Here is a 127,023-nt window from a genome sequence, read left to right as displayed (position 1 = left end):
CTGCGTTGTGTACAAATTTCAGCCTCCTAGGCTTTACGTTTTAGGCTGTGCAATGATCAGTCAGTCAGTGAGTGGGCAATTTAGGACAAAAAATTTTATATATATAGATGTTAAGCAAATTCTATGTTTGAATTATATTTTTCAGCCGATATGCATAATAATTTTTATTTAAAGGTTTTCTACATAAATCCAAAGTTGTTTCCTATACGTTTGAAACGAAAGGCCTTAAAATTAATAATATTGAATCAATAATTTTCGTTGAAGAAAAAAAAATTAAATAAAGTTGAATTTGTAGTAATAGTAGAAGTTTTTCTAACTGATTTTAACCACTGTGCAGAGATAGTTTTGGGAGTAGCTCCATGACAGCTGCAAGTTGTTGGCTTGCATTGGTTTTTGGCCTCCCACAAGGAGGCTGACCGCTTGTTTGCCCTCTGCTCCCTTTCACATTTGTGTCATCCTCGAGATTTTGGTAACCACAAAAAATAAAATAAAATATATAAAAAGAGGGCTCAAAAACGTAGCCGTTTTTTCGGCTGCATATAAAATTACATTCCATTGCGATTTGGGATTGGAATTGAGTAAGTGTTCACTTATCTCTTTAGGGCAGCTGGCGAGGATTGTAGAACTGTATTTAAGTTGATTTCCTGGTATTTATAGCACAATTGTTAAATCAAAAAAGTATACAATATAATAAGTAAATATTCATGCAAATGGCTTTAGCTGCATTTTCTGCAACTATTTACACATAAATTCAGGTATACTCATAATGGAGAAGGAAAAAAGTTTTCCAATACGAGAAGTTTTGCTAGTGTCGCTTCAACACTTTTGCAAAACTTTTATCAAACAAAATATTGAACTTTGCTCATCATAAAATGCCAAGTACATGTTTAACCTCATTACGAGTCATCACCAAGCAATGAGGTCAAAGTTGAGAGGGAATCGGGAGGAGGGAATTTGCTCATGATTATAGAGAGGAAATAGGTCGAAGCTAAATAACACTGATGATTAAATTAAAGTCATGTGTAAGCAAACGAGTTCATTGAAGAGCTCTATATATTGCTTTATTTATTATTTTATCTAATAAAAATACAATACTCATTTGTTAAATAACATTAATTAAAAAATTGTCAATAAAATTTATAGAAATTATATTATTTTTTTTAGTAATATAGTTTATTCATTAAAAAATAAAGAAAAGTGTTGGTAATATTTAAGTGATCCTTTAACCAATTTCCCAGATGAATGACGCTTTAGCTACTTTAAGCTCAACTCTTCGCACAATTTACAGTGCTGCGCAAAAAACTTGCAACATGAATGAAAAAACTATGAAAAATGAGTGGCAAACAAGCAACCTGAGATTGGGGCAGGATCTGGAGCAGGAAAGGGGAATGGGGACTGGGATTGAGGAGACTTGAAAACCTGCATCAAAAGATTTCCAAAGTTTTGGCCCCAAAACAAGACACAAAAAAAAAGTTGCCGCCGCTTTGCAGTTGAAAACGTTGCCCGAATCCGAATCCTGTATAAATCCTGCTTCCCAAATTCCCTTTTCCTCTCCCTTTCTTACTCCTTTCCTGCCTCGATCTACAGTTAGCGTGCACGCCAAGCCAAAGGCACAACAAATGGAACAAATACAAACGACTATGATGATGATAACTGGCACATAATTCGAATTTCCTACCTGGCATTCAGTTCTTGTTGAAGTTAAAGTCAGAAATCGTTTCGTTTATTTCGTGTTAATTTAGCTTTCCCATTGGGAAATGAGAAATGCAACCACAGCAAAGAAAATGAGGAAAAGCGCTAGACAATGACTGCTCAACTGGGAGTATACCCAACTGTTGTAAAAAAATATATATAAAAAGAAGATATAAATTATTTTTCCAACACCCAAAATAATTTTTTTTTTTTAAATATAATTTTTTTTAATTCTAAGCCATCTATCATCCAATTTTCCATACCAACCCCTTGACATTTTTTCAAAAACTTTCATCTCTCATAACTTCGTTAAAAATTAACCGATTTTCAAGCGGAATGTCATTTTGATCATGATTTGGCCTCTAAAATGATTCTGCATTTAAATTTGTATCATCAAAAAAATTTGATATTTTATCGACTCTAAGCCATCTATCATCCAATTTTCCATACCAACCCCTTGACATTTTTTCAAAAACTTTCATCTCTCATAACTTCGTTAAAAATTAACCGATTTTCAAGCGGAATGTCATTTTGATCATGATTTGGCCTCTAAAATGATTCTGCATTTAAATTTGTATCATCAAAAAAATTTGATATTTTATCGACTCTAAGCCATCTATCATCCAATTTTCCATACCTACCCCTTGACATTTTTTCAAAAACTTTCAACTCTCATAACTTCATTAAAAATTAACCGATTTTCACGCGGAATGTCATTTTGATCATGATTTGGCCTCTAAATTGATTCTGCATTTAAATTTTTATCATCTAAAAAATTTGATATTTTAACGACTCTAAGCCATCTATCATCCAATTTTCCATACCAACCCCTTGACATTTTTTCAAAAACTTTCATCTCTCATAACTTCGTTAAAAATTAACCGATTTTCAAGCGGAATGTCATTTTGATCATGATTTGGCCTCTAAAATGATTCTGCATTTAAATTTGTATCATCAAAAAAATTTGATATTTTAACGACTCTAAGCCATCTATCATCCAATTTTCCATACCAACCCCTTGACATTTTGTCAAAAACTTTCATCTCTCATAACTTCATAAAAAGTTTACCGAATTTCAAGCGTCATTTTGATCATGATTTAGTTTCTGGATTTATTCGTTTTATTAAGTTAGTTCTAAAAAAAAATATATATCTATCGTACTAGGTTTTTTTTAGAACAGAAAATGCCTTTTAATCTTAAGTTAACTTATTCGCTTAGAAGACCTAAAAAAACAAATTTTTTTGCTACAAGAAATTCGTTTTGCACAGTTTTAATTTTACTACAGGGTATCCATTAGTCAATAACAACTGTTGTTTTTAAATAAAAATATGTTTATCTTTAATAAAGGTTCAAAGCACACACTGCTCACATTTAAAGCACACAATGCATATAATTTAAGCCAATAGCAGAAACCTTTCATACATAATATATACCCTGTAGAGCATTGCTTAAGTACAGGTATTAAAAACCACAACAACAACAACAATCAGTGTTGCATGTCAAGCCAGAATGATAATCGAAAATTGCCAGGCCGTGCAATAACCTTTTGTTTTTCTCGGTACCGTTTGTGAAAATTGTGAAAAACGCAAAAGAAAACTCGGAAGAGCTGTAGAGAAAATAGCTTTTCATCATCAATCAGAAATGTGCAACTGCAACACTTACATACATATATATATAGTAAATATATGTGCAAAGCGTTAATTAAAATGTGAGGCTGGGAAAGCGTAAATGGGGATTACTTGTTGTCTAAAATGAAATTCAGCTCCTGGCCTAATTGATTGGCAGTGTATGTGGGCTTGGGACTTGGCAACACCTCTAATATTTCTACTTAATTATGGAATACCTCCATGAAATTAGTTCATGAACAACTAGAAAACTTAATAACAATACACACACACATCACATATACATATTTATAAGAGGAAACCATTAAGAATGCTACAGCTAAACTGCTCGACTTTTATATGCCTTTACTTTAAGATCAATCATCATAAATTATATTTAAATTTAAAAACAAAGTACAAAAATAATGTTAAAATAAAATAGCTTTCCCATTTACGAAAAAAAAAAGAAAAAACCTTTGCTGTGTTCAAACTTAACTCGAATAACTAATTAATAAATAAGAGAAAAATTTATTTATTATTTTTGAACTACATCTTAAATATTTCCTTTATTTTCCACTCTTATCTCTGTTTATAAACCGATCGAGATGAAATTTTCAAGTAACGTATGAAAAATATCACACATTCCCTGTGCCAAATTTAAAGCTTTAAAGTTAACCCTGTTATTCTATTTTTCCATTTGCGCAGGCAACTTTCGAAAATTCTTAAATCAATTTGATCTACGTGCAGGCTACTCTAAATTTCCTTGCTATAAATTTTAAGGACACTGGAATCTAAATCTAAATTTTAAAACGAACAGCCAAACACTGTCACAAACTTATAAGCCACTCTAACACTTTGCTTACCGGGCTAAAAACTAAACACAAAGTGAAGAAAGGGCTTAAAGTGAAGAGCAGTAGAAGGAAGGCCAGGCCAGGAAGTTCTGTGCCAGTTAGAGATGCCAAAGCACGTCATCGTCCTCCGTCAACAGAGTGAGAAAGGCAGCGAAAGGGATAAGAAAAAGACACAGAGAGAGAGAGCGAGAGAGAGAGAGAAGGAGAGGAGTGTAATTATGCACAGAAATGGGAGCATCGTTTGAGTTGTGAGTTGGGTTTAGGTTTTAGTTTGAGTTTGAGTTTAGTTCGTGCTACTCAAGTAAACTCGTACAGTGTGGATAATGGAAAATGCACATTCCATCAGGCAGGCAGTCAGGACACAGTACACAGTATACAGTATACAGTACACAGGACCACAAAGCACCGTCAGTCCAAGGATTAACTGAGAGTGTTGGTTAAGTGCAGCGACCGTTATAAAGGCGCAACATAAAAGTATTTTCAGTTTTGCAAACGGCACTTGACAGTGTGAGGAATTTCTGCCGCAGAAACAGCGCATACATAAATCAGCTGCATTCCACCAGAAAGAAAAGCTACACTCAGAGAAATCAGCTACAATAGGCTAAAAGTCATCAAGGTTATTTCCTGTATACAAATATCTTAAAAATGTTCATTAAAATTTATTTAATCTATATTACTGACTGACTGATTGATCTTCGTGCAGCCCAAACGGTAAGGCCGAGGAGGATGAAATTTCGGCACAACATAGCTGAGAAAATACTGTTATGTAATCTAAATTTAAAGTAATATATGGTTTGACATTAATTATGTTAGCGTTCACACTGCGAAAAATTTAGCTTGTTTTATTATTCACTATCAATATTATTAATTTTTGTATGTTATTCATAAATCAAATTTATGTCAATCTTTTTCTATCTTATTTTGGTTTTGATAATCAGATTACCAAATAAAAAAATGTTAAGGGTATTTCAGCAAACTGCTATAAATTAATTATTGTATAAATTTCTTGGAATTTTTAGTCGCCTTTATTTATTAATTAAAATGCAACTAGCTATGCTCACAAAATAATTTCAAAATCAGCAGGTGTATTCCCCGTAACTATAACAATTCAATAATAGTAATTATCTCTTGGAAATATTATAATTATTTATTATTTTGAAATTAATCTGTTCAGAGGTATTCACTTCAGATATATCAACTATTATAAAAGCCTACAGAAATATTTATTCAAATTTCTTATATTTAGTTATGGAATTAATAACTTGAAATAGATCTATTCAATGCGTGTTGTGAATACCGCTATTGTTTTATCGCTTTTCTCAATTTTTAGTTTTGATTTTTGATTGATTCAAGTCGGCAACGTGTCGCTTTCAATGAGTTATGAGTTTATGGCCAACACCTGCTGTAAAACGGCTCGTGCAACGCCTACATTTCGCATTCCAAAAACCGCTTTAAGGTGAGTTCAGGTTACAATTTATTCTAAACTATGCAAATATGGAAAAAACGCAGTATAGCTCTGTAAATGAATGCACTCGAAAATGCCAAACAAATGACGTAGTCTAGAGCAAATACAATCCATAATTGTACTTATAAAGAGACCCCAAAAAGGTGTGACAACTTCTCCAATTAACAAACAACAACAAACTAATAAATTAACAAATACTTGTTGTTGCCTGAGGATCAAAGTTCTCAACTTGGCAAATTTTCTATTGATCAGCATTTAAATTTAGCCCAGTTGAATAATTATTTGGTTGTCGAACATTTGTGAATATTGTTATTATTGTTAGAATTTTGACTCAGTCACGCCTATATTTATTATTATTACACGATGTTCATGATCAGTACGTGCGATTTAGGAAAACAAATGTATAGCTTTAACAATAATTCTCGTTTTGTACATCTTAAAAACCTGCAGCAATTTTAGTTTATGCGATGAAGTATAATGATAAGACAACTACTCTCAGGAAAAAAATTGATTTTTTTAAAATTAATCATATGCCCAAATAACTTTGCATGTATTTTTGTTTAATGATTTATTTTCAAATGAAACGCCTCATAAAAATACCTAAGAATCTTTGCATGCCAACTCAGAAATTATGACAATGATGCTTAGAAATTAAACATTTTTTGTAGTCTATTTAAATGTATTTTTAATGAAAAAGGTGGATAATATTCAACCAATTCCGTAGCTAAGTTGCTTCAGGTTTAGTTGTTTACACTTTGCATATCGCGTATATCTCAGATATAACTAGTGGGAACACTATAGTTGAGAAAACTCGACAGTGCTAGACCTTGTAGTTTATTTTTGTAGAACTGCAAACTATTGCAACTCAAGTAAAATTTATATAAAATTTAGAACATTTTCAATTTTTGTCCCAAAGATTAATTTAAATTCTTTTTTATCTACGAAATTTGAATTTCAAATTTTTATCTTAAAATCAATTTATTTTATTTAATTAAAATGATAAAAAATTAATCAAATGATCAAAAGAAAGATCAAAAGAAATTATGAGAATAAATATTATTGTTTACTTTAGTCAAACTTAAAGAGCCTCTTTCATTTTTTAAGTACAGGGTCGTAGAATGTCTAAAAACAAAGTTCACAGATCTGTAAACTGCAAAAAGCTAATTGTTTAAGCAAGTTGAGCACAAAACGCGGACAGCTCTATGGCAAACATGCAAAACCATTTTACATCCATACTCTAAAAGCCAACTAAAAATTGTGGTTATTTTATCTGTAGCTGAATAGGGAAAAAATAAAAAAATGATAAAATGGAGATGAAAATACATAAATGTGTTTTTGTTTTGACTTTTGTGTATATATAGCCAACTTCTCATTCACACTCTGTGTCAATCTCTTTTGGTATTTATTTTGAAGTTAGAAAACTGCATTTCTATTCATTCCCATTTTTCATCGGCCCACACAATGTGGCAACAACGATGACGACTGCCAAGTGGAAAGACATATATATATATATATATATATATATATATATATATATATATATATTTTACATTTTAGCTCAAGGCGTGGGCAGTTTTTCTCATTTCACGAATCATTATCATTAACATATTCCTCTTATTTTTCAGGCCATAAAAGTGATTATGATTGCGGCGTGTTGATAACAATCTGCAGCTACCGATAAGAAACTTACTCAAGACACCGAAAAAAAATTGCATCATGGCTCAGACATTACATAAAAGAGTTGAAGCGATTTTTTATATTTTTCAAATTCCAGTTTGGGAAATTTGCAATCAAAGGCGTGTCAATCAAATGCTCTATAAAAAGGTAAAGTGACAGGCGGTAAAAGAAAGAGGAACAGTGGGAAATAGGGGGCGTAATCGAAGAGGTTGCGACATGTCAGACAGAGACACAGAGACAGAGAGAGAGTGAGACAGAGACAGAGACAGGCCAGAGGCAATCAATGCGGGAAAATGTCAAGACAAGTTGAAAATATATATATATATAGATTATAGATTGCCAAAGAAAAGTTGCAGCACATTTTATTACCAATGGCAAAAAAAATAGAGTATACAAAAGGGCTAAAAGTAAATTTGTGACTCAACATGTAACACAGTAAAAAGACACAGCTCATTATTACAGCAAATGTTTTGCTTCGAGTTGGGGCGCTGAACACAAAAGATGTATGATCCTTTTATTATTTTTATTAAGAAGCAAAAAACTTATTTAAGTTTATTTTTTTACTATTGATATCGTTTTTCTCATTATTTATACATTTTTAATATGCAGGACTTCAAATTAAAATTCGTTTTTTTATTACTACTAATTTGGTTATTTTCTTTATAATTTGTTTACAGATATATATGAGCATATTTATTTATTTAATTTGATAAGACACATTTTAGTATATTGCTGCTTATCTTATCACACTATAGCTGTCTTAGATATAGTGCATTTAATATTCGTCTAGACCTTAGATAACACCTCTTTTTTCTAGTCGTTGCTTGTTTGTTATACTTTTTTTTGTGTCATTTACATAAATTCATAATGAGATTTAGAATGCAACTGTGACACACGGCGAACAATAATAAGTCTCGGACATTATTGACCATGTCAAGAGTATTTGCCAAGAATGTCAAAGCAATCAATACCAATTAAATGGAAGGCTGCATAAATATACCACTTGTACTTCTCATTAGAGATTTATTGAGAGTATCTCTCTCTCTGTCTGACAATCTGCTAACAATTAAAGCTTTTTTGAAATTGATTTTCCTACAACTTGAAACCGGAAATACAATTAAATGTTTACATTATTTTGGCCATCTTTATGCATTGTTTATAAGCCAAACGATTTATGGTAGTTGCAAATTTGTAATAACATCTGTGCAAATATTTATATTATTATTGTAATCAGCTCATTAAATGCGTTACTTTAGTGTTCTATAAAACAGATGTTAAGCAGTAATGAAAAAATTAATTGTTTTTCCATAGATGTTTTTCAGTTGTTATAAATGCTCTAAATACGAATTGCAAATTAGAGTTTTGAGTGTTATAAATGATTTAGAAAGTCGCAGATATACTATTTTTGAACATTATATTAATTATCATTAAAATGATTATTATTATTTATGTAGATCAAAGTTGAAATGTATTTATTTTAAATTATAAATCTACACGTTCTCTGATTTAATGCTATATTTTATAAAGTTAGTTTTAAAGTGCCGTCAAAAATAGTATATAGTTTTTGGAATTTTTTTTCCAATCTTTTCTTTTTGATATCCACTATCTGTTGAGTGCAACTGCTGCAACATTCATGTTACCTCCTTACCACCGACAAACTGTCAGCATTTTGAGACTAATTGAAGTTGATACGAAATAGAACGAAATCTAGATGATGTCGGTGACCGCAATAAAAAGTCTTTTGATCTAGTTTACAGATACAGATACAGAGACATACAGAGAAGAACAGAAAGAATACAAAAAGAAAAGAACGGAAGGAAATATAGCCATACTTCAGTACCTTCAACTAATTCTGTGCCAGCTGGAAAATTGTGTGCATTTTCAAATCTGGCAAAGAGGCAATGTAAAAATGTAAAAGTAAAAGAACATGCTCCACATATTTTTCATGCGACACTTTTCGAAGAGAGCAGGGTAGAGGGAGGGGGAGGGGCAGGCGGCGGGGGTCAGGAAACGTTGTGGAAAACTAAATGAGGCGTGACATAGAAAAACAAGAGCAAGAAACGCACACGCATATAGAAAGAGATGGCAGATGAAAAACTTGGTAATTGGGAGCACACCCAACAACGACAACAACAATAGCAACAACAACGAAAACAGTGACAACAAAAGCAACATAAGCATTCTTACAAACAAACAAGAAAAACGCTAAAGTCGAGCTTCCAACTAAAAGATACCTCTTAATTATTTAATTATTTCCAATGAAATATTCCTTAATTTGGCATTTTTGTCTTCTAATTTTTTTCCCCTACTGAATATTGTTTGTTCAATTTTCTAATTCCTTTTTTGAGCTTAAGCTTTATCTCAGTTTCAGGACATTTAAAAATCTTAAGAATTCAAAATAAAATCATAAAATTTTAAATTGAATATATAAAAAAACAAATTAAATATCTAACTATATACATAAAACTGTTTGTCCTGACTGACTAACTGACTGATCTTCGTGCAGCCCAAGCAGGACGAAGTTTTGAAACAATCTAGCTGAGAAACGGACGAAGTATAAAAGTCAGGGTTACAGGGTTACACTACAACAAGTACAATATACCCTTGTGCATCACAACTACCGGGTATAAAAACAAAGAGTCAGTGTAACGAAAGACAAACAATTTATTTGTGCGGTGAAAAATTGAAAAATCTCATGAAAAGTGTACAAAAGATGCCGACAAAGCCACAACTAAGCGCCACTGGCCAAGAACAGAGACAGACAGAGAGAGAGAGGAAGAGGGAGAACGAATAAAAGAATAATAGGGAGAAAGGGTAAAGGGTCACACAATTAACCCTTTGGGTAGGCGCGAGGGTAATTCAACAATTGCTTTGAAGTTGCTTTTGTGTTTTAATAGCCTGGCTTGTTGGGCTGCTTTTCTTGGCCATGTTGACACACGCCGTCGATAGGTGTCGCCCCAACAGTTTTAACGAGCCACAATTGGAAATTGCTTTAATTAGTTTATATATATAAAACAAGGCAGAAATGCAATAAAATTAATCGCTTATGCCGTAATCGCATTTACCTTCCACTTCTTCTCTTCGTTCTTTTGATAAATTACACGACAAGTCACCTGAAGAGGTGGACGAGGGGAAGGGTAGAGTGTATACAGTGAATGACACATGGCCCATTGCTGAGATTCAATCATGTATAGCGTACGGAGACTGTTCCCGATTCCATTACAGCCGGCTTAACGAGATTGCCAGCTAGTGGAGCGTAAAGCTTCCCCTCTTCCTCTTGCCCCTCTTCTCCTCTTTCGTTGGCTATTTTTAAGCGTACTTTGCCTAGATTAAAGCCCGATTAAAGTCATAACAAATCTGATCTCATTTCCAGTAAATCTAAGGGGGAACTTTTAATTTAAAACTCACAACTACAAATTAAAATAGCTTAGGGTTCACAATAAGTTAAGTCAATTTTTAATATTAACTATTCTAAACGAATAAAACTTTGATGCAAAATCAATTTACAGGCCAAATAATGATCAAAATGATATTGGGCAAGCAAATCGGTAAAGTTTTGACAAAGTTATGACCGTTTGAAGATTTTGAAATAGCGCCAAGCCAAACTTATGGAAAAGGTGGACATTGATCGAAAATAATTTTGATGCAGATTCAAAATAGAGGTCAAATAAAGATAAAATTGACATTCCAGATGAAAATCGGTTAAGATTTAGCGAAGCTATGACAGTTTGAAGTATTTGAAAAAGTGTCAAGGAAAAAATAGAGAATAATCGAAAGAACGAAAAAAAATGATAGTAAATGAAAAAAATTGCATTTTTAAATTTTAATGCAGAATCAAACTAGAGGCCAAACAATGAAAAAATTGACATTTTGTATTAGTATTTGAAAAAGTGTCAAGGAAAAAATAGAGAATAATCGAAAGAACGAAAAAAAATGATAGTAAATGAAAAAAATTGCATTTTTAAATTTTAATGCAGAATCAAACTAGAGGCCAAACAATGAAAAAATTGACATTTTGCAAGTAAATCGGTTAAGATTTGACAAAGTTATGACAATTTGAAGTTTTTAATAACAGTCATACCAATTTTGGTATAGGTTTTTTGAAAACAATAATAACAATAGCAGCAAAAAGGGCACCGAACTGAAAACAAGCAATTAAAACAACGACATACTTAAAATATTTCTGCATAAGGCAATAAATATTAAAAAAAAATGCAAATCATTTCAACTTAACATTGAAAGTGAAATTTCCCATTATCAATTGCTGCCACACTCACAGACTTAGTTGAACCCACACAAAAACACACACAAACAGCAAACGATCCGCAAAAGTGTAAAGGAAAGAAAGAGAGAAAAAACAATTACTCGGCTTTAGTTCGGCTTTGACTCTCCTTGGCTCTCTCTCTAGTGTAGTCTAGGCACCTGCTTCTTTCCAGAGTCTTGAGTGACCGACGTCGCGTCGTCGTGTCGTGTCGTCGATTAGCGGGCGTAGCACCTGATTCCCTCCCTTACCCACTCTGTTGGTATTGCCGCATCTCTCACAACAGCAGCCGCCGTTTTTCAAATGCTAAAATTGGCGATTAGTCAAAATGATGTCACCGAGTTATTTTGATTGTTTTTTTTATAAATATATACATACGGAGACACACGTTTGTATTTATTTATTTATTTTGCTTCGGTTTTAGTTTTGCTTTGCTTTTTGGCATTTCAGTGACTTCAACGCGCCCAATGCTCAAAATTAGCCTATTAAAATCATGTTATTGTTTTCCAAAATGTTCAACTTTGAAATGAGCGCTTCAAAAATTTTTAGCCCCCAGGATCAAATTTATTTCCCCAAATGCACTTACAGTGAGCCAAGTAATTGTTTTGGAAGAGTCAAAGAATTCACATTATTTATTTATCAATTAAAAATACCTTTAATTGATTTATCTATATGTTTTCGATCTTTTTTTATTGTAGGATGAATAATAACCAATTTTAAAAAATTAATAGAGATCTTAGAAGAGTTTAATTGTTCATTGACAGTTCGTTTTTTTTTTTTTTTTTTAATATTTTAATTCTATAAATCCAAAAATAATAAATTAATATGATTTTTATTCAAAAATATATATAATTGTTATTTTATTTGTAGTATGATAAATGTTATGAAAGATTTTTATTATAAAAATCATCAATATAAGTCTGGGACCGCAAATAATAAATATGAAGCCTACAAAAAGAGCAGGGCACAATTATAGAATGTATTTATTAATTTTATTTTTCAAATTTTATGTATTTCAAGTCCCTGATATGAACAATCAACTATAATAAAATAAATAAATAACCTTTCCAGATCAAACCACGATCCATTTCTGCCTGGAAAGTAGTTCCAACTAAAATGAAGTATGGAAGCTGTAAGTCATTTGGTATTTTTGGCGTCTATTTTAAAAATGTCCTAAAAGTGCGAATAAGCAAAAGGCGCTTATAAGAGGGTGGGGGAGTACAGTGACTGCCAGCTGCTACTGACAATGCGTATTTATGAATGAAGTGTTTGCTGCACACAAATTGATGGATTTTAAATTCAGTTTTAATTAAATTGTTGTTTACCTTTTTAGTTTTAAAACGACTTTCGACTATGCGTCACTTTTTGTTGTTGTTGTTGTTGCCCTGCGACAGATTTTTTTTTTGGTAGCTACTTTTAAAAGTTGGCCCTTTTCTGCTGCTGCTTCTTCTTCGATTGTTTTTTTTATATTTTTAACAGTTGTTTTGTTTTATTCTTTTCTTTTTTTTTTTTGGTTAATTCAATGAAAGTTGCCCTTTAATTCGAGCTGACTTTGGCCTTGTAAAATATATTTATATGTATGTTGACAGACAGTTACAACTTCTGTTTTCGGGCTATCTTCACACATACACACGCACAATCACACGCATACGAACACACACACACACAAGCACAAGCACTTGTACACATACAACAACAGCTCTTGTCGTAAGCTGGGCGCAATGTAAATGTTTCTTTCTTTTTAATTCGCTCTAGTTACCGCTCTTTTCACTGTTTACACACATGAATCAACACAATTCGCGTTTTAATTGTTAAAAGCTGTTTATGCCAAGAATATATCTTATCAACAAACTAAATTATTGTTTACGCAGCGGTAAAAAGAACTTCGTCGTCGTCGCCCGCTGCTTCTTGCACTTGACTGACTGCTTTCAACCACCGACTGATCACAGTGTGTCCACAAAAACAAATTTAGATGCTTTGCAGCCAAAAACAGCTATAGTTGCTCCCTTACAGCTTGGCAGCACTGGTGTGGTAGCACTGTTATGGCCGAAGGGCTGCCACCGATTGATCAGTGTGACCAGTTGCGCAAAAGCAACAAAATGCCGCCAACTTTTTAGAGGAAAAATATCTGTTACTGGTTGAAAAGCATCCGAAATATGGAGAAAGCACAGTTAATTTGCAACTTTAGTTTCAGAGCTGCCAACTTGTTTGAATAGTCATGTCGCAACTACTGATGCCAACTTAGCTATTTTATAGCTTGTTCTGTCTATATTTAGCGCTCGACTTGCCATTGCGCGGACTGCTTCTTAAACTTTTGAACTTTTCAATATTTGTTTATGATTTCAGTTTTAGTTTCAAAATAAATAAATAAAATAACTGTAGAAATTAACGTAATTACTTGCTTTATTTATTATTACAAATAAGTACAGCACTTGTGGCACACACACACACAAATTTTAATATAAAAAAAATAGAGAACACCTGACGTGATTTACACGCTATGGCGACAATCGATGGCTTCTGTGATTCCTTCAATAATTGAGTGATTATTTCCCTTCTTTTTTCCTTCTTACTCCGTTTTTAAGGACTTTTCCGTGGCCGGACATGATGTGGGCTTTTCGGTATTTCCAGTGCGCTCCCGACGCGCCCTCTCCTTCAACTGGGCTGTCTTCAACGTGGCCATCATTTGTGTGGAATTATACAGCCAAGTTCCCTGCATTATAAACAATTTATTACATTTTATTACAACGTAAAGAGTCTCATGCGAATTACCAAAATTTCTGTATTTTGGATTCTTTAAAAATCGTTTAATATTATCTAAAATATGTTTTTTGATTTTTTTAATCTTTTCAGTTAAAATTTTATATTGTTTATTATTTTATACCAATAAATTTTAAGTAATTTTTAATAATTTAATTTTGAATTTTAAATTACTCTGGGACAACTGTGTTAAGTTGCCATTGAATAAATAAATAAAATGAAATAAAAGTAATTTGTTTACCAATTATAAATTCATAGTTTTGCATTAACCCTCCACCCATCAACTTATTCCAATCAAACATTGTTATTTTGTTAGTATTAAATGTGTGCAAATTCTGATTGGGAGTCTGAGAGACACGTATCCAATTGGATGTTGAATACTCACAATTAACAGCATACAGTTGAGCAAAATGGGAATTGAGAAGACGGTGGAGATAAACAAACCGTTGTCATCAAAATATTGTTGCTTTGAGAATGTTTTCCAATTCAGCGCCGCATACTCATTAATACTCTCCGAGAAATACACAACCGACACTGATAATGCAAAATATATAAATAAATGTAAGTTTATAAATCAACATTATTTTACATACGCAGCACAAGGAAGAGGAAAACTTGAAAGTTTGTGTTATTTCTGGTTAATAAAGCTGTACTTGTGGTCAGCACATGAATTAATATCAATGCTATAAGCCATGGGTCCTTCCAATCAATCTGCAATTAAATAAGTACGACAATCATAACTTTATTTTCATTGTTTTTGTGGCAAAATAACTTACGCTTAATATAAATGTCCAATACCCTGTAATTTCATTGACTTCAATTTGCCCTGGATGCATTTTACTGAGTTCTGCTTTAAACGTTGCTTCTTATTTCTAGAAAAGTACAACAATTGCGGTTCAAATATTAAGTATTTATAAACCAATTCTTACAGTACAAAGGCCACACATTCACTATTTTATTTATTGAGTATTTTTTTTTTGTTGTTTATATTTCGTTTGACGGACGCGAACCGAATTGTGTGGCAAAAAAAATGAAAAACAGCTGTTTATTAACAGCATCGTAAGCATAACACTGTTATTTAACAGTTCACTTTAAGCTCATCGAAACGCTGTGTATCAATATCGCCGCTGAGTTATTGTTCATGAACCGTTCATTTGAGCTTATTCAAAATCAATCGAGTTGGCAGCACTGCATTGACTGACTCACGTTCATTTGAGCTTGTTCAGAACCAAACGACCCAAGTTGGCAGGTCTGCTTTCACTGACTCAGTAGACAAAAAAAAACATTAACAATAAAGAGCTGAAAAATATCACAAAGAATTTTGTGAAAAGCTATCAAAATTATAGTAAACATCAAACGCAAACATAAATAATATAACTGAGTGCGTAGAAATCAAGTCAATATCAGCAGCAGAAAAAGTGCGAGAAAAAAAAAGGGGAAAATTAAAGAAGGTCGCAGTGACAAAATTGGGAAATTGTGAAAAACAAAGCGAGCGTCGTTTTAGTGATTGCAGCCAAACAAAAAAAAATAGAGAAAAAGTGAAAAAAATAAGAAGTGCTCAATTTACAGTGTGATAACAGTTACTGCCTGGCTATTGGAAGGTGAAGTGGAGTCTGCATTCCAGTTGAATTGTTTCCATTGCTTCCAATTGAATGGACGCGTTCAGCATTTGTTTTGATAACTAGATGCGGTCGCCAGTTTGTTAAAGAAAACGATAACAAAACGACTCGCAACAAGAGCAAAAGTTACAAGCAGACGTTGCGGCGCAGTCAACGCAACAGTCGCAGTGCACGCGCCAAACGGAAGCCGAAAACGCGACCGAAACTTGACAGCCGACAAAGTTGTCGTTTGCGTTATCTCCATTTACCGCTATACCAAATGGCTGTCAAGCAGAATAATGCGGAAACGCAGGAATCTGGCAACGCCAGCAGCACCAACAGCACTCAAACCGCCACTGTTATCAGTTCAGCTGTTAAATTAACAGCTGAAGACGGCGAACAGCAGCAGCAGCAGCAACAACAACAGCAGCAGCAGGAGGCGGGGGGAGGAGGAGTTGGTGGAGAAATGGCACTGCGAGAAATTTCCAATATACAACTGCAGATCAAGAGTCTAGTGAATATTATGCAGGGCATTAATCCCAACGATAGGCACTCTACCTTGTTGCGTTATCAGCATGTGATTTACAATTTGGCCAATATGCAAATTAGCACCACAAACACTAAAGATCTCACACTGTTCAAGGAGGAAATTGTGCAAGTGGCCAACATGTTAATGTTGCCCAACAAAAAGGAATATCTCATGTTTTATCTATCGATTGTCTATCAACTGATATCACAATCGGAATCGCAATCGAATTCAAAGCCACCATCCGTTGCGCTTGCCATTGTCTTTCAATTATTCAGTCCGGAACTTATACTGGAAGCGGTACAGTCTCTGCTAGAGCAAAATGTACAGGATGAGTGCATAAGGAAGACGGTGGAATTACTATGCAACTGGTTGCGTATCTGCAATTTCTGTCAGAATCTCAATTTGTGGATTATGGCCTTGTTGCAGGGACTGCGAGAGCAGGAAAAGTATCAGCTGCTCGATGAGATTGCCATTGATAACATTGAGGTGCTCTTCCAACACATGATCTTTCCCGCCCTGCGACCCAAAGTGGCACCCATCGTATTTCACATGCTCTCGACGATCAACCAGGCGCCCGAGATATTCCACAAGGTAAATAATATTGTTATCAATATCATTATTATTATTATAATTATTATTTTTATTTATATATTTTATATTTTTATTGTTTTGAGTCCGATAAAACAAAATTTTACAAACCATATTAACCGATTATTAACCTATTTATGTATAATGGTTAGTTTTGGTTCAATAAAGCATTTATTTAAATTACACCACAACGTGTAATTATCGTTTCTCTGAATATATTTTTTAAATTTAATTATCGAATTTAGATTAATCTTTTTTGAAATCAAAGATATTTTAATTGACACTCTTCGGCTACATCCATTGTGTCAAAATTTCTCAAATCTCAGTCAGTCAGTCAGGACAAATAGCTTTATATATTAGATAGATCAGTTCTTATTTATTAAATGATAAAAAATTTACAAAAGTTTAATTATATGTTACATAAATTGATTTCAATAAAATTATGAAAATTTCGTATTTATTAAAAAAGTTAGAAATGTTTCAGAGATTTAATTATGTCGAAGTCATTTCCCCCAATATTTCATAGCATATACTTGTTGCTCTTTCCCGTAGCAAAAAATCAAAGGCCTTCAATTTAATTACTGTTTTATGGGGTCCTTCCATCCGAGGTCCATTCAAATTTGCTGTCATATCCACTTTATATGGCTCATGCACTAATTTGGTCTGTTCCAGAAAAATTAATTAAATGAAATTATAATATATATCTTGGGTAGACTTACACCAGGCGAAAGGCATTTGCTCTTAACGTCTTTCGAGTTGATTATGTGTTTAGTCCAATATTGGTACCAATATTGATATTTGCTATAAAGCACACTACAAAAGTCCTTGACGGTAATACCATAAAATGTATTAAACCATTCTCCGCGGTCAAAGCGTAACAGTTCGAAAGAAGCCTGGGAAAATATGTATATATCCTTTAAAAAGCGTCGTCCAAAAGTGTCAATAACTTTCGAAAACTACTTCAATGCGATCCGATGGTTGGATATTCCACACAGTGGTCATGTTGCCCGATACATATACAAATTCCAAATCTGATGTTATGTTTAGTTCAGATAAATCGAAGAGACCGTTTGCATCCAATACGTTCTTAGGTTGATTAGGACACTCGCTAAATATTTCAAAATTATCAAGAACGAAGCGATAATTATATGCAATCGAATAAACCGCGAATCCTGTTAGAAGGATTATCAATTGGAAGAAGAACCACATATTGGTGGTATTCACAGTTACTACTATATTCAAACCCGATCTGATCATGGTTTTTATACCGAAAGGAACTACAAGTTATACAATATAATTATACACCTGGGGTGTTCCGAAATTATTCGGATTTCCCACAGACAAAAGTTTGCACGAAATGTTCTGAGTGCACTGCGAGAAAAACTGTGACAATTGAAACAAATTTTTAATTCAACATTTTCATTCATGAAAACAATATTTCCATTTTCAAATAGAAAACATAAATATGCAGCCACAATACATATTTTCTTAGTATATTATTATTAATTTTATCGAAAATCCTATCAACCCAATAAAAATGTTTACATAGATTGCCTACGTCTGATTTTCGAAGTGTAGAGCACACCAATACATTTATATTTTGTTGCTCTTATTAAATTATGATAAATGTATTTTGGGTTAAAATTTCCATTGTTCGATGACACGTTATTTTAATCAATAATTATAAAAACAGCTCGCTGGCATTATACACACATCGTCAATCTTAGAGCTAAAACAGTATTTTGTACATGTGATACAAGCTGCTTCAATGATCTGGCATGAACCAATGATGCGATGTATAGTAATAACAACACCTACATACAATGCTATTAGATTCATTTTTCACAGATAATTCAAAGAAAACCAAAATAGGGCCATTTTTATACCCTGAATTCATTGAAAATGGACAAAAAAAAAGGGTATAATATTTTTGGAATGAATGTAACAGGCAGAAGGTGGCGTGGCAGACTCCCAAAGTATATATATTCTTGATCAAGATCAACGGCCAAGTCGATTGATCCATGTCCGTCTGTCTGTCCGTCTGTTTGAACACGTCGATCTCAGAAACCATAAGAGCTAGAGACTTCAAACTTGGTATGTAGGTTCCTGGATACCATAGGCAGATCAAGTTTGTTCTTATTTTTGGATCGAACCACTATATCATATAGCTGCCATAGAAACGATAGATCGAAAATGAAGTTTTAGTATGAAAAAGTTGTTGTTTGTTGAAATATCTTTGGCAATCTGATAGTATATGCATCTGGGCTGGTATTATACATCCTGACAAAATTTGATTCAAATCGGTTCACTATATCATATAGCTGCAATAGAGACGCTCAATTGAAAATTAAGTTTTAGTATGAAAAAGTTTTTTGTTTTTTCAGATATCTTAACCAAACTAATAAAATATGCATTTAACTTGGCTTTGTCCATCCTGGCCGAAGTTCGTTCAAATCGGGCGAATTTATAACATAGCTGTCATAGGACCGATCGGTCAAAAATCAACTTTTAGTATGAAAAAGTGTTTTGTTTTTTGAGATATCTTAATTAAACTGTTTGTCTTTAAGTTTGTTTTGTACATTCTTACCAAATTTGGTTTAATTCGATTCCATATATCATACATCAACTTTGAGTATAGAGTACCTGGGCACAGGGTATTCTACTGTCGAGCGTGCTCGGCTGTAACCGTCCACTTGTTTGAGCTCAAAAATATTTAAAATATTTGAGCTGCTTTTTGTCCCACTTATTTAATGTTGTTCACTTGATGTATCCACAGTTTTGTGCGTCAAATCCTGTTGATCGAGAGCAACTCGCTGCTGTTGCTGAAGATGCAGCAACAGATAGCATTGATGCATCACTCGATGCGTTACGAGTTGACGCCAACGCGGGTCTTGAAGGCGACACGGCCGCCGGGGTTCACGCCGGGATTGCAGCAGGATAGTTCCGAATTTCTGGGCTATTTGTTGGATCTGCTGCATGAGCATGAGATTGGAGCACACAATACGCAACTGGGCAACGAAGGAGCCCAAAAGAAAGCATTAAAGGAATCGACGACGGAGCCAAGGAATGAGATTGTCGATGAGATAGTGGCCGCTGGTGTGATACCCTACAATAGCAAGGACTATGAGCTGTGTCGATCCACTGTACCCGCCAGCGGCTTAAATGCCACGCCCACCAATGCATCGAAGAAGCCGCCCTCGACAATCGATAAAACCTTCGCTGGCAAATTGTCGACAACCTACAAATGTCTGAGCTGCGATTGGGAGAGTCGCAATGAGGACAGTTTCCGTGAGCTGCAATTATCGTTTCCCGATGACAAGGACGTTTGCGGTGGTGCTAACAATTATTCCGTTCAGGATCTTATCGACTACTATTGCTCGCCGGAGAAACTCGATGGCGACAATCAATACTTCTGTCCCAGCTGCAAGAAACTCTGCGATGCGGAGCGTCGCATTGCCATCACCCAAGCACCACGTAATCTCATCCTCACTCTCAAGCAGTTCAAGTACGATCAGAAGTATCATTTCCGCACCAAACTCATGCACAAGGTCTTTCACGACGAGAGCGTAAGTATTCCCCTATCGATCAGCAATCACAAATAAGAAATTGACAAATTTTATAAATAATTATAATAAATATTTGAATGCTGGATGTATTAAGAGGCCAAATTATGATCAAAATGACATTCCGCTTAAAAATCGGTTCAGTTTTGATCAAGTTATGACAGTTTGAAGTTGGTCAGACTGCGGATTTAGCCACTTTACAAGTCCAAATATTTGTTCAATTTCGCATGATTTTTTACAAAAAAATGAAAGGTCTCAGAATCAAGTTTAAAGTGTTGTTTTATACTAATTACGATATAAGGAGTCGATTAAAAGTGAAAACTTGAGATTTAAAATTTTGAATTTTCAAAATTTTAAAGGGGGGACCCTTAGCATCGAAATCAATATCTAGTAGAATCTAGAGAAAAATATTTTTTTTTAAGAATTTAATAAAATTTAAATGCAGAATGAAGTGAAATTCCAAGTAATGATTAAAATGACATTCCGCTTTAAAATCGGTTCAGTTTTGAACAAGTTATGACAGTTTGAAGTTGGTCAGACTTCGGAGCTAGTCACTTTACACGTCCAAAGTATTATTAAATTAAAATGTGTTAAGGTGTTATCATTTTATAATAAAATATTCTTATTTATTTTACAATAATATATATCATATGCTACTTTTTATACAATAATTACTAATATTTATAATTCTCCTTAATTTATCGCAGGTGATCGTCAAGGTGTGTGCAATGGATTCGCTGCAGGAGACTTGCACGGTGCACTACGATCTGTACGCCGGAGTTGTGCACGCCGGATATAGTATGGATTCGGGACATTACTTTACATTTGCGGCCGATCAGTCCAAGAATTGGTTTAAATTCAATGACAGTCTGGTGACAAATTCAAAGCCACAGGAAATGCACAGTTTGACCTCACCGAATACTCCCTATATACTGTTCTATCAAATGTGCGGACGATCGACAGAAGCATCCGAAAATGGACCGATGCATCCCATGGTTCCGTTACCTCAGGTACATTTATTTAAATAATAAACTTAATTAATGCGGTTACAAAAATTATAACAGATTGACACAAAACTGTACATTCAATTTAAATTAACAAAAAATAATGTAGATCAAATTAAAACTTTAAAATTGGATTAATTTAGATGAAAGTCAAAGGTCTGACCAACTTCAAACTGTCATAACTTTGTCAATACTCAACCGATTTTCAAGCGGAATGTCATTTTGATCATGATTTGGATTGATTCTGCATCTAAATTTTTATCATCTAGAAAATTTGATATTTTTCCGATCCGAAGCATCCGATCCGATCATCCATTTTCCATACCTACCTTACCACCTGACATTTTTAAAAACTTTCATCTTTCATAACTTCATTAAAAATTAACCGATTTTCAAGCGGAATGACATTTTGATCATGATTTGGCCTCTAAAATGATTCTGCATTTAAATTTTTATCATCTAGAAAATTTGATATTTTTCCGATCCGAAGCCATCTATCATCCAATTTTCCATACCTACCCCTTGACATTTTTTCAAAAACTTTCATCTTTCATAACTTCATTAAAAATTAACCGATTTTCAAGCGGAATGACATTTTGATCATGATTTGGCCTCTAAAATGATTCTGCATTTAAATTTTTATCATCTAGAAAATTTGATATTTTTCCGATCCGAAGCCATCTATCATCCAATTTTCCATACCTACCTTGACATTTTTTTCAAAACTTTCATCTTTCATAACTTCATTAAAATTAACCGATTTTCAAGCGGAATGACATTTTGATCATGATTTGGCCTCTAAAATGATTCTGCATTTAAATTTTTATCATCTAGAAAATTTGATATTTTTCCGATCGAAGCCATCTATCATCCAATTTTCCATACCCTTTGACATTTTTTCAAAACTTTCATCTTTCATAACTTTTAAAATTAACCGATTTTCAAGCGGAATGACATTTTGATCATGATTTGGCCTCTAAAATGATTCTGCATTTAAATTTTTATCATCTAGAAAATTTGATATTTTTTCGATAAGCCATCTATCATCCAATTTTCCATACCTACCCCTTGACATTTTTTCAAAAACTTTCATCTTTCATAACTTCATTAAAAATTAACCGATTTTCAAGCGGAATGTCATTTTAATCATGATTTGGCCTCTAAAATGATTCTGCATTTAAATTTTTATCATCTAGAAAGTTTGATATTTTTTCGACCCTAAGCCATGAATTATCCAATTTTCCATACATACCCTTTTTTTCAAAAACTTTGATCTCTCATAACTTTGTCAAATAATTTCTGATTTTCAAATTAGTATACATAATTAATTATGTTACTTTGCCTCAGATTCCCCCCCTCAAGCTGGATGAACTGCCGAGGACACTTCGGGATTATGTGAAGCAGGATAATCGCGATTATACCGAGGAATTGAAGTTGCAGCAATTTAAGAGACAGGCGAAGCGCAACAACAATGTGAGTGATAACGGTACAATGACTCGGAATGGATACGAAGGCGATGACGAAGACGATCAGACGCCCCCGCCCACCGGGGGGTGTGGGGGGAATGATTTGGGCATGAATTTCAATCGATTTGTTTACTGATTGTAAGTGGACTAGACTGGAAAGAAAGCTGGGAAAGTTGCTTGGAAAGCGTCGTTCCAGCTAAACAACAAGAACAACATACATATATTCAACTTTATATATATACAACAACAACAATATCTATAACTGTAACTGTATGTGTGTATATGTGTATATATATATAAAGTTATGTATCTCTATTTTATATATATGCACACAGGCATCAATAATATTAATATTAATGTTATATAAGCATGTAGAAATATATAAAAAAACACACACACACTTAAACAATAGAGAGCAGAGAGAGGCAGCTACTACATATACACACATATGTATATGTGTAGACTTTCTATTGGAGGCGCTTTCCACACTACACTCAAAAAAAAACAAACACACACATACTATTGTTGTCATGTTCCTTAAACCAAAACTCCAGCACAGAAACTACATATTGTATTTCCATTTTTACAACAAATTTTGTTATAATTTTTACGCATTGTTTTTTGTTAACACACAATTTAGTTATAGTCGTAAACAGCGAAAGCAAAATAATATTGAAATACCAATATAAATTAGCCAGAACGAATGTTAAAATACCGATAGATACATGAATAATTCAAACAATATCAGGAGATAACAAAACTTCCATAATTTTCAGTCTACAAATATTAATTAATTTAACTTGAATTCTTAACGCACAGCGAAATAATTTGTTTGTTTTTTTTAAATGTGCAGAGCAAAAAAAAAGAGAGATAAAAATAATTATTTATAATTTGTCGTCAAAAATGCTCTTTGAATTTTGTGAATTTTTAAAATTTACCTTTTATGTAACACGAATTTTCGAAAGCCTGGAAAATATCTGGAAAACAGAACGCGTTTGTATTATTACATATTTATTGCGTTTTGAGGTTTTGAATATTATTGCAATTAAATTGGAATAATTTCAATTACATTTTTGTATATGCTGTAACTTATGAATATTTATCTTTTATATAAATAAGGTTATCAATAAAACTGAAAACACAAACATTAATTGCTGTACATTATTGTAATTTTTTTTAAAGTGTAACACAGCAACATGTGTTTTAGCAAACAACCCATAGGTGGCGCCTTTTCGTTACGGAAACAGACTAAAGATGGCGTCACAGTTTTTGATACACAGTATGGCAGCCTTGGTTCGCTGAAACAAACGGCACACATTTGCTTAGATGTCTAGCAATATTTGGCAAAAAATAAACAATTTTATGAACAGTTTTAATGAAATTTGAATTAGATAAAATAAAGTCGAACTGTTTATGAATGTTGGCAGTTCGTTGTGCCTCAGGGGGAGAAGTTTAGCAAAGTTTTAATTAAATAAATCCAAAAAATTCTAACAAAAATTCTGCAAACATTTTCAAAATTCTAGCTTTAAAATTATATAGTTTTTAGACATAAACCCATTTTAGAAATTGATCACTATTTAAAAATGGGTTTAAATACGTGAACCAAGCCTGCCAACCCATTTATTTTTGCGACAAGTTAGCAGCACGGCTACTACATTTGTAAATCAGCTGGGGTCTTCTCGCTCTTAGCTATTTTGCATCACAATTTTAGCTATTTTTCGGTTGCTTCCAGCCAGAAACAGCACACACACATGCAAAAATGCCATAACATTCTGGAGCGCGCCTATAAAATGAGCGAAAGGCGGCGTTGCTCTCCCACAGTCTCTTTCTCGTAACGTGGAGCATATAATAATAATATTAAGGCAATTCGCGGCGGTTCAGCGCTTAGTCGACAACGTAAAGCGCTGCAATAACAACGCAGACAATAAAGAGGAGACAGAGCAAAGTTGAGAGTAAATAAATAACAAGTTAACAGTGTTATGACACGCGTGTCGTCGCATCAAAACAGCGTATAAAATATTAGTGTATATATTTTTATGGAGCAGCAACAACAAAACGCCTAGAAACTGCTCTGAAATTCAACAAGAAAAAGAGCGAGCAGCAACAATAACAACAAAAAAGCTGGCAAAAGAAAACGTTAAAAAAAATACAAAACAAAAACAAATACAAATACAAACTAAAGCACAATTGATTTATTGTTGTTGTTACAATAACAGCAACAACCATTGTTGCCAGCTGTTTGGCTGTTAAGAAAAAGATCGTAAAATTGAAAAGAGCGGTCAACGTTCTGCTGTCAATTAAACGAAAACGAAAGGAATCGAGAAGAGAAGGGAAGAGTGTGGTTATGTTTATTATTTTCCTTGCCGTTGTCGTCGGCTGCTGAAGGTGAGCGAAAGGACATCATAACCGACTGCGCCGGCTGCTCTTAAAATTTAACAGAAATAAAGATAACATAAATTGAGAGAGTAAAACTCACACCCACACACTCACACACACACAACAGGCTTCAATATGCGCATTTTTCCCGTTCGCCTTTCGTCCGTTTCCACATCAATGGCCAACTTGACCAAAATGTTGGACTTTTATTCGGGCTTCAATCCATCGCCGCTGTCAATAAAACAGTTTATGGATTTTGGTAAGCATTAACTACACTTAATTGCATGCAAAGGTCCTGTTATGTACATATGTAAATTGCCGGCACACGCGCTCTCTCTCACACCCGCTCTCTTTTGATACTCACTCTCTTACACTTATGTTTTGCGTGTGTGTATGTTTAAATTGCCTTGCTTTGTTTTTGTGAGTAGCAGAATATTTGTTGTAATTTTTCATAGTTTTATTAGTGTCCTTAAATAATTAATAATCTACAAGCAAGAAAACAAACAAACAATCTATTCTTTTGTCATGTAAGCACTTTCAAAGCTTTGATCTTATCGCTTTTGCTCTTATCTAGAGCTGGCAATCTATCAATATTTTACCTCTTTCGATATTTGCGATAGTTTAAGGAAAAAAAAAGACAATTTATAGCTATTTCATTTAGCTTTTTATAGCTTGTTCTGGCTATATTCAGTTGAACAAATTTGAAAATTGCTAATAAGCGTAGATCTAATTATTTTGCTCTATTAATTTTTTTTAAAATGGATTTTCTCAGCTATTGGTTACACTCTACAGCTGAGTGCAGATTCCTTCTACTTCTTCTCAAGCTGCACTGCGCAAATTACAATTATCTAATGCCCAATTGAATTTCATTGAATTTGTCAATTGAGCATTTAAGCTCTCTCTTCTCTCTCTCCGCTCTCGGCAAACACAAACTGTTGATTAAGCAGAACTCAAGCGAGCAAGAGAGCACAAAGCTCGAGTGCCGTCTCACTCGTAAAACTCATTTCAACTGCCGGCTTAAATGCTGTTTATAAAACTATAAAAATAATGACAGCAGATGGAAAAACGGAAGTTCCCACAACTAGAAATAATTTTTCATTAGCCGCCGACAACAAATGGCAATGAAATTTAAAACTTTGGATAGAATTTCGTCCGCCTTCCTGCTCACCCCACTCCAGCCCACCCACCAGTTGCAGTGCTCGGCACGTGCCGCCCAAGGACGTTTCAATGTCAGTTATATAGACAACTGCATATGTACATATGTATATGCTGTAAATATATACATTGGTACAGTCTGAGTTGTTATTTATAAGCACGTTCACTCTGTTCTAAGCTGTACTAAAACCTGCCCCAATAGGCTTAAAGAGCTTAGAGCGTAAGCTGTGCCATACCCTGTAAAATGTGTAAAAATATATAGAAAAGTATTGTATTTGTCAGATTTTAACTGGTCAAAAAATAACAAGAAAATTTTTTATTCTCAGGTAAATAAATTATTTTGTTCATAGATGTTTTTGATAGTAAATTTAAAGACCTTTATAAATACAAAACAGATAATTAATATCAAATTTATCTAATAAAAATTTTAAATTGATTTATATGTACGTTTAATTATTTTAATATGATAAAAAAAAAAACTATAGTATTTTTGCACATGTAAATATTTTCCCTAAGCTAAATAGAAGATTATTAGATAAATTTCGAAAGATACTATGTATGAAATGCTATTTATGTATATAGTCGTATAGTTGGACCATCTACATAAATTTGTTTTCAAATATTTGCAAATAATCAGCTTTATATTGTTTATTATAAATAGATAAAGAAATAAAATAATACGGGAAATTAGTATAAATTAGATTACAGTAAACGACTTGATAAAATATAATGCAATTTAACGAAATTTGACCAAAACAAAGTGCAAAGAATGTTTAAAAAGATTTGCAAATTTATCAGAAAACTGATTGAAATTTTTTGGTATGGTAAAGCTCAATTTAAATGCCCCATTCCTTAACGTATGTGTAAAGAGTATATGGCAAACGTGTGTCAGGCATTGTTTGTTAGGGCATTTCTGTCGCATTTGAGGTCACAAATGGCAACTGACTTGGAAACAAAGCTTTCCAGTCAAGTCAAACGAAGTGGTTGGGACTTAGTTTAAGTTTGCTGAGGAGGCTGTGTTATAATGTTGTTTAGTCTATATATAGACATGTCAAGAAGGACGGTCATTAAGGATTCCTTGAAGGCCGAAACGTGCCTTCGGTGTGTATTAATAGAAATGTGAGAAATCTAGAAAAGGTACAGCTGGTTCAAGTAATACATTTTCCCCTATACACAACGATTTATGATCACAGTTACTTTTAATATCCACATTGTTTATTTATATCTTTTGTGTTTTATGAAGTGTCAACAGAAAAAAATTAATAAATGCTTGTCAGCAAAGTTCAATAATACCTTCAATGAGTGTGTGTAAATACTTGAACTTTGATGTGAGCGATAAGGTACTTTTGTTACCAACTGTACTTCATTTACAAGTACATTAACACTTGGGTGTTTCTTTTGAATGCCGCTCTTACAATAGAACTCTGGAAATCTGTTGAGAAACTGCGAAAAATCGCATATTATATGATGTCTAGCATATATTGTATATTTTATAGCATAGCTGTGTTATTTATTAATTTTTTACATGGCGTATACGCAATAAACTTGTAGTCTAATCAAAATAGGCAGCTAGTTATTGGCCCAATATTTATTGCATCTAATCACTTTCACTATCAGTTGACCAACCTAAAAACACAATACATAAAACTATACATGTTATGGCGAAATCTGCAGGTCCAATTTGATTACCTACAATTCCCTTTCCCCGCCTGTCGACTAATCATGTGTTTATTTTGCTGCGTGGGCAAAAATATATATGTATATATATTTCATATGATAAATAATCGGTATTCTTTTACTAAAAAGCTAAATATATTATATATATTTTTTATTTTGAAACGGAAAATCACTGAGGAATTGAATGTAGAATAGATTCGATAGCTGAAAACTCAAGCATCATAATTAGAAATGGACTTTGCAATTCTTCTACAGCAATTCTTGAACTTTGGAATTATCAGAAATACAAATAAATAAAGAAAAAAAATAACAAAATGCTTGCTACAAAACGCAGACGTCAAAACTTAACCCAAATAGAAAAAGCGACAATGCAAAATAAAAGAAAATAACAAAAAATAAGTCATAGACGCCCCCTAATACTCATGATAATACTGACAGGCACACGCGCCATCATTTTCTAAACGTTTTACCAATTTTCTGCAGGGTATATAGTACAAAGAGCATTGCTTTTTAAATAGAAAACAATTTAAACATGCATGTGTCATAATATAAATAATATATTTGTAACCCGATTAGACAGAACAATAGTTTTTAACTTTATAGTATACGTGTGCAAACATATACACTGTCCTACAAATGATTTTGCCCAATTAAAATATAAATTAAATAAAATGCATTTTCTTGACTTTTATTTTTTCTTATAACTTTAAGCAAGTCCACTTAAATTAAAGCTATTCATTTTTGAATTGCAAATATGATTTTTTTTTTATATTTTTTACGATTTTTTTACTCTAAAAAAAATTAAATAAATTATTAATTAAGAAATTGGCGTTTAATTTTTTCATTTATATCCTTCCCATCAAAAGTTTAGCCTGTTAAATATATTTATAATACGCGAGTAGTGGGTAAAATTATCTGACAGTTACTGTATTTATACTAGAGCTGTGAGTAAACATTTTAGACTGAGTTCACAAAAGTGCATATTTATTAGCATGTTTATTTGCAAAGCTCTCTCTTCTATTTAAACTACGCTTTAAGCTCTCTTATAAGATATGCAGTTGAGTGTTTTATGAGCGGGGCATCTTAAAGTCCAGCAGTCTGCAGTTTGTTTGCTCTTGTTTGTCCCACTCTCTTTTCGTATGCGGTCACGCGTTTGACAGCAGAGTGCCAAGGGCAAAAAGAGCAAAAGAGAGGCGCGTCAAGAGGCAAAGGCGAATGTGAGTCAAATATAAGCAAAAATGTCGTCGGCAGAATAAAATTGGATCTATTGAATAAAGATATGCTGATGCAATGGGGCTGAAAAGAAGATGCCAATTTCTATAATTTCTATAATATTTGCACCCGACAGCTGGTACATCTGGTATCTCTGGCTGTGACGTCACACTCAGCTCTTAAAATAAATGTAAATGTTAATGTGTATGTTAATGTAAATGTTATTGTAATTGCAACTGCAATTAAAATGTGCGCATTTCCGTTGTGCGTTGTTCAACTTGACTGGAATTAGGGATGGGTTCGACTATTCTTTTTCTATATTATATCGATACAGTAAAGCGATATTAAAAAATTTAAACTAAATGATATTCAATGCAATAATCATTATATCTAAAAAAAATTTTTAATTACCTTTAACTTTTAATTACAATGAAAAAATTTTAATTAGCACTACCACTATGCTACTATGAATTTTCAATGTTTTTTTATAGTACCAAATTACCAAAATTAATTATTGTAAACAATTTATTATTATCGTTTTTCATTAGCACTACTTTTTTTTAATGCTAGTTTAATGACAAATAATAATATTCTATTTGATATTTTTGCCGATTATTTGTATCGACACTTTTCTAACTAACACCCATCCCTAATGGGACTTGATTATCCCTGACCTTGGGGGCCAGTGGGGCATTAAGAAATTACTTCTACTTCTTTGTTGCTGGGTGTGACTTGCGTGCAACTTGCAGTATTGTAATTGAAATTGTAAATTTTTTATTGCGTTTGGTATTAGCACGTCAATGACTAAACTGCTAAATAAGCAGAGGAAAAGGCATTCAATTCAATTGACTACTAATTCAATTCGTGACGTTTCAACTTGTCACCTGTGTTCGCATTCAATTACGCACAAAATTGATTCACTCCAGACGGTGGGTTTAAATAACGTTTATTATGTTTTTGTTATATTTTTCAATTATCACGCGATGCGTACACAAGTGATGAGAGGCACTGTTATCAAAGGGATCGCAGATAATAATTATTTGTAAGTAATATGCAGACCCCCAAAAGTATATAAGTACATATATCATATAGCTGCCATAGGAACAATTGGTCGAAAATCAACCTCAGTACAGAGTACCTGGGCACAGGGTATCCTATCGACTAAAACCGTCCACTTGTTGATATGTTGATGTAAATATAAAAATTTAAAATAAGAGATGATTCAATTTTTATATAAAAATTGAAATATAAAAATTTTTTTTAAATTTGTATTAATTAAATTAATTTTAATAATTAAAAATAATACTTTATTAAAATAAAAAAAATTGTTTTTATTTCTATATGAAATTCTAATCATTCCAGTCTCTGCTAACAGTCTCTGATTAAAGTTGGCCCAGACAGCTTCGATCAAATCACAAAGTCGACACACATACACATATTTTTTGCAATAGCAAGAACAACAAAAACAAATAGTGCAAAAATCCACACAACAAACACAGACACACACACACACACACATTCGCGATACGCACATCAAAAATAGGCGATAAAAGCGGAAGGCAAACAACAACAAAACATAAATAAATAAAGCTCTATTTTGAGGTCAGCAGCTGTTGCTTGTAGACAGAGGGGGAGGCAAAGAGAGTGAGAGCGGTGCTAAAGTGCCGCGCGTGTCTAGCGATCATATTCGCTTACTCCCTCTCTCTCTCCCACTCACTCTCCATTCAGCTGGTAGTTTCTCGCATATTCTTATTGGACTTTTTTTGCCGCTTGTTTTGATTTTTTTTTTCATTTTGGGTTTTTGTGAACCTGTTTATTTTTTGTGCTTTGTTGTGTTTTTATAATGCGTTTTATTGATTCTGTTTTGTTTTCGAAATTCGTTACAATTGACTCATAAATAAAAATGGCCGACAAAGCTATCGACGCATTTATGATACACTCTCTTAAATTGTGTATATCGCAAAATGTTTGTTTTCGCCTCTTGTCTAGATTAGCTTAATTATCGGCAATCATTCCAATTAAGAGTCATAAAGCAGAAAAGAGGCATGTCGTTTTGTTTTGCGAACTTTGACAACAGAGGGCGCTGTGCCATCTCAAGACTTAATTTACAAATCGAAATATGTATCTGTATATTTAAATTATATATTTAAATATGCACAAATAATTATAATTTATTTCAGTCAATGATGAGTTCGTTGTGCTTATCAACGTTTAGTCGTCTGTCTTTTTGTCTTTTTGTTTTTGTTACGAAACTGCTGACGAACAATAACAGAAAGCTAAATTCAAATGTGTGTGTGTGTGTGTGTGTGTGTGTGTGTGTGTGTGTATGTGTGCTTGTATGCAAAAACAAAGTTCAAAGCTTATGGCGGCATTTTTAATTGGTCGACTAAATTTCCGTTTTGGGTATCTTGAACTGAGCTTATTTACAAATGATTTCATGCAAGCAAAAACAGACACACACACACACACTTATTACAGATAAATACATACATACATATATAAATACATATGACTGGATTATTTAGAATGAAGCGATTGTTTTGTTTATTTGCGTTGTTTACTTTAGAAACACGGTTTAAATATAGCAATATTTTTGATATCAGACAAACCTAATTTGATATTTAAATTCAATAAAAGTGCATATAAAATTTTGTCAATGTATTGAATATAAAATTAAAATCAAATTGCATTAAATTCAATTTTTAATCATGACTGAAAAAGTTAAATATTTAAGTTGAAATTTTAGTATAAAAATTGTTTAGAAGTTAGTTTGACTCCTAAGCAGTACAATTGTTTTTAATCTTAAAAGTATATATATGTGAAAATAGACTTTATGAAATAATAAAAAAATTGTTTTATTTCAGTTTGAATTTAAATGAATCATTTCTTATTAAATAAAGTAAAAACGTATTTATTTCAAGTCACAAATAGTGAGCATGATCATTGGAAATGCGATCACTTTTTTTTTTAAAGAATCTCATGCTAAATTAATGATTGATTGATTTAAGCTCTAATCTGTTTTTTTTTCAGGTCAAAATGCCTGTGAGAAGAAATCGTATATATTTCTACGGAAAGAATTGCCCGTACGTCTGGCGAATATTATGAAAGAGATCGCTTTATTGCCGGATAATCTACTACATACGAGATCCGTGAGCGAGGTGAGCTCCTGGTATGTGAAGAGCTTCGAGGATGTGCTGGAATTCGAGAATGCCGAACCCACCCATGATAATCTACAAAAGTGCGAACAATTCAATTATTTTCCTAATTACAAAACTTTTATGAAATATATTAATATGCTTGTTTTTTATCTTTGTAGATTTGTGCGCGATTTGGATCTCATTAGGAATCGACACAATGATGTTGTACAGACAATGGCCCAAGGTGTCATCGAGATGAAGGAGAACGAGGGGGGACAGGTGGATGCGCCCACCGAGAGCTCCATTCAATACTTTCTCGATCGCCTCTATATGTCACGCATCAGCATTCGTATGCTTATTAATCAGCACAGTGAGTTTAAGTCCGAAAATTGTCATAGACTTTTTTTCAGATTCACTAAATATTAGATTATAATCTAAATAATTATTTAATTAGTGTAAATTTTTTTGTAACAAAATTTAATGACAACATCATACCCTAGATAAAACTAGAACTATAGATAAAACTGTAAGAGCTAGATACTTTAATGTCGTAGGATAGGTGCGTATTATTTTTACAGAAATTAAAGTATTTGTATACCCTGTGCCCATTAAAATAAGAGCTAGAGTCCTTAAATTCGGTATGTAGCTTCTGGATAACGTGCGCAGCTCAAGTTTGTTTTTATTTTTGAATCGGACTACTATATCATATAGCTGCCATAGAACCGATACGTCGAAGATGAATTTTTAGTATAAAAAACTTCCTTATTTTTGGCTGGCATTGTCCTCCTGATAAAATTTGGTTTAAATCGATCCACTATATCATATAGCTGTCATAGGACCGATCGGTCGAAAATTAAGTTTTAGTATGAAAAACTTTTTTGTTGTCTGAGATATCTCAACCAATTTAATAAAATATGCATATAAGCTAATCACAAACATCTTGACAAAATTTGGCTCAAATCGGTCCACTATATCATATAGCTGTGATCGGAAAAATCAGTCGAAAATGTAATACAAAGTTTTGAAAGAGCATCAAGTCTTCGGCGTCCCAAATGGCATTTAAGAGCCTATACACAGGGTATTTTACTGTCGAGTGCGCTCGACTGATCCACTTTTTTTTGTTTATAATTTATATCGCAGACTTAAATTGATTACTACATACATGAAACTCTTTGTTCTGACTCACTGACTGACTGATTATTTTTGAGACTAAACCGTAAGACCAAGAAATCTGATATTTGTACACAACGTAGCTGAGACAATTTGATATTTTATTAAATTCGTTGACTATACATTGAAATGCATATAATGGAATTTTAATTAGAATTTTACTCCCATTTACAGCTCTGCTTTTTGGCGCGAATCCGCACTCGATGGGTCGTCACATTGGCTGTCTGGATCCGGCGTGCGATCTGTCGGATGTGGTGCGGGATGCATATGAGAATGCTCGCTTTCTCTGTGATCAATACTATCTGACGAGTCCCGCATTGGAGATACAGCAGCACAGTTGTACGACAGATGAGTTATTACCCATACGCACCGTGTACGTGCCATCGCATTTGTATCACATGCTCTTCGAGCTCTTCAAGAACTCAATGCGTGCTGTGGTGGAGCATCACAATCATGACAATTGTGACACACTGCCACCACTGAAGGTGGCCATTTGTCGCGGCAAGGAGGACATTTGTGTGAAGATCTCCGATCAAGGTGGCGGCATTCCGCGCTCCCAATCCGATCAGCTATTCAAGTACATGTACAGCACGGCTCCACAGCCATCCAAGTCCGATATGCATACGGTGCCATTGGCCGGATACGGTTATGGACTGCCCATCTCAAGGCTCTATGCCCGCTACTTCCATGGCGACATTGTGCTCCTCTCCTGCGAAGGATTTGGCACAGATGCCATCATATACTTGAAGGTACGTTCTCTGAACTAGCAGTCGTTAGGAAATTTAAGATAGAATATTCAAAATTAAACTAAGAAATATCGTTCAAAATTATTATTAAATTTAAATTATAAATTTAAAAATACTAGATCCCATAGATATTAATAAAAAAATCGTAGATTTTTGCTTAAAATTAATTTATTTATTTAATTTCATACCATAAAACTTATAAATAACTAGCTCTCTTGTTTTGGGCTGTGCAATGATCAGCGAGTGAGTCAGGACAAAGAGTTTTATATACATTAATCTACAGTTTTCTATAATTAAATTTTTTTTGGGAATCTTAAAAATAATAAACCTTAAAATCGATGTTATTATTTATACTAAACTTTTCACGATTCTTCTCGATTTTGGCAGGCTCTCTCCGATGAGGCCAACGAGCTGTTGCCGATCTTCAACAAGACGAGCTCCAAATTTTATCGGGCCACAGTTCCCACAGGCGATTGGTCGAATCAGGTAAAATACTCAAGGAAGAATTCAAATTCGAAGAAGACGAGCGCTGTTGTCCAATAGAATGTCCCCAAGATCCAGTCGAAGGCTGTGTTAAATGTCGGCCCCACATCCTCCACCTCCTCCCAAAAAAGATGCACCCCATCATCGATCGAGAAACCTTGTTAAACCCAGCATGGAATCCTCTCCTCTAAAACTTTAATTAATGCTTTAATTAATTCCTATTCAGTTTGTTATTTGTTTATTGCATTCTTTAAAATCTATTTGCATTTTTTCGGAATTTTGAACGCCTTAAACTTGTCATTTATTTGTTGACATTCCAAAATTGCATTATGTGAGCGAATTGAAAGCGATTTGAGGTGTTTTCGTATGGAATTTTTAGGCTTTCTTGGGGGTTTTTTTTTTCTTGGTTTGCTAATTAAGCCCAAAAATAAAGTCTTATATTTTAAATATATATATTTATTGCACATGCAAGTCTTGAAAAAAATTTCTATGCTAGCTTATAAAATATTTATTAATTTTTAAGTAACATTTTCTGTTTACAAAATATATGTTTAGTTTTAAGCATAAATAAACTGTTGAAATTTATATACACACACACATACACCAATGTTTTTTGTTTTTAACCAAGAGAATACAAGTTTTATTAACATTTTATTTTGGTTGTTCATTATAAAAGTTCTCATTGATTAACAACTGTGCGAAGCTTGTAAATTAGAAAAAATTTGTTTAAGATTACAGCTCTAATTAATTAACAGTTTTATTTTATTAGCACTTGTAAATAATACACTTAATTTTGTACATATTTTAGATGTGCCAATTGCGATTTTAGCCTTTAAGAATTTGTGATTGCAGATTTACAAAAAGTGTTGCATACTTTGGGGCTGCCCTAAAAATATTTTAATATCCAGTTACAATAGTTTTATTATTTATGTGTCTACTGTAAATAAAATTCTTTTGTTTAAAATTTTAATTTTTGAATTCTTTGGATTCACTTAAGTTCTTTGGATATATTAAGATAATATTTATAATTAAATATTTGAAAACTGTATCTACTTTCTTTCTTCGTTTATTTAATTCTTTTTCAATTCCTTTGATTTATTTATAATTTTAAATATACATTTTTCTCAATTCTTTTGCTCTATTCTCACCTTAATAAATTTCCGTTTAATTCTTTTAATTTATTTTCACTTTCATAATTAATTTCTTTCAGAACTTTTCCAATCGTTGGCGTTATATATATGGTTTCTTAAAAAACTTATAAGACTGCACTTGGGTCAGTTGATGTTTTTATTTTTTTAGTTTGATTTAAAACAGACAAAGAATAAGTTTATAAATTAGGCCAATTCAAACTGCTTATCAAAGACAATCCATTTGGATTTAAATAAGAATTATAATAAATATATATGATTTATATATTTTGGTATTACAGAGCTCGGACATGAATGCACGGCAATTGAGTGCAACGACTCCAAAGCGTTATAATGACTTGGATTAATAATCGCAACTCTCAAATGATACTCAGGACATTTAAGAAGAAGAGCAACAGCAACAATAGTTTTTAAATTCAGCCCACAAAGTGGGAAACTTTATCATTAACTCTAGGCAAACATTCCCAAATACAAATGCAACAACAGCGACAACAACAACTACAATTTGTATTCATGGCAGTAACGTGTTAAGTTTTTCATTGTTGGTAAAAAAAAAGAAGAAAAGAAATTTAAATATTGTTATGAAAATGTTAAAATAGCATGCATATTTTATAAGCGTGTTTTTTGTGCAATCAATAAAAGCTGAAAAGAACTAGTAAAAAATGTTTTTAAAGCACTTCATTTTAAGTGTACCTAACAATTGAGGTTAAAGTCTGTCAACGAAAGTATATTCATACCCCGATACTTCTTATATGCAATTTTGTCACGAAGGATATTAAATTTAATATAGGATCTATAGTAAAATAAACATAAAATGTTTTGACTTTTCGCACACTGCATAAAAATATTTATGTTATTTATTTTAATTTGGTTTTGCTTAGTTTGAACGACCATAATCCGTACTTCCCCACAAACAACAACACAGCAGTCCCGCCATATAGTAACTACTAAAACTGCGAGATAGGGCTTTTAAATCCCATATATTTTCTTCAAATTTCCAATGTTTTCAAAGTTTATCTAATTAAAAAACAATCAAAAAACATAACAGCGTCACATTGTTTTTTTTGGTCAACATACATAATTTTATTTACATACTTATACTTTTTCAATTCAATTTCAATTTTTCAATTCAAGCGCACTCGACAGTTGCATGCTCGGTACGCTTAAATAAGATATTAACTAAAGATGCTACATTGAGTTGAGCTTGACTTTGCTTTTTCTCTATATACTAAGTCGATTTTCTTAGTAAGGTATTACAAACATATTCAGTTAATCGCATTAATGAGCAAAAGCTTTGTTAGCCTGAAGTGTCTATTGAATTTGGTGCACAACAAAGTCATATAATTTGTTGAATATGGAAAATTATAAAAAATATATACACTTACATGTAGGTAAATCAAATTCAAAGTTGATGAATCTTTTTGAAACAAAGCATTCTCCACAAGTGCTCACATTTGTTGTGCCTGCTCCCGAGATAAGAGTTCGACGACTGACCGATATTGACTGCGACTGGGATATGATGACCAGACTAGGGGCTATCTTATCGGAAGAGTCTTGCGGGTGAAATGCAGTCTGATTTTGTTTAGGCCTTGACGCTATATAAGGCCGTCAGTTGGTTGTTTAAACCAACAGTTTACTTTCAACTAATCAACATGAATTTGCTAATAATTTTTACTTTGGCCGTGGTCGCTACGGCTTCGGCTTTTACCGATAGAGAGCTGGTGCCGCGGAATCGTGTGATGCCCGTCCTGGCTCGCACTGGTATTGAGGGTCGCATCACGAATGGAGAGACCGCTAGCGAAGGTCAGTTCCCCTACCAGGTCGGTCTATACCTGCAGATTAATGCTTTTTCCTATGGCTGGTGCGGTGGCGTATTGATTGACCACAATTGGGTAGCGACCGCTGCTCACTGTCTGGATGGGTAAGCAAGCAGCAACTCTGAGTCTCAAATGAATGCGACTTTAACACTTACTTTGACAGCGTTAAATCTGCGACCGTCTATCTGGGTGCACACTATCGTCTCATGGCTAAGGTTGTCCACAGCGTCGCCAAGTCCAAGTTCATCATTCACCCCGATTGGAACAGACAGACCCTAGCCGGCGACATTGGCCTGATTAAAATCCCCTACACTCCCTACTGCGACAAGATTTCACCTGTCAAATTGCCCGCCATATCCACCACCTATCCCACCTATGCCGGTGATATTGCAGTCGCCTCAGGTTGGGGCCTCACCAGCGATACATCCACCACCGTTTCCGACACTCTGCAGTATGTCCTGCTCAAGGTAATCGAGAACGCTGATTGTGCAGCTGTCTACGGTAGCATTATAACCAACGGAATTCTTTGCGTTGACACCATCGACGGCAAGTCCACCTGTAGCGGTGACTCCGGTGGTCCATTGACTCTAAACTCGGACAAGACCCTGATTGGTTTGGTATCATTCGGTGCGGCTGTCGGTTGCGAGCAGGGTTTACCAGCTGGCTTCACTCGTGTTACCAAATACCGTGGATGGATCAAGGATAAAACTGGCCTATAATTTTAACTTTAACTTGACTATGCACAAAAAAAGCATAAAGAATGAAATGTATTTGTGAAATATGTAAAAATAAATTCAAAATTGCTTGAAATGTAATTAATAAATTTAATTATATGAAATATTTCAAAAATTATAAAACAAAAAAACATAACGCATGGCGAGGTAAAAGTCTTGTGACGAAAACCCTTTGCATGTTCCAAAATTTCTGATATCCAATTTTTTGACGAACGATATTAAATTTCGTATTTACATGAATTTGAAAAAAATTTGTTGGGCATTCGGCGCAAATCGGAATCTTTTTGCGCACTGTGCCAAATGCCAAACACTATTACCTCGAAAGGAAGTTTTTTTTTTGGAAAAGTTAGAAATTTTCTTGTTAAAAATCATGTGAAATTGGATATAAATGTTGACTTGTAAAGTTGCTAGATCCGAAGTATGACAAAATTTAAACTGTCATAACTTTGTCAAAACTGAACCGATTTTCATACGGAATTTTGATCATGATTCGGCGACTATCACATAGAAAATCTGATATTTTTTCGATCCTAAGCCATTTATAATCCAATTTTCCATACATACCCCATGACATATTTTCAAAAACTTTCATCTCTCATAACTTCGTCAAAACTAAACCGATTTTCAAGCGGAATGTCATTTTGATCATAATTTAGCCTCTAAATTGGTTCTGCATTTAAATTTGTATCATCTAGAAAATTTGATATTTTTTCGACCCTATGCCATGAATCGTCCAATTTTCTATACATACCCCTTGACATTTTTTCAAAAACTTTGATGTATCATAACTTCATCAAAAATAATCCGATTTTGAAGCGGAATGTCATTTTCATCATGATTTGGCCTCTAAAATGATTCTGCATTCAAATTTTTATCATCTAGAAAATTTGATATTTTTTCGATCCGAAGCCATCTATCATCCAATTTTCCATACCTACCCCTTGACATTTTTTCCAAATCTTTCATCTTTCATAACTTCATTAAAATTAACCGATTTTCACGCGGAATGACATTTTGATCATGATTTGGCCTCTAAAATGATTCTGCATTAAAATTTGTATCATCTAGAAAATTTGATATTTTTTCGACCCTATGCCATAAATCATCCAATTTTCTATACATACCCCTTGACATTTTTTCAAAAACTTTGATGTATCATAACTTCATCAAAATAATCCGATTTTGAAGCGGAATGTCATTTTCATCATGATTTGGCCTCTAAAATGATTCTGCATTCAAATTTTTATCATCTAGAAAATTTGATATTTTTTCGATCCGAAGCCATCTATCATCCAATTTTCCATACCTACCCCTTGACATTTTTTCCAAATCTTTCATCTTTCATAACTTCATTAAAAATTAACCGATTTTCAAGCGGAATGACATTTTGATCATGATTTGGCCTCTAAAATGATTCTGCATTAAAATTTGTATCATCTAGAAAATTTGATATTTTTTCGACCCTATGCCATAAATCATCCAATTTTCTATACATACCCCTTGACATTTTTTCAAAAACTTTGATGTATCATAACTTCATCAAAAATAATCCGATTTTGAAGCGGAATGTCATTTTTATCATGATTTGGCCTCTAAAATGATTCTGCATTTAAATTTTTATCATCTAGAAAATTTGATATTTTTTCGATCCGAAGCCATCTATCATCCAATTTTCCATACCTACCCCTTGACATTTTTTCCAAATCTTTCATCTTTCATAACTTCATTAAAAATTAACCGATTTTCAAGCGGAATGTCATTTTTATCATGATTTGGCCTCTAAAATGATTCTGCATTCAAATTTTTATCATCTAGAAAATTTGATATTTTTTCGATCCGAAGCCATCTATCATCCAATTTTCCATACCTACCCCTTCACATTTTTTCCAAATCTTTCATCTTTCATAACTTCATTAAAAATTAACCGATTTTCAAGCGGAATGTCATTTTGACCATGATTTGGCCTCTAAAATGATTCTGCATTCAAATTTTTATCATCTAGAAAATTTGATATTTTATCGACCTGGGTTCGATTTTTACACTGCCGTGTTAAAAACTTATTATATTTCCTTCCTGTTAAGAATCATGCTATTACACTGAATTTGTTTAATTAATAATTTGCCGAAAAAAAAAAAATAAAATAAGAATCTTCAAAATAGTTTTTTTTGTTAAATAATTGAACAGACTGTCTTTTTTTAGGTTCAGAAGAAAGTAAAGAAGTTGAAATATTGTTAAAATACTTAACATGCATATTTTTTAAGCGTGTTTTTTCTGCAATCAATAAAAGCTGAACTAATAATGTACGCTATAAAGAATGAATAGGTAAAGGTGTTTTATAGCCCACTTTGGAGAACATTGATCTAGAAACAGTGGTCTATTTTTATTCAATAGCCGAAGAACAACCAGATAACCGAGAGATAAGAGATAGAGATACCAATCTTGATTGATATCAAAGGAAACAAATCGGCGATCTCCATAAATGCTCGAAATTGTTGTGCCTGCTTCGAGATAAGAGTATGGCGGTGGCCCGATATTGACTGGGTTATCGTGATCAGACTACACTGAAAAAAAAGAGCAACTTGCAAAATGAAGAACATATTTTGTACATTAAATAACACCATTTTACTAATATTATGAATATTAATCTTAATAGTTGTAAATATAGGAATAACAATATTGAATTGTTACGAAAAAATTAAAATGTTATATTTTCATGCGAAAACAAGAATGGTCCTGAGGCGCGCTCTTATAAAAGTCGTCCCTTCAGTTTGCCAAAAAGCGGGGGTTCGAGTCCCACTCTTGCCAAACTTGTTTAAATGGAATGTTTTTAAAGATAAAAAACAAAAAAAAAAAACTCTATATCTATCAAAATAAAAACAACAGTAACCAAGCAAAAAAAACAACTCTACATCTATCAAAATAAAAACAACAATAACAATATTGTAAATTAAAAATCTTCTCTTTTTTCTGTTGTCTTGATTATATTTACTTATATTAGTGGTCTTGTAAAAATAAGAATTGTTGATCTTAATTATAAAAACTTTATTTTCTCTGAAATGTTTTTAAAACGGATATGTGTTTTCTAATTTTATGAATTTTATGTTCTCGTTGCTTTTTTAGACCCGAATTCTTAGTTCTTCGACCAAAATATTGATTTAAAAAAAATTTTTTTTATCAGTGTAGGGCCATCTTATCAGAAGAGTTTTGCAGGTGAAATGCAGCCTGATTTTGGTTAATCTTTTGATAGGCTGTGGCGCTATATAAGGCTGACAGCTCGTTGGTTAAATACACAGTTTACTTTCAACTAATCAACATGAATTTGCTAATAATTTTTACTTTGGCCGTGGTCGCTTCGGTTTCGGCTTTTTCCGAGAGAGAGCTGGTGCCTCGGAATCGTGTGATGCCTGTACTGGCCCGCTCCGATATTGAAGGTCGCATTACCAATGGAGAGACAGCTAGACCAGGACAATTCCCCTACCAGGTGGGTCTATCACTGACTAAAAATGCTCTGGTCTATTTCTGGTGCGGTGGCTCTTTGATTGGCGATCGGTGGGTCTTGACCGCGGCTCACTGTCTGGAAGAGTAAGCAAGAAATAATTAAGAACTAACCAAGAATCCCACTTGAATCCGATTTTAACAATTGCTTATAGCATTAACTTTGCGACCGTCTATCTGGGTGCATTCTTCCGTAACTTAGCTAAGGTTACCTACATAGTCCCCAAGTCCAAATTCACCACACACTTCGCATATAACAGCCAGAACCTGAACAACGACATTGCCCTTATCGAAATACCTCGCGTTATCTTCTCCTACTGGATTTCACCTGTCAAATTGCCCGCTATATCCACCACCTATCCCAGCTATGCCGGTGATATTGCAATCGCCTCAGGTTGGGGCCTCACCAGCGATTCATCCACCGCCATTTCCGGAACTCTACAGTATGGCAGACTCCAGGTGATCGACAACCAATCATGCAGCGCGACATTTGGTTCCGCGTTTGTCACCGGCAACATCGTGTGCGTTGATACCTCCGCAGGTACGTCCACCTGTGGGGGTGACTCCGGTGGCCCATTGGTTGAGACGAACGAACAACTTTTGATTGGTGTGTCCTCCTTTGTTTCCTCTGCCGGTTGCCAGTCGGGTGCTCCAGCTGGCTTTGTTCGTATTACCAGCTACTTAGATTGGGTTAAAACAAATACCGGCATCTCATACTAATACTGAGAACTTTAACTTGCACATAAGCAATAAAACATCTAACAAAATCTCTTTGTTGTCTCTTTAACTGCTTCTTTTCAAAAAAAAAAAAAAAAACAAAGTAAACCGATTGGAACCAAATTCTGTCGGCAAGTATTCGACAAAATAAAAATCATAATCTGCAACAACAATTTTTAAATTAATCCTTAATTACACTAGCCAACAGTTCCTATGGCAGCTCTATGATAAAAGGAACCGATTTAAGCCAAATTTGAGTAGAATGTACAAAACCAACTTAAAGAAATATTCTAATAGTTTGGTTAAGATATCTCAAAAAACAACAAATTTTTTTATAATAAAACTTCTTTGTCGACGAATCGTTCCTATGGCAGCTATGTGATATAGTAGTCCGATCCAAAAATAAAAACAAACTTGATCTGTCAATGGTATCCAGGAACCTACATAGCTCTAGCTCTTATGGTCTCTGAGATCGACGCGTCCAAATAGACGGACGGACAGACAGACAGAAGGACATAGCTCAATCGACTTGGCTGTTGATCCTGATCAAGAATATATATACACATTATACCTTTTTTGGCCATTTTTAATGGGCTCAGGATATAACAAGTTTAAAGTCTCTAGCTCTTAGAGTTTCGGACAGGGACAGGGCTAAATCGACTTTGCTTTAAGATTAAAAAGATTAATATAGAAATTTATTTTAGGTTCTGTATTTTATTTTTACATAATAATAAATATTGTTCATTTTGCTGAGCTATACAATAATTGATTACGTGTGCGTGTTTAGATATATATGTATATATATATAAGATTCGATTAGATTTATAATTATTTTATACAAAAATTCTCACATTTAGGTTTTTAGCGTTTGCACATTATCACGACGTTTCTGACGTTTTCATTTCATTTTCCATATATCAATTTAATTTTGTATTTCTCTTGTATACATATTCTTTACTCTTGCTCGACATTTGACATTCATTTAAACTATTTAACTACAGCAACAATTGATTCGTTTAAACAAAGTGCATTGTGGAACACGATCTCGAATCGCAATAATAATATAATATAATATAGTAATAATAATCATAATAATAATAATAATAATCATACATACATATGCAATATAAAATTATATAAACAATAATACACATACACATACAATATTTATAAATCAAGCTCAAGGAATTTATCTGGCAAATATCGGAAACGGAAAAGCATCAATAATGAGTTCTACACAACAGACAGAGCGAGTGGGAAATAAACCTCACACAAAATAAGCTAAATTACAATTTGTTTACTCTTCTCTTCTCTTCTCTTTGCTTCTTGTTTTTAGTTAGTAATATTAATTTATGTGTGTTGCAATGGCGTAATTAGCACCGCTGAATTCTCAGCTCACTTGCGCAACGGATCCAAACTCTCCAACGAAAAGTCATCGATGTTCAGTTGACTCTGCAATCAAAAGCAAATATTCAACGATTACAATATTGATCAAATTAACAATCCGCATTCAAAATGTACTCAAAATTGATCAAAAATAATAAAATTAAAGTTCTTAAATTGATTTGTCTACGCTTTGAATAAATTTTGCTTACTTTAAACACGCTTGGCCCATTATTCATTTCAAACGGATCGGAGCCAAATGGATCCGTGTTGCCATTTAACCCATTGTTGGCCAACGGTGTGGTGCGTCTTGGTGCCGCAATCTTGGGCGGCGGTGCCACTGCAAAACAATAAGTAAATAAATTACATTAATTAACTAGAAAACTTAAGATTATTCATTAAAAAAAGCAAGTTCCTGATATTGCAAATAAAAAATACAATCATTAGAAAATAAAATTGTCCACCTATTGATAATATGTGATTTAGTAGACCGATTTAAACAATAATTGATAAGCATTAATAGAAAATTATTGACCACATTAGTTGTAAATTTCATGGAAATATCTGAAGAAACAGCAAATATTTTAATTTAGATTTAGATTTCCTCTAAATTTAGTTATCTATACATATATATGAAACTCTTTCTCCTAACTCACTCACTGACTAACTGACTGACTCACTGATCATTGCACAGCCCAAACCATGAGACCTAGCAGGCTAAAATTTTAATTTTAAAAATTTTTAGTCAACATTCTAAAAAATATTAATAAGCACACAATCGATGTTTTTTGAGCTTTGTCAAGAAAAAATTTTTTTTCAATATTAAACGTTATTTTTAAACTGTTTGTTTCTATAACAGCTATATGAAATAGAAATACAATCCGCTGACGTAGTGATAAAACTCTCAGTGAGTGTATAAATGTAGATAATCATTATCAAAGCCTTTAAAATGGACCTACATAATGGGGGCGTTATGTTCAGCTCGCTGGAGAATCCGCTGCTGTTGTTGCTCATGTTGTTGTTGTTGCTCAGGCTACTGTTGTTGTTGTTGTTGTGCAGCTTGTGATCATTGTTGTTGAAGAACAACTGTTGGCCAAAACTCTTTGATGGCTCAAAGCCAAACAGATCATTGCTAATGGCATTGCGACCATTGCTAAGATTATCCTGTATCTCATCAGCCCTCGGATCAAAATCACTATCCGAATCCGAATTCAACAGCAACTCATCCATTTTCTGGCTATTACTTTTGCCGCCGCTGCCGCTGCTCATCTGGCTGGACAAGTTGCTCCTTGGCGGCACAATTGGCAAGAAGGAGTTGGGAGACGCCGAATGCGTCGAGGCTGTCGTCGAATTCGTGTCAATCAGCAACTTGTCGTCATCTATAAATTGCACAAAAACCAAATTAGTCGAGCATATAAAATAATATAACTGACTACCTACATAGAAATCGGTAATTAATAAACAAAATACTAAAATTAAGGACAACAAATTTGGAAAACAAAAATAACAGACATGTAATTTGAATTTAATAAAATTTGGAATCTTTTAATGTAAAAAATTTTAATATTAGAATATTAAAATTGAATAACAAAGTTACGAATCATAATAAATAGACGAAATACAAAATATTTCATTTAAAATTGATCGATTTCTAAAAACGGATAGGAATTAAGAAAATTTAAAACCAAAACTAGAAATCATGTAATTGAAAAAAAACAATACGAAACCAATATTAGCAATAAAGTGACTGGGTTATTAAATTATTAAGGGAAAAAATTTAAAGGATTAAAATCATTAATTTTTTAATAAAAATAGCGAAAATTTAATTTGAGTAAGTTTCAGAATTCCTGTATTTAAATAAATTCTAGACTTTGGTCCTAAATAATATAATTTACAAATTTTACTTCAAGAAGGAATCTTTTTCTCACATAAATTCAACTGAAATGAATAAATCGTTTTTATTATTTGTATTTTTAAATTTTTTTCCTTTTTTATGCCCTGGTTTTATATTTATTTTGGTTACTTTGAATTTTGCTCTTAGATTTTTATATTTTCCTTTCCTCTCTCTCTCTCTATCTGTGCTTACCCAGTTTGCCATTGCTTAGCGTTGTTTCGTTGCCATTTAGTTCATTTAAAGGCGCCTCGGCAATATCCTTAATGCCCAGTTTGTACAACATGGCTTCCAGCTCGGCCTTTGGCAATTTGGTGGACAACTCGAGCAGTCGCTCCTTGTAGATGGAAATCGTCTGCTGCAGATGCTCAATCTGCTGCTGCGCTTTGCTCAGATTCGTCTTCTCATTGCTGTCCATGAATTTTCTGTGGAAATTTAAAAAATAAATTGTAATTCATCAAGATCCCGACCATAGAATGCTCGTTACTTATTTCGACATGTATTAAAATAATTTTTAGAATTACTGTCTAAAAAAATCAATTGCATACTTTTGGGTGCTTGTATTGCCTAAATTTTTAATGACTTTGGTTAGCTATTACTGCCGTTCTACTTGTCCAATATTGCTGCGATTTAGTGAGATATACGATAACATTAATAGATAACGTAAATAACCATAAAAACGGACATGTTGATGCTGATCATGAATATATATACTTTATAGAATAGGAGATGTCTCCTTCTTCCAGTTACATACATTCCAACGAACACAATATACCCTTTTACTTATTTTTTAAGCAACGGGCTTAAAAATAAATTATTTTTTGATAATGAATAAGAATTAATTCTTGTTTCGACATTTTTTTGATAATACCAAAGGATTTTTTGGAAGAAAGCTTATTTGTATTAATGTTTTAATAATAAATACCAAGGAGTATTATTTTATAGCCTTATTAAACAAAATTCATAATAATTTTTGTTATACAAATTTTTATTTGAAAATCATCACAACTATTTAGTGACGATAGATAAAACACTGATTAAGTTATCAAATAGATAACAAAATATTATACGAAAATATCTGAGATTTGCTCAATCAAATAGTTAAATATTTTTTAAGCTCACCTGTAGGCCAAATCAAAAGCCTGGCCAATGGTCAACGTAATGTCCGAGGCCAGTTTATTTGATATGAATACAAAACACTCATGAGTCTCCTCTGGCTTGGATGAGCTGCTGCTGCTGCCATTATTATAGCCATTTGTATCCATTGTGTTGTTGGTCGTCTTGACCGTTTTGGCAATGAAACTAAAGAACTTTTTCACACCCTTCTCGTCCGCACAATACGAGATGTTGTACAGTGGAAACTGATGCAGTATTTTATGGGTGCGTGGCTCTTGAATTGCAACACCTTTAATGCTAATTGTGATCTCCAATTTCTTGAACTTCTCCTGTGTGCCCGTCTCCGCCTTCTTCATCTGCTGGGCAAACTGCAGCTTGCGAATTGCATCCTTGACCACCTCAATGCCCTTGGGTTGATCCACGCTCAGGTTACCAAAGAACTGCAAGCAAAAGAATCCAGATATATATACATGTATACACATATGCTAATTGACAAGTTACACTTTAAGAATGCGAAAATATGATCATTTTTAAGTTACATAAAAAAAACAAAAAAAAAAATATAAAAATAAAGATAAACAAATAGAAAGCATTAATTTTAAAATTCAACCAGGATATATAAACTAAGAAACCAAAATTACTAAGTTTGGAAAAGAGAATTAAAAACAAAAACTAAATAAGGCAGGCAAAATTTTGGAAAAGTCAAAATCAAATATTTCTTATTACTCTGAATAAAAATTACAAATTCAAGTATGAAAAAACATTTTAATTACAAAAATTTGAAAAATTCTTTTTCATGAATATTAAGAAAAGTTGCTTTGATTTGTCTGTCTTTCATAACATTTTCTTTCGAATAGTATAGTATAGTATTTTTATTCCTTGTGAACAAGTAAATAAATAAATATTTTCTTTCCCTAGTTTTGCCTTCATATTTTGATTTCCAATTTCATGAATATTAAGAAAATTTGTATAGTATAGTATTTTTATTCCTTGTAAATAAATAAATAAATATTTTCTTTCCCTAGTTTTGCCTTCACATTTTGATTTCCAATTGTTTTTTATTTTATTTTTACCATATTTTTAATATTATTTTGGCATTTTTAGTTACCAAATTTGTGAGTTGTTAGTATTGTTTGTGGTATTCGTACCTTGACTAGATAGACCGCGTGTCCGTTGATTAATTGCTCTGGAGTGTGCAACCAATTTCTTTTGCCATTCTTTGAATCATTTTTGGAGTTGTTGCTGTTGTTGGTGTTGCTGCTGTTGCCGTTATTGTTGCCATTGCTGTTGCCAGTGCCATCGAGATTGTCGCCATCATTTTGTTGCAGTTGCAGTTGCTTCTCCTGTTGCTTGTTGTTGTTCTGTTTGTTCCAGAACTTCAACTGCGACATTTTGGCCGTTTTGCTGCCAGTTCCGCTGCTATTGCCTGCTGGCTGGTAAGGCATCGTTAATCCTTAATATTCAATCTTTAATATTTAATTCTTGATCTTCTTTACAATCTCCCTCTCGATTTAAGGCTCTGTAAAAATAAAAATAAGATAGACAATTAGTTATTAAACTCGGCTTGCTTAAAGTTTCAGTTTTTTATTTGAAATGTAATAAAAAAAAAAATAAACTATTTCTGATTGATTTCTTAACAAAATTATAAAATATTGTTCTATATTGTTTTTCATTGAACAAAATAAAATTATATTAAGTTATAACATTTCCCTAGAAATCATATTTTAAATTTATAAAAGATATAATAAAAAAAATCATAAAACAATCAATATTAAAATGAAAATAAAATAACAAAACATAACTACACTCGAATAGATAAGTAAAATGTTTTTTTTTTTTTTGTTTTGTTTTATTTACATTTAAATAAAGCAATATTTATGCCTTATCTACACATCATGCCGATGTTTAATTTCAGACTTGTTATTTCTTAAACAAATAATTTCAATTTGCAATCACGGTTTGTAATTTTATTATTATGTGACGGGATTATGTGATGATGATGATCATGATGATGACGGGGTTTTTCCTCACGTCAGCTGAAACTTAATTTGCAAAAATTCCAGCTGTCCCCCGACATGCATATATATACTTTTGTAGATATATATATATAATTATATAGTTATAGGTATAGCTTTAGCATTTGCTAATTAACAACAACGGATCGTTATACAACGCTGCTGTGAATCTGAAATGAATGCATTCTTTTCAGTTGGTAAGCCAATCCCTAGAGCCAAGTCAAGTGCATCTGCATCCCAGCTAACAACTAACAACTAACAGCTAAACCAGTTGCCACCAAGCACTAACTGAATTCATCATACATGCATACAGTATGTCAAGTAATTATTTTGACTAAATTTTTCGACTTAAACCATTCAATCAATACTACAAATACTTCATTTAATAAAAAGTAATTTTAAAAATATGAATAAAAAATTACATATGTACAATCTATTTATATAAAATTCCTTGTCCTGACTCACTCACACGCTTACTGATCATAGCACAGGCCAAACGATAAGACCTAGAATAAATTTTTCTAATTAAATTTTTTTTTTTTGTCATTGGCTAACGTTAAGTAAATAAATTGAGTTTTTTTAAACCTGCTTCAAGAACCATACACAAATTAAAAACAAAAAAAATCAAAGAAATACATTATTATTTGTAAAAAAAAAAAAAAACATGTGTGAATTTTTTTTGCCTTGTACACACAGTTAGTAGACATACTGTACATGTCAGCTGGACGTCATTGCAAAGACAATAAGCCAGAGTTTCTCAGAAAGACTCACAAACAGTGAGTAACAAAATAAAGTTGAACAAACATTCGTACAAATGTATGTACATATGAATATATATATGTATAATAAATAATGTAGTTATGTCAATTTTATTAAGTATCACACCTTGAAGCTGGGAATCTTTTGTGAAATTCTCCTACGGTTCTCACATTTCGTGTCTTTGATAATTAACAAAAAATCTTGCAAAATCTTTAATGAAACGTTGTGCAAAATACATTTAAACACTCACACACACTCACATACAGTGACTATACGTTGTCATGAATCAATTAATTATAATTATTTATTTTTTTATTTGTAATTAAATTTATACATTTTTTTTATTTCATTTTATTTATAGACATGCCGAACTTGTTTTTATTGGCTTGCTTCACTATAGCGTGTGTTCACTGTATGCACATAAGTTTGATTCATTTTCGAGTTGATTTTGGGTTGACGTTGAGGCATTAGGCAATAACAATAACAACAACAACGGACAATAATGGCACAAAAGCGAAAGCCAAATTATCCAAAAGTGGCGTGCGATGACGCCAACAACAACGAAGACAGTAAAAAAAAAATGAAAATAGCACAACTTAGGGGTATTCCTGAAACAGATTATGATTACATTTAAATAATATTTAAGTGTTTACCTTAAAATAAAACTAAGAATAAAAAAAATAAGGAAACCAAGATAAGGAAGAAAAAAAATTACATTGGGAAATAAAAATAAGGAAAGCACAATAATTAAGAAAGCACAGTAATTAATAAATAACAAATAAAAAAAAATAATAATTAAAATGTAATCTGAATCTGTTTCAGGCATACCCTTACTAGCTTAAGCTCAATAAAATGAAATGTGAAACACCCTGTATTTGGCAATTCTGCGCAATTATGGCGCCGACAACGCTGCGCAATCAAATAACAAAACTTTAAACATGCGCTCAGCCGACAGCGGGCAGAGGCAGCGACGCGTCGGAGGCAGAGACAGCAACTGCGACGAATCAAAAGATAATGTCGACAAGCCAAAGTCAACCGTCAACTAAAACCGCAATGACGACGAGACGACGACACGGAAGCTATTTACCAACACTGGCCTCCAGCACACCCAACCACCCACTCCCCACCCCCCAGCCAACCACTCTCCACTCCCCTGCCCACCCATCCACTCTCCACTCCCCTGCCAACCCATCCACTCTCCACTCCCCTGCCCACCCATCCACTCTCCACAACTGCCGTTAAGCAGCGATCTCTTTAGCATGCATAATGCGTGAGCATTTTATGTCCACAGATTAGAGGTAGTCTTGTAAAAATTATAAATTCGAGAATATGCACGAATGTGCGCAGCTGCGGCGACGGGGGAAGAAACAGCACAGTGTTGCCACTTTAGCTTATTTAATGCTAGTGCCAGCACAAAGTTTTTAAACAAAATATCAAAATAAACTTACATTCGTTTTTAATTTTTATAATTAACTAAATGCAAATTATTTTTCTTTACTTTAACTTGTTTTAAAAAAAAATAGTTAAGAATAATAAAATAAGAATTAAAATAATTAGACATAAAAAATATATGTATGTATGTATAAATATTTATTGCAAGTGAATGAAAATAAATATCCAAAAATTTGAATTAATTATTTTTGCAAGAAACGATGTGTAAGCTTTCTAGTGGTGTAAAAAATCGGTTTTAAAATCAATATTGATTCACATATACATATACTTTCATTTTGTGAAAATGATTTCTTGATTAACTGTATTTCAAAACGTTCATGTTTTGTAAATTAAAAAATAACAATTAATGCACAATATTTTCAGTTTTTTTTAAGTGTTCATTTAATTTTAGAATATTTTTGTATCATATTTCTATTTATTTTAAGGCATACAAATTCGTTTTATCATTGCTTTTGCTTTCTAACTCAACTGTCAAAATTCTGGCAGCACTGTGGAGATGCGTGGGCATGTGAGGCAGAGAGAGACAGGCAGGAACGTCTCTGCTTGCGGTACTTATCTCTTTACTACTGATATTCACAATTGCTGTGTGTACTGACTGTGAAATTTTTAGTGAACCATTTTGTTTTGCCTACCCACTCTCTCTCTCCTCTTTATCTATCATCCTCCCGCACTCTATGCAAAACATGCGAGGAGTATAATTTATGCAGCAGCATTATAGAGATTAACAGGGGTATTTTCGATGAGATATTTTATTATATTTAAACTAATGTGAGTCACCCTTATAAAACACTGATAAGATTTTGATTTTGTGCAAAAAGCAAAAAAAAAAAAGGCTGAGAAGAAAAATAAACACAAATAGAAATTGTGTCAACTATTTTTCCAATAATAATAATAATATTTAATAATGTTTGCCTTGCAGCATAATTCTACTATGCTGTGTTATTATTTATTCTTTATTTATAATTATAAATATTTATTTTTAATGCTTCAGCCTATTTTTAATGCCAAAATCTAAATCGAATCTTTATCTATTTCAGGACTACCCCCAATGAGCTCTTATCTAGCCTGACAACAACAACACTACTTTCTTTTAGATCTTCTGATGGTTACACTGGCAAGCAGTGTGTACACACCACTCAACAATCCAATTAGTTTGAGACAAAGTAAAAACAAACAAATTCTGCGTTATTTAAGGCTTAAATATTGCACAAGAAAATGAACAAATAAACGCACAAAAAACCCGAAAACAATAAAAAAAAAAACCGCTTTCATAATTAGCGCGAGCTGCGTACTGCGCTTGCGTGTGTGCGTGCTAAGCAAAAACCGAAGAAAACAAAGCAAACGAAGAAGAAAACAAAACCCACACACAACCCACAATTTGAATTTAAATTTAAACAAACACACTGACACACTAATGTAATTTTACATTGGCACTTTTGCTTTTCTTTTCTTTTTGCAAAACACGCATACCGTTTGATTAGTAAGGCGTTAAATCCGACAAAGTTTTAAAAAATCCTCAAGTGTTGAATTCGAATTCGAGTTACAGATTTTCACCGCTCTTTTTATTTTTTTTTGACAGCGGCACGACGCTGCTACGTAACGTACACGTCGGGAGACAGCTGCGTACTAAATAACAAAAAACCAAAGCTTCAACTTTTTCAAGTCGTCTCGTTTCGTTTCGTTTAATTCAATTGCAGTTCAGCTGCTCACTCACACACACACACACACACACACATGCAAGTACACATGCAAGAGGGGGAGAGACGGTACTAAACAATTGTCAAGATAGCCGCTCTCTCTTCATAATGAGATAAATTGAGATTAGCGCACTGCAAAGAGAGAGCAACAAGTGCAAGCGCACTGAGCTTAGTTTTTTTTCTTGTAATTAAATTGTATATTTATAAATATATATTTAAATTTAAATTTTTTAGATATTTTAAAATTTTTAATCATTTTTATTTTTGTTGACGTAAAATATAAATTAATAATTAATTAATTGATACAGTGACTCTCGGCTCATTTTAACCACAACAATTACATTACAAAAAGAGACAATTTAAACTAAAACGCATATATTTCAATTAATGTTTAAACTTCTGCAAAATATATACATATATTTTATTTTATTTATTATTATTTATTAATATATATAAGAAAAAAGTGAAGTGGCTCAATTAAGCTGGCCACTATATCAGATAAACTGGCTCAATATTAATTACACGTGTGCGCGCGCTCTCTCTCCCTCCCGCTCTTTCAATAGTTTTCACTCTCTCACGATCTGCGCGCTTGCCAAATGACAGTGCGAAAAAGTGCTTAGCAAGGAGTAAAGAGAGCGGAATTTTTGTACTATTTCCAGACAATTCCAGTTTTAGCATCTGAATTTGTACAAAATGAGCCAAATTTAAATGCATATATGTATGTATAATATGTGCATAATTTTCACTTGTCAAACAATTTTCGCTAGTTTTTACTCGTTGAAAATTTAAATCTTGCCTTGTGCGCTGATTGAAGAAATTAGTGCAATTGATGCGATGCGGGCGCGCGTGAGAGAGACAGAGAGAGAGAGAGAGGATAGAGACGACTGGAAACGACGGCACAGTTTTCCAATACACGCGATAACAACAATAAAACAGCAAAGGCAACAATGGCGGGATGCTGCGGCTGGTACAAATACGAAATACAACAAAAAGAGCAACAACAAACAGCCGTTTTACTTTTTTTCGCGCGCTCTCTTTGTCTTCTCCTTTTCGCCTTCTTCTTCGATACTGCGTAAATTTACAACAAACAAGATAAGAGCAGGCGCAGCAGCAACAACAACAATAACAATAACAACAACCACACCGACTCGACGAATGGACGATGGAATTATCCTCAGCACCTTCACGGTCCGCCGATTTGTTTATACCGATCACGCGCAAGAGCAGGAGAGAGACTGACGACTGACGGTTGACGTTTCAGTTGCCGTTGCCGATTGACCAAAAAGTTATGAGGCCGCGTTTCATGTTTTGCACCTGCCAGGGCTGCACACTCACGCTCCCACATATGCAGTTTTTGACATCTGCCAAACGGAGCATTGGATTTTCAGTGAGCAACTCCATTGCACGCCGAGCGGAGAGCGTACAATGTTTTGCGATAGCCCTGGTTTGTCTTGTACAAACGTAAAACTAGTTATTGCTCGCTTACGAATGACTCATAGGGCTTCATGAGCACACGATATACCCTACAACTGTCTTTAAAAAAATTAAGATATACAAATTATTTTTATTTATTTTATATAAAAAATAATTTAAAATTTTATTACATTTAAGTTTGTATCTCAATGTTAAACAAAATATAAAAAATTAAAAATATAAGCTATAAATATTATTATTTTTTGTGATCCCTGCTTTTTTGATTATCAAAAATATATATACATATGCTATCAAAAACTTGACTTACTGATCTGTAATGGATTAAGGATATTTAAAAATTCCGACTAGCATTTCTTTGAAATTAATTGCAACATGTCAAATATGATAACTCAAATGCCCGACACAACTCACTGTAGGTGATTAAGCGTAGTTTTCTCTTTTGTGGTTTCAGCATACACACACAATCGTACATACACACACACACATATACAAATGAGCAAGCGCATTTGTATTAAAAAGTTTTACCTGTTGCTTTTCAATTGTTTTTGTTTTTGTTTTTTTCTTGTACACAATTTGTTTGAGCAACGATCGCTTGTTTGCCAATGCAAAATACAGAATCAGTTAAAATCCCAAGATACGTGAAAAGTATGTTCATAAACAATTATATTTACAGGTGGCCGTAACATTTCCATACATACATAGATCTTTCTATATGTGTGTGTGTGTATTGCTTGTGTAAAAACAAAGACCAGCCTCAAAGACAATGTTGTTGTTGTTTCGCTGCTGCTGAACGAGAGGGCTCAAGAGCTGAGAGGGGACTGTGAGAGGACAGAAGAGCAACGCAATAGCGGCGAAAAATATGTACATGCAACATAAACAGTGACTCACAGCTTGTTTGACCCACAACATTTGTAACTATGTCTTCTTTATATTGCTTAATTCAAATAAAATATGTATTATATGCATTAAAAAAAAAAATAGAAAATATTTTGTTCAAGTTTGAAAATTATTAAGCAAATGTGCATTTAGATTTTATTTATTACTCCAGCATTTGAATTATTAATTTATTGAACATTCTTAATTCGTTAGATGAGTTCGTCAGATTTTAAATAAATATTCATTATAAGCAAAAAAATCAAGGTGTAAAGTTTGTGCGCTTTTAACAATTTTGTTTTTATGTGAACTTTGACCTCAAATCTGATTGACTTGCCGGTCGAATTTTTTATAACGCCGCCTAACTTCTCGATCAAATCGTGTCAGCTACGTTGCGTATGGTACGGTATTTATTTATTTATTTGTCTATTTTGTTGTCTTTAAATTATAAAAGCTTTCAAAAGATTTACTTGACACACTGTATGTACATTTGTGATACGTAATTTCTTGGGGTTTTGTGTGTTGGTTTTTTTTGGTTTTTGTTTTGTTGGTTGAATTGCAATGAAACTGGTTTCCTAAGTCAGGCGTATAATGTACAATGTACAAACAAATATTATTACACACAAGAGACACATGTACGTATGTATATATGTATATGTACATACATTTGTGTATAACTATGAGGATTTAATTATTGTTGTTTGAGGTTGTTGTTGTTGCCCAAGTCAAATGCCGCAAATTTTTGCAGTCATTTCTCTCAAATTTGCCACATTTTGAGTTGAGTCGTTGTTGTTGTTTTGTTGTTGCTGCAACGTTGCATTGTAAATTGCATCGATGCTCACAAAAACCGGCTTAACATGTACAGCTGGTCAGGAAAGGATTTTGACACTATTAAAAATGTAAAATTAAATAAAATATAATTTTAAGAGATTTTTATTAAATATATTTTATTGTTCTTTTAAAAAAAATATTTATTGAATTTAACTTTTTTTTTTGAATTAAAAAGCAGTTTTTCATTTAGATCATATTTTATTATTCTTGGATTCTTAGTCCTGTTTTTGAAACATTTTTATTTTAGTTTAAAAAAAAACAAAAAAAAAAATACTATTTATTCATTCAAGTACTTAAATTATAATATGAATTGAATTAAACTACTTTAAAAAAATAAACAAACATATTTTTATTCAAATCTAATTTTATTAAATCTTATTTATGGTTCTTCAAAAAAATTACGAAATATTTATATATTTATCTATTGTATTATTCGTTGAAATTAATTACATTTTAAAATGAAAATACCCTTTTTAATTTAACTTCATTTTATTTGCAAAAATAATTATGTATTTTTAAGAGATTTATTATTTAGACTTCTATTTTAATATTCTTGTCTAAAGTTTTTAAAACAAGTAAAAAAATAATATTCATAAAATTTAACTATAATAATAAATAGAATATGAATATGTGAACTTCTATTTTGTTAAAATACTTTTTGGGCTAGGTGTATGTGCATGCATTGCATGGAATTGTCTATGCATGTGTGTGTGTGTGTGTGCTTGCAAGGCTTACAGTGACATCCCTGGTGTAGAGAGTGCTAACTGCGAGTTAACACTCTCTCTCTCCCTCTCGCTGGATGGAAAAGGAATCACAATCATACTCCCTCTCACAACAAAAACAATAACACAATGTTGGCAATTTACAGCTAGAGAGTAGTGTTTTTTTTTTGCCATTTACGTTGTCCACCAACAACTTTATTGTCAGCTTTGTTTTTTTTTTTTTTGCTTGCGACAAAAAATGCATTTTATTTTCATTGAGGGCTATTTGCTGTTATTGTTATTTTGTTTATCCAGGCCGACTCGTTTTAGCGTGAGCATGTGTGCGTGTATATATTTGTGTGTGTTGTTGCCACGCCCACCGCCCACATTTAAATGATGCGAGACCTTTTTATACAGAACATGCAAATTATTGACCAAATTGAGTTTTAATATTATTATTGCATACGATTTGAAACCTTTTTTAATTGTCTTATTATTCTTGTTATCGATCTCGTCAAAGTCCAATCGGCATCGCTGTCGCTGCCGACGTCGACTTCGCAGTTGCCGTCTTCGGGGGGCGTTGACTGCCAACTAGGGATGGGAGCTATGGTTCAGAGGGGGAGGGGGCCTTGTTTTAAATCAAGTTTGGCTTTTGTTTTGTTATTGTCGTGGAGTGTGACTTTGTTTGTTATCATCATGAGTTCGAAGCCCCAATTAACAAAATGCAGCAAAATTAGAGATGTGCAAAATCAACGATATATCTATGAATGAACTTTGTTAAATGTATCTAAAAAAAAAGAATTTAAAATCTGTTTTTATTTTTTCGACATATAATATCTTTATATATACAGATACACATATATAAATATTTTTATATGACTTACTGATATTAAGACATCAATGATCCGATTTTAGAACAAGAAATATGTAAGTATGTACAAATGTTGAAATATCGATGTGTCGAGTTTTTTTTTTACACCAATAACATTTTTTTTAGCATGCTCAAAGTTTATCAAAGATTTTATATTACTAATCAAAATTATAGTCGCTCTTATCGACTTATCGATGCTACGACATGTTGACATCACTAGCCAAATTTAAAGCGCAGTTGGGCAGCTTTTTTTATTCTTCTTTTATATTTATATACTTGATTTTCTTCAGTAAATGTCACAAAAATGTTATTGTACATATTTTGTGCATTTATCAAATGGCAACTGAAGCCAGTTTTGTGTACAAATGTAGAAACGTGCTGGTATTTCTCAATATAATCATAAAACACACATTGTAAGCCTGGGAGTGGGAGGAAACAACAACAACAACAACAAAAACAACAACAGCAACAACAGTGACAGCGACTGCGACGCTGGCAGCATAATTAACATACGTGCCGATGTTAAAGCGCAGTTCAAGTCACGTTTGCATTTCACGCTTTTTTTGATTGACTGTTGCTGTTGCTGTTATCGCAAACTGTTTGCTGTAATCATTGAATGGCCAGCCGCGAACACCCTGTAATCGTTAATTAATGTACTTGCTGCAGTTGTTGTTCTTCTTGTGGTTGTTGTTTTTGATTCATTTTTGTTTCACTCGTTTTCTTTTTGCATGCGAAATGCGGTATATCAAGTAATTGTTTTGACAATGCGAAAAATACATACAGTGGGTCAAGATAAAGTTTTGAAAAAATTTGATATTTTTAAATGTTTTTTTTAAATTTAAAAAATTTTCCATTTAATAAAAGCATTTAAAAGAATAAATCAAATATAAATCCATTGTAATATGTTTATTTTACTTGCAAGAAATTAATGTTTTGATTTTGTCAAAAAACTTTTTTGAGTAGCTGTATATACAACCATTATCTTTGTTTCTTTTTCCCAATGTAAATAAGTAAATAATAATAATTGATATGCTGTAAACAATCTGTTAGTGTTAATCAAAGTGCTGTAAGCACTCTGTAAACGTTAATTGATGTGATGTAAACACCCTGTAAACGTTAATCGCTGCCCTTGTTGATTTTATTTGAGTTTTTTTTTCGCATTAAATACGCAAATGAGACAAATAATTCCGAGCTTATCTCGTTAAAACCGCCTCTGGCTTTTGCGGTCTTATCAGCACGCTTTTGAGCTCTGAACGCCCCTTAAATAATCACAACACACTGATACACACACACAAACACCCACATACAGATACACACACACAAATACCCACATACAGATACACACACACATGTTTGTTTGGCTATTCGAGTAATTCAATTATTTTGTATATTATTTTCAGTGTGCAACAAAAGCGACAATAAAATAACAATGACAGCAACAAAAACAACAACAACCACAATAAACAGCGACAACGACACAGATAAGTGTTGTCATTGTTGTTATAGTTGTTGCTGTCATTGTTGTTGTTGTTGCTGTTGTTGTTGGCGCTATGGCACCGACTGGCACAGCAATTATTCTGTATTCGCTTGAGATAGTGTGAGACTTCCGTCGAGCACTGTGGTTATTACATCGGCAGGGGGATGGGGAGAGGCGAAACTAAAAACGGCGAAAGTTTTGTTTTACAAGGAAAATATAATTATTGAAGGTTTTTTGTTTGTTTTCCATACACACAGCATATGTCACGATAAGTAAATCTGTTGAATTTATAGCACAAAACGTGCGACAAGGTCAACAAATGCCATTTGATGTATGATAGCAGCATTTAAATGTGCGCGCTCAGCTAACGATATGGCAGCACTGGCTTAACAGCTGCTCAACAGTGTGGAGCGGTGAAGTAAGCAATTAATCGATATGTATCAGCCGACCACCACACTTTAACATTATTTGAGAAAATTGATAACTGAGTGGTGCGCTGTTATGTTAACGTTACAGACAGCGTGTGGAGTAAGTTGACAGCTGTTTAATTTAAATGCAAGCTTTTTACTTTAGATTTTTTTAGGCAAAACCAAAAGCTGCAGTGCTTAAAAATGATATGTACTCTTTTATTAAATTGATTTCTATCAGATAATTGACATTTTATATTGTTTGATAATTAGTCAAATTATTTAGCAGTAATAATTGAGCGCCCAGTGTTAATAACATTGGAGCAAACTGTTAAGCTTTTGGCGCTGTTAAAACAGCTGTTGGCTCACAGTCCGTGGATAAAGTCGGGGGGACGCGTTAAAAAAAATTGAAAAATTGATATTTTGATCGGTATTTTGTTGAATTTTGCATTAAACAAAACACATAAACTGCAATTAAAAATAAGTGAGCAACGGCGAAAAACACGACGCAGTTTGAGAAAAGTTTTGTTTACCTTTTTTTGGCAACGCGTATCGAGAAATAAAATTTGTATATGTAAATAGCTGTATATATATATATATAAATGTATGTGTACATGTATTGTATATACATGTACGTGTGCTATTTGTGAGTGTGTGTGTGTGTTTTGTGCGTCGAGCTGAAAATGAAAAATGGAAAATGCAATTAACATTTAACATTTAACAGCGAACGCAGTTCAGTTAATGTTAAAATGCAGTGTTTATTTTAAGAGAGGCCAGGTGTCGAAAGGGGCTGGTGGAAGGGAGAGAAGGCAGTGGCAGTGGGAGGGGGAAGGAAGGCACATGGAAAACGAGCCTAAACAAATTGCTTTTCCCGCTTTTCCGTCGCTGTCCGCTCGTCGTAGCCGTTGTTGTTGTTGGTCATGAATCTAAATCTCAATCTCAATCTGCAGCAAAGTAAGTAAAAACAAAAACAAATACAAAAAACAACAAAACTTCTATCCGCTCTTCACTCTCCTCTCTCTTTACTCACAAGCTTACAGTATATCAAGTAATTGTTTTGACAATGCAACAAATTCATTTACTTGTTCTGATTTTTGACGCTTTTATAATAAAATCAAAATATAACAAAATTAAATAATTAAATTATAAAATTAAATTGTATAAAGTATTTTAATTTAAAAAAAATTAATAATAAATTATTTGTTAAGCTTTTTTTGCTAAATCAAAAATTTGTAAAAATAATTACTTAACATACCAAAAAACAATATAAATATTTGTAACAAATAGTTTACAAAAAAAAACATCCACCTTTTAAAATTATTATTTATAAGAATACTTAAATTTTTTATGTTAAAATATTTTTTTGACATACTCAATCTTTTTTTTATTTTTAAAAGCGTTTAAAACTGTTTTTAAAATGCTATTTTAATTGCATATTAAACTATATAGACTAAGATAATTATTTGCATTTTTTCCCAAAATATTTACTTGAATATTACTTAACATACTGAAAAAAATTTTTAATTAATATAATAAGCATTTTTTATAATAAATAAAAAAAACTTAATTTTTTTTTTGGGAATTAATGGCTTTTGTCAGAACAATTATTTAAGAAAGTAGTTCTTTATTTATTTTTTTTTGAAAAAAAAGCAATTGGTTTTGTCAAAATAGCTACTTGACACACTGTACACAGTACATAACATAATTATCGATGAGCTTTGCCTTATCTGTGGTACCGTTAGTTTGCTGATAAGTGCGCTTCTTCGATTATCGTTGCTCGCTATTGGTTTTTTCATTAGTTTTTTGTTTTGTTTAGTTTGTTTTGTTGTTGATTTTTTTGCTTTCTTTGCTTTTGTTTTGACTTCTTTCAAGGGCACTTTTCCTTAGGCAATTTCTTTGTCATTATCTTTACTCATTTATAAGTTATCCTGACAACATGTTTTATTTGCGCCTTTCCTTTTCTTTTTCTGTTGCATATTTGCCTAATTTATCCAACTCCTTTTACCTTCTTCTTTATTTGCTTTGCTGCCCTTTGGAAAAATGCTGCTTTTGATTTATGTTTCTAATAAAATTTCAATAGACTTGCAATTTGTCGTGTTGCACAGAGAGGGAGAGAGAGTGAGAGTTGCGTCCTTGTCATGCTTCATGCCACGTGCGTTCGACCGCACAGTGGTACGATTCAGCGAAAATCTAAGCAATTTAAATGATGACAATATTAAAATATTTATCTGATTAGATTTTTTCTAAAATAAAAATACGTAAGAAATTTTTTGTTATAAAGATTGGACGAATGAATTTTTGTACTTTATACGAGCTTTGACAATTATTGTAGGAATTAACTGTAATACTTTAAATTACATATTTTCGAATTTACATCCAGTCATTTTTTTATCTATTGAAATTAGTGGTAAATGGAGCACAATAAAGCAAATATGGGTGTCAAATAGCGTATATAGGAGTGTAGGAGTATTGGAAATATATGAAAATATTTTTAAGAGGTATCAATTTTAAAATAACATGCTATTTATCTTGAATCAGTTTTATTTTTTTACAACCACTAATGGTGTATGACAGATCTAAGTGTTCCAGGAAACAAAAAACTCGATTAGAATCACATCAAGGGTATTATTAATAAAATATCTGTTGCTCCATAGTTATAATTCTTTTATCATTATCTTATTGTTTATTATTAGATATTTATCTGATTAAAATAACATGTCAGCCAACAATCGAAATCATAATTATATTGTATAACTTATAGTTCTCTTTGCTATAAAACCGTGATCATGTCAAAATTAAATATAGTAATAGCTGTGAATACCAACAAGATGTGGTTCCTTTTCCAATCGATAATCCTTCTAACAGGATTCGCGGCTTATTCGATTGCATATAACTATCGATTCGTTCTTGACGATTTTGAAATATTTAGCGAGTGTCGTGATCAACCAAAGAACGTATTGAATATAAACGGTCTCTTCGATTTATCTGAACTAAAGCTTAATGCAACTTTTGAATCTGTATATGTATCGGGCAATTTGACCACTATTTGGAATATACAACCATCGGATCGCATTGAAGTAAATTTCTAAACATTATTCATGCCTGTTTCGGTTTTTACTTTCGGCCAGATTTATCGGAAGTGTAAATTATTAACTAATTTCATTTCGGCTATACTTGTCCTTGTATTCAATTCACTTTAAATTGGTTAACTTAGTCTGATATATAATAGAAAATGAAGTCGAAACAGGCCTGATTAACACTTTTTTTAACGCTGGTTCTTAAGGGAGATATACCTTTACAGGCTTCTTTGGAATTGTTACGCTTTGACCGCGGAGTGTGGTTTAATACATTATATAGTATGGTCATCAAGGACTTATGCAGTGTCCTTTATAGCGAACATCAATATTGGTACCAATTTTGGACCAAACACATAAGCAACTCGAAAGACGTTAAGAGCAAATGCTTTTCGCCTGGTGTAAGACTTGCCAAGATGATTATTATTTTTAACCATAAATAAAATAAATTTGCTTATATTAAACAGACCAAATTAGTGCATGAGCCATATAAAGTGGATATGACAGCACATATGAGTGGACTTCGAATGGAAGGACCACATAAGATATTATATAAACTCAAGGCATTTGACTTAATGCAACGCGAAAGAGGTACAAGTATTTGCTTTGAAATACTGGGGGAAATAACTGGGATATAATGATCTCAGAAAAACATTTATCTTCATTTTTTATCTTTTATCAAATCGGAACAGGACCAAAAGCTTAAAAAATTACTTGAAATTTTTTTTATAAATAAACTTTTGTTAATTTTTAATTAATAAATCAGTGTGTTTTATTCCTCTCTAAAGGCCTTTCTCTAGCAAACTTAAAATTCTTGTCAGGAGTTTGTTATTTATTTATTGTATTTGTGGAACATAACTAAAACAGTGTGACCAAGCACCTAATATTAAAAATATATTCACCTAAAACTTGCATGGTCACTCTGAAAAATCACTTTATCAGGAAAAAATGCTCAGTATATTTTCCTAATACACTCATCAGCTGTTCTTTCAGTCCACATAGGCCATCGATATGCCAACTATCGATGTGGATCTGTGGATTTCGTTCAATATACTGTATACACAAGAATCGAAAACGAAAACTAAAAATTCCTGCTACCTTTTTTTTTTTTATATGAAGTTTGACAGGAATTTTGATTTCCGGGCCTTAAATTGTTATTTTACTTACTTTTCGATGTTGTAAATAGTCAAATTTTATCCGAAACTCCGTACTTACTATAGAAATAGGTCCATATAGGACTAGATGTATATGCTTAAAATGTTAAAAAAAGATTTTTATTTAGATTTTGACTTTCTCAAATCAAAATAGGAACACCATCAGCAGGAATGTACTTTTTTTATTATTCAGTATACAATTCTTAAATAAACGTTTTAACTAGAATTGTTATTTATTAATATTTGACGCTCAAAAAGTGGTCAGTTTTTATCGCTAAATTAAATATTGTTCTAAGATTATTAAACATTAGTGTAGGGTCTTTTAATAGAAATTACTTTAAGAATTTAAATAAGTTTAACTTAATGAAATAATTAAAATAAATGCAAAAACATGCCTTTTTTTCATAGGTTTGTTTAACGTATATGCTTTAAACTTAAATAAAAAAAAAATAATAAAAAAAATATAAAATAAAATTAATAAATATAAATATTGCTTGAACCACTGTGCTTGTAGTTTCGTTGCCTTTTGCACATCAAAAGCCGCGACGAACGCAAAAATATGCGAAACTTCAGCAATCTCCCTCTACCCCTCTTCCCGCAATCCTTCCCACCCTTTTCCCCCTGTTCCACCCGGTAACCTTTTCGCTCCCAGGAGCAGTGTTTTATGTGTTACGCGGACATTGTCAGGGATCTCTCTCCATATTCCTCTCGCTCTAACTTTTACTGTTGTTACTTAGCTGTTGTTGTTGTTGTTGTTGTGACTGCTAGGCCTACGTATGTATGTATGTATGTTTGCATGGGTGCATGTGCCGCCATACATTACAATGAAGTATGTGTGTTTGAATGAATGGTCTCTCCACTCTCTCTCTCTCTCTCGCTCTCTCCTCCTCATCTCTCACTCTCGCTGTGACTCTCGTGTCCTTTGCTGCCTGATTGTTTTGCTTTGGCGACCTTTTCGCACACACACACACACACACACACACACATATATCTATTTGTTCACATGGTCACAGACGGCCAGCAGAAGTAGCAGAAGAAGAAGAATAGAAGGAGCAGAAAGCAGAAGCAGAGAGGCAGCAGTGGCTAATTATGACCCTCACACGTTTTCAAAACAAACAGAACACAAGTGCTAAAAAGCTACAGTCGAGCGAACCCGACTTTAAAAGACCCTGTACTTAATAAATTAAAAAAAAACAGAACAAATGAATGGTAACAATATAATAATAATAATATGTTTATCATCAAGGCTGCAAACCAACAAAATTTTGGAAAAGGTTCGGTTCGATGGTTCGAACCCTAAAGCAAGACTTAGGTTCGGTTCGCAAACCGGTTTATATAACTCCTAAACCTAAGGTTTGTGTTCAAACCTTGGTTCAATTATGTGAAAAAAAGAATAATTTTTTTTTGTATAATTTTTTCTTGATTTTAATAATGAAGTACCCCAAAAAAATGTGATAATAACTCAGCTATCTTTCCATGGATTTTATAGATAAATTTATAAAACGACGGGTAGTTTATATTGCTATATATAGCTAATCCATAGCTAAATGATTTAAATCTAATTATTTTCTTAAAAAAAAACTAAATGCTTACCTTTTTTTTTTTTTATTTTAGAATTGTATATGATCGAATTAGAGATATAATTATTAGCTTTTAATATGCGTTATTTTTTTTTGCGAAAGAAATCAATGCAATGCTTTTCTCTGTTTACTAATGTTGTATACCCTTTGCGTATTTAAAGTACAGGGTCTAACAAGCACACACTATTTGGCTTGAGGGCGTCGAGCGGCGTACAAGACAAGTCAGTTGGTGGGCTCAAGAGGGGGTGTAAGTAGAAGAAGAGGGAAGGGGGTGTAGAGAAGGGAGGGGACAATTGCCGGACAAGTGTTTAGCTACGTTTAAACGTTTCCGGAGCTCACTTTTGTGTGTGTGTTGTCGTGTCGCCTTTTAGCCTTGGAGTCTATATTTGGCAACGCATGCAGCCTGACACTTCCTCCCGTCCCCCGCTCTCTCTCTCTCTCTCTCTTTCGCCACACTCACCACTCTCCACTTTCCATTCTCCAGTTGCCTTTCACTCTCCCCACTCCTGCTGTCATCGCTCGGTTTGTTTGTTGCACTTTTATTGCGTTTTTTGGATCCGCCAAGCTAAGTGGTTCTAGTTGTGTGAACGCGTCTGTGTGTGTGAGCCATAAACATGTCGTCTTTCGCTTGATTTAGCGCCTGTTGTTGCCATTGTTGGCCAACAAAATGGGGCTCCGTCTAAGCCACTGACCGCTGACCATGTTTAACGTAGTACAACACAACGTGGCGTATACGTAACGTAACATTTTGCTTTCCCAGAGATCATCTTGCAGCACACAATGGGGCAACACTGTTTGTCATATCTATCAACTCTATCAATTTCTAATGCCAATAACGTGTTGACAATGCCTGTTACCAACTCCAGTTATGGCCATAAATCCTTAGCCTGTTTAGCAGCAGATACAAAAGTATCTTTCGCTTGCTTTTTCGCATCTTTTTGTATCTTTTCGACAATGAGTCTACAGTTTGTCAAATTTTTGACAACTATTCAACTTGAAGTTGACTTTGCCAACTATTATGAATATAATTTTAATATCTTTAGCTCAAATCTTTGTTGTTTTATTCGAAAATTTTAAGAATATTTAGGGTGTGCTTTTTCAAACAGATTTTCAAATTTTTGATACAATTTTTATTTTTTTGAATTGCTAACTTTTATTTAAAAAATTTTAGCTTCAGAGATCATTATATCCCAGTTACTTCCCCCAATATTTCAAAGCAAATACTTGTACCTCTTTCGCGTTGCTTTAAGTCAAATGCCTTGAATTTAATTATGAGTTTATGTGGTCCTTCCATCCGAAGTCCACTCAAATGTGCTGTCATATCCATTTTAAATGGCTCATGCTCTAATTTGGTCTGTTTAATATAAGCAAATTTATTTTATTTATGGTTAATAATAATAAAATTCTTGGCAAGTCTTACACCAGGCGAAAAGCATTTGCTCTTAACGTCTTTCGAGTTGCTTATGTGTTTAGTCCAAAATTGGTACCAATATTGATGTTCGCTATAAAGGACACTGCAAAAGTCCTTGACGACCATACTATATAATGTATTAAACCACACTCCGCGGTCAAAGCGTAACAATTCCAAAGAAGCCTGTAAAGGTATATCTCCCTTAAGAACCAGCGTTAAAAAAAGTGTTAATCAGGCCTGTTTCGGCTTCATTTTCTATTATATATCAGACTAAGTTAACCAATTTAAAGTGAATTGAATACAAGGACAAGTATAGCCGAAATGAAACTAGTTAATAATTTACACTTCCGATAAATCTGGCCGAAAGTGAAAACCGAAACAGGCTTGAATAATATTTAGAAATTTACTTCAATGCGATCCGATGGTTGTATATTCCAGATAGTGGTCAAATTGCCCGATACATATACAGATTCAAAAGTTGCATTAAGCTTTAGTTCAGATAAATCGAAGAGACCGTTTATATTCAATACGTTCTTTGGTTGATCACGACACTCGCTGAATATTTCAAAATCGTCAAGAACGAATCGATAATTATATGCAATCGAATAAGCCGCGAATCCTGTTAGAAGGATTATCGATTGGAAAAGGAACCACATCTTGTTGATATTCACAGTTACTACTATATTCAATCTCGAAATGATCACGGTTTTTATAGCGATGAGAACTATAAGTTATACAATATAATTATAAACTAGGGGTATTCAGGGATATACCCCGCTGTATTTTGATGTATGCTTTTGATTGTTAGCTAACATGTTATTTTTTAATCAAATAAATATATAATAATAAACAATAAGATAATAATAAGAGAATTATAACAGAATGGAGCAATAGTTATTTAATTAATTATAGCCTAGATGTGATTTTAACCGTGTTTTTTTGTTTCCTGGCACATTAAGAGCTGTCATAGACCATTAGCAGTTGTTAAAAACGGAATCTGATTTAAGATAAATTGCATGTTATCATAATATTAACTTTAATATGATATCATGTTATTGTAAGAATATATGCATATATTGATATAAAATAGACACAATGGCTCTAGGTAAGAACACTAATTTAATAGATAAACAAAGAAATAATGTTTTAAAGTTAGTTCGAAAATATATAATTGAAGGTACTCCAAATTAATAAGAAGTAAAAAGGTTTGTGCCGTGTGTGCATTAAAAAAAGGTGCAAAAATATATAATAAATATTTTAATTAATAATATAATGATGTATTATTGATTTTTACTTCATGCTCTTTGCAGGCAATATAAAGAATGGCCTAAGCCGTTTTAGCCTGGTCAAATCGCAGAGCAGTGGCAAACTGAGTCTTAGCAATGAGGTCGATGCTGCAGCAGCAACAACAACAGCAACAAAAACGACAACAACTAGTTTACGTGCTGCCAAACTCAAGATCGAGGCAATGCAACAACAGCAACAGCAGCAACAACAACAACAGAAACAGAGCAACATTATTTTGTTGCGTGGCACACGCAATGAAAATGGCCAGATCATAATACAGAATAAACAGGATATACTTAGTCTGATTAGCGAGCAGCAGCAACAACAGCAACAACAACAGGATAAAGCCACGGCCATAACACTTAATCAATTGCCAACAACAACAACTGTGGCACGCAAAACTATCGTGCAAACATCGACAACAAGCAACAATTCTTCTGGCAGCATTTCCATAGTCTCCAGCAGTGGCAAGGAATCGAATACGATACTCTTGCAAACGCCGATTAATGCCAGCCAATTGGAGAGTGTGCTCAAGGCTCAAAACACAGCAGCAACAAAGCAACAACTCAACAACAACAACAGCAGCAACAACAACACTAAGCTCATCGAACGTCCTTTTTTGCTTAAACATGTAAGATTTTAGAACCAGTTAAAACTATCAATCACAATAGCAAAAACATTTCAAACTATCCATAACGCTCTTTATTATAATAAACATTTTTTTGGTTAACTAAAACTAGCTTTATGTCAATCGATTACTAAATTTAACTACTTGAACACGATATTAATAAGATTCGAAAAACAAATATTTTTCATCTAGATCTGTATGTCGATTTGCATGCTAAGGGTCCTCCCTTTGAAATTTTTAAAATTGAAAAATTTAAACCTTAAGTTTTCAGTTTTAAACAACTCCTTATATCGTAATTAGTATAAAACAACACTTTAAACTTGATTCTGAGAAATTTCATTTTCTTGTAAAAAATCATGTGAAATTGGATAAAAATTTTTACTTGTAAAGTGGCTAGATCCAAAGTCTGACAAACTTCAAACTGTCATAACTTTACCAAAACTCAACCGATTTTCAAGCGGAATGTCATTTTGATTATGATTTGGCCTCCTATATAATTCTGCATTAAAATTTGTAACATCTAGAAAATTTGATATTTTTTCGACTCTAAGCCATCTATCATCCAATTTTCCATACCTACCCCTTGACATTTTTTCAAAAACTTTGATGCCTCATAACTTCATCAAAAATTGACCGATTTTCAAGCGGAATGTCATTTTAATCATGATTTGGCCTCTATATTGACTCTGCATTTAAATTTTTATCATCTAAAAAATTTGATATTTTTTCGACTCTAAGCCATCTATCATCAAATTTTCCATACCTACCCCTTGACATTTTTTCAAAAACTTTGATGCCTCATAACTTCATCAAAAATTGACCGATTTTCAAGCGGAATGTCATTTTAATCATGATTTGGCCTTTAAAATGATTCTGCATTTAAATTTTTATCATCTAGAAAATTTGATATATTTTCGACTCTAAGCCATTTATCATCCAATTTTCCATACCTACCCCTTGACATTTTTTCAAAAACTTTGATGCCTCATAACTTCATCAAAAATTGACCGATTTTCAAGCGGAATGTCATTTTAATCATGATTTGTCCTCTAAAATGATTCTGCATTTAAATTTTTATCATCTAGAAAAATTGATAATTTTTCGACTCCAAGCCATCTATCATCCAATTTTCCATACCTACCCCTTGACATTTTTTCAAAAACTTTGATGCCTCATAACTTCATCAAAAATTGATAGATTTTCAAGCGGAATGTCATTTTAATCATGTTTTGGCCTCTAAAATAATTTTGCATTAAAATTTGTAACATCTAGAAAAATTGATATTTTTCGACTCTAAGCCATCTATCATCCAATTTTCCATACCTACCCCTTGACATTTTTTCAAAATCTTTGATGCCACATAACTTCATCAAAAATTGATCGATTTTCAAGCGAAATGTCATTTTGATCATGATTTGGCCTCTTAAATAATTCTGCATTAAAAATTTTAACATCTAGAGAATTTGATATTTTTTCGACCCTAATCAATCAACTCCTTATATGGTAGTTAGACAATTTATCGATAAACATATATATTTCTTAAAATCCTATTTACATTTTATTCCTTCTCACACTTTCTTTGTCTCTCTGTACGTTTTCAGGCATCTCGCAGTCTCAGCTCGGAGAGCAACTGTGAGAGCAAATCTCCGTTTGTGCTGCAGACGCTCAAGCGACTGGAGAAATCGCAATCGATACTTGTCATACGCAACTCGACATCGACGACAGATCGAGCGGCAGTTGCAAGCACAGCGATCGATAATAAGAGTCACAATGTTGCAACATCGCAGCTGCAACAACAACAACATCATGTGTTGAGCGTCACACGCACCGCCAAAGCATCAAAGGCTGTGGCTGCGACATTGCACAAACTGAAGGCACCACAAAGCAATGTTGTTGCAACTGCAACTGCAACGACAACTGCAACATCTGCAACAACAATTTTGAGACTAAGCAAGAGCGTCAACAAGCAAGTGACAACAACAGCAACAGCAACAACAACAGCAGCAGCAACAGCAACAACAACGTCGGTGGCAACATCTAATAAACTTGCCACAACAGCAATGGAGCAGCAAACGAATGTGCCACTTGGGAGCGGTAAGTCTAAAAGCCAAAAACCATACCTTGCATTTCACGTGAATTTAAGATGCAACACATAAACTTACAACCAGGTGGCAAGTGGCAAGTGGCAGACAGAAGGTTGCAGGTGGCAAGTCTGTCACAGCTTTTTGTTTAGTATTGATGAACTGCAAAACAGTTTAAAATCTGATGTTATGTTTAGTTCAGATAAATCAAAGGAACCACATCTTGTTGGTATTCACAGTTACTACTATATTCAATCTCGAAATGATCACGGTTCTTATAGCAATGAGAACTATAAGTTATACAATATAATTATAAACTAGGGGTATTCAGGGGTATACCCCGCTGTATTTTTCTGTATGATTTCGATTGTTGGCTGACATGTTATTTTAATCAGATAAATATCTAATAATAAGATAAAAAACAAGTCGGAAAGGCTATAGTCGCGATCCTGACCATAGGATACTTATTTCAATATATAAAAGTACTTTAAAGAAATTACTTGTATTACGTTGAAAACATTAACCGAACATAACTGCCTTTCTACTTGTCCGATCTTGATGCGATTCAGTGGGATAATAAATAATAGAAAACTTTAATAACCACAAAAAACTTATTATCTTAAAAACTGTGGGTGTGGTGGTCTTTCGTGATTTGCGGGGGCGGAGGGGGGCGTGGCAAAAGTTTAAAACATAATTGATGTGCGGGTCTATAGAAATCTGTGTGCCAAATTTTGTTGCTCCAACTCTTATAGTCTCTGAAATCCTTTTGTTCATACAGACGGACAGACAGACAGACGGACAGACGGACATGGCTATATCGACTGGGCTGCTGATGCTGAGCAAGAATATATATACTGTATACATTCCAACGAACACGATATAACCTTTTACTTATTTTTTAAGTAACGGGTATAATAAGGGAATTAAAACTGTGGAACAATATCTAAGTAGTTGTTGATAAATAAAACAGATTTAAGATCTGTTATAACCGACAGTCGAGTATGCAAGGAGCATCCTAGTTTTTAAATTCTAATTTGCGATCTCTGCAATTTTTTGTTGTCTACTTTGAGGCTTTGCTTTAAATTTCTGGCTACAGATTGTAGCTGCCACATTGAGTTGCCACCTTGAGTTGCTACCGTGGACTGCTGCTTCTTCTTTCTCTTTCAAGCGAGTCGCGTACGTGGTCAGCCTAACAATTATTCAATTAAATCGAAATAAACTTGCCTTAGGGTAAAACCTTTAGTCTGTTGTCTGTTGCCTGTTTTACAGGGCATTCGTCCAGCTGTGAACGCTCATTGATTTTCACACTAGCCAGCATTTGTAATATATCCTGCAAACACTACGCATACATGGGGTATGCACATTGCAGCATCGAGTTGAACAAGTTAAAGTGTAACTATTTTTTTTTATTTTTTTTTGTAAAGAAAATTTAAAAAATATGTATGTTATATTAATTTTATAAAATATTTGTGAATTTTAATAAGAAAAGCTGCAATTTTTTGGATTAAAAAAAAGTTAGAGTAGTAAATAAATTTTATTTTTGATTTAGCAATAATATTCAAACTTTTATTTAAAAAATTTTAATGTACATTTTTTTTAATATTACTATTTAATGTTAATAGGTTTTTTGATAATTTCCAAATAAAAATGTTAATCATAATTAGTTAACTATTTTTTTAATAATATGTAAAAAATAAATTTGATTAAAATTGAAGAATTTTCAGCTTATTATATCTATTATATTATTTTTTATATATCTATTTTTTATTTATTCTGATCAATTTTTGTTTATTTCTTATGGTATCTCATGGCACATCACTTGCCCTACTTTCGCATTAATAGTCGTTATTGTAGTGTCTCTATCGTTGAATTCTCTGGGGTGAGTTTCGCGCCTCAATTGGTTGCTCCTTTTTTTTTGTCCAAGATGTTTGTTGCAAGCTAATAAAAATGTATTTGTTGTTTCCACTGTTTCTTGTTCTTGTTCTTGTTCTTGTTCATTAGTGAACGTTGTTGAACGTTCTTTTCCAAGTTGCCACAAGTCCGTAGCAATGCCATCGAATTCCTTAACAATTCCATTGAGTACAACGAACAAATTAGTTCTTTTAAGCGTAAAGTGCTCAAGTCCTTCAATATACTCGTAATATCTGATCCAATTCAAACTTGAACTGCAACTTTTTTAAGTGCTTTCTATGAAATTTTATTCTGAAAATGAATTTGTTAAAATGTGGGACGCTTGATTTCTTTAATTTATATTACTACAGGAAATGAATAAAATATAAATGAAATATATAATTGTATTCAACATATAAAAATTTATTAAAATCTCACATCTTTCGAAAAGTTAAAAAATTGATTTCATAAAAAATTTAAAAGAAAACATATAGAAGAATGGTGCGTTCGTTACAAGACGTTCGTCACACTCTACTTAAGCTATTAAGAAAAAACCAATAGACCTATTTTATTGTGTAAAATGTATCGACAAAAAGCTACTTCAACATAAATTTATTGTTTTTAAATATTCAATCCATTTTTAAGATTTTTTTTTTTAATATATTAAATTCAGTTTAATTATTTCGCTATTATTACAAAAATGCTATTGAATAACTAGAAAAAGGCGTGAACATTGTTTGATTTTTATATTTAATTGTACATCAAAACTTGTATAAATATAAATAACAATCTGTAAATTTCAGAACAGTTTCGGTCTACTATAATTGCTTATAAAAATCATATTAGTTTTTACGATTATATTAATTGTTTAGTTTGCTCCTTAAAAACTTTAAGCTGACCAGGTTTATTAAGAAATGTCCTCAATTGTGTCTTAAGGACCGTGGAGATTGAAGATTGTCTCTGTAGATTAGACAAGTGGCAACTTGAGTTGAGTTCATATAAAAGTTGCACGTAGCCCGAACTTGCCTCAAGCGGCAGGAATTGCTGATGTCTACAGAAATGGCAAATCGAGTTCTATTATTACGTTTGTTGTTGTTGTCACAGTTGTCAATGTTGTTGTTGCTGTTGTTGTTGTTATAGATAAAATGTGCGACAATTCTAGAGTTATTCGGATGTCTGACAATATGTGTGAGGTGTCGATTATTGCACTCCATAGCGAAAAAGAGAAAGAGTGAGAGCGCACAGTGGATAAAATGTCTAGATTAAGTTATATAAAATTAAAATTTCGAATTATTTCGATTTGTAATACTGCAAGATACTTATAAATTAATTTTTTGTAATTTTAATATCAATATTTATTTGAGCTCAATTTTTTAAATTTATTTTAGTTTTTTTCTTTTGCTTGTTTCAAAACATAAATCTTTTTTCATGCTTGGTTTCCAATTTAAAACTCACTTAGCATGAATATATTATTATAAAATCTCCTAATTGATTTATTTTTTATATTTTCTTAAATTTTATAATTAAAAATTAAATTAAAAAAATAAATTAAAAAAACTTTGAATAATTTTAAATTTTTCTAAAAAAATAAAATATGGAATTAAACAAATTTGTATGATGTACAAATGTTCTTTGGCTCTTTTAAGGACTTTCATTAATTAAAACTAATCTAGCTATTTTTCCCACTGTGCAACGTTGACTTTTAGCGCCTTTGTTTTTTGGCCACATATTTTTTTTTGTGCTGACACATTGAAACATCGCTTTTTTTTGGGTGGGGGGTAGACCAAACTGGCTAAGTGATTTTTAAGCCAGATTTAAGTTATGGCCAAGACGATTCTCCCCCTGTGTGTGGGTGTCAAGTGGCCAAAAATTGTCGAGCTGTCGAGCTGTTGGCAATATTGCAATGTCGAGTATTGCTGATGTTTCAATTGCTCTCTCAAGGCATTTATTGCTTACTATTCACATATATATGCATAGCATACACTACACATATACACACATATGTAATATATATATATATGTGTGTGTGTGTGTAGAATGCAGACATTCAAAAGATACTAATCTAACTTGGAGCTAACAAATGCCGAACAGACTTTTGCACGCTTGCATTTTATTGATAAAACTTTGGCTAAAATTTTAAAATATTTTAATTTAGTTGTAGTTTTAGTTGTGTTCTGACTGATGCTTTTGTTATTTCTCTGCTTCTTCTTTTTTATTTGTGCAGTTGTCTGTTTGCTTTTATCATAGTCAGTAAAGCCATCAGCTAAAAGGCGGCGAATGCCAACCTTCAAAAAATATAAAAAAAAGCCAGTAAATTCACTCTTGCATTTCTATTTCTTTGACTGATTGTAATTTTAAAGGGTATAAAGGATAGATTGAAATTAGGAGGTGTCTATAACGTCAAACATACAGATTATAGTTAGTATTTTAAATATAAAGTAGCTACCAAATAAATTTTAGTAATATTTGTAATTTGTTGATAATAAAATAAATCTTGTTTTTATTTGTATTTAAAAATTTCAAAACAATTTTATGCTTATTATTATTTGAAATCTACGGAATTGTAATTAATCATATCACACAAAAAAAACCTTTACTTGAGGTAAAAGTCTAGTGACGAAAGCATATTCCAGCCCCAAAATTTCTGATATCCAATTTTGTGATGAGCAACATAAAGTTTAATATAAAAATTTTAAATAAAAATATAAATTAATAAAAAGAAACACGAAGTTTTAGCGGGATTTAGCGATTTCCCGCTAAACTAGCAGTCTTTTCAAAAAGTCGTAGAACAAACATTTTTAGATTTTCGTCACTACCGCGGGCTGCCGTCCGCAGTGACCATAATAACATTGGTTTAATTTACTGCTATTTTTAATTTTGTTGGTAATTTCTTGACATTCATTTTATGAAGTTCATATAGAAATCAACAGACGCAGAGATCTTTTCTGCTAATCCAGTACTTAAAAATTGCCACAGGGTATTTTAGAGTCAGTCAGCATGACTGTTGCATATCTTAGTCGCTTTTTTTTGTTGAAGGTAAGCAAATTAAACAAATTACCAAGCAGCGGCACAGGTACGACCCCCACAACACACATAAACAGACATCAAATCGGAGTTGTAGTCGACCAAAATGTATCTCATAGATACTTTTGCATGCATGTGCCGTCATGTGAGCAAAAAAAATAAAATAAAAGTGAAAAATAAAAAAATGAATGGCGAAACTTTTTTACATTTGTTTTCTATTTTTTCATATGGTATTTTTTTGATTTTTCTTCAAAATCCTTTGGCTGGCTTCATTATCATTATTTCGGGCCATCTCTTTTTTTTTGGTTTTTTTTTTTTGATTTGAGCACATAATTGCCAAGAGAGAAAAGTTTGCGCTTTGTTTTTCGGCCGTTGTGCAAAAAACTTTTGCATTTCCGTTGTTATGAAACTTGAGCCCAGTGTTCTCAACAAAAAAATAAAAAATAAGAAAGACAAATGGAGAATGAGCAGAGAAAAAATGGCAAAAAGAAAAAGGGCAAACAGTGTGAGCTTCTTTTTAGTCCAGCACTCAAAGTGTACACAGACTTACGAGATTGTGACCATTTCTGTCCGATTATTTAAACATCTCGATCGCATAGACCATAAGACCTAGAGCTACAAAATTTTTAGACAATGCTTCTATAGTTTGCAAGCAGATTTAATTTGTTTGAGAATCTTTCTACAATGAATAAAAATAAAATTAATAAGCACTTGATGTTTGATGTGATAAAGACGACTAGAAATATACTATATTTTTTTTTTTAAGAATAACAATATATTTTTTAAATAATATCCAAAAATGGATAGAAGAAATTTTGTGGCATAAACCTTTCCTTTTTCAATTATATTTTAGAATTTTAATTTATTTTTAATAAATAATAATGACGACTGCCAAAACTTTTTTAAAAGGAGCTATTAAAAAAAAAAATTTTTATTTTATTTTTAAGAATAATAATTTTTTTTAAGAATAATTATATATTTTTTAGTTTTAAAATCTTTTGTCCAAAAGCGGATAGAAGAAATTTTGTGGCATAAACATTTTCTTTTTTAATTATATTTTAAAATATTAATTTATTTTTAATAATTATTTTCTTCCTAAATATTTTTATTCAAATAATTTTGTTTGGGTCTTTGGGTACTGGGCACCTAAAAGTCGAGCAACTCATATATAGCGTTCTTACTTGTTCTTGTTCATTTTTTTGTTGCAAAATATGATGGGCCGGCGCCTGGCACCACTTCACACACATCTACACACACTCACACTCACACACACACACAGGGACACAGTGAACTACAAAGTGAGTTTGCACTGTAGGTGGCTAATTAGATAACACAGTGCCTAATTGTCACTGCCACGCCCACCACAACCCACCTTGATTTATTTCCTTCTTTGTGTGTGTTCATTTTTTTTGCAGCACATTTTACATTTTTGATTATTGTGCCGCAAGTTCTTTGCTTTAGTTTTTCGGTATTTGCAACTTTTTGTTGCACACTTTTGGGCATGACAATATTTGCCCTGCCCTGATTTGAACTTTCGCCCCACCTACTAATGAGTGCACTCAAAGTGCTGTGAATAAACAACGAATGAATTCACAATGCGCAAAGCAAACAATTCTAATCATCTTTTGATAATTCTATTTAGAAAAAAAAACACTAATTACACAGAAAGAAACTGTACAATAATTGATTTAATTTATTTACTTTTTGTGTATTTAAAATCTATTATAGTGGTATAAAAATTGAATTTCCAAAATATACATTCCACAGCTAAATTTGTTTATTTATAATTCATACATTAAGAATCGATAATTGATATACAAAATATTTGTAAATAGAATTTATGATATTTCTTATTTAAAAGAATGTGAATTTAAGCAAAATTTTAAAAGTGACATAACGATAATTAAAATTATATTCAAACTATATTTCATATATTTTGAGCTCTATTGATCCTTGTAGTTGAAATGATAAATGGAACCGTTGAATGAAGCTACCAAGATCTTGTTAATAAACAGAGATAATGTTAAAGCATATTCACCATTGTCAATGGGAAACCGTTGTCGGAAATTATCCACATCGAGTTCAAAGTTCTTAACAATTATCGGACTGCCTGCCTTTATAATAATAAATTTAAAAAATGCGAGTTTAGTTGAGTTGATAAATAAATTAAAGTATATCATACCATAAAGGGACAAGTGTGATTGATGTTGGTAAAGGGCTTTAAGTATTTAAATGCAATAATTCCAATTAAATTATTCGGTTTCTTAAGGAACTTGCAGACATCAAGCTTAAAATTGTAAAGAAAAGGATGCCAACCATTAGCGCGTTTAAAAAGTTGCACTTGTGCCTACAAAAAATTGTGAAAGTTTTAAATTGTAATCCGTAAAGTCGAGGTTTAGATTCTATTTACCTGTACATCATTTTCCACTGTTTTATATAAATCATAACTAATGTTTATAACATTCTTTGTGCGATTTATGGCCTTAATTTCGCAGACTCTCAAGTTGCCAAAGTTCTTGTCAATGATTTGGCAATGCAGACTCTTGAATTTCGCCTGTGCCTGTCGAAACAGTAGAGGACAAATAGTTATGTACAGTTTCGTAATGTTGTATAAATTTGTTTTTAATGTGTTAATATAATGTTTCTAAAAATTGTTAAACATCAATATGTTAACGGTTATATCAAATTTTTTAATTCTTTGCTCCTTTGTGTGTATTTATTTTTTACCTACAACATTTGATTTAAACTTACCACAAATGACAATACTCCTATCCAGAGCAGCAATTTAAACACTTTATCCATTTTAATCGAATTTTCAGTTACAAATAAAACTAATTATCATTTGGTTGGCCCTTTTATTACAAAATCTTGTTACCTTAGCAACTTTAATTTGGAGCAAATTTACTAATAGTTTGATAGTTATTATGATAATTCGAACATGTTTTTAATGAGCTTGTCCAATGTTTAGTTTATGCTATGTCGATTCGAATCAAATTGAATAATCATAAACAAATTAGGAATTAAGCTCTAAACATGTAGTTGGACAAAATAGTACGCTTTATTTATTTTTGATAATTACAATTATACTTACATCAGTTATGTTTTGATCAACTTATTTGTGTGTAAAAAATAGGTATACTTTTTTATATATTAAATAATATGTAAATTTCATAAAAAAGTAATTTATACTATTTATTTTTGGTATATTCTTAACTTTAAATTTGAAATTGTACAAGTGTAATATTAAAAATCTTTTATTTTTCTTTATAATCATAGAAATATTTTTTGTCGATTGCTTTTAGTTGGCGTTAAGTGAATAAATAAATGATAAATACATAAATTTAAGCATTGGAAAAATGTATAACGAATATTGACATATTTTAATAGCTGCACAAATATTTTGTTATTAATAATAATATTATTATTAAATGTGTGTTAAATTAAAAGCGTGTACCACATGGCGTATACATATTTGCGCGTTGGCGTCGCGTGCATTTGATTAAAAAATTCCATGTTGCCAGCAGAGTTGTTGCAAGCACCTAAGTGTCTGTCCGGCAGGTGTGTGCAACTTTTGTAGGTGCATGCCACGCATAACTGTGCACCTGCCACGTGGCACGGAATCCGCTGAATTGTGTTTTCTTTTCTTTTTTGTTTTGTGTGTTTTTTTTGGGGTAGGACCCATTTTTCTCCCCTCGTTTTAGGCGCGCGTTCAATGCGCAGGTCCTCGTTGAGGCGCCTCTAACGGCAACCGGAGCAACCCCTAACTGCTGTCACACATTTCTTGTGCAATAGAAATACAGTACTATAAGTGTGTGTGTGAGTGTGTAGGAGTGTGTGTGTGTGTGTAGGTGCTGTCGACCAACCCACACAGTCGTATAGACACTAAGACGGAATTGGGCTAATTGTGTGAAACATAACGTATACGCTCTGTATGCCGGCAATTTTTACTAGTGATGCAAAATTAAATACATTTTAACATTTAACAAACAAATTAAACAAACTATTACCATAATTATTATTATATAATTACCAAAATTGGCGTTTATTTTTTTAAATACTCAAGAGAATATATGTAAATACAACTAAATAAACAATTAAAAAAATAATTAAAGCACATAAATAAAAATGATTTACTAATAATATATATGCACAAAACATAAGCACAAGCTAATTAATTTTTTTCAAAGTTTTTAAGAATTTCAGATAAAAATCAAATACATAGTTAAACATAAAAAAATCTAAATAATTAAAAATATAAGCACAAGTTAGATAATTTGTTTCAAAGTGCTTAAAAATTTCAGACAAAAATCGAATACATAGTTGAACATAATTAAAATAATTAAAGTAAAAAAATCATTAAAAAAAAATTAAATAATTAAAATTGCTCTATTAATTATATGTCCTAAATATAAGCAAAAGTTAAAGAGCACTCACTGCAAAAAACAATATATGAAATAAATAATAATAATGTCAACAATATTCCTAAATAATTCCAAAAATTTGTTATACCATTCCATTATTTTCAATATTACAAACTTCTTCAGAAAAATAAAAGTTTTTATAATTTTTGCGATAAGTCGATAGATTTATTTTATTATTGGCGATGTTTAAAATCCAGTTTTGAACTGAATATTAAGTTGGGAATCACATCCCTAAATCTAAGTAAAACTTGAGAGCACCAGCTTGTTTACAGGCATTCAAGCACTCACACTTGCACTCGCTCTCACACTTACACTCACACTCACACTCTCACTCACATTCACAGTCACATTTATATTCACATTCACATTCATATTCACATCTACATCCATCATCGTTGTCTCATGCTATTGGCATCTCGCTCACACTTGCTGCGGCAGGCGTCAAATGGCAGCCGACGAATCGTGGCTGAATGCACAGCGTCAAGGCACGAAGTTCACTTCGTGTCACAGCCGAAGCCGATGTCGAGCCGAATGAGGACGAAGGACGCTGGCAGCTCTGATTTTTGTAATGTGTGCTTTCAGTTTTCAGACCTTGGGCAAACGTGTCGGACGTGTAACGTTAACGTGTAACGTCGTCGTATCGCCTTGATTACGTTACGTCTTACGTGTTTGTGCAACGTTACGTTTAAGCGTGCAACTGCCAGCAATATGACAATATTTGTTTTTGTCAATATCAACAGCAAAAATAAATTACTCAGGCTCAAGTTGAATGTGAATTGAGTCCTGAATTCGAATTTCGAATCCTCCACAAGGTTCTTCATCTCGTTAAATTACTGTATTTACATGTGTAATTTGTAATTAATTATTATTTACTACAGTATTTACCTGTAACTTCACCTTGTTTGTTTGTATTTCGTTGTTGTTGTTGTTGTGTCAATGTTGTCATTCATCTGCAATTGGTGTATTCAGCTTATTTCCTTAATACAACCTACCAACTACTTAATATACAACTCTTAATGTCACTAGTAAAATACACTCTTCAACTAAAATACCACAAATATTTATTAATATAACCAAGTTGGTGTTGTTATTAATGTTCCATAATTAATGTTATCGATGTGAAAGTTTTATAATACTAACATTTAAATTATGCATTGAATAATATTTATTTTATACATGTGTTTAACATATTGTAGTTCGTGTTGTTTTAAGAAAGTTTTACTCAGCTTAATTTCTACATAATATTTAAAATTTATAGACTTAATTACAAAATGTAAGCTGTGTTTAATCTTGTATTTCTTTATTACATTGTAAAAAATAGAGATAATTTCAAGTGTTAAGAGCAAAGTAAATATCAGGAAAATATAAAATGTTTAATCTTGCATATTTAAAATGTTGTTAAATAAGATTTAAATAGAAAAATGATTGTTTATTTTAAAAGTGCTATAAGTGCTGTTTCTAACTGCTAACTATAACCTGGTGATTTTCTTGTAGATTGTTATCAAAGTGGCTTTATTTTCAATAAATTAAATTTGTAATAAATGCGTAAACTTGACAGATAAAATAGATTTCTTAGAAGCGAAACTTACATAACAAGATTTGGAAAAGGTTTATTAAAATAAGTGAAAATAATATCAGTTATTTTCTGCAAGTCTCTAACAATCAAAAAAGATGCATTAGAAATTTACGCTGTTCCAATAATGTCAATAATGTTGTTCAAAGTTCTTATAAAGCTTAAATATTTTTTGAACTACATTTTTAAATACAAATAAAATGCAAGTGATATACCAAAAATAAGTAATTTAACTGAAATTTTAATTGAATTTATATCAGTTGATTAGCGTTACTTTAGAAATCGGTGTGAAATATTAAATCTCTGATATTTGAAAAACTCCTTTTAGTTACTATTTATAAAGTATGTAAAACACAACTGTTTAAAAATTCAAATAAATTTCAATATCTACGAAACCAGGCAATGTAAATAAAGCGAACTATTTTTTCAAAAAAAATTGTATATGATAGATTTCTGATATAAAAATTTTAGACATTTAAAAAAAAAGTAACAAGTCAACTAAAAATCTAAAAACATTAAGTAAGTTATTCTATATACTTACTCCCAGATAATCTCAAGTGACTTTTATCTGAGACAGGTTGACAGTTTCAGATAAGTGCAAATAGTTTGTAAGTTAAGAAACTTCAACTAAAACTTGGACAGCTAATTGTGAATTGAACTTATGGTTCAAGGTTGAAATACATATTTGTTAATCAAACACATGTAAAGCAAATATTTATATAGTTTATAGTTTATTTATAAGCTAATCAGGCCATAAATGTTGAAATTAGTTGTAAGTTCTAAAATATAACAATGTAATGTGAGAACTACGTTTAAAATTGTGATAGAACCCGTGAGACAACGAAATTTGAAAACTGTGTTGACAGACGACTCGTGTGTCAAGATAATAAGTGGATAAGGACTTATCAGCGAGCCATAAGAGTGACATTATCAAACTCGACTAAGCCTAAAATCTACGATGCTTAATAATATATATTGTTGAGAAGAAAATATTTAAATTCGTAATTTGAATTTTTGTAGGAAATACATAAGCAAGGCGGACATTAGTTACCAAACACATTGCAGCTCGAAAAGACGCCAACGGAGCAAATAAAATCAAGTAAAGTTAATAAATTAGGAAGATAAATTAATAAAAATAAAAAATACAAACTATTAATCATGAGAAAAAACAATATAATTATATATTTAATCAAGTTATATAATGGATATAAAATATTAAACATGTGAAGAAACAATATAATTAAATAAATATCAATATTTAGTTAAGATATAAGTGAGTGACGATTCGACTAACGATTAAAGTGACGATCTTTGCAAAAAAAGACAATTAATCAAGTGAAGAAACAATATAATTAATTAAAAATTGAATTAGATTTTAATTCAGATCTAATCGTGTGACGATCTTATTTAGATCTTATCAAGATCTCTTGAAAAACTAATCGAGTGACGATCAAGGTGACGATCTACGAAATAAATATGTTAATCAAATAAAGAAACAATATAAACTAAGATTGAATCGGAATTAAGTGAAGTTCTAATTGACTGATGAACAGACTAACGATCGGAGTGACGATCTTTCTAAAAAAAAACATTAATCAAGTGAAGAAACAATATAATTAATTAAAGAATGGAATTGGAATTTAACAGAGCTAAAATCGAGTGACGATCTATCGAGTGAAGATCTAATCGAGAGCTCATGAAAAACTAATCGATATCTAAGAGAGTGACGATTCGAGTGACAATCTATGGCCGGTTATCGTGCCCTGCCCCTGGCGCCTGTCTCGGCCAGCAGCATGGCCACAACGTCGGCTGTGCCACCGAGTGGCGGACATGGGGGACCAACAATGGCGTATGCCCATCATCATCATCAATCGATGACGGCCATGTCGAATAATGGTATTATCTATCAGTCGGCGGTGCATGCCTCAATACACAGTTTGAATACAGTACAAAGTCAGCATCGTTCATCAACAACACATCATCATATTTTAGCCACGGCAACAGCAACGGCAACGGCAGCAGCAGCGGCAGCAACAGCAATACAGCCAACGGCAACAGCAGCAACTTATGGACAGCAGCAACACATGCAACAGCAACAGTTGCAGCTGCAGTCGGCACAGCAGCAGCAGCAACAACAACAGCAGCAGCAACAACAGTTGATGCTGCATCAGCAACACTCGCAGCAACATCAGCAGCAATTGCTGCCACATCACCTGCAGCATCAGCAACAACAGCAGCAACAGCAACAGCAACAGCTGCAACATCAACAGCAGCAACAGCAGCTGCACCACCACCACCATCATCATCACCACCACCAACAATTGTCGCTGCATCAGAACCACCTGTATTTCAATGGTCTTGGACATCATCATCATCATCATCGACAGATCTTTAGTCATCTTCAAAGCGCTCTCTTGCCGCTCAGTGTCAGTAAGTATCCACGCCCCCAACGCCCTCTTTTCTTGTGGGCGTGGCTGTTGAACAACAATTCTCAAACAACAACTAACAAAAGTTTGTAAGCTAAAATTTATAAAAAAAATAATTATTTCTATTGGTGTTGCATGTTTGTCTAAATGTGAAATTAACTATTTGTTAATGTATCTATTTATCTAATTGTTTATCGATGTTTGTTGTTGTTGTTCTTAAAGTTTATGAAAATAAAATCAGGTTGGGAAAAATAAAAAGAGTAATAATAATAATAAAAACATAAATAATTTGAATATAAATAATAATAATAATTTAAATATAAATAACTAGCTCGGACTTCCGTCTTAAAAAACAAAGATGTGTGAACTTTAAGCCCAAATTTAACTCACTTGCAAGTCGAATTGTCGAAAAAGCCGTCTCAGCTACGTTGTGTGAAAATTGCAGGTCTCTAGGTCTTACGGTTTTGTCTCCATAATCATCAGTCAGTCATTGGGTCAGGACAAAAAGTTTTATATATAGCATAAATAATATTAATAAATATATATGTGAACTCCGAATTTTTAATGAGACTTATAAAAAAAAGACAACAAAATTTATAATACAATTTAAAAAAACCGAAAAAAGGTGCAGTAAATTCAAACAGCAATACTTGTTTGATCTTAAATGATTCGCAATTAATGATATTGCGAATTTTAAATATTTTTTTGTTTTGTTGATTTTAAGGAGACTCTTTTTAAATTTTTTTCTCTTTTAGAATTATTTTTTAAGCTTTTCCTTATTAATATTTTGTATTTGTTAATTTTTAGTCTTTATTGCTTCGCTTTGTTTTCCAATATTCCTATGGAGAGTTGCTTAAAGCTGCCACAGGACTTTCACGTTTCATTGTCCCCAACTCATTTTCATTTTATAAACATTTCATTAAATTTTATTTCATATCTTCCTGTGCAATAATTCGCACGCCATTCCACAAAACGCGTGCGGAGCGTCGCGCATATGTTGCCAGTCGCCTTATTGTTGTTTATCCTGACAAAGGACATTCACACACATTCACATACACACTCACAGGTGCATATATCCTTAACGAGTGCGAGCCTAAAACTAAACTACAAACAATTGAAACAAAAGGCCCCTCAAACTGAACTGAAGACACAAAACCTTTCCAGGTGATTGTCACTGTAAATGGATTTGTATTTGTGTGTGTGTTTTTTTAAGTGCGTGTGTGTGTGTGCGATTTTATGTCGCTAACAATGCAAAATATGCCCAACATTTGGTTTTCTCTTTTACTGTTTTTTTTGTTGTTTTTCACATTACACTCGCCGTTTGGTTTAGTTTTTGTGTTTGTGGCATGCCCCCGATTGCAGCACGCCCTCGTCTCATTTATGTCTTCCTTGTCTTTTGTTGCACATTGAAATATGTCAGCAATTGTGCAACGTTATTTAGCCCGGTACTCAAAGAGTACACAGACTTATGGGTTCGTGACTATCTTCATCTTAACAACATGTAGATTCCAAAAACTATATGAGTTAGAGCAACCAAATTTGCTGACAATACTCTTATAATCTGCATATAGCTCAAGTTTTAATTTTTTTTTTATTTTATTTTAAATATTAAATCGTCTCAGCTACGTTGTGTGCAAATTTCAGCTTTCTAGGTCTTAGGGTTTGGTTTGCACAATGATCAGTCAGTGAGTCAGGACAAAGACTTATGTATATAGATATAGATTTCTTAAGCAAATCAAATTGAATTACTTTTTTTAGAACTTATTTATTTTAAACATCTGAAAAAATAGGGCTACTGGGCATTTAAAAGTTGAGCATATCGGTTGTAATGCTCTTACTTCTTTCTGCGTGTGTAAATGTGTGTGGCAAGCATTGTCACATTAGATTTTGTTGCTGCCTCGCGGCAGCTTAACTTTATTATTTTAACTTAACGGCCTTTTAAGTGTTTTTTATGCCAGAACAATGAGTGTAAGAGTGTGTGTGTGTGTGTGAGTGTAGGTGCGAGTTAACATTTCATGCAACTGAGAAACGGTTATGTGCCCACAACAACAGCAACAACAAAAACAATAACACAAGTCGTGCTTCGTTTATGAGCAGCTTCATTATGCGCGTTTTGTAGCATACTTTTCAGCGCACTTTTCTGCAAGTCCCCATCTGTCTCTCTCTCTCTCTCGCTTGCAACTTCTTCAACTCGCTCACTCTACTCCCACATTTTAAGTCCACTTTACACCCTGTTTTCCCTGTTTCTCCCTCTTCTCCCTATTCTCTTCTTTCGTCACTTGGGCACGCTAAAAACTTTGTAACCGAAGTGCGTCAATGAAAAACCAACAAGTGTGCAAAGTGTGTGTATGTGTGTGTGTCAGTGTGTGTGTCAATGTGTGTGTGAGTGTGTTTGTCTGGTAGTTGTCTTTGGCTGCCACTGTTGCTTATTATTGCTTTTGTTGCTGTTGTTTGTTTTGCCAGTCAATTTTATTGTCTTTGGCATGCCATTGTTGTGACTTCTGTTCGCTTCTCTTTCTGCTCTTTCTTCTCCTTTTTCCCCCCTTGGTTCACTCCCAAGAGACAACAGTTTTGCTTAAAAAACAGACTTGAGAAGTCATCTTCAATTTATTAAACATGACCACAATTGCATTTAAGGATTCGCAACTGCACAAAAAACAGTCAAACTTTACTGCAATGCAACTCTTTCAAATCTACGGCTAAAATATAAACTTTGAGCTATTCTAACTCATCAGATTTTCCATACTTACTCCTTGACATTTTTTCAAAAACTTAGTTCTCTCAAAGCTCCATCAGAAATTACCCGATTTTTAAGCGGAACGCCAATTTGATCATGATTTGGCCTCCAAATTGATTCTGCATTTAAATTTTTATCATCTAAAAAATTTGATATTTTTTCGACTCTAAGCCATCTATCATACAATTTTCCATACCTACCCCTTGACATTTTTTCAAAAACTTTGATGCCTCATAACTTCATCAAAACTCAACCGATTTTCAAGCGGAATGTCATTTTAATCATGACTTGGCCTCTAAATTGATTCTGCATTTAAATTTTTATCATCTAGAAAATTTGATATTTTTTCGATCCGAAGCCATTTATGATCCAATTTTCCATACCTACCCCTTGACATTTTTTTAAAAACTTTAATCTCTCATAACTTCATCAAAAATTAACCGATTTTCAAGCGGAATGCCATTTTCATCATGATTTGGCCTCCAAATTCATTCTCCATTTTAATTTTTATTATCTAGAAAATTTGATATTTTTTCGACTCTAAGCCATCTATCATCCAATTTTCCATACCTACCCCTTGACATTTTTTCAAAAACTTTGAAGCCTCATAACTTCATCAAAAATTAACCGATTTACAAGCGGATTGCCATTTTGATCATTATTTGGCCTCCAAATCGATTCTGCATTTAAATTTTTATCATCTAGAAAATTTGATATTTTTTCGACGCTAAGCCATCTGTTATCTATTTTTCCATACCGACCCCTTGACATTTTTTTAAAAACTTTGATCTCTCATAACTTCATCAAAAATTAACCGATTTTCAAGCGGAATGCCATTTTAATCATGATTTGGCCTCCAAATTCATTCTCCATTTTAATTTTTATTATCTAGAAAATTTGATATTTTTTCGACTCTAAGCCATCTATCATCCAATTTTCCATACCTACCCCTTGACATTTTTTCAAAAACTTTGAAGCCTCATAACTTCATCAAAAATTAACCGATTTACAAGCGGATTGCCATTTTGATCATGATTTGGCCTCCAAATCTGCATTTAAATTTTTATCATCTAGAAAATTTGATATTTTTTCGACGCTAAGCCATCTGTTATCTATTTTTCCATACCTACCCCTTGACATTTTTTTAAAAACTTTGATCTCTCATAACTTCATCAAAAATTAACTGATTTTCAAGCGGAATGCCATTTTGATCATGATTTGGCCCCCAAATTCATTCTGCTTTTAAAATTTATTAAATTCGTAAAAAAAAATGTTTTGGCCAGTTGGTTTGCTCGGAACTAGAATTGTTTGCGGGCACTAAGCAGAGTTCAAACTCCGTCAGTTTATAAATGTATAAGCCACAATGTCAGGGGACCAAACTGTGTAAATCTCAAGTCGAAGGAAAAGTGTGAAAAGGCAATAAAAAAATCGAAAAGGAAAAAAAAGAAAAGAAACAGAAAGTCGCAAGTTGACAAAATTTTAATAAGGCACTTTGCTGGCCGCCTTTTGCATGCCAAACGAGTTGGTTGCCAGCTGCCACAAGGACTCAACATGGCCTAGAAGAGAGAAAAGAGAGAGAGAGAGTGAGAGAGAGAGACAGAGGAAAAGAGAGGGCAAGCCACATACTGACCAAGCGTAATAAAAAATTCAAAATGCTCACATTCGGATTTGTCAAAGATCACGTACTCAATAAATATTGCCCATGAGTCGGTTTTGGGCCAGACCAACACACACTTGGCTACACTTTTGGATTGAGAGACAAGCCTTTTATGTTACGAGTGTGGCCTTTAATTTTGGCTCAGTTATTGCCTTCGGACAGCTGTGGGCGTTGGCGATTTTGATGTGCGCCTATTAATTTCCAGTTTGCAGCGGCAATTCAATTAGTTGCCCCAACCTGTTCCCTTTTCCTGGTCCTTTGCACTGCCAGCATTATATCCTGATGATCCTGTCGCTGTGCACTTTTGCCTGGGTTAACGTGGCACGTAATATATTTGCTCATATTACTAAAAGCTACATAAATCGTGCGGGCTTTAAGCGCTGCAATTTATAGACGTACCCACTGTACACTTTAAAAAATCTCACTCTAAAATCGCACTAATAATGTGGATACTTAGCTTTAAATTTAAAAAATAGTCTTTAGGCAGCAATCCGATTTTTGAAAATATAAGTTATTCTATTTTGTCAGTTAAAAAAAATAATTAAATCAACAAAAATACAACTTTAAACCAACTGTTTTTAGTATTGAAAAAAAAGAAAAAAAAAAATATCACTTAGAATTTATAAAAAAATGTTTTTCTTTAGCTATACAAACCTTAATTTTTTTTTAAGATTAACTTTTCTTTGTTTTAATTCTGAATATTTTCAGTATTAAGAATTAACAAGCATAATTAAATGATTTTTTTTTTACATTTTTAGTTTGTATGAATCATTTTTTTAAATACTTAGAGTCAATTTATTTAAGAAATAGGAAATCTAAACATTTTTTTGCTGTTTATTTGCTTTTTGAATAAATATCTTGATTTTTTTCAATTTTTTGATAAATTTCTTAAATACTTAGCTTTAAATTTAAAAAATAGTCTTTAGACTTTAGACTAATACTTAATTCAACAAAAATCAACAAAAATACAACTTTAAATCAACTCTTTTTAGTATTGAAAAAAAAAAAAATAAAATATCGCTTAGAATTTATAAAAAAATGTTTTTCTTTAGCTATACAAACCTTAATTTTTTTTTAAGATTATCTTTACTTTGTTTTAATTCCGAATATTTTCAGTATTAAGAATTAACAAGCATAATTAAATGATTTTTTTTTTACATTTTTAGTTTGTATGAATCATTTTTTTAAATACTTAGAGTCAATTTATTTAAGAAATAGGAAATCTAAACATTTTTTTGCTGTTTATTTGCTTTTGAATAAATATCTTGATTTTTTCAATTTTTGATAAATTTCTTAAATACTTAGCTTTAAATTTAAAAAATAGTCTTTAGACTTTAGACTAATACTTAATTCAACAAAAATCAACAAAAATACAACTTTAAATCAACTCTTTTTAGTATTGAAAAAAAAAAAAATAAAATATCGCTTAGAATATATAAAAAAATGTTTTTCTTTAGCTATACAAACCTTAATTTTTTTTTAAGATTATCTTTACTTTGTTTTAATTCCGAATATTTTCAGTATTAAGAATTAACAAGCATTATTAAATGATTTTTTTTTTACATTTTTAGTTTGTATGAATCATTTTTTTAAATACTTAGAGTCAATTTATTTAAGAAATAAGAAATCTAAACATTTTTTTGCTGTTGGAATAAATATCTTGATTTTTTTCAATTTTTTGATAATTTTCTTAAATAAAGAAAATCAATATTTAGTGCGTAGAACAATTGCTTTATGCAACCAACAATTTTAAAGTAGACTTTAAGCAATGCCAGAGGAGTTGGGAGTAGTAAATTCAGGAGTGGAGAGTTGGGGAGTAGAATTTGGCAGTCGCCTTGTTGTTTAGCCTGATCGATGGGCAAATGGTGACAAAATGCAAGGCCTAGGCCGGGGCATGTTTACAAGCCAACTATGTATGCAACGTGCCACATACAGCAAGTGGCAGATAGGCTGCTCTTCTCCATTTATAATCCATGCTACTGCTTCTACTTCTGCTACCATTTTCTACTGCTATTTCGGTGCGTTGCAGTTGCCTGCAAAAGTGGAAAAGTGTTTGCCAACGCAAAATTCCAAGCAATTAAATCACTTTGATGCTAATTTGGATTAATATGTTGTTGTCTCCGGCAATTTGTTGCCATTCTTCCCTTACTCTCTTTACGCCTCTCTCTCTCTGTGTGTGTGTTTGTTTGGGCCTGGCTCAAATGCTTGTTGGCCAGGTGTTTTCGATTAGAGCGCACGCAAATAGATTTATTGAACAATGCCCACATTGCAACCTTTATACATCTACACACTCATATCTATCTATCTCTCTCCGTGTGTGTGTATGTGTGTGTGTTGCATTGCCAGCCGGAGGCAGTATGTGTGTGTGTGTGTGTTATTTATTTGGCTTATCGGCTGCAACGCCTAAAATTGTGCTACATTTGTCGTTTGTCGGTTAGACAAACACTTTTTGTTGCATGTTGTCCATGCGTGAATACAACTCCCAATTTTCCCACAATTTTCCCACCTATTTCAACTGCCCTTTTCATCTGACATTGCCTACTCCCATTTCCATTCAACATTTATACTTCCCACTCCGTTTTTAGTTTATGTCTTTATTAGCTTACAACCATATTAATTTTGTTAGATAAATATTAGTTTTAATACCTGTGCTGTAATGAGCTTAAAGGGTATACTATATGCAGTAAATATTTATTATATACTACACAGATAAACAATTTGTTTAAGATTTTCTAGAGTTTATCACATAATTGCTACTACTTATTATCAACAGTATGAGTTTATCAGTTTATTATAAGGGAGTATACTATGTGGATTTGCATAATTTTATGGTCTTTACTACATATTACCTACTACAGATTTTCGACAGATATTTTCTGCGTATTATTTAAACTAATTTTTATCTACTACTAATTTTTCATAATTTTTATAGAATGGTTTCATACTAGGTCTTATGGCTTGGGCTGTGAAATGATCAGTCATTGAGTCAGGACAAAGAGTTTTATATAGTTAGACAACTTACAATTAAAACCACTTACGACAGTAAATTTGTCTGGTTTTTTTTAGAAATCGTTTGAGGTGTAGGTATATTATAGTCAGTCAGGTCATATGCAGCTATTGTAGCTTATTAGTTTTTGGGCATTTAGATTAATTTGCTTTCGTGCCGGGCAATTTGGGTTTTTATGCATTTTTAATGGAGAACAGTTTAGTCGGTTCCATGTGTTTTTCCTCGCGCTAATTTCATGGCACTTTAAATGTTTAATTTACAATTTACACACAACACACACACACACACACACCCAGTTGTAGCTGTCGGGCAAATATTCGTAACGTATTTATGAGGACTTGATAAATACTAGCATTAAAATAAATTACAGCTTTCGCAGCTAAACCACCGAAAAAAATATATAATTTTGTACATATAATATATATATGTATATATGTATGGAGAAAAAATTGGTAATGTAAATGTACACAGAGGCGTGGCGAGAAGAGGGCGGGGGCAAGCTGCGGTGGCAGGTTATACAAACTTCTCATGCAAAAGGTGCCCAAAAAAAATAGTAGTATGTGAAAAAAAATGGCATGCATGTTTGCTTGCTGTGGTGAAAATAGGCAACGAGACTCTGAAATTCAGCGACTTCATATTAATATAATTTGCAGGCCGAAACAGAAACACTCCACTCAACCCTGACAGAACTTCTCAAACCCCCCTCGAGCTGACCCGCCACATGGGAAGCACTGACAATCGTAAGACAGCCAAGTAAAAGTTTTCAAAGTGCATTAGTAGTTTTTATTTTCCTTTTTTTTTTTTTTTGGGAGCATATGCCAAAGGTTTTCAGTCAGATGAATTTTTATTTGTATTTTGGTTGTACCCTGTCCATTGTGAATCGCAGGGGTATGCTAAAATTTGGTTAAACTTAATCTTTTAACTGCTGTTTTGTTATTTTGTAGGGTATTTCTAAAGCTTAATTAAATATTTTAAATAGTAGTAGGAAAAATTGCAAATGCAGCAAACAAATTATTATTATATTATTTATGAAATTGTTATTTTATTGTTATTAATTTTTTTGTACTGTGTTTTTATTAAATTTTTTTTTATATATCAATTTTTTGTTGTTTAATGTTTTTATTTTATTGTTATTAATTTTTTTGTACTGTGTTTTTATTAAACTTTTTTTATATATCAATTTTTTGTTGTTTAAATTTTTTCTTATAGGGAATCAAATCTGTTTCCATTTTTTTTTGCATATAAAAATCATTTAGCAAATGTGAAATGTGGCACTGATTTACAACATTTGGCCCAAAGCAAAAGCGAATAGCAAATGAAATTCGCACGTAATTGCATTTGTACTCATAGACAAAAGCCCGGGCCAGAGAGAGAGAGAGAGAGAGACAGAGATAGAGACCTTAATGCCGTCTTTGTATCCGTCTCCGTCAGCGACTTGAACTGTTAGTTCTCGGCACGTTGCTTATACGCCACGTTGACAATGCTGCTTTTGCTTCGTTTCGTCATAAATGTGAATAATTTATTACATTTTTGCTTTTGTTTTTTTTCTTGGCCAGGTCTTTGTTCTATGGCCTTTTTGGTTAGAAATTCATTAATAGCACTTTTATGACTTTGGAAGACGTTGTTGTTGCTGCTGTTTGTTGCATTTTTATGTTAATCGTTGTAGGTCTGCCCTTTGGTGTTGACTTGTTTTGTTCCTTTTCGGCCAGGTGCTTTCCTCTGCTTCCTTTTGGGCCAGGCCAAATGGTGCTGCACAATATTTTTACAAAAATTGCATAGCCATTGCCTCTATATTGTTGTTGTTGTTGTTATAGTTGTTACAGTTGTTGCTGTTATTACTAATTATTGTTTGGCTTAGTTGCTGACACGCTTATTTGTTGTTATGTGTCTTTTAATTGCTGTTTCTGCCACACACAAAATATGCAAAAATTCCCCCGAGTGAGAAATGGTTTCTTGTAATGCAAAGCACACAACATGGAAATGAAAAAGAAAGAGAAAGACAGGCAGATAGAAAAACTTCTCTTTTACTTTTGCCAAAAAAAATACTATGCCTTAAAATCAACTGACTGTCGTCTACATGATTTTTATCAACCGCAACGCGGCGTCTTCACAAATTTATAAATATACATATAAATAAATATACATACATGTGTGTGTGTGTGTGTATATAAATCAAGTCGCGTTCATCTGTCATAAGTAGTTGGTAGTAAATTTGGAGAAAAGTTTACTTTGTGATTTTCAAGATAAACTAAATGTGATGTGAACTTCAGCTGCGATCAACTAAGCGAGCATTTTATTACAGACGAAATACGCTATAGTGAATCTATAAAAAAATATTTGATTTAAAAAATATATTACTAGAAATCATCAAAATCATAGTGAATCTAACAATAAATATGTTATTCTTTATTTTAAACCATATTACATTCAATAGTTATCTTTATTAAAAAAATATAAGTTTATATTAAAAGAATCAACCTTAAAAAATTGTAGATAACATCAAAATGACTAATCCACTACAAATAAATAGTTTTTTAAATCAGAATTGTAGTAATTGATTCAATATTTTATTCTATTTATTGTAATTTTTAAATTGTTACAAATTATTTAATTGTTTACAAATTCATACAATATATTTTTCTTGCCTTTGGAAGTAAAATAATGATTGCTTTGCTTTTGTTGGTATTTATTTCTGTCTTTGTATCTTTATTACTTAAAGAACTATTTACAAATTCGCATATTCGCATTTATTATCGCAGTTATTTCAAGAATTCAACAATGACGTTTGTTCTTTATCGTTGAAGTTTATTTATTTATTGGGCTTTTGTTTTTGCAACGTTATTGCCGTCTAAGACGTCATGCTTTTTATCTTAACTTGGCCATCTTGTTAGCCTTGGTCTTTACAAGTACTTAGTTGGTTGGTTCTTTTTGGCGACGTCATGAACTAAAGTAATGTATAGAAATACGTTAAGGTGTTGCTGTTTATAAGCTGTTTCTTATTTCAACTGCAGTTTGGTTTTTTCTTCATTTTTCTTTCGACTTTTTAGACAGTTGAAGTGGCGTTTGGAGCACAGATATGTGAATTTCTACGGTTTTTCGGGCCTCTTTCACAGACAGTATATATAGGCTTTAATGGCTTTTAATTGTGCAAGCAGAAAAGAGAGGGAGATAGAAACAGAGGTAGAACTGCTGTGACAATTCCCTAAACAAAAGTAATTTCACACTCGCTGATTTTCGGCGGCCCAAAGTCGCGCTCGAAAAGTGCAAACAATTTTTGTCTTTTGTATATTTTATATCATGGCCAAAAAGTGATGTTCCACCTGTGCTCCTCATTCCTCTCTCTCTGCGGTTTTTTTATAGGCAGTGTCAGATATTTATTAGCCACAATTTGGCAGCCACAAATTGGCAGCTCAAACAACGCGAAAATCGTAAAACGAGAATTTATTATTTATGTCCAACTCTTTTGTGCTATTTGCAATGTCAATGCAATGAATCCACCTCATACTCTATTTTCTTTTTTGCACTTGCCACCTGGTCAGTGCCACGCCCCCTGCACCTGTCCCTTGGGGGCAAGTCAAGCTCTCTTAAAGCGCCAAATTATGCGAGTCTTGTGCAAATTTTGGTGCCAAAGCGCATTTGTCACAATTAAGCAAAGTCGGAAATTATGAGAAGCTTCTGCGAGTTACCGAGATGTAAAAAATCCTTGCCACATGGTGGCAGGTAGTTCATGCCACATGCCCCATGCCTCATCCCGAGTCACGGGTTCGGGGCACGTTGACGTCGACGTCGACATGGCGCGCCTGGGACCTCATGGATGATGGCACCTGAGTTGGACTCTGGTTTCTATACCCTTTAAACGTAGAGCACTAGGTTATATTGTGTTTGCTGCAGAGTATGTTACAGACAGGAGAAAGCGTGGCGGATCCTACAATGTTTTGGTCATGATCACTCAGTGAGTGAGTGAGTCCAGGACAAAGAGTTTTTTATATATAGATAAACCGAATTTTAGAATTGCATTTCTTAATGATTTTTTTTTCTGTGTAAAGCTCAGAGACTTTAAAAGCTCGAGCTTTTCATAAAAGCATTCCTTGAACCTCGCACAAATCATTTAATACTGTCTGGCTCTTACACTTAAAGAGCTAGAGCCTCCAAAAGCGGTGGATAGACAGGTATTTTTTTCAAGGGCATAGTTGCTTTTTCTTAACTTTGCCTCGCTTCTTTCCGCCTACTTCATTTAAAAAAAACCCGTCTAGTACTTACAATTTAAGAGCTAGACGGTCTAAAATTTGCGTGTTAATATGACAAACATCAAGGAGTTAGTTTATTTTTTCACGCCCCTTTTTGCTGCCCGTAATACAATTAAAACCATAAAGTACTTTTATAATAAGAGCTAGATGCTTTAAAAAATGTTGGATAGACGGGTATTAATTTCACAAACATCAGTGAGTTTTAAAAATTTGTCCACGCCTGCTTTTGCCCCTTTATATTTAAAAAAAAATTTAGTCGCCCCCTTTTCGGACTCTGAAATTTGGAAAAAACTTTCATATTTTATAGGATAGAAAGCTCTTTTTAGTGTTCTCAGATTTTCTTCATAATATCATTTAAATGGAATTAATATAGTGCTAGTTATGTCTGTTTTAAATTTTGATTATTTTAAATTTAATGTGCATATTTCAAGTTAAAGTATATATTTAAATAGAGTGAGGGGTATCTTATAGCCAGCAACTCGCTTATAAAGTTCTTAGTTGATTTTTTGGCAGTGTTTCAGCTATGCCACGCCCAGATAGCGCCCCCAGGGCAGTCAGTCTATTATATGACGTCGACGTCGACGTCAGTTTTGAGCGTCTGCCATGAAATATGCAAAGCGCAGTTAAAAACTTTTTATTTGTATTAATCAAACAGAGTTTTTCTTGCTTTTCTTGCATTCATGCTGTCGCTCTTCTGACATTTTTAACACACAACAATGGCAGCGACTGCATAATAAAATTTTAAACTCTGTTAACTCTGTTGTTGGGGGTCTCTCAGATTCATTTTTTTGACAATTATCGCAAAAGGATTTTACGATACTTTAAAGTTGAAACTCAAGACGATTTACTTTTCTTTGCTCACATGACAAATTAGTTGAGCAATAAAACTTGAGTGTGCTATCAAACTAAAAATATCGCCATCAATTACAAAACTATATAAAATACACTTGTGTTGTGTGAAGTGTGTGTGTGTGAGTGTGTGTGAGTGTGTGTGAATGTGTACGTGTTTGTGGGCAACCATGATGACGATGACGATGATGATGACATTTACCTGTATATATTCTATGCGTTGAAATTTATGTAACAGGCAGATGGAGACATTTTTGATCCCATAAAATAATGACGTAAAAATACATTGAATAATGGACAACTCGATGATATTATGATTTTATATTTTAATGAAAAGACGCTTTAAATTAAATTTAAACGCAAATGTTTTTGTGTGTCTTTAAACTTAAGCAAAATATTTTTATTTTATTTATATATACATGGTACAACAGAATGAAGCAATAAAATAAAATATGGTTAAGAGCGTAATCGAATAAAACTACCACACACACAGTTTTTAAGCTATAGGATTGGTTTTAGTAATTAATGTTAGCTATTTTTATTATCCAACTGCTAGCTTAATTCCAAAAGAATCGCACAAATAGAACGGCAGTAATGCCTGTTTAAAGTCGTAAGAAAAGAAAGCGCCTAAAAGTATGTAACGGGTATTTTTTATTCGGGTATTTTTTTGACGCTTGTTGTTGTTCTTGTTGATGATGATGATCATTGAGGCGGCCACCTCAATACACGTTCCCCACGCACTGTCTGTGTTACGCCCCCCCTTCAATACCCTTCCTTTTATTTTCTTGGCCCTCTGTGCCATTTGCAATTTGGCAACACTTTTGGTTACGCGGCGTTTGTTTGGACTCGGTTCACTCATGTTGAGGTGGAGGAAAAACAGTTTGAGCACTTTATATAAATTGTACAATACTTTTTTTTTATGGCCCTTAAGAGTGCATTCTATTTACCAGTTACCAGTTACCAGCGTATCGGCCTTTTGATATATTCGTTTAGTTTAGTTGTGAGTTATTTTGAGTACTGGACGAGTGAATGTGAATGTGTCGCCTTTCGATGTCGACTTTATTACACATTTTTGCTAAATTACTCTTTGGCCGCTAGTTTATTTCGATAGCACTAAAGAAGTTGTTGTTGTTGTACCCTGTGATTTTTTTTTGGAAAGGCTCCTTAAATTTACCATAGCTGACTTTGTTGAAATAATGAAGATAATAAATAATTTGATCCAAAATAAATAAAATAAAAGCTCTTTTTTCTATGTATTAAAATAACTTTAGATTTTAGTAGATCTAGCTCTTAATGACTTTCTTGAAATGATGAAGACAATTCCTCTATTAACTTTTTGCTCCAAAATATTATATATACATAAAAAATCTAATTTTTTTGTATATTGAGACATGACAAATTTTCGGTATATCTAGCTCTTAAGTTAATATGACAATCTTCTCATCGACTTTTTAAAGTAAAACATAAATATTAAAATACGTTTTTTAAGTTATTTAATTGTGATAATTCCTAGAAGGTTTTATATATTGAAAGGTTCGTCATTTTTGGTAGATCTAGCTCTTGCTAACACTGTTTAAATAATAAAATCAAACATTTCATAGATTTTTTTCATCTTAAATAACAGTCTTTACTTTGTTACAGGGTGTGTTTTAGTATAGCTAAAGTGCACACTAGTATTATTGTTGCAATTGCGTGGCATTTTAATAAGCCAAAAGTTGAAGTTTAAGCCAAGTTCGATGAGTTCTGTCGTTACAGTTGCAAGCGTCATTAAGTGCGACGTGTAATTATTCAATGACGGACAAAGTTTAGTTTGGGAATGGGTATGCGAATGGGAGTTGGAATTTAAGGCGTGGCTGCCAACACGCATTTGGCCAGAATGCAGTTTCATTTCTTTTTTTTTTTGTATATATTTATTTTTGTAAAGCAGCAGAAAGACATATGCCAAAAGTTCTAGGGTGATAAATGATATGCCGACGAGAAGTCGACAAGTCTTGGAATCGTTATTAAGTTGACATTTAAATTCTATAAATCATTTTAGCTGATTTACATTTTTGTCGCATTTACGTTAGCCACGACAGCTGCACCTGTTGGCCACGTTAGCAAACGGGGAGTTGGTCAAAGACGGGTAAAGACGGGGTAAACAGGGTTATATGCTAAATTGATGGTGCCATTACATTATGCAACAGGGTTTTTAAAAACTACTACTTCGATTTCAACTACAATATTTGTACTTACACTTTCGTTGCATTTTGTTGCGTTTTCTCTATTTTTCCCTCCTTTTTCCAGATGGCGAACCTATCAAACTGCCCGACAATTTGGAGAGCCTGCCAAGAGCCGACAGTTTTCCATCGCAACGCCATCGTTGGAATACAAATGAGGTCAGTTTTGCATACATTTCCATCTATCTATGCACTAAAGAAAATTTCACTATAAGGAAAGAACTAAAAGTGTCGAAATGTTCGCTAAAACTTAGAAAATTAATCATAAGAAAAGGTTTTTATTTAAATTCTAAAAGGGTCTTTCTTTATATAAATTGTTGTTCTTAAATTTAATACAAAATTCCTTAATTAATCAAAATTTTATTAGACTTCAAGTTTGCATAACTTTGTCAAAAGTAGCCCGATTTTCACGTGAAATATCATTTTGACCATTATTTGGTCACTTTATTGATTCTGTATTTAAAAACATTTTAATAATAAAAAAATAATTTTTTTTTCGTTTATCTCCAGCAGCTTTAACTTTTTAACAAACATTTTTTATGAAATTAAAATCTTTAATTTCAGTTTTAAAACATATTTCTACAATTGAATTTGTATTTTTATCAAGCTAACATTTAATTGAATAAATTAAATACATACCACATTTGATATAGATTTTGCCAAATATCGAAAACAATTTCGCTAAGTGTACTTGCTTATATCTGTTACTTTTGTTGTTTTTTGCTGCTTGTGTTTGTCTATTTGCATTTGATTGCACATAAAAATGTCGAAAATGAAAGCTCAAAAGAAATGCGACTAAAAAGTGGAATAGAAACAGGCAAAGGGGCGCAGAGAGGTAGCTAAAAAAGGGGTAGGAGAGGAAGGGGAAGGGGGAGGGGGTCAACGATTTAGAGTCCTGGGCAGGCGGAGCAGCAGTTGACAGGCGGATGAGCCTGCCAGTTCCGTAGGCTGGACACTTTGACAGTTCCAAGCAGTTGTCCTGTCATTTCCTTTCTTTATTTTATTCTTTTTTTAGCAGATTAATAAGATGGCTGACTGGCTTTGGGCCTGGTTTATTAGGAATGGTCGCGACTCGTGAGTTTTTTATGCGTCACAAACTATAATACAAATAGAAATACAAATAGAAATAGTTGACTTACACTCTCTTTCCCTTCTCCCTTAGCCTTGTCTGGGTCTAAAGGACATGGCACGTACCGCCAAAGTTCCGCTTTGTATTTACAATAAAACTTTCCACTGAAAAAAATAACAACAACAAGTACAACAATAACAATACAACTGCAAATGCCTTTTTTGGCCAACTCGACTGTTTGTTAGCTGTTGTTGTTGTTGCTGTTGTTGTTCTTGTTTTACTTGTGAATTAAGCGCAACCGCAAATATTCATTTGGACAGTTGTAAAGTTTTTCCAATGGAGGCTGGGCAGCTCCTACTTGAGGTCATAGGCCATTGGAAAGGGGCAAAGAGTGAAAAGGGGGGCGTGGCATTCAGTAAGCGACATTTTACACACTCGCGCGACAAGTTGACTAAATTAAAAGCAAGTGGAAAATGTAAAAAAATGTTTTAAAATTATAAACATGCTATAAACGAATATTAAATACTCTTACAACACAAACACATTTATTAAGAAGAAGACTTAAATTGAATTTAAATACATTTTTTGATTTATTGCTACAATATTTTAGAATATTATAATATAAAATAATTTATATTATTATAAAATATAACATTTAAGTAGAATTTTATTATGAAAATAATGTATTCAAATTCCAACACTTTTAGAGTATTAAAAAGCAACCAAAAAAGTAAAAGTTAAGCACAAATTAGTATCATTTTAAGCAAATCTTTAAAGTTAACTTTTTAAAAACTAGTTCTCCGAAAAAACTGTTGAAACCTTATATAACATCAAAGTTGAATCAACAAATTAATTTTTCTAGTAGTTTATTATTAAGTAAATACAAATACATTTTAAGTTATGAAAAACTTGTTTTAAAACTCTTGTGTTTCAATGCTTATTCTAAAAGATAAGAAATCTGATTAACAACTAGAGTATATATTGGACTTGCTTGCTCTCTTGCTCCCATTTTCTACCATTTTCCACTATGGACTTTCCTCTTTCCCTCCTCTTTCTTTATGCACTCGTATAGTAGTACTTACATGGTATCTACAGGAGTATAATCACAGTATGAAGCACCGTTGCCACAGTTTATTAATATAAAGTTTTACAAGTAAAACAGGGAGAGTGGCAGTGGAAAGAGGAGAGGGAAGAGAGAGGGGACAGGGGATGGACGGACACTGCATCAGCATGGCAAAAATTACAAAATGTAACCGTGTTCGGGGCATAAATAAAATTACGCACGCTTATTTTAGTCTGCTTACAGGACGATAGCCTCGGGGCATCAGAGAGGGGAACAGAGGGCTTCAGAGGAGTTGGCGTAGCAGTAGTAGAGTCTATAGTAGTGGGGGCACGGTGGCAACCCTGGACACTGGCCGTTAAATGGCCGCTTGACTGTGGCTTTAACCACACAGTTTTAATTTGGCATTTAAGCAGCATCCCGAGGTTGGCCCCAAAAATAATAAGCATAAAGCAACTGCAAAATTATGGAGCAAATGGCAGATATCCCCCCCTCTCCCCTGCTAGAGTGTGGTTAAAAACGATGCAGCTTAAAAATCACAAAAGTTAAATTGATAATGAGACGCAGTTCATTGCGAACTTCGGATGAAGTTTTAAATTGCTTTGTTTGTGACTAAATTCTAATTGTTTTGTGGCTAGCAAAACAGAAATAATTTATTGCTCATATTTTACTCCATTTATTATGAGGATATTCCTGTTTATCTTCATTTTATATGACCCCATTGCAGTTCGAATTTTGCAAAACGCCGTTTTATTTCAGCCTCGTAGGACCTATGGTCTTGATTTTTTATTTATACTTCTTTTTTTATTTCTTTCTAATATTTTTTCTTTTTTTTTTTTTAAATTTCTTGTGTAAATTTCTTGTACATGTGTTATTATTATTTGAATTTATTTACTTATTATTATTTTATTTTATTTTTGTTGCACTAATTTACGTATTTTAATATATTATTGATAGATTTATTTATACCTATATTTTTTATATGATACATGTAACTCTAAGAAATAATTTTACTTTTTTCCTTTAATTTTGCTGTGCTACTTATTATCTTTACTTAGCCATCCAATTGATTTTTAGACTTATTTCCTGCTATAATTCCACATATTTCCGGACTCAACCACGCATTTGTGTGGCAAATGTGAAATGCGCTGAGGTGCGCATAAATTTTTAATGCGCCTTTCGCGCAGCTTTTCGAATGTGCCTAGAATTCATCATAAAAAAATGAAAGAAAAATAAAAAACGAGTTGTGGCAAATGCCTTGGGGCATGCATAAATAACCGAAAGGCAATGCCAAACGAAAGTCAAAGGCAATTTGGTCTAAAATGCAAACGTTTGCCACTTGACAAACACGCGCCTGTGATTTCAGACCGTCTACTCCTTCCCTAATCGAACCTCTAGCTCCCATCTACAACCTCAATCTCAGCCTCAACTTGAAGTCCAACTTCAGCTTCAGCTTGAACTGAAACTGGAAGTGTGCATACAATTTTTATGACACTCGCAAATGTTGCGATTTTTCTGACATATGAAATTGTTGCTGCACATCTTTATCTCGCCAATGGTCGTTGGGCCGGCACAGTGGGCAAAACAGCTGGACTACTGGATACAAAAAAGTGTATTTTTGAAAGTACCAAAGATATATATATGTGTGTGTGTGTGTGTGATTTTTTCTCCTTTTTATAAATTTTATTTTATTAGGACGAAAACTTTTTCTTTATGAATTTTATTTCTATAATATTTTTTTTTCTTTCAATTTTTTTTAATATGTATGCAGTAGTGCTTAAATATTAGCATTAGCATACGATCATCTAAATTGTTAAATGTTTTGTTTTGGATATTATTTATTATTGCTTGAGATTTACTTTTAACTTTTGCTTAAGCTATTTATATGAATAAGTTATAGGGAAGCATTGAAATTTTATTTTTTGGTTGCTTTGGTAAATGGGACCCAAAATTTTTATTAAACTATTCAAGTTTTGATATTTAAATTGAACAAAAATTTACGATGAGTTGCTGAAAGTCTTGTTAAACGAATAGATTTAAAATATATTCTAATTTGCGATCTTGAATTAATGTTAGCTAAATTAGGCATTTGTCCCACTGTGCCTGGGGTCTATTTGGTCTTAGGGGCGTCGCCAGCTGTGTTGACGGCACAGATGAATGGCTGCTGTTTGAGTTAAGCATGAATGCTGTACGAGTACTCGTGAGTGTGTGAGTGTGTGAGTGTGTGAGTGTGTGGCCACTTACATTATTCATGCAACGTCAAGGCTGGCAAAACAAATTGATAACTTTATCGGCAAAACATGCAATGAAAATGCCAAATGGGCATCCAACAGAGTTGCTGTCTTCCCTCTCTCTCTCTCTCACTCTCTCTAGCTTAACTCTGTCTCCCTCTATTTTGCTTGAGACTGTCGTGTTATGTGTTTTGCATTTGAATGTCTCTTAGTTACACTCACTACTTAGTCACATTCTACCAAGTCTCAATGTTATGCAAACGCATTTCAAATATGCACACAAAATGTTTCCCTTTCCGCCTTATTCCTTTTTCACCACCCTTTTCACCGCTCTTTTCACCGCTCTTTTCACCGCTCTTTTCACCCATGCCTTTGGATGCTCAGTTCAGGTGTCAACTGGCGACACCTGTAAATTGTGGTCCGGCTTTTTGCTTCCTGCCGCTGCTGCGGTCAAATGAAAATTTCTCAAATATTTTGCCTTTTGTTTTATGCGCCAAAAAAAAAAGGAAAAAATAAAGAAAAGCTAAAATAAAAGCTAAATTTTGCCGGACACTGTGCAGGAAATGCCGCGAGTGTTTTGGTCAGCAAATGTTCCCAAGTCGGAAATTGTTAGCACGTTAGTTAAGTTGGTTAACGCTTTGTTGTACTTGTTGTTGTTGTTGTCGCTTTAATATTTGGTAAACACACGTGACTCGCTGATTAGACAAAGCAAAAGTGAAGGACGCTCACAGATTAAACATTAAGATACACAATATTTATTTGAAATTCTGTAGATTGTGGAGATTGTATACACTTTTATAGACAAAGTTGTTTAGCGAATTAAATGTGTTTGTTTCCCTATTTTGAAGTAAAAGAAAGCGAGATTTAAGCACAGGAAGATTTTGAAAAATTAAAAGAACATTTTGAAGTAAGCTTATTTCTTCCATATATTAAAATCATTTTTGGCTTCCAAATGGACACTTATTAAAATCGATCTCAATGGCTTTTTTTTGATGGTATACTTAATAAATACTTTTTATCAAGTTAATACATGAAAGTCGAATTAACAAATTATTATTAATTTAAATCTTTAAGTCAGCGATAATGAAAACAAAACAAAAAATAATAAATTACTTTAATTTGCTGATATTTAAAATAATAAAATATGTTAAGTTACTGATAAAATAAAGTTATATAATAATAATATCCAGAGTAGATTTTAGAGTAAATGAAATAACTTGAATATAAATATTTATTTTATAAATTATTTCAGGAAATCGCGGCGATTCTTATCAGCTTTGATAAGCACAGCGAATGGCAATCAAAAGAAGTCAAAACACGGTGAGTCATTTGAATTGTCTGTGAGAGATATTAATATATTTATACAAAATTAAAAATACACTTTATAAAATAAATTTCAAATCAACAAAAACAAAGTTAAATTAAAAACTGAAAGAATTAAAAAAAAAATAAAGTTTTGTTTCTTTTTAAGTTTTACATTTTTATATAAAACTCTTTGTCCTGACTCACTCACTGACTGACTGACCATTGCACAGACCAAACCAAAAGACTATAAACAGATTAATTTGATACGACTAAAATCTTTCATCATCTTCTCTTTTCTCTTCTTCTTTTTTATTAGACCTAAGAGCGGTTCCCTGCTGCTTTATTCCAGAAAGAAGGTGCGATACAGACGTGATGGTTACTGCTGGAAGAAGCGCAAGGATGGAAAGACAACACGCGAGGATCACATGAAATTAAAAGTACAAGGCACTGAGGTAAATTCACTCTCCCTTTCTTTTCTCCAATCCCCTGTTAGAGTTGTCGCCTGCTGGGCAATTAGTCAATTAGGCGGCTACTTCAATTGGTCAGAAGGCGTCATTGCATATTAGCCAAAAAGGAAACTGGACAAATACGGAAGTCAAAGCTTAAGTTAAGCAGCTTTTTGCTCTTCTCTCTTTTTCTCAAGGGTGTCTCATACAACGATTTTTTTTTCCTATCCCTGTTACTTTTCTTTGTGAGTTATGATTTTCCGCCGGATATATACGGAAACTAAGTTTTTTTTTTTTTTTTTGCCCTCTGGGTGTTTGTTTGTCTGCTAATGAAATAAGCTCTGCCAAGGGTTAAGCGTATTTATAATGTCTGTAGTCTGTCCGTTCGTCAGTTATTTCACTTCCTTATATATATACCCTTTAGTTGGTACTCTTTTGCCATTACAGAAGCATAAAAACAGTTGGCAATTTCACGCCAATTTTTTCTGTTTTGCTCTTGGGCAATTTCTATACGATATGCCTATTAAATATGATTAAAAAAGGGAGTTTGCATTAGCTGTATGCTTTATTCGGTCAATTTTTATTTTCTTATTTTCAAAGTTATTAAATCATCAAATCATTAAAGTTACTTTTCAATTAAAATAGTAAAATATTCACAATAAACAAATTTTGTAATTTAGATGATAATGGAAGTTTATTATCAATTTATTAAAAACAATCCACAATTAATTTTGTAATTTAGATGATAATGGCAGTTTTTTTTTATTTATTTATTTTAAATTTTTTTGGTTATAACCAATACAGTTTTTGGTGAAGACTACACCTGCACACAGGGTATATCACAGTCGAGTATTAGCAGCTTTAGCTCTCTCTCACATGTTTTAATTTTTATTTTAATACGCTGCTTGCATTTCTTTTACGAGTGTATCTATGAATTTTTTTTCACTTCGCACCAAAGACAAGTAGCTACTTGAGATTTATGCACTTGGCATACACAGCATGGGGTTTCCTTGCTGTCCGTCTGTCTGTCTGTCCGTCTGTCCGTCTGTCTCCTTACACGATAACTAATATTTATAAACGTTGAAACACTCCAGTGAAAAAAAAAAACAGGGAAAGAAAAATACAGAAAACAACAAAAAATCAGCGGCATATCGCCCAAAGACGGCGGCCAACAAATTTATCAGCGAAACCGGCAAAAGAAATGCGCAGCAACAAAAAAAAAAAAAAACGCGAAAAAAGAAAAACAACAAGAAAATATGTTGCATAACTCAAACTTGGTAGAAACATAAGAAAAAGGGTTCGATTTTTGGCACTTGTCTTTAGAGTTTTCTTTTCTTTCCATTTTTTTTCATTCCTGGTGGCGCCCCCTAGAGTGGGCGACTCGTAATTTAATTTAAGCTTTGACTCGTTGCTTTTTTATGTCTTCCAATTAAATAAAAGCGCGTACAGATTTTTCCTCTTTCTTTCTTTATCTATTTGTATATCTAAATCTATATGATTTTTTTATGATCTTGTTTGTGTTTTTTTGCCCCACAGTGCATCTATGGTTGTTATGTACACTCGGCCATATTGCCCACATTTCATCGCAGATGTTACTGGCTTTTACAGGTAGGTAACCGGGGAAAGTGTTAGAGAAGGGAAGCATTCCGTAGGTTTTACTCTGAATAACTGTAAATTCTGTCACGTTTAGAATCCGGATATTGTTTTGGTGCATTATCTGAATGTGCCATATCCGGATGATAATAAAATGGCCGTCATTGCGCCGAGCATAACACTCTGGGGCGATAAGAAGGAATGGACCAAGGAGGAGTTGGTCAGTCAACTGAAGCCTATGTGTAAGTAAATCTAATTTTCTTGATTCTTAATTTATTTGTAGTTATTTGAATTCATTTATTAATAGTATATAAATATTTTATTTTTATTAAAAAGCCTATTATTTTTTAATCAGTATCACAAGCTTTCATCAAAAATAATTTCTTTTTTTTCTCTACTTTTTTTCCATCTTTCTCTTAATTGTTATTTAGTATCTACAGTGAACTCGGATGAAGATTCGGACTCGGGAAATGATATAGAAATATCGGTAAGAAATATTAACAATGCTCTAAAAATATATTTAAATGAAAAATAATAAAATTAGAATTAATATTTTTTTTTTATATATAGTTTATTAATATACAAGAATTAATATTCTCTTTGATATATAGTTTATTAATATACAAGAATTAATATTCTCTTTGGTATAGTTTATTATTTTGAAAATGTATAGATAACGTAAAATAAAAACATACTTTTGAATATTTATTTTTCTTTTTTTACTCATGGTAAAATTATTATTTATTTGTAGACTGCAGAGACAGTGGAGTCGATTGTCTGTCAGCTGATGGAGAAGCAGCGTCTGTCGCGACAGGCGGCGTTGGTGAAGCAACTCGATTGCGGCTGTGGGGATGCAACTTGTGCCGATGGCAAGACTTGCACACACCCTGTAATGCGACGCACGGGCATATTGAAGTCGGTGTCGGAAAAGCGGGCAAATGATGCCTACAATGGACAAAATGGCACACCCAATGTTGTCGTGGCCAGCAAGGTGAGTTTTTCCGCAAGGTTTTCTTTAATTTCCTAAATCCCAAATCCATCAAAAAAATATGACAAATCTCTTATTAGACATATAAGCCCTAATCCACGGATTATCGATAAGAACGATAACAATTAGTTAAATTGAACAATTAGCTAATGATCATATTGCAATAGTTTATTTGTACGTAAATTGGTTTACCATACTCTTCCCTTGACACATTACCAAAAACTTCAAAATGTCATAACTTTGTCAAATTTCAACCGATTTCCTTCCGGATTGTCAATTTTATCATTTTTTGGATTCCATTTTCATTCTGCATCAAAATTGGAAAACCTAATTTTTCTTCCATTACTGTCAATTTTTTATACTCTTCCCTTGACACATTTCCAAAAACTTCAAAATGTCATAACTTTGTCAAATTTTAACCGATTTTCTTCCGGATTGTCAATTTTATCATTATTTGGCCTATATTTTCATTCTGCATCAAAATTGGAAAACCTAATTTTTCTTCCTTTACTGTCCATTTTTCCCATACTCTTCCCTTGACACATTACCAAAAACTTCAAAATTTAGAAAAATTTAGAAAATTTAGGAAGGACTGTTTGAAAGTTTAGTATTATTATGAAAGTTGTTGTTGGGTGTAAAGATCTTTTAATTAAATTGAGAGTTTATAAATTTCTTTTTATTTTATATCGATATCAGCATATCGATAGTCATTAATTGCTTAATCGCCTTCACTTTCAGCTCTATTCGCGTTGGTCGGAGCGTCATAGGCAAAGAGAGGCGGCATTGCATTTGGATAATCCGCACTCGCAGTTCCACAATGCCACGCAACAGTTGCCACAAGAGTCGGCAATCAAATTCCAAATCATTCCGCAGCAACAGCAGCAACAACAGCAGCAGCAACAGACAGATAACAGCAACTATCAGCAGCAATATCGTGGTGCCAATCAAATGTTGGCCACAAGAAGCAATCTGATAATACAGCAGCAGCAGCAGCAACATCAACAATATCAACAACAGCAACAACAACAGCAGCAACAACAACAGCAACAGCAACAACAACAGCAGCACTTGAACTTGCAACGTTTTGTGGCCAGTCACAATCAGAGCAATCAAAGTCATAATCATAATAACAACAGCAACAACAACAACAACAGCAGCAATACAGCACATTTAAATCATCGCCTGCAAATTGCCAATACAACAATAACAGCAACAACAAGAGAGGCGGCAGCAGCTGCTGCAGCTGCAACAACAACAACAATTGCCTCAAATATCATGGATACAGAACTAATTGAAAATCCGGCCACAAAAATAAGCCACAACAGCAATAACAGCAGTAAGCAATTAACAGCAATAATAACAACAGCAGCAGCAGCAGCAGCAACAACAACAACAAGAGACACTGCAACAGCAACAGCAACACAAACAAACAACGAATTAAATATCGTAAATAATAATGGAAGCAGCAATAACTTTGTATACAATCAACAGCAGCAACAACAAGTGAATGCTGTTAGCAGCAACAACAACAACAGTCAGCAGCAGCATTATTATAAATTGCAACAGACAACAACAACAGCAGCAGCAGCAACAACAACCCCCAACAACAATATGCAACCCCCAGTTGAAGCCATGTGCATGTCACCAGAGCATCAACTGAGCAGCGGGGGCAGCAACAACAGCAGCAACAACAGCAACAGCAATAGCAATCACCTCAGAGCAACAGCAACAACGTCTTCCGCTGGCAACACTCCTTCCACGTCAGCAACCACATCCACCTCGAGTTCCTTACAGTCGATTATCGATGGCAATCAGCAGCAACAAATTTCAACCTCACCAGCAACAACAACAACAACATCAGCAGCTGCAGCAGCAGCAACATCAGCCACAGCAGCAACAACAGCAACAACAAATTGTGATTATTTAATGAGCTCCAATGCGCTCGCTGAGGTGAGTGTTTTGAGTGTTTTCGAATGTGAATAATTGAGTGTGAATGCGAGTGTGAGTGCGAGTTATGTGTCTTGTGGTTAAACCGCAAGTCAACTGCATTTATTGTATTTATGTTGATTAAATTTTCCACAGTTACTTAGTAGCTGTTCTGAATTTTGAATGATTCATTTTCCATTTCTTTTAAAAAGAAATGGCTTAAAAAATATTACTTACATATACATAAATTTCATTTAATAATTTCAAAATTATAATTAAACTTCCAAAGTTGTTCAAAAAATATGAAGGATTTTTACTTAATGATAAATATCTTTTTTTTATTGAAAAATTTTTTCTTTCTTTTATTCAAAATCAAGAACAACACTTAATATTAAATAACTTTTTCCGTATTAAAAATTTTTAAAAATATTGCTCGATAAACAATAATTTTATTTAATTTTCAACTAAAAATATTGTAGTGAAACTTTACAATTTTTTTTGAAGGTATCCATGTCTTTTATTTTTTATTTTCAGTTAGAAAATTATCAAGTTAAAGAGAGACTTTTATTTACATATAATATTATAAAATAAAATTTAACTTTAACTAAATTTTGTAATATTAAAATAAAATCCTTAAAGGACACAAAAGTGAAAAATAACTTTAATTTAGATTTTTAACATACAAATTTAAATAAAAATATTTGCAAAAAAAATAATCTAATAATTTCTAATAGCCTAAAAACTATTAATTTTATAATTTATTTCATTTTGATATTTGTTTTTTTATTTAAAAACAGATAAAAGTTTGAAAGAATTTAAAAATTTCCTTAACCATTTTTATTTGCTTCACAGCTGGAGTTGGGCGAGCAGCAACAGCAACATCAACAGCAGACAACAAGGAGCTACAACAGCAATAACAACAACAACAACAACAACAGCAACAACAGCGTCAACAATCAGGCTACGGCCAACATACATAATGGTTGTGCAAACTTTAGTGCTTCCAGTGATAACAGCAGCCAAATTAGCGCCAGCGATGACAGCAACTTTGGCGCCAACAACAGCAACAGCAACAACAATCAGAGCAACAACAACAGCAGCAACAACAACAACGAAGAAGAAACACCAACGGAAACGTTGAGTTTCTTCAATGAAACTTTAGATCTCTCTCATGAAGATATACAACGTACACTTATAGCCAATATGCCGTACAACAACAACAACAGCAACAATGCAACAACGACAACAGCAACTGCAGCAGCAACAGCAAAAACTACAGCAGCAGCAACAACAGCAACAACTGAACAGCAACAACAACAACAGGCAATCAATGTAGAATCCCCTCAAGCTGAGGATGAAGACACCGCCGATGTCTTTGCCAATTTGGATGCATTTGATATGCTCGTCGAATTTCCGGAACTCGATTTGGATGATAAGCAGGCATTGAACAACACTGCTTTGGAACAGGAGCAACATCATGGCCAGAATTTGCAATCCTCATATTTAGATTCATCACATTCATCACAAACTCAACGAAAGCTGCTCAACATTTGTGATTTTAGTCCCGAATGGTCCTACACTGAGGGCGGTGTTAAGGTCCTTGTCGCAGGTCCTTGGACAAGTGATGGCGGCTGTTATACGGTTCTATTTGACGCTCAACCTGTGCCCACGGTGCTCGTTCAAGAGGGCGTTCTCCGTTGCTATTGCCCCGCCCATGAGGCAGGTTTGGTCACACTGCAAGTGGCATGCGGCGGTTTCTTGGTCTCCAGCTCAGCAATGTTCGAGTATAAGCTCTCACTGCTCGCCGATGCTCCCTTCGATGCCAGCAGCTCCAACGATTGCCTCTACAAGTTCACGCTCCTCAATCGTCTCTCCACCATCGACGAGAAACTGCAGCTCAAAGTGGAGAATGAACTGGCGGTAAGTATTGTAGAATAAACTCAACTTTTTTTCTCGCTAATCTCAGGAAATATATCATGCCAAATCCCAAGGCTCACCAGTTTCAACCTGTCATAACTTCATTAAAAATAATCCAATTTTCAAGCGGAATATCATTTTGATCAAGATTTGGCCTCTAAATTGTTTATGCATTTAAATTTTGTTCATCTAGAAAATTTTATATTTTTTCGATCCTAAGCCATCTATCATACAATTTTCCATACCTACCCCTTGACATTTTTTCAAAAACTTTGACCTCGCATAACTCTGCCAAAAATAAAACGAATTTTAAGCGGAATTACATTTTGATCATGATTTGGCCTCTAAAATTATTCTGTATTTAAATTTTTATCATCTAGAAAATTTGATATTTTTTCGATCCTAAGCCATCTATCACTCAATTTTCCATACATACCTCTTGACATTTTTTCAAAAACTTTGACCTCGCATAACTCTGCCAAAAATAAACCGATTTTTAAGCGGAATGTCATTTTGTACATGATTTGACCTCTACATTCGTTCAGCATTTAAATTTGTTTCATCTAAAAAATTTCATTTTTTTTCGACCCTAGGCCATCTATCATCCAATTTTCCATACCTATCCCTTGACATTTTTTTAAAAACTTTGATCTCTCATAACTTCATCAAAAATAATCAGATTTTCAAGCAGAATATCATTTTGATCATGATTTGGCCTCTAAATTGATTCTGCATTTAAATTTTGTTCATCTAGAAAATTTGATATTTTTTCGGTCCTAAGCCATCTATCATAAAATTTTCGATACATTGACATTTTTCTAAAACTTTTCGATGTCATTTTGTGCATACATTCATTCGGCATTATTAAACTCGTTAAACAAATTTAACAAAATTTTGATAGTTTTCGATATAATGTCAAGGGGAAAAAGTATAGAAAAATTGATAGTGAAACAAAAAAAATTGCATTCTCCAATTTTGATGCAGAATCAAAATAGAGGCCAAATAATGATGAAATTGATATTCCGCAAGAAAATCGGTTAAGATTCGACAAAGTTATGAAAGTTTGATTATCTGAAATTGTTTCAAGGGGAAAAGTGTGAATAAGGAACAGTTTTTAATTTTTCAATATTCTTCTGTAGACGGATCAGACAGCACTTTATCTGGAGCCCAATTTCGAGGAGAAACTCGTAGCCTATTGTCACCGGCTGATGAAACACGCCTGGAACACACCGAGCACCGTTGCCAGCTGGAGTGTTGGACTTCGGGGCATGACATTGCTCCATTTGGCAGCTGCACTTGGATATGCCAAGTTGGTGGGTGCCATGCTCAATTGGCGTGCCGAGAATCCACATATCATACTCGAAACGGAGCTGGATGCACTCAGTCAGGATGTGCACGGATTTACACCATTGGCCTGGGCCTGTGTGCGTGGACATTTGGAGTGCACCATGTTGCTCTACAAATGGAATCACAATGCGCTGAAGATCAAGACACAGGCACAACAAACACCTCTGGATTTGGCCAGTCTCAAGGGCCACAAACAATTGTTATCACAACTCTGTCGCATGGAGCGGGAGCGTTGTCGCAAACCTCATCCACGTGGAGGTCTCGCAAATCTCTCCATGAACCTGGCCAATGAGACGGCCTCTGAGGATCCCAACTACAGTGTCTACGAATTGGAATTTCAGCGCAGACACGACGGTGTCTTCCTGCGTCCTTCCGTTGCTTTACACAGGTGAGAAACGATTTTCTAAATTTCAAAATATTCAAATTTGCCACAGAACTCAAAGCGTTCACACTACAATTTTCAAATTTTCGAAATTGTAAAAGTTTTTTTTACAAAACCGGAATAGCTTTGGCGACTTTTTTCATGTATTCTTAAATCCAATATTTAAAGTCAAAATATTCACAGTATTTAGTAAATATTTTAAAATATTCTAAAAAGTTTAAATTTTAAAGCAAAACATTTTCCTATTTTTTGATACTGTCCTATACTAAAAAATATTTTGAAATGCATCTATCGGTGACAAACGATTTTCTAAGTTTCAAAGTATTCAAATTTGCAACAGAACTCAAAGCATTCACACTACAATTTTCAATATTTCGAAATTGTCAAAGTTTTTTTTACAAAACCGGAATAGCTTTGGCGAATTTTTTCATGTATTATAAAATCCAATATTTAAAGTCAAAATATTCAGAGTATTTAGTAAATATTTTAAATTATTCGAAAAAGTTTAAATTTTAAAGCAAAAAATTTTCCTATTTTTTGATACTGTCCTATACTTATTTTGAAATGCATCGTATCGGTGAGAAACGATTTTCTAAATTGCAAAATATTCAAATTTGCAACAGAACTCAAAGCATTCACAATACAATATTCAAATTTTCGAAATTGTCAAAGTTTTTTTTCAAAACCGGAATAGCTTTGTCGAATTTTTTCATGTATTCTAAAATCCAATATTTAAAGTCAAAATATTCACAGTATTTAGAAAATATTTAAAAATATTCTAAAAAGTTTAAATTCGAAAGCAAAACATTTTTCTAATTTTTGATACTGTTCTACACTAAAAAATATATCTAAGGAAATATTACTACATTAATAGTATATATTAAATTATTTTACAAATAATATGTTACCTACAATTTTGAATAGGCTCTTTTTTGACTAGAATTCTATGAGAATATTTTCCGTTTCTGTTTTGCAGTAATCAAAGTCCGCCCAATAACAACAGTCGCTACTCGAAGCGTTCCTCAATCGACAGTGGTATCAATATGGATATGCGCAGCAAATCCGGCAAACCTTTAGCTCGACTTCATGGGTAAGCGATTAGTAGATATGTCTTAATACAGTCGATATATTAAATATCTTGCATTTTAGCAACTTTGATGGACATGATAATTATGCATTGGGCGTGGACTCGCCATTGGATTCGCTTTCCGGCAATAATTGCTCGGGATTATTGTCACCGTTGCGTAAAATGGACTTTGCATTGTGTAAGTATTAAAGAATAACCCGAAAAAAGGAAGAAAATATTGTTATTTGTTGCCGACAAGTGCTTAAATACCTCTCGCTAAAATTAACAACCAGGCGAGGTATCCACGGGCGAGTCGAGTCCCATACAAGCAATCGATAAAGATATCGATTGCATCGATGACAATTCGACGAGTGTAACCGATGACACCATTAATAATGAGCTCAACGATGCCGTTGTAGGTCAGTGAAGGCCAACTTAATCCTTCTGTATATCGTATATCGTAAATCGTATATCGTATATCGTAACTGTGCACTCGATTATCGAGTCCCCATCAAATCTAATGCATATGTGTATAGCTAACAAACATAAAACTAAACTGAACTAATCTTAACAAAATTTAACTCAACTAAACTTAACTAAACTAAATTAAACTATTTTATGGCTGTCTGTCAATGTTGTTGTTCGTTGCTCGCTGTTGTCGTTGTTGTTGTTGTTGCATACTTGTATTATACACACACCACGACACACACGCACACACACAAACACTTAAACACACACATTTTGTAAATACATTTCAAAGTCTAATAATCAGAGATAGTAATGATTACATATACTTTTTTATGTAAATCATAAGACACTAATTATTTATTGATGTTAAAAAATATCAATAAATAATTTTTATTTATGTTTATTTAAAAAAAGGTTGATAAATAATTTGTTTTACATAAAATATAAAAAATATAAAAACTATTTATTCTTTTTTTATTTAAGTTCACAAAGTTTCAGTGTGCCTGTTTCTTATTTAGTGACCTCAAAAAAATGTGAGAATATTGAATTATGCTTTAAACTTAAAAAAAAAAAAATAGAAAAAGCTATTATGAAATTTTTTTTATTTGTTATACACTAATAATATTTTAAGGACCTATAATTATAATTTAAAATTTTTTAATATAAAAAAAATTAAAATTAAGTAAACATGCAAATTATTACCAAAAATATAAAAAAATGCATTTGTTAAAAATTAAAATGTGAGTTTACTGATACCAAAATAATGTAATAAGATTATTATTTTTTTTTAAAGCTAGTGTATTTTAATAAGAAAAGAGTTGCTATATTTTTTTTATATAAAAAGTGAGAATAAAAGCTTGTCTAGTTTCTAGAATACCCTATCGAAAATGAGTTTATTTATGATTTTTTAAATTTTAAACTCATACCTCGAATTGTTTATCCTAATGATTAATTTCTATGTAAATTTTCCTGTTCCCATGTGGAATTCTATTGCTATAAATGTGTATGTGTGTGTGAGCGTGTGTGTGTGTGTATGAATATGCATATAATATGGAAAGTATTTATAAACATGTTCATATTCTTGTCAAATACTTATTCGTATGATTAGAAACTAATCGCAAGTGTGTGTGTTTTTATCGATGTACTACACAGCCAACCGATTTAATTAACAATTAACTAAGCTAAACTACATAATTAACTAACTATCACTCATGCCGCATAACGCTGTAAATATGTCCAAAATGTACTCTACTCTGTTGTAAATAATTTAATACAAAACACAAGTGTGTGTCGGATTCTCTAAGAGGCACAACAACAAAACACAATCCATGTAAACATTCAGCGAGGGCAGATTGAATAATAGTTACTTAACTAACTCACAAATTTAAAGTAAAAGAACTGCGATTTTATTGGCATATATTTTTTTTTTATATAATTAACAAATTCTTTAAAAATTTATTTTATGCTTTTTTATTTAATTTTAAAGTTAATTTAATGCAATTCAACAAATATCTTACATTTTGTCAAATATATCAAAAATTTTGAAGAGATTTGTAAAACACAACTGTATGATTTTGAATATAAAACTTTTATAATATATTTTTTTGGGAAATTTAAGTAACTTGTTGAGCTGCCCTCGTTATCTACTCTAAGTGGTGTGCTTGTCTCAATGTATATTTATGCTGTTAATACGAATACTTATCACAGATCAGCATTCTGTAGAGTCGTTCATGTAATTGTCGTTCATTATTTTCGAATTTGGATTATTTTCATTTGTTTTTGGACTATTTACAGGGGATTCGGATGCCAAGGTGCTGACGCTGGCGGAGCACATCATTGCAGCGATGCCAGAGAGGATTAAGGTGAGTTGAGTTCAATCTTTATATATAAAACTGTGTGTCCTGACTGATATTCGTGCAGTCCAAACGGTAAGAGCTAGAAGGCTGAAATTTTGGCTAAACATAGCTGAGACAAATGCATCATAAATATAAATGTTTTAATAATTACTTTTTCAGAACGAAGCTGATGAGATGATGGTCTTGGGCAGTCCGCTCACTGAACCGCTCACCTCGGAGTCATCGGCTTTAACGGATAGCTTTATGGATCCTTTGCTGGACTCGCTGCCGAATACGCATTTCGATAGCGACTTTAGCTTTGATTTTCACGATCACAGCTATCGTTATCACGATGTCAGCACTCCCTGTTCCAGTCTAAGTCCGGCTAGCTCGGGTCCATTGCAATCTCCAGCCAGCTATTCTATACTGGGCACAGATCCCTCTGTCAGTTCGCCGAGTCCGCCGCCATCGACGAAGCAACTAACAGAATTCCTGCATGCCTCGAGTATTTCACAATATCCCTTCGAGGCGGACTTTTCGAAACTAACGTTAACCGACACCGAGCAGAGGGAATTATACGAAGCAGCCAAGTGCATACAGAAAGCCTATCGATCCTACAAAGGACGCCAGAAGTTGGAAGAGCAGAACAAGGAGCGCACAGCCGCCATTGTTATTCAGAATTATTATCGGCGCTATAAGCAGTACGCCTACTACAGGCAGATGACAAATGCCGCCTTGGTTATCCAACACGGTTATCGCTCCTATCGCCGGAACAAGCGCTTCAAGAAGTCCCAGCACACTACGAGCGGACTGGGAATGGGCATGGGACTGGTAACTGGCAGTGATCATGGCAGCGTTAGCAGCAACTCACAGTGCCTGTCCAGCTTCTATGATCACTACAAGCAGGATCAGCAGCAGCAGCAGCAGATCGACCTGAGCTCACAGCCCAGCACGCCCAAGGAGACGAGTCCATCAGGTCCCTTGAAGTAAGTACTTGATTCACGGATTGCAAATTGGAGTTGAGAATTTTAAAAAATCAAACCCTATGGAGATTGGCTGTACAACTGATAAAATCCCAGAAGATAAAACATTTTTATAAGCAATTAATTTAAAAATTAAATAAATTGAATTTTAAATATATGATAAAATCCCAGAAGATAAAACATTTTTACTATCAATTAATTTAAAAATTAAATAAATTGAATTTTAAATAACTGATAAAATCCCAGAAGATAAAACATTTTTATAAGCAATTCATTTTAAAATTAAATAAATTGAATATTAAATATATGATAAAATCCCAGAAGATTAATAATTTTTATAAGCAATTTATTTTAAAATTAAATGAATTGAGTTTTAAATATATAATAGAACCCCAGAAGATATAACATTTTTATAAGCAATTCTTTTTTAAAATTTAATAAATTGAGTTTTAAATAAATTTAAAAACTTATTCCATTTCAATTTAAAACCAAAAAGTATATACAAAAAGTGGTTTTCTTTCTGGAACGCTTTTCCATTATTGCATTTCAATTTAAAACCATAAACTATACAAAAAATCTTTCTGGAAATCTTTTTTCCATAATTTATTTTCTTAATAAAACTTGTAATTTTAATTAAAAATTAGTTATCATTAAAAATTAATATTTTATTATAACTTCATATTTTCTATAAATTCATATTTATTATATTATTTTATTATATTTATAATATTATATTCATATTTTATTATAACTTCATATTCTAAAAATTCATATTTATTTGCTGTATATATTTTCTAGGCGCACTTATTCGCAGTCTACACAGAATCAGGCTGCACGCAAAATACAACAGTTCATGAGACAATCACGCATCAAGTAAGTAACTTTAACTAAGTCTAAGTTGAGTATAATCTTTATACATAAATCGAAGTTTTGTGAGCCTAAAATAAATGTGAATCGATTTTCCATGCTAGCATTTGGGATAGCAACTTGATGACCTTGGTAAGATGACAGCTGAGAGTGTAGTTATTCAACTTGTAGTTTTATTTATTTTCATTTAAATAAATTAATTTAAAGAGATACTAATTGGTATAAACTTTATTGATTCATAGACTACAGAGAGAGCGAGCCGAAAAAGAGAAGCTGGTGCACCAACGCAGGGCGGAATACCTTCAAAACTTGCAGTTTCAAGGGCAGCAGGAAATGTTAATTTGCCATAGTGAAAATGGGTAAATTTTAATAATAAATGCACTCATTTTAAAATAATTTTAAACCAAGAATTTCTTGATTTTTATAGCAATCAGCAGCTGCTGGAACAGATGCAATCCAATCAATGAGCGCAACTTGCAACTGAGTGAACTTTAACTTAATATCTAAGAATCGAGATAAAACTATGTTCAATAAGAATTTATTAATAGCTTTAACAACTGAGTGAAACTTTCTACTTTCATAATAATTGTTTATTAAGACACACACCAGCACCTCTTGTAGTGGAACTTTGTTTCTTACTCCGTATATCTAGAACAGTATATACCCATATACAAATATATATATATATGATTATACAGATACAGATATAATTAGTAGCAAGATTTGCACTTTTATTCATTTGCATAACGAATTTTAACATATACTATATGCATGTAATAACTATGAAACTTTTTCGACTCTTTTTTTTGAAAATGAAAACGAAAACGAATTCTGTAATTTAAATTGAAATTAAAACTTTGTAGTTTATAGATTTTATATACTATATATATCTTCGGAAAGAAGAGAGAGCTCCAAGCAGTTAAAGAACTAACTACTTTTCCATTTGTCAACTCAAAAGAACTTATTAACGAAGCCTTCGAAAAAACAAAACTTTTTAACTCCAAGTGTAGTGAAATATACGATTAAAATATATAAAAATATAAATAATATATTATATCAATATTAAACAAATAGTTACATTTGTATATAATTAGGTATAATTGAACTTCTAACTAAATACTATAACTATAATTATATGCTAGTCTATTTAAATGTATTATCTGCGAACTAAGCTTGTTTCTAAAACAGCCCGTCAGCCTGTATCAAAAATATATATGGTATCTAAAGCATTAATTCTCGATTTTATAATACACTATCTATAGTAATATTAACTGACTAAAAGCTCAGCTCTATTGTCCAAATGTTGTTGTTGATTTCTAAAATCGGAGCCAGCTGTAGATACATATGTTTATCATGTTAAAAACACTACTAGTTGACTCTTTTTTTTGTGTTTATTTTAACTATATAAGTACTTTAAAATGCTATGCTAATTTGTTCAACACAAGTACTTAAATCCAATGTGTTTTTGTAGCCTAGCAATAAATATAGATAAAAGAAAGAAAATAAAATGAAATAAATCCCTATGCTCGCCAATATTAATGCATGCAAATAGAAAAAAGCGTAAATGGCTGAAATTAAATAATTGTTCAACTTTAAGCTGGCCTGCTAAATGCAATAATAATAATAATACTAGTTAATATATAGCGCCGGTTGAACACGAAACATTTTTCAAACTAAATGTAACAATACAAGAATTTTTGTAAATTATTTTTGTCCGTCCACATTGTTAGCTTTCATAAAACATAACAAGTAAATAAACAAACAAATATACACGATTATATACAATATAATTAAACTGCATATACCAAATAGTGAGAGTCACTTTTTAAGTAGTCATAACTAACATTTATTGGCTGAAATATATAAATATTGTATAATTGGTTCTGAAGATCGTTTAGCTAAAAGATAACTCGGAACCTCGGCATAAAAGTACATACAATTTATATAGACATACCTCCAGCACAAGCCTCAGACATCAGATAAAAAATATGGAACAGATCATTGTCGTATAAGACAGTATGACAGAGAGAAATACACTTTGATTTCTTGAAAATTGTATCAAATTAAATTCATTTTCAAAGCACACTTGTTGATGGCGAAAAACGTAGCCAATTTTAGAACTATGCAATTGTTAACTACTCGTATTTAACTATTAACTATGTTTAAACTTATTTGCACTACTCTCTTCACTTTAATTGCATTTTTTCCTCTCCTCGTTTTGTATGTTCTAAACAACTTCTTATTATGTACTTATGTATTAATTGATACTAATCTGAAATGAAGACTAAAAAGATTTCTCTACTTAATGACTTATAAAAATTGCAATCAATTTTAGGGCAAATTAAAAAAAATGTGACGCTCGTTTTGTTACTCGTTAGTCAGAGTGTAAAAAAAAGCGATTTGCAATATTTGCACATATTTGCATATATATATAAATACTATATATATCTATACTTAATACAACTACACTCACACACACAGCAGTCACCATACCTGAGTGTGTTTAAACTCTATAGTCTAAAAACTGAAAACATAAATAAATGAAGAAAAATGCCAAAAGGCAAAGAAAAACTTAAAGTACCTTAAGCCAATTGGCACTAAAACTAAAAACTAAAATCTAATAACAAATTAATTATAATACAAAAAAAAAAAAAAACTATATACTATCATAAAATTACAACTATCGTAAATTAGTACATCAATATTTACAGGTTAACACTGAATTATGAAAGCCCTTACTAGTTTTCTTAGAACTTCTTTTTCAACTGTTTTTAAGGCATGACTATAAACACTTTAAAAAAACAAAAAACACAACACCAATTGTTGATATTCGATAAATTTTATACTTGCAATTTATTATAGCTAAAGTAACGTAAATATTTGGTAGTCACATATCTGTTTGGACAATTGGAGACACTTTCCAAGGAAATAATAAAACATGTTGTATAACTTCTCCAACTCTAAAAATCTTGCAATGTCAAAATGAAACACTAAACACTAAACACCAAATACTACTTAATAATTATGTTGTTTAATTCGATATGAATTTCGCACCAGACTTAGAAGATGAAACTGTTAACTCAACTCTTATGTCACCAAACAGCGTAACCTTTTTATTAAATATTATTATATACCAACAAATAAAACGAAAAATAATAAAAAAAAAAAAAAAAATACCCTAACCAAAATATTCAAACATATAACTATATACCTATAAATATATACTTATACATATATATCGAAATTTAAATATACAAAAACAGCAACAACAAGATGAATGAAGATTAACGTTGTTAAATAAACGTATTACGTATTATTATATGAATGCTATATTGTAAAACGACTTTCCAGTTTATGTAAAATTGTAATTACATTCAATAAAGTTTAATTCAACACTTTAGTTGAACTAAATGTCTTGTCTACGTTCTTAGCACAGTCTCAGTTTTTCCAGAATTACAAAAATTCCTTGCGTCCTGTCACACCTACAATTAAAAAAAGATGTCTCTGAGTTGCCTTCAAACCAATTAGTAATCAATTTGTCTCAACTGGCGCCAGCTATTATCAATTAATCCTTTTTCTTAGCCCTCTTCTCTTTTCGTTTATCTTCTTTTCTCTTTTTTACCCTTAGCCGGGTGAAAGTATGCCACATGTGGCGATAAGATGTTTTACCTGAGCCTGCAACAGCTGCAAAACAATTTTCTGTTTCCACTTAGGGCTCAATTAACACTTAAAACCTGGCTGGTTGGCATTTTTGTCAGTTTAGCTTATTTACTGCTAGATCTAGCGTAGTTTCAAATATTTAAAAAAAAATTTTAACTATTTTCTTAAGCATATATTTATTTATAAGTACTTTATTGTTTTATTTTTTTATAAATATTTTAAATCTACCTTATTGCAACTGTCAAATTTCAAACAATACTGTTGAATGTGCATCTTTTTGTCTGTCTGTCTGTCTGTCTGTCTGTCTGTCTGTCGAATGCCACGCCTCCTGGCGTTGTTAAATAATTATGAATAGAATGCCAAATGCCATTGCAATGTTAATGAATGCTCAACCTTTGGCAAATCTGTAATTGGATGCTGATGAACTGACGCTCAAAGCCTTCCTGTCTGTCTGTCCGTCTGTCTGTCTGTCTGTCTGTCTGCCTGTTTGTCTGTCTATCTGCTTTTTCAGCTCAATTTACACCTGTTTTTCCAACAGGCAATCAGAGTTTAGCCCAATTTTCCAATGCAAACAGCATATCAAATTTGCTGTGTTGCTTTGATGGAATCTGACCATTGTACAGTGGTACTTTTGTGCATTCTAGCTCGTATTGATTTCTATTAGTGTCCACAAATTTCCGTTGTAATTATAAAGTTTTCATTCAAATTTTTTTAAACTTATTTGTAATATTTATTTCTTTAGATTTATATTAATTATAAAAAATGCTGAAAAATATGTGATAGTGATAAAGCAAATAAGATAGGCCATATTTTAAATTTATAATTTTAATAAAAAATGATCAAAATGTCCACTGTGCATTGGATCGAATTGTGCCCATAGTTCATGGTTGACATTTGGCCTGTTGCGCAACGGAAGCCGCCAGAGGGAAATGTGAAACCAAGCGTTTCCCTTTCCCATTTCCATTCCCATTCCCTTTTCCGTTCCTAATTCTTTTATGCCATGCCTCAAAAATAAACAAAGTATTATAACTATAACCGTACTCGTATTGTTTATATAGAGATGCAACTCCTCCCATTTATTTATTTGTTATTTGTTTGTTCTCTTAAAATTCTATAAAAAATTTTATTAGCTGGAAATTCAGCATTATTATTGTTTCACGCTTCTGATTTTTATGTTTCTTAGGCACTTTTATGCTTTTGACCTGCTCTTCTATTATTACATTAATTAAATAGTTCCACATGCTGATTTTATATTTGTATAAATATAAACATGTGAGAACAACTGTTATAATATTCTCTGATTATTATTTAGTCTTATGAAAGAATATGATCATATGAAAATCATAAACATTATTTATGTTATATTAAAATTATATAATAAAACCTGAAGCAATAAAATAAAGTTCAAATGTGTAGTTAAATGTCTTACCACTAGAAATATTTCTAGCTGAGTTATCAGGCGAGCAGAATCATCAGCAAACACTTAAATATTTGCGGAGTAAAGTGACAAAATATTTAATAGTGTTTTCTATTCAGCATAAATGAGAAAAGTTCAAACGATCGTTAAATTTAAATCTTTGAGAAATTTTATTCTTTACCCTTATTTATAATATTAAGAATATTCGTCTTAAATATCTTCTGTTTTTTTATAATTTTTATATATGTTTTACTTTGATTTTTAAAGAGTAGTTAAATTTCAATAAAAAGATTATCTAAAGTTAAACTCTTTAGGAATTTTGAAAATTTGCCTTTTTTGTATCCATTTTTTTTGCTTTTCATAAAATATGTTATTTTAAATTCTATGCATATTTTCTATAATGTTTTTTAACCCACAGCTGGATAATTTATTGGAATAGCATGCAAGTTTTTATTAAATGTTGTTCGTTGTTGTTTTCACACGATTTTTAATGACTTGTCGAGAATTAGAATGTTACAGTTACGCCAATTAATATTTGACATACAATCTATAGTTAGTGCTAACTAAGTAGCAACAAAGTTGTTAAAATACCTGCAGTTCTTAATGAACAATCGATTGGTTGTCGTAAAGACGCCTCTGCTATAAAACAATTAAATATATGTAATTTAATGGACTTGGCACATCATAAAATCTACAGACAGACAGACAGACAGACACTGTGGTATCTGGGTCACATAAGAAAGATCAGATCAGAGAATCGATTGGGGTCTCTCGATAGTTCCAGGTGTCACGATAATGAACTGTTAATGCGAAGACAACAATTGGCCATTTGATAGATGGAGAGTGGGGCTAACAACTTGGCCAACAGCTTAACAGCAATCAGTTAGTAGACAGTCGACAGTTAATAGCTATTGTTAGTTGTTTCATCTTTCCAGCTAACACATTAAAGTAAATCTCAACACTCTGACGAGTCACGTTTTCAATCTGAAAATCAAAATCGACTACGAAAACGAAAACTAAGCCAAAACACAATGGGGCATTCAATTGCATGACAACCACCTGTTGTGAGCCAAGTAATCAAAAAGAATAGAGGCTTATAAGTTGGTGACGGTGTCTGCCAGTCTTTATAAATATATTTATATAGATCCTAAAGTCGAAATAAATTTAGACCAATCAAATTAAGGAAAAAATACACCTAAGGACTGTGCGTAAATTAAGTTTATTTTAGAATTTTGGCAAATTGCAAAGAATCGAATAAGAAGAGCAATTTTCAAGTTTCAGTTTTAGAACTTGGCACTCTGAATGTAAAATATTTTAAGAATCTTTGCTGAAAATTTCATCATGATTGGTTAAAAAACAGAGAAGATAATTGCTGTATATGAAGATAATTATAAATAATCTTTATTTTTTGCAAAAGAAATTTATTTAATTTTGATTTAATCAAAAAAAATTTCTTGACTAACTGTGCGTATTTTATAATGAAGCTAGTCAAGGACTTTTTCTAATTTTTTTATTTTTATATTTCCTTTAATACTTTTATGTACCTATTTATTTTATTTTTTTCATATTTCATTTAAGTTGTATGAATTGAACGACTGTGATTTTATTAGTACTGGGTATCTGTCAGTCGAGCACGTTACCACGTTATTTCTTAGTTATTGTTGCTGCTGTGATTTGTTGAATTATTATAGCCACGTCTGTCAGCCTGTCACAATTATCTATGAGTATATTAAGTTAATTGCATTTAATAAGCCTGTCATCAAATCGAATGTGGCTTAAAATGTCATAAATTCTCAAAACATTTTGTGCATTATTTTTGTTAAGATCAAGATAATGTTAATGTTTAGTCAACAACACTTTAGGCCAAGTTAACGTTACAAAGTCTTGAACATGGCAATCAACAGCAAAATTAGCATAAATGGCATATCAATTAAGGCAAACTAAACACGTAAGTATCCAAGTATCCAAGAAATACATTAGACTTGGCCTAAAGGAGACATCAGATCCTCGACTTTAAGCCATGGCCATTAATTCCCCCTCTCTCTCACCGCTCTCTCTCTCTCTTTGCTCTCACAGTCAAGTGTCAAGCTGTTTTGTGACTGGCTAAAACAGCTACCGTAAATGGCGTTGGCAGAAGCGCCGAGTTAGCCAGTTGAAACAAATTTCACAACTGGCCAGCGGGCAGTAAATAACCGACCATAAATCACTTTAAACAAATGCTAAAAAAAACTGAAAAAAAAACAAAAAAAGAAGAAAAAAATATATACAAAAAAAAAAATATAGAAAAAACTACTACAAAAAAGTAAAACAAAAACCAATTTGTAAAATAGTATGCAGAAAACGCAGTGGATGTTGATGCAATTGCAAATTTAAACAAGTTGTAAATATGTGAGAAAAAACAAAAACAAAAACACAAAATGTGTCATGAAAAACACTTGTAACAACACATTGATGAACATGATTTAAATCTGTATCTGTGTGTGTGTGTGTATATTTATGTGTGTGAGTCTATGAAGTGTGCTGACAAATCACCTGCAAGACAGTTGATAAATTTTCTCAAATCCATAACTCGACTCGTACTAACGAATTCTTGACATTAACCCACTGGCAAAGACGTTAACACGACTCTTACCCACTTGTTTTTTTTTTGGCTGGATATATAATTGATTTGATTGCCGTTAAATTGAGGAAAGCGCTTTCTCAAGCCATCATTATTCACATCATTCACAGCATTCACAATAATGCAGCTTAATGGCCCTAAAAAGACATGAATATGGATGCACAAGGATCAGTAAATCAGCCAAAGATGTTCATTGATCACTTGCAACATGTTGCAAGCCAAACCTAAATGCTAGCGAGCCAACCATTTGTTGCGAGGGTAGCTACAAACGTTAATGCCATTGATGAGGAAGTAAGAGTTGCAACTGATTTTGTTTGATGGTTAATAAAAAAGCGTTGTGTTTAATACATTGAAGATAATATTATTCTAAAAATTAAATTTAATTACTTTCAGTTAAAGGAACGCAGATAACTTTTTTACATAATCTCAAAACAAATATTGTAATAGAAAAAATAATACTAATTTGGGATATGCTTTTAAAAAATTTTAAAATTGTTAACAATAACGTAATAAAATTAAATGGCAAAAAACCTTTGTTTTTTTAAAAATGTAATTAAAAAATTATAAATTTATCTGCTTTTTCATCACTTATTTAGAGTTCTTAAGAAATTCTTTGAAGAAAAATGTCTAATATATATAAATATAAATGATATTTATGTAACCATTAATTTTAACTACTGTTATTTTTTAACAAACAATTTTATAAGCAATAAATCGTAGCTAAAAATCATTTTAGTTTAAATACC

General features: G+C 32.6%; 8 protein-coding genes and 1 long non-coding RNA gene across 11 annotated transcripts; 5 read left to right on the top strand and 4 right to left on the bottom strand.

Annotated features, from left to right (window-relative positions):
• Positions 1-13,019: 13,019 nt before the first annotated feature.
• Positions 13,020-13,523, bottom strand: LOC117785534. Its single transcript, XR_004617514.1, has 2 exons — positions 13,310-13,523; positions 13,020-13,107 (listed from the first exon to the last, which is right to left on the bottom strand). It is a non-coding gene; the product is annotated as an uncharacterized LOC117785534 (long non-coding RNA).
• A 467-nt stretch (positions 13,524-13,990) lies between these two features.
• On the bottom strand, positions 13,991-15,336 carry LOC117783851 (transmembrane protein 18). The gene is made up of 5 exons (XM_034621403.1): positions 15,240-15,336; positions 15,087-15,182; positions 14,904-15,021; positions 14,696-14,844; positions 13,991-14,263 (listed from the first exon to the last, which is right to left on the bottom strand). The coding sequence occupies exons 2-5, from the start codon at positions 15,144-15,146 to the stop codon at positions 14,120-14,122; spliced, it is 471 nt and encodes a 156-aa protein (XP_034477294.1). The 5' UTR covers positions 15,147-15,182; positions 15,240-15,336; the 3' UTR covers positions 13,991-14,119.
• A 191-nt stretch (positions 15,337-15,527) lies between these two features.
• Positions 15,528-23,666, top strand: LOC117785825 (ubiquitin carboxyl-terminal hydrolase 38). The gene is made up of 4 exons (XM_034624069.1): positions 15,528-17,028; positions 19,794-20,591; positions 21,296-21,598; positions 22,940-23,666. Exons 1-4 carry the CDS (start codon positions 16,189-16,191, stop codon positions 23,192-23,194), a joined length of 2,196 nt encoding a protein of 731 aa, XP_034479960.1. The 5' UTR covers positions 15,528-16,188; the 3' UTR covers positions 23,195-23,666.
• Positions 23,667-25,174: 1,508 nt separating this feature from the next.
• On the top strand, positions 25,175-36,707 carry LOC117783578 (pyruvate dehydrogenase (acetyl-transferring) kinase, mitochondrial). 2 transcript variants are annotated; one of them, XM_034621028.1, is made up of 7 exons: positions 25,175-25,693; positions 32,509-32,716; positions 32,795-32,985; positions 33,960-34,534; positions 34,919-35,017; positions 36,225-36,287; positions 36,444-36,707. In XM_034621028.1, exons 1-6 carry the CDS (start codon positions 25,570-25,572, stop codon positions 36,273-36,275), a joined length of 1,248 nt encoding a protein of 415 aa, XP_034476919.1. In that variant the 5' UTR covers positions 25,175-25,569; the 3' UTR covers positions 36,276-36,287; positions 36,444-36,707. The 2 variants fall into 2 exon arrangements, with proteins under 2 accessions (XP_034476919.1, XP_034476918.1); XM_034621027.1 differs by lacking the exon at positions 36,225-36,287.
• Positions 36,708-37,809: 1,102 nt separating this feature from the next.
• LOC117784111 (serine protease 3-like) lies at positions 37,810-38,751 on the top strand. Its single transcript, XM_034621760.1, has 2 exons — positions 37,810-38,083; positions 38,143-38,751. The coding sequence occupies exons 1-2, from the start codon at positions 37,815-37,817 to the stop codon at positions 38,696-38,698; spliced, it is 825 nt and encodes a 274-aa protein (XP_034477651.1). The 5' UTR covers positions 37,810-37,814; the 3' UTR covers positions 38,699-38,751.
• A 3,285-nt stretch (positions 38,752-42,036) lies between these two features.
• On the top strand, positions 42,037-42,975 carry LOC117784244 (serine protease 1-like). The gene is made up of 2 exons (XM_034621933.1): positions 42,037-42,295; positions 42,364-42,975. Exons 1-2 carry the CDS (start codon positions 42,114-42,116, stop codon positions 42,926-42,928), a joined length of 747 nt encoding a protein of 248 aa, XP_034477824.1. The 5' UTR covers positions 42,037-42,113; the 3' UTR covers positions 42,929-42,975.
• A 1,279-nt stretch (positions 42,976-44,254) lies between these two features.
• On the bottom strand, positions 44,255-54,205 carry LOC117783546 (PTB domain-containing adapter protein ced-6). 2 transcript variants are annotated; one of them, XM_034620992.1, is made up of 7 exons: positions 54,035-54,205; positions 48,464-48,834; positions 47,322-47,755; positions 46,395-46,624; positions 45,268-45,687; positions 44,521-44,648; positions 44,255-44,377 (listed from the first exon to the last, which is right to left on the bottom strand). In XM_034620992.1, the coding sequence occupies exons 2-7, from the start codon at positions 48,758-48,760 to the stop codon at positions 44,321-44,323; spliced, it is 1,566 nt and encodes a 521-aa protein (XP_034476883.1). In that variant the 5' UTR covers positions 48,761-48,834; positions 54,035-54,205; the 3' UTR covers positions 44,255-44,320. The 2 variants fall into 2 exon arrangements, with proteins under 2 accessions (XP_034476883.1, XP_034476881.1); XM_034620990.1 differs by lacking the exon at positions 54,035-54,205 and adding an exon at positions 53,012-53,265.
• Positions 54,206-60,466: 6,261 nt separating this feature from the next.
• LOC117783070 lies at positions 60,467-121,991 on the top strand. The gene is made up of 21 exons (XM_034620247.1): positions 60,467-60,786; positions 68,362-68,969; positions 70,568-71,060; positions 99,165-99,256; positions 104,710-104,777; positions 105,079-105,214; positions 106,745-106,816; positions 106,899-107,043; positions 107,233-107,288; positions 107,553-107,792; positions 108,528-109,739; positions 110,568-111,635; positions 112,772-113,367; positions 114,338-114,451; positions 114,511-114,626; positions 114,721-114,846; positions 116,690-116,757; positions 116,911-117,716; positions 118,512-118,586; positions 118,823-118,939; positions 119,008-121,991. Exons 1-21 carry the CDS (start codon positions 60,753-60,755, stop codon positions 119,045-119,047), a joined length of 6,282 nt encoding a protein of 2,093 aa, XP_034476138.1. The 5' UTR covers positions 60,467-60,752; the 3' UTR covers positions 119,048-121,991.
• LOC117784736 lies at positions 77,905-84,219 on the bottom strand. Its single transcript, XM_034622544.1, has 4 exons — positions 84,169-84,219; positions 78,372-78,521; positions 78,144-78,308; positions 77,905-78,075 (listed from the first exon to the last, which is right to left on the bottom strand). The coding sequence occupies exons 1-4, from the start codon at positions 84,217-84,219 to the stop codon at positions 77,905-77,907; spliced, it is 537 nt and encodes a 178-aa protein (XP_034478435.1).
• Positions 121,992-127,023: the final 5,032 nt, after the last annotated feature.

Source organism: Drosophila innubila (genome assembly GCF_004354385.1).
Source record: "Drosophila innubila isolate TH190305 chromosome 2R unlocalized genomic scaffold, UK_Dinn_1.0 1_C_2R, whole genome shotgun sequence".
Lineage (NCBI taxonomy): Eukaryota > Metazoa > Arthropoda > Insecta > Diptera > Drosophilidae > Drosophila > Drosophila innubila.
The sequence above is the reverse complement of the archived record's forward strand: the minus strand, read 5'-3'. Positions and strand labels throughout refer to the sequence as shown.

Excerpts from the sequence above, each read along its gene's own strand:
- LOC117783851 (XM_034621403.1), bottom strand. The coding sequence starts at position 15,146 with ATGCATCCAGGGCAAATTGAAGTCAATGAAATTACAGGGTATTGGACA. Across the intron at positions 15,022-15,086 it reads ATTGGACATTTATATTAAGC|ATTGATTGGAAGGACCCATG; the intron begins GTAAGTTATTTT and ends ATTTAATTGCAG. Across the intron at positions 14,845-14,903 it reads TTTCCTCTTCCTTGTGCTGC|TGTCGGTTGTGTATTTCTCG; the intron begins GTATGTAAAATA and ends TTGCATTATCAG.
- LOC117785825 (XM_034624069.1), top strand. The coding sequence starts at position 16,189 with ATGGCTGTCAAGCAGAATAATGCGGAAACGCAGGAATCTGGCAACGCC. Across the intron at positions 20,592-21,295 it reads AGGTCTTTCACGACGAGAGC|GTGATCGTCAAGGTGTGTGC; the intron begins GTAAGTATTCCC and ends AATTTATCGCAG. Across the intron at positions 21,599-22,939 it reads CCATGGTTCCGTTACCTCAG|ATTCCCCCCCTCAAGCTGGA; the intron begins GTACATTTATTT and ends ACTTTGCCTCAG.
- LOC117783578 (XM_034621027.1), top strand. The coding sequence starts at position 25,570 with ATGCGCATTTTTCCCGTTCGCCTTTCGTCCGTTTCCACATCAATGGCC. Across the intron at positions 32,717-32,794 it reads ACCCATGATAATCTACAAAA|ATTTGTGCGCGATTTGGATC; the intron begins GTGCGAACAATT and ends TTATCTTTGTAG. Across the intron at positions 32,986-33,959 it reads TATGCTTATTAATCAGCACA|CTCTGCTTTTTGGCGCGAAT; the intron begins GTGAGTTTAAGT and ends TCCCATTTACAG.
- LOC117784111 (XM_034621760.1), top strand. The coding sequence starts at position 37,815 with ATGAATTTGCTAATAATTTTTACTTTGGCCGTGGTCGCTACGGCTTCG. Across the intron at positions 38,084-38,142 it reads GCTGCTCACTGTCTGGATGG|CGTTAAATCTGCGACCGTCT; the intron begins GTAAGCAAGCAG and ends TTACTTTGACAG.
- LOC117784244 (XM_034621933.1), top strand. The coding sequence starts at position 42,114 with ATGCCTGTACTGGCCCGCTCCGATATTGAAGGTCGCATTACCAATGGA. Across the intron at positions 42,296-42,363 it reads GCGGCTCACTGTCTGGAAGA|CATTAACTTTGCGACCGTCT; the intron begins GTAAGCAAGAAA and ends AATTGCTTATAG.
- LOC117783546 (XM_034620992.1), bottom strand. The coding sequence starts at position 48,760 with ATGCCTTACCAGCCAGCAGGCAATAGCAGCGGAACTGGCAGCAAAACG. Across the intron at positions 44,649-45,267 it reads GAACATAACGCCCCCATTAT|TGGCACCGCCGCCCAAGATT; the intron begins GTAGGTCCATTT and ends ATTGTTTTGCAG. Across the intron at positions 44,378-44,520 it reads ATGGGCCAAGCGTGTTTAAA|AGTCAACTGAACATCGATGA; the intron begins GTAAGCAAAATT and ends TTTTGATTGCAG.
- LOC117783070 (XM_034620247.1), top strand. The coding sequence starts at position 60,753 with ATGAATCTAAATCTCAATCTCAATCTGCAGCAAA. Across the intron at positions 107,044-107,232 it reads CAGTCAACTGAAGCCTATGT|TATCTACAGTGAACTCGGAT; the intron begins GTAAGTAAATCT and ends ATTGTTATTTAG. Across the intron at positions 117,717-118,511 it reads AGTCCATCAGGTCCCTTGAA|GCGCACTTATTCGCAGTCTA; the intron begins GTAAGTACTTGA and ends TATATTTTCTAG.
- LOC117784736 (XM_034622544.1), bottom strand. The coding sequence starts at position 84,219 with ATGTTGCAGCTGTTGCTGTTGCTGTTGCTGCTGTTGTTGCTGATGCTG. Across the intron at positions 78,522-84,168 it reads TGTTGTTGCTGATGCTGCAG|GCACAGGCGAAATTCAAGAG; the intron begins GTGATGTGGCAG and ends CTGTTTCGACAG. Across the intron at positions 78,076-78,143 it reads ATCACACTTGTCCCTTTATG|GCAGGCAGTCCGATAATTGT; the intron begins GTATGATATACT and ends ATTATTATAAAG.